Below are 144,179 nucleotides of genomic sequence, written 5' to 3'. Positions count from 1 at the left end.
TACACGAGACCACACAGCTCAGATATGTTGAAGTCAGGATTCCAGCCTTCCAAGGCTGTATCTCCAACCCACACCGTCAACGACTGTTCTCTGAGAATATCAGATCTATGCCCATCTGAACGTGAATGCTTGAATACATCATTGCATTTCTCAATTTCTCTGTTTTCCTTTCCTTGATTTACCCACCTTAGTTGTTTGAGAGTGAAAAATGATATAGCACATGCGAATGTGTAAATAACACTATAAGGTATTGTTTTTCATTGTTTTAAGCACAAAGCTCTAGCAGCTGTGAGATCTCCCCTTAAAGATAACATTGTATCGGTAGTTCGTTTTACTCCCGATGGAACTCCTGGTGCTGACTCCACACAGCCGGCCTCAGAGTGTCTGTTTCCAGATGACACTGGGGAGGTGGGACCTGGGCTCGATACCCCTTACTGCTTTCATCTACTGAAGGTGAACCGCAAGTGAGGTGACCCGCGGTGCCGCAGCAGTCACGCAGAGCGTGGTTACACTTCTGCTGGTTGGCTTAGTGCTGTTCATGTTCTTCTTTCCCTGGTCTTATTTTATTTACTTTTAATTTTTGTTTTAATTGAAGTATAGCTGACATACAATACTAGTGTCAGGTATACAACATGGCTTGACAAGTATATACATTACAAAACGCTCACCATGTCACGTGTCCCTACCACCCGTCACTGTACAGCATTATTACAATATTATTGACTATATCCCTATGCTGTACTCTCCATCTCCTGGTTCTTTTCAAATAGGTGGCTGGCTGCTACTGCATCTGTCCTGGCGCCTCGGACTGCCGTGGACCCTGCCCTTACTATGTTCTGCTGTGCCACAGGTTGGAGCCCAATGATGGGGAAAGATGATTCAGTTATGAGGAAAGGGGTGGGGGGGGGGGGAGGTACACTGGGAAGGAGAACTAGAAGCAGGATAGATACAACTTCTGCTCTTGACTGTGGGTAACTCACCCAATCAAAAGCAAAACCACAGCAGTAAGCATGTGAATCACAGAAGACTCACTTAAAAATTGTTCAAAAATTAAAGAATACATGTTTACACCAGAATATTCGACTAGACAAAAAAGAGAGGAAGATGATCTTTCTTTCTTTCTGATCAAACGCCTTTTCAGTTATTGTAACAATTCTGAGAGAGGAAATTCATTGTCATAAATAATGACCAGACCCCCTGCCAGCCAAAGGAAAAGATAAAACCTTATAGACTTATAGTTTAAATTGATCTTAGAATTGAAAACTTTTGGGGCGCCTGGGTGGCGCAGTCGGTTAAGCGTCCGACTTCAGCCAGGTCACGATCTCGCGGTCCGTGAGTTCGAGCCCCGCGTCAGGCTCTGGGCTGATGGCTCAGAGCCTGGAGCCTGTTTCCGATTCTGTGTCTCCCTCTCTCTCTGCCCCTCCCCCGTTCATGCTCTGTCTCTCTCTGTCCCAAGAATAAATAAACATTGGAAAAAAAAAAATTAAAAAAAAAAAAAAGAATTGAAAACTTTTGATTAACATTCTGATGAAGAGCTTATCTATTTTTTAGGTAGTTTCATAAACAAAACTCTATAATGTGTATAATTCTTATCAAGGCCTGATCTTTGGATTATTGGATAATTTGGATTATTTGGATAATAAGGCCTTATTAAGGAGTTGATCTTTGAACATTGAAGAAAAAGCCTAAGTCCGATATTTTGGCATAAACAATTATTCTTTAATTTTTGTTATTTTTAGTGTTATACTAATTCTTAAACAAATTTCAAATGATTCTTCTATGATTCACACGCTTACTGCTGGGACTATATATTTTTTTAAAAATTTAATGTTTATTTTTTGAGAGAAACAGAGACACGGAGTGTGAGTGGGGGAGGGGCATAGAGAGAGGGAGAGGGAGACACAGAATCCTACACTGTATCCAGGCTCTGAGCTGTCAGCGCAGAGGCCGACGCGGGACTCAAACTCACCTACCGTGAGATCTTGACCTGAGCCAAAGCCCGACACTTAACCAACTGAGCCACCCAGGTGCCCCACTGCTGTGACTATTTTTGATGTTCACTATAGTGTTGGTTCTTGTGGACTGAGATTACATTGGACAATGGAGGCTTTTTTTCAGATTGTAAGAATAAAACACTTCCAAAGGTCAAAAGTCAAAATGTGAGGAAGACATACTGTTTCTATTTTGGAAAATTCCTGTAGAACTGGTCCTTTTTTTTTTTTCCTAAAAGACAAAATATATTTCATTGTTTACTTATCTATAACCATCCCATCTATTCTATTTGGGGCAGGGACTGTGGATCTTGGGGAGCGTAATGATATGAAATCAGGGTGAGTTTGGGAAGTAACATAAATGGCTCTAATAATACATGCCAGCTTTTAGCATTTGATTCTATTCTGGAAAAAAACAAGTTTAATTCTAAAGGAAAAAACTTGTCATGTGTTAGCTGAGTTCTATTTAAAGGTCTCGGTATTTTTAATTATAAACATAGTTCTCTCTGCTTCTATGGGCCTCAGCCATATGAATATGTTGTGCAGAGAGACCACGAGATGCAGTCAGTAATGTAATAAGTAGATTAAAAATACAGAATGTAAGTTTTCTGCAGCTAAATAAAATAAAATACCCATCCCTTATATGAAACACTTGGGTTCATATGTGTTTTCAACTCTTTTTTAAACATATGCCTTTCATCATGCACATAATAATCTTACCAGGGTCTGAGGAATCACCCTATAATCAAACACATTAATATGTTCACAACAAAATAAATATTCACACTAAGTGAAATGAATAAGGACTATAAATAACCTCACATCTTTTTAGGCAGGTTTTGCTGTCTAATGAGTTCACACCACAATTATAAAAAAGCTACAGAATTTTTGCATGTTGGAATTGAAGGGAAAACAGACCTATAATGATGCCATAAGGCAAAATATTATATTTTTCTCTGGCTATAATCTATGCTATGTCCAAAATAAAATACATATTTTAAAAGTTACTGGGTTTTAGGGGTGCCTGAGTGGCTCAGTTGGTTAAGCATCTGACTTCAGCTCAGGTCATGATCTTGAGATTTGTGAGTTTGAGCCCTGCATCAGGCTCTCTACTGTCAGTGCCGAACCTGCTTCAGATCCTTTGTCCCCCTCTCTTTGCCCCTCTCCCACTTGTGCTCTCCTTCTCTCTCAAAAATAAATAAACATTAAAAAAAAAGGTATTGGGTTTTTTTTTTGAGCGAATTCATTTAAAAGGGGAAAGAAATAAATGTCAAATTTATTTTTTTATCCAATTTCAGATATGTTGAAATATCTCAGAATAAGAAAATACAAGACTTTCTGGTATTTTGTAAATATTGACATTTAAAAATAGAGCTGTCAGGGGCACCTGGGTAGGTCAGTCAGTTAAGTGTCGATGTCTTTTTTTTTTTTTTTTAATTTTTTTTTTTCAACGTTTTTTATTTATTTTTGGGACAGAGAGAGACAGAGCATGAACGGGGGAGGGGCAGAGAGAGAGGGAGACACAGAATTGGAGACAGGCTCCAGGCTCCGAGCCATCAGCCCAGAGCCTGACGCGGGGCTCGAACTCCCAGACCGCGAGATCGTGACCTGGCTGAAGTCGGACGCTTAACCGACTGCGCCACCCAGGCGCCCCTAAGTGTTGATGTCTTGATATCAGCTCAGGTCTTGATCTCAGAGTTGTTGGTGAGTTTGGGCCCCATGTTGGGCTCCATGCTGGGTATGGAACCTACTTAAAAAAATTAAATTAAAAAATAAAAAAGAGCTGTCATACTATCTACCATTATCCACTTTATATATGTATGATTTAGTATAAGATAATATGATGTCTGAGATTTGCCATCATATGCTAGCCAAAAAAAAAAAAAAAAAAGAATTGGGGGGAATAAATGAAATAAAATTGGCAAAATATTAGTAATTATTGAAGCTGGATAATGAGGATTCATTATATCATTTTATTTTGGGGTGTGTTTGGAAATTTCTATAATGAAAAGTGTTTTTTTGTTTTGTTTTATTATTATTTTAATACAGACGAACAATCTGCCCTTTAGCAGTCTTATTTTTTTTATATATATATTTTTAATTTTATTTATTTTTGAGAGAGCGAGACAGACAAACAGAGACAGAGGGTGAGCAGGGGAGGGGCAGAGAGTCTGAAGCAAGCTCTAGGCTCTGAACTGTCAGCACAGAGCCCGATGCGGGGCTTGAACTCAGGAACCATGAGATCATGACCTGAGCCAAAGTGGGACACTTAACCAACTGAGCCACCCAGGTGCCCTGTAAATTGCACTTTAATAATTCAAATGAAAAACAAATCAAGCAAACAAAATGTTGCACTTTTCAGTTTTTAGGGTTGGAAGCAATTCGAGAAACAATTGGACTGAGTGGGTTTCCAGCTCTGCTTGACTTTGACTTTCCCTTTGAGATTTTCTCAAGTCTATCCAGGCAACACTGCTTGAGGAATGTGTTGCTCTCACTTCTTAAAATGTTTCTGTCTTTCGACTTACAACATATTTTCATTTAAAAAGTTGGAAGTAATGAAAAATTATCAAATCTTACAAAATTTAATGTTTCTTCCTTATCTACTTTTTCCTACAGCCCTCTTTCCTTAGATGTAACCATTTTTTTCAATTTTTATCCTATTACACCTTTCTTTATGCAAATGAAGATATACATATCTATTTTTAACCAAATTGTATCATGACTAACATATTATTCTGAAACTTGCTTTTTTATTCAGTGACATATCACGTGTACCTTTCAACTGCTTATACACTTGCTTCATTATTTTAAGTCTAAATTTTATTCTAGTGAAAGAATGTACCACAGCTTTTTAAACCCATCCTCCACTGATTAACTTTAAATTTATTCTAATTCTTGGGGCGCCTGGGTGGCTCTGTCAGTTGAGTGTCCTACTTCAGCTCAGGTCATGAACTCTCAGCTCGTGGGTTCGAGCCCTGTGTCAGGCTCTCAGAGCCTGGAGCCTGCTTCGGATTCTATATCTTTCTCTCTTTCTCTGCCCCTCACTTGCTCACACTCTTTCTCTCTCTCTCTCAAAAATAAATAAACATTAAAAAAATAAAAAAATAAATTTATTCTAATTCTTAATAATTTCAAAAATGCTACTAAGAATAGTCTTGAACAGATATCCTTGCCCATTTTATGTGAATGTTTCTGCTTAAGGGATAATAAGAAATGCACTTACTGAGGCAAAAGATATGTGTATTTTGACTTTTTTTTTTTGATAGGTACTATTTTACACTCCTAAAAATAGTATATGAGAGTATCCTTTTCTCCACTGTGATGTTTTGAATTTTTGCCTGATAAGGAAAATTGATATCTTACCTTAATTTTCACGTCCCCATTAATTAGGAAGGTTAAGTATTTTAAACTATGTTTATTAGCCATTTGCATTTATGTTCCTAGACTTGCCTGGTAAAGGAGAACAGAATCTCTCACCCCAGAATATGCCACTTTGGCATATTGAATATTTTAAGTTCAAGACATCTTAGAAACAGGAGGTACAAGAAGGATGCTCTGACCCACCTTTTTCCCCCTGAAAGCAGGAGATAAAACTCCCATGTGAAAAGTACCCTCCCTTTACCAGAAAGAAGGAAGACATTCTTTTTATCATAGATGGGGAATCTGGAGCCAGGAAATCTGTACAAACAAACCTTGTTAAATGAATCCTTATCTTCCTGGTTAATTCCTCACCATTTACTATCCCTACCCTACATTCCTTTGTCTTGTCAATTCTTCACAAGTATGTTGTTGCTTTGTCTAAGGGATATCAAAGCTCCCTGCTCTGGTTATTTCTCTGGGTCTTCAATCCCTTGTGAAGGCTCCCACATACACACAAAAAAATTACATGAATTTGTATCCTTTTCTCCTGTTAATCTGTCTTATACCAATAAAATTCTTAGGCCCAGCTTGCGATGCTAAGAGGATAATGGAGAAAGTTCTTGCCCTGCATTGGTCCTATCTGTAACTATCTTTTTTTTTTTTTTTTTAATTACATTGTCTATGGGAGTAATTTGTTTATAAAGGATATAAATCATGTGTCTCGCATGTTGCAAATATTTTGTTTAGGTCTTAAGCCTATGAAGACAGTGATTGGAACTTTGCTTGGCTTTAGAGAAGACTTAATACTTTATTATAAATTGAGAAAACAATGGTATAAATCATGGGCTTCAAAATAATTCTCACTGACCACCAGTCACACTAAACACCTGGTCTGAGGCTCAGTTTCTTTCTCTGTTTACTAGGGATAATAATACCTACTGCATGAAATTCCTGTTTGCTGTGGTGCATGTAGTTGGCCTGGTTCTGTAGATGCTCAATAAGGGAAATTATTTTGTTGTGCATTTTTATTATCTTGGTCTCCTGAACTTCCAGATACTGTTTCATCTTGATTTGAACCCAACTGTTATTGTTCTGACACTTAAAGATACACAGTTTTAAGGGGCGCCTGGGTGGCTCGGTCGGTTGAGCATCCGACTTCAGCTCAGGTCATGAAATCACGGTTTGTGTGTTTGAGTCCCGTGTCAGGCTCTGTACTGACAGCTCAGAGCCTGGAGCCTGCTTCAGATTACGTCTCTGTCTTTCTCTGTCCCTCCCCTGGTCAAGCAATCTCTCTCTCTCTCTCAATCTCTCTCTCTCTCTTTCTCTCTCTCTCAAATATGAACATTAAAATTTTTTAAAAATAAAATGAAGAGACACATTTTAGGAAAATAACATATATTAGTTGTGAAGGAGTTGAAGGTAAATCTGTTATAAGTTTTCCTTTAATTTTTTTCTGAAAAGAAGAATAGTTTCACATTTAAACATTTAATGTTTAATATTACCTTAATGATATTATATTTTAAAATTGCTGCTACAGCAATAAGTGCATTATCATCACCAATTAGTTATTGTTTCACACAAGGTGAAAAATGTGTGAAAATTTATCTTTTAAGTAGCCTTTCATAATTTTTTTATATGCTGCACTACTCTAATTATATTCTAACACATTCTGTATTTAATAGAACTTAAAACTTTTAAGCTATTTTCCCACCGTAATAAACTGCTGGCTTGGAAATTGATATAACACCTTTGAAAACTAATTTGGCAATACAAGTGTCCTGGTGCATTGAAGATGTATCTTAAGATACAACTTTGGGGGCGCCTGGGTGGCGCAGTCGGTTAAGCGTCCGACTTCAGCCAGGTCACGATCTCGCGGTCCGTGAGTTCGAGCCCCGCGTCAGGCTCTGGGCTGATGGCTCAGAGCCTGGAGCCTGTTTCCGATTCTGTGTCTCCCTCTCTCTCTGCCCCTCCCCCGTTCATGCTCTGTCTCTCTCTGTCCCAAAAATAAATAAACATTGAAAAAAAAATTAAAAAAAAAAAAAGATACAACTTTGTTTTATCACAAGGAAAGAAATAAAGCCTGCCATATACAACGGCGGATCCAATGATTTGTTTCATGTATACCATTGATTTTATACTTAACGAGTTTAGACGTTTTTAGGCACGAAATGGTGTTATTTATAATTGTAAGTCATGTATAGAAAAGAAAAATATAAGCCAACTTCTTTAAAATTGGAATTCAACTCTTCTGTGTCACTCTTGCACTTGGAGTTGTTTGTGTACATGTTTTTCTGCATAATTTTGTCCTCTGTGCTATCAAGGGTGAGATGTTAATGACCTTCCTTCAAAGTGAGCTCGAAGGGGCTAAAAACTGTTTTGTGTTTTGAGACATGTGCTTTCCTCATCCGGGAATGGGTGTCAAGGGAAAGTGTTTGGAGAATAACCAGGGCTCATTTCTTCTTCATATGGTCTCAACCAGGTTTGTTGACTGAGTTGGGGAGGGTCACAGAGCTCCAGCTGTCGCCACCAGGTATAACCACTACATTCACACATACACAGGAAATGACAGCCAGGTCTGGGCTTGGAAAATCATGATGTCGACACCGTGGATTTTATGTTGCGTTCTGATTTCAGAGATATTAAAATGCATCATAGAGCCAATAAAATATTATTTGCAATGGTGAACAAAATTATATTTGATTATACATTAAGTGAAATTAACTAATTATATCTTTTGATCCAATTGCTAGCAACAATTCTTTTGCTAGGAATCTATCTTGCATAAATAACAATAAATGCAGAAAAGTCTGTATTCAAAGATGTTCACAGGGCACCTGGGTGGCTCAGTTGGTTAAGCGTCCAACTCTTGATTTCAGCTCAGGTCATGATCTCAGGGTTCGTGAGTTTGAGCCCCACGTCTGCGCTCTGAGTGCAGAGCCTACTTCACATTCTCTGTCTCCCTCCCTCTGCTCCTCCCACAATCACTCTGTCTCTCTTTCTCTCTCTGAAAAACAAATAAATGTTAAAAATGTTTAAAAAAAAAAAGAAAAATGATGTTCACAACAATGTTATTTATAATCATAAAAATTAAAATATTCTGACTACAAAGTAATAGTTAAATAAGATATGATAAATTCACGCAGAGTGCATTTCAATTATATATGTTTTTTTTTTTTTTTTAACATTTATTCATTTTAGAGACAGAGAGAGACAGAGCATGAATGGGGGAAGGTCAGAGAGAGAGGAAGACACAGAATCTGAAACAGGCTCCAGGCTCTGAGCTGTCAGCACAGAGCCCAATGCGGGGCTTGAACTCACGGACCGCGAGATCATGACCTGAGCCGAAGTCGGTCGCCCAACCGACTGAGCCACCCAGGCGCCCCAATTATATACGTTTTTAAAATACCCCAAATGTTTAGAAAAATGCTTAGAAAAATGATAGGAAGAAAATACATTAAAATGTTAGTATTCAAATAAAAACTTTTAAAAAGTATTATCATTATTTCTATTCTTAGATGGTTTGAGATTTGTCTTTGCTGTTTACTTTTCAGTATATTGAACTTTAAAATTTTCTTTTTAAAATTTCTTTTTTTAAACATCTTTAAAAAAATTTTTTTTAAATGTTTATTTATTTTTGAGGGACAGAGAGAGACAAGTAGGGGGTGGGGCAGAGAGAGAAGGAGACACAGAATCTGAAGCAGGCTCCAGGCTCTGAGCTGTCAGCACAGACCCTGACACGGAGCTTGAACTCACGAACTGTGAGATTATGACCTGAGCCGAAGGTGGATGCTTAACTGACTAAGCCACCCAGGTGCCCCTAAAATTTCTTTTTAAATTTTCCAAAAATATACACTACTTTTATAGTTGGTTTAATATTATTTAATGTTTTATTATTATTTAATGAAAATCACAACCCCATATTACATAAAACAGTTCTTGCTGTTTAGACTTTCCTTGTTACCACAGCTGCAGGCATTTTAGTGATTTAAAAACCCTGTAAAGGAAAATATTTATCAGAATGTTTAATATGTGTGTTCCTTTCCAAAATTTTTAGCTGACAACAAAGTAATTCTTTTAGAAACTTAGAATATAACATTTCAGTGTGAAAGCACCGTTGCAAATTAATTAGTTCAGCTGCGTTTTGGTTGCAAGCATTTTTCTGGCTCCTCGGTGATCTTGAAATAGCAAGGTATGTTGTTGCTGAAATATCACCTGCCTCGTCCTCTAGTCATGAATGCATGAACAATACAGACTTATACCAAATAAATCTTGCCATTAACTCTCCTATGATACTTCCATCTGGTCAGTTTTAATAGTCAGTTTTAATCTGATCACCTGTTAACATGATCACCTTTCCTGTTTATACCCCTAAGTTATATGTTACAAAAAAAGCGACCAGGTATTTCAGATAATCCTGGTTTTAAATCTTTTTTTTTTTTAATATATATTTATTTTGAGAGAGAGAGAAAGAGCACTAGCAGACAAGGGGAGGAGAAAGAGAGAGGGAGAGAGAGAATCCCAAATAGGCTCCACACTCAGTGCAGAACCCTACACGGGGCACAATCTCAAGACTGTGAGATCATGACCTGAGCTGAAATCAAGAGTTGGACGCTTAACTACTGAGCCACTCACGTGCCTCTAAATCTGTTTTTTTATCCCTGTAACTACATTTTCTGGAATTCCAATCCAAAAGTCGTTGAAAGGGAAGGAGGTATGATGTTTGTTTCAAAATCAAGATAGCAAATTATCTACCCTGGCTTTGGAGAACAAGACAGTTTTATCAAATCTCAGAATATTAACAACACCCATGTCCAGACATAGGTATAGAAACTTATTCCAAAGCTTAAGAAAATTTGTCTTTTATTCTCACTCTGTATTACTCACACTAATGTTGCTTCCCAGAGTACCCGAATTAGCTAAACCGTAGTATTTTTCACATACGTTTCAGTTAAAGAAAGTGTGTTGGGGTTAGTGTGGTATTGGGATATGGAGTCATATGGCAGACTTTGTTTTCTCACTGCTGGTTAGGGGAAGTTATTTAAATTCCCCAAAACTTGGTTTCCCTGATTGTAAAATGGATAAAATGAAAATATTTATCACAGAAAACAGCAGTCCTTTTGTTGGATCACTACAATCGGACTCAACAACAGCTTGATAAAACATCTTATCTTTATAGTCTCATTAGTTGATATTCCTATGTTATTCCACCTCTGACCTAGAAATTTCATACAGGGCACAATTCTTCCTGTCCTTGTGAATCATCACAGGGTGCTGTATTACAAAAGAGAAACATGTCTTACCAGTAAGATAAAAGTTTCCAAACTGGTTTTGCCAAGAAAGTGCTTGCGGACAGTCTATGCTATTTGTAGTTGCAGATACTGTAAAGTCAAAAACACTGGTCAGGGCATCGTCTTGATTCTAGGAGTAGCTGGAGAGAGGCTCTTCTTATTTCATACTTTGATATGTATTGTTAACTTTAAATGTGTGAGAAGAGACTGTAACCCCTTGATAATTAACATTTTACACATTACACCTCAAGTTTTAATTTGTGATATATTGCCAAGCTCCGCTGTCAGTGAAAACAGAATTATATTGAGCAGTTTTCTTCGCATTAAGTACTGTCACTATACAAACTTCCAGACCAAATTTCCTTCCATATGATTTCTGTGTTTACCTTTGATGGAAATACAAGCTTTCCTAAATATTCCACTGTAGAATGAAAAAATAGCCTTGAACAAGCTGCTGCTGAATAAACTATGTTGGGGGTCATAATAAGCATCAAAATCACTTTGCTGTCTCTCAGTTTACTAGATAAACCACTTAGAGCTATACCCTTACGCAAATTATTTCCAGCAGAAAATATTTTATGAGTAATCAGAAAATATTTGGTTTTGCAAAATGGTTCAAAAATCTTGTTTAAGGTGTCCATTGACATTATTTGCAAGATTCAAAGGAGTCCCTTTTATTTCAAAGGGTTTTATGTCTCCCCTTCCCACGCAAAAAAAAAAAGGTTAAGAAACTGGTTCCATCTGAATAGGGGCCCTGTGTGACTCTGGGAGTTGTCTTTATGAGTCAGCAGAAGCGAGGTCAGTTATCTGGAAGCTAGGCAGCCAGCATGGGCAGCCTGGACCTAGAGGCCTGGACAAACTTCAGAGTCTGATTATACCAGAAACAAAGGATTGTTGGCCTCATCAGTTCCATGAACAAGCAACAAGTGGCCATTCCATTCCAGGTGGCATTGTGTGACCTCACGATCTTTCCCCAACTGTGAGAAAGTTACCTTTAGCTCAGCTATTAAGAAACAAAGAAAGGTTTATATTTTGTGAAAACTGTAGCTTGAAGGGTTTTTTGTTTTTGTGTGTTTTTTTTTTTTCTGGAACTTTTGTTGATTGAGAAAAACTAAAAATGTTTCAAAGGATGCTTTGTTTGAAATATTAGATATTCAAAAATTAGTTCTTTCATTAAATATTTATTGTGCTTGGCTAAGTACTAGAAATAGGAAAATGGATAAGACTTGCTGTCCTCAAGGTATATACAGTTTAGTGTATAAACATCTACATGTTTTCTGTATAAGATAAACTCAATCTCTCTGATAGTTAAAGGGCCAGCCTGTAGAAAAGATCTGGGATACCCCTGTCATGTTTTAAACACTCAGTTTCCTGATCTATAAGATGAAGACAATACGAGTCCTCCTTACTTTAAAATATAACTGAGGGGATGAAATGATATATCTACAAGTATTTTTTTTTAATGTTATTTATTTTTGTGACAGAGAGAGACAGAGCATGAATGGGGGAGGTCAGAGAGAGAGGGAGACACAGAATCTGCAGTCAAATGCTCTACCCCTGAGCTATACCCCCAACAGAGGGAGACACAGAATCTGAAACAGGCTGCAGGCTCTGAGCTGTCAGCAAAGGGGCTTGAACTCACAGACTGTGAGATCATGACCTGAGCTGAAGTCAGACACTTAGCCGACTGAGCCACCCAGGCACCCCTATCTACAAGTATTTTTTAAAAAATCCTTTATTAATGTTTCTCAACTTGTGATCTACCAAGGTGATATGTCACTTTGGGTGGGTGGCTCTTGTTAAAAAGGACAGATTCCTATGCTCCACCCAGACCTGCTGGGATTTTGGGGATTGGAGCCTGGGGACCTGCATTTTAACAACAGCCCTCAAGTGATCCTTATACATATTTTGTTTGAGAAATTGATTTGGGGGTGCAGACCGTTGTGCAGGCAGCCTTCTGAGAAGGTTCACATGTCCCAGACATGTCACATAAGCTGGAAAGAGCCTTAGACCTAGTGAGGCCATGCAGAAAGAACAGTGGACAGGTAACATGTGGACCAACAAGCAGTTCCTCTCTCAATTCCTTTGCCCTGTGTGGACCCAGTGTCTATGGATCAGTAGGGTGTGAGGCGGGCAAGATGTAGACACCTGTCAATATGACCGGGGTTAAGTCTTCTGCCAGCCCTGTAGAATAAGGACTCAGAAGACAGAATATTAAATCACATTTCTTGTCTACCTGAGATGGTGAACTTTGTTAACCCAGTCACTGAAAATTTGTGACTCCATTTATTCAAGAAGGGTTTCGAGGACCTGTTTTTGCTAGGTACTGTGTGAGTCACTGGAGACGCTGTGCGGAAATAGCAGACTGGATTTCTGTCCTTGTGCTTTTCACAGGCCAACAGAGTTAAACAAACCATCATACAGTGAAGCATGTAATTACAATCATGAAAAGTACTAGGAAGGACAAGTAAAAAGTACAATGAGACATTATAACAGAGACCTAACCTAGACCGGGGGCTCAGAAAACTTAGAAAAATGATGTTGGGGGAAGGGGATGGCTTTTCAGAAAAAGTGTTCAGACGGAAATAAATTTCTCAATTTTTAAAAATTTTAATTTAAATTTAATGTAAATTTCTCAATTTTAAGATTGGCAAAGGTGATGATAGACTTGGACAATGTTTCATAAGAAGTTATTGAGGAGGTAAACATATTTTGCTTTTGAAACAAGTCACTTTTAAAAAGATGAAAAGATCTTAACTTCCAAAATACTAAGAAACTCAAACATAAGAAAATAGCACAAGTGTCTTGCCACAAATGCATCTGCAAGAATTTTTAGTGAGTTTTCTAATAGCCAAAATGCAAGACTGCCTCAATATCCAATAATAGTGGATTATTTAAATAAATATGCTATAAGAACACAGTGGAGTACTATTCAACTTTAAAAATGTTGCTATAGATGACTTATTGGTTGGTTACATGAAAACAAAACTTCTTTGAACAAAACGGATGATCCTCTATTTTTGCAAACATATTTAACAAAAAGGTATACAATGACATAGAAAAATAAATTATGAGCAGTAATGTCATTTTTCTTCGTTTGGGAAGTCTGAATTTTCTAATTTCTCTACAAAGTTTTATCCCAAGGGAAGACTGAGAAAAGTGTATTTTAATTAAAAGTGTTGCAAACGAGCGGGTACTCTCTTGGCTGGCTATGAGAAGCTTTGGTTGGGGAGGGGGTGGGGCTGGGAAAGGAGGAAGGACAAAATGTCCACAATGCCTTTCCTGAGAACCAAGAAAGAAGACTTTTGACTTTCAGCCAAAGGGCAGAATGAGAATAAAAGTACAATGTTATATAACAGAAAGATGAAGTTCTGAAGATAGATTCTTTTGCAGAGTTGGAGCTATCTGATAGGAGACGAAGCTGCCTTAGCAGGCGGTGTGAATCTCCTCCGTGCACCTGAGCACCGCGCAGCCTAGAGGCCACAGGACGTTTCCCGTGTGGGTAAGAGATAGACAATGGCTTCTGAGTTCCTTCCAAACTGAAGGGTCTGTGACTTTATGAACTTTAGCTTTTCCCCCAGGACATGCAAATAACCATGTCCTGAGAAACTTAAGGCTCTTATTTACTGGCTCCCGCTTGGAAAGCAGAAAGGAACACTGGAACCCTTGTTTTCATTATGTTTTAATTCCTCACTACAAATCAGGCTTGTGAAAAAAGACATGTGATGTTAATATACTTTTCATTTTTTTTTAAGTTTATGTATTTATTTTGAGAGAGAGAGAAAGCGAGGGAGCAAGTGGGGAGGGGGCAGAGAGGGGCGGGGAGAGAGAGAAAATCCAAAGGAGGCCCTACACCACTAGTCTGGAGCCTGATGTGAGACTCAAATTCACACACCTTGAAATCATGACCTGAGCCTAAGTCCGACACTTAACCGACTGAGCCACCCAGGTGCCCCTTTATCCTTTTCATTCTTTTTTACGAGTCTCATCCAATTATTTCTCTGAGACCCAGAATTATCTTTTATTTTTGTTCAAAAGCCCTCAGCTGCAGGACTTGGTGAATGTTTACTGTCTTCTAAAAGTCTCATCTAATCTTTTTTTTTTTAAACAGCTTGAGTCCAAAGTTCAGTGGCTTTGGCCATGAACAGTGGTGACAAAATTGAGGTCTCTCTTGTTTTTTAAAAAATGCATCTATCACAAGAGGTGTATTTATGAGCAGTTGATACATTATAATACTGGGGATTTCAAGGTGGAGCTTCATGGAGGCTCACATCTTGTTACTGACCATTCTAGACCCTCGTCCTGAGACAGTAGGCTGCAGCACGCTTCATGCATTGTGTTCCAGTCTTCACTCATCCATTCCTTTTTGGACGGTTGCAAAGAGCATGAGTCACTTCAGAGGGGGCATTCAAAGAAGTGTATGTGTTATTTTGACAGTGGTGCCACAGGGACACAGGCATTTCTCCTTGCTCCAAATACCATGAAAAGCAGGAGAGCTAACGCTTTCAATCACTTTTCTTTACTAGGAAAAATAACGACATTGGTTTGTTTGGAAGCCCTTTTACACAAAGCCCAACAGGATGCAAGCTGCCTCGTGATGAGACTGCCAGGGTGCTGGACTCAGAATACAAATTAAATGCTGAGCTCCCTCTAGTGTCACGATACAGCGGCATTTAAGAACTTGGATATTGTACATATTTCACAGTATGAGACAATTATTTTTAATTCCATTAAATTTAGTTACTTTCCATTCCGCTTAATTTTATACAACATATTGCCTTTTTTAATGTTTATTTATTTATTTTGAGGGAGAGAGAGTGTGTGCGAGCAGGAGAGGGGCAGAGAGAATGGGAGCAAAAGAGAGAATCCCAAGCAGGCTCCACACTGTCAGCACAGAGCCTAATGCAGGGCTGGATCTCAGGAACAGTGAGATCCTGACCTGATTTGAAATCAAGAGTCAGATGTGTAACCAACTGAGCCCCCCTGGTGCCCTCATGCAACGTTATTTCTTGAGTCAGAATTTTGTGAAGAAACATTTAATAAACTATAATTTGAAAACATCACTAAAAATGGAAATTACAACTGAAAACGTTTCGTGTGATTATAGCATAGGGTAAATAAGAGAATATTCCAGAATACTGTGTTCGTATAAGACACCCCTTCTCCCTGCAACAACAACAACAACAACACACACACACACACACACACACACACACACACACACCAGTTCTATTTCAATATACTCTCCTTGATGTCCAACAAATAGGGGTCTCCTTCATTTGCATGTTGAGAGTAAGATGTGGGTTACTCCCTGGATATGGAGGGGATAACTGCTACCACTATAGGAAAAACAGAGATCCTGTAAGCATGTCTTATTGATGAACCATTATCAAAAAGGCTATGTTCATGCCTTTTCTTTAAAAAGATATATAATTGATTGAAAACACTGCAAGGGAGCAGTGAGCAGGACAGCAAAGGAGAGACTGTCTGCCCAGATGCAGTGGTGACGAGGGGCTACAGTTAAGGGGGAAGTGAGGAGGTATGGGAACATACAGAATTTCCTTTTTTGGTAGCTGTGCCTGGTGGTGAGTAGCCCATTGGTCATTTAGGGCCCATGGTTATTTTGAGGAGGGCTGCCTAATGAGCCTGTTTGCATTCAGGCCGGTGGTGGTGGCTGTGGTGGCTATGGTGGCTGTGGGTGCTTTTACCTTACTCGAGTTTGCAATGCTCAGGCCTGTTGCCTAAAAGAGGTCTCTACATCCCCCTGCCCCCCACACACATATCAATAATGACAAGTCTTTGGCATTTAGACGGAGGTCTCATCTTCTGTAACTGCTTCATGCTGGAAAGGAGGGGGCACCCTGTTCCTACCTAAACTGGTCAGTTCATCAGGGGGTTTGTGCAGTTTTAGACCAGAGCATGATATTGTATTAATGTGATGATAGGCATCTTGAGTGAAATTCCTTGGTGGCCAGGTCTGTGGGATTTAGGGGGGAGGGGACCATCTGATGGTATGGGCTGGGATCCTTGTTGAACTACCATTCGGATATGGAATTGTTGGATTCACTCAGACACATAGGAACATGTTTTGCCTGCAGATCAAGATGGCGGCTGGATGCACAGGAACAAAGGAAAAGGAGGGGCCTGAAAGAAGCGAGGTAGCTGAGAGTCAGCTAGCATTAGGAAAGGGTCCCAAGTGAGCCTGTGGCATGTGCAGATTTGCCCCAGATGATCCATAGACAGAGTGGGAGTGGAGAGAAAAAGGGTCCTTCCCTTCACAGGTGCAGGCAATCCAACCTGTTGGCCTTCAGACCTTTAGATCATGTGAAGGAGTCATCCTGGCCAGAGACCTTCAGTTGTCTGAGGAGTACTAGCTAAACCACCAAAGGGCTGAGAAGAGAAAGGAGAGGGAGAGAAGGATCCCTTTGAAGGGCAAGAGGGGAAATCCCTCACCATTTGGGGCAGGAAGGGTCCTACTGGCTCCTTTTGGGGCTTAAGATCCTCACCAAGGAGTAACCTCCCCTAGAGGTCATCAGTTCCCCAAGGACTACTAGAGTCGGTACACTGAGGGAAAGTCCCGAGAAAATCCCAGAGAACCTGAGAAGAGCCCCAGGCTGGCAAAGCCTCCATGTACGGGCCACCAAATGTGGGGCAACCGGATTGGGTGGAGGCCAGTGGCATGGGTGGTGAAAGAATTCACCCAAGGCAGAACAAAGGAGATAAAAGTTTATTGAATATACCGAAGGGAGCAGGGGCAGGACAGCAAAGGAGAGACTATTTGCTTATTTATGCCTTTTGAATGTGTTAAAAAAAATTTTTTTTAAATGTTCATTCATTTTTTTTCAAAAAATTTTTTTAACATTTATTCATTTTTTGAGAGTGAGAGAGACAGAGCATGAGTGGGGGAGGGGCAGAGAGAGAGGGAGACACAGAATCTGAAGCAGGCTCCAGGCTCTGAGCTGTCAGCACAGGGCCCTATGCAGGGCTTGAACTCACGGACCGCGAGATCATGACCTGAGCTGAAGTCGGACACTCAACCAACTGAGCCACCCAGGCGCCCCTTTTCATTTTTGAGAGAGAGAAAGAGCACAAGCCTTGCAGGGGCAGACAGGGAGGGGGATAGAGGATCTGAAGCATAGAGCCCTACACTGGGCTCAAACCCACCAGCTGTGAGATCATGACCCGAGCCGAAGTCAAATGCTTAACCGACTGGGCCACCCAGGTGCCCCTTTTTAATGTGTTTTCAAAAGTCCAAAGAGGCCAACATGGTACTGGTTGTGAGTTTTGATTTTCTACACCCAAACCACTCATCTTACATATCATCTAGTCTCAAATCTTGTGTTCATGATTCAATATAAGAAAATTGCAACCTAAAATAGTTACTAGAACAGAAACATCTATTGGACACTTGCTGTTCCCCTCCTATCTTCCCCCATCTTAGCACCAGAATGACATTTGAAAAGCCCCATCTTGCCCTACTTACGAGGCCTGAAGGAAGAGTCAGCAGTGACAGGAGCTAGGGATCCAGAGTCACACTGCTGGGTTCATGTCCTGGCTGTGACCCTTGCTGGCTGGGTGATCTGGGGCAAGCTGGTACACTTTGTCTGAAAAATGAAGATAAATAATAACAGTACCTACTTCCCAAGACTAAATAAGCCCCTCGCATGTAACAAAACCCCAGCAAGGTGATACGCTGTCTGAAGAAGAAGGCAGAGGCCAATTCCTGAGCTGGTTATTTTACGTAGGTCTCTCAGCAGCAGGCTTTCCCGAACAGTACTTTTTCTGTTTCAAGAAAGGTTTGTGAGAGTGTCCTCAGTAATAAGACAAAAACCGAATTTTTTTCCTACCTGATCCTATTGACTCCATGGAGTCTAAATTCTTTTGCACGTGGCTAAAATCTCTCAACCATCTTTCCGAGACTCCCTTTTATAAACAAACACTCCACTCTTTTTTTTTAATGTTTGTTTATGTTTGAGACAGAGATAGACAGAGAGAGGGAGAGAACAGGTAGGGGTGGGGCAGAGTGAGAGAGGGTCAGAGGATCCAAAGCCGGCTGTATACAGACAGCAGACAGCCTGATGTGGGGCTCGAACCCACGAACTGTGAGATCACAACCCGAGCTGAAGTTTGACCCTCAACCGACTGAGCCAGCCAGGAGCCCCAAGAACACTCCACTATTTTGAATACAGATTCTTTACTGCTGCCAAACTGGTTTATTCACTGTCCTCAGACATACCCTTATCTCTTCTTTAACCCTTCCTTCTTTCTTCCCTCCCTCTCTCCTTCCTTCCTTCCTTCCTTCCTTCCTTCCTTCCTTCCTTTCTTCCTTCTGGACTGCCTGTACCTCAATCTTCTCTGTCACTATCCTTACAGATTAGCTAAAACACCGTTTCCTCAGTAGACATTTAGCTCAGGAAAGTTACTCTGGAGTATAAAGTACACTATATGCATCTCTCAGCAGCTAACTTGAAAATATTGTGATGCACTTGTGTGATATTGGGGTGTCTCAGGAAGACCACACTTACGGACTTGCCTCTGAGTGGCGAGCAGAAAGAATCCAGCTGTCTCACTTTCATGGTGACTCCTATTGTGGGAAAGGATGCCAAGCTTACTACTCACCAGAGGTTGCCTGGTTACTGTCAAAATATTTCCCAAGTTTCTGATTTTGTCAAAATTAATAGGCCCTGATACTTCTAAGAATATGACACACAAAAAACTTATCTGTAGATTTTCTTGTGTTTAATTTAGAAACATTTGGCATTTCAAATTAATATTGGTTAAAATTGCCAATTTTGATTACCTGAAGACACAAACAGGATAATTTATCCTCAAAATTTCACATGATCATCTATGCATTTTAACTTAAATTTTTTTTTAAGTGAGCAAGAGAGGGGCAGAGAGAGAGAGTGGGACAGAGGATCCAAAGCAGGCTTCGAGCTGACAGCAGAGAGCCTGATGTGGGGCTCAAACTCACAAATCGTGATTGTGACTTGAACCAAAGTCTGACACTTAACTGCCCCAGTGTCTCGCATTTTAACTTTTCAAAAGAGCTTCCACATCTGTCATCTCATTTCATCTTTCCTACAAATTCAATAAAATTATTTTTCAAATGGGCTTTAAGTGACCAGGATTGAGAACTGGAGAAGCATATTTAACTTCTGAAGGTCCCAGTGGGTCCCTTAATGGAATCCTTTCATTGGGACTCTATGTGAATCACCAATTCCCTTTGAATGATCTAAGGCAGGTCTTATCTCAGAAACCCAAGGCTGGATTGGATGTCTCCACACCTTCCTGTGTGACTCTTTTTGCTATTATTCAACATCTCTCATCAAAGATGCAGAGTATGGGCAGAGGAGGAAAGACATAGGAAGGAAGAGAGACATGTTCAAATTCAGAAAAATATAATACACATCAGAAACGGTGGAAGCAAAGGACCTGCTGGAGGAAAGACAGGGAAATGCACAATCAGCCGTTCTCAAAGTTGGGTGTGGTTATCTGGGCATCGTACAAGCTCTGGAAAGATATGAGGGTTTTCCAGTATTGCAGACTCTGTCATGCTGCTCTTAGAGGAGGATTGATTCCAGGGAGAAAATAGTCATGAAGTAATTATTAAATAAAGGAAAAATATTTCTCAGAACATTCAAGAATATATGAGCTCATATAGCTATTTGTCAAACCATGAAACACCTATTACATTCAAGATTCCGGAGATACAGTTATAAAGAACACAGCCTTTATTATAATAAATAAATAATAATATATTAATAATAATTAATAATAAAATTCTTACCCTATGTGAAACTTTTTTACACTTGACATTACTTAATCTTCACAACCCAATGATGTGGTTAGCATTATTTTCACTTTATAGATATGGCAACTAAGGTACAGTTAAGGTACAAGTTAAGTAACTTGTCTAGACTTCCACAGCTGGCAAATGGCAAAACTGGAAATTTGAACCCAGCGAATGAAATACCAAAACCTTCGCCCTTCAGCTCTTATCTCCCTAAACAGTGCTTCACTGATTTCCTTGGGAAACATTGTATGGAACAATTTCATTGTGTCATCCTCGTAAGGGATCTGTGGATACCAGGGGTTGGATTCACTCATTACAAAGATGGAGGCCAAAGATAATATGAGGCAGTGTGGTAAGTGTTAGTAGAAGTCAACACAGGAGCTTGGCGAAGGCATTGGTTAGGAAAAGCCTCCTGTAAGAGTCAATATCTGACCTGAGACTGATACATGAGTAGATATCAGACAGGCAAAGAGGGAGGAACGTGACTTCTGGGCAGAGGAAACCGGATGTATGAATGCTTGAAAGACCATGGTTTGCTGAGTGAACGGAAGGAAACAACATAGTATGAAGCAGGGGCCAAGGGAAGGACTAGAAGAAGAGAGAAGAGAAATGAGAAAGGTGAATAAGTGAAGGCCAGATAATGAAGAGTCTCTTTGTTTAATATTTTAAACATTTTATTGTTTCTCTAAAAGTGAGATATGTTTATTTTTTGAAAAGGATTCTGATATTTTATATATATATATATATATATATATCAGAATATATAACAATTCATAAAAGTACAAAGAAGAAACTAAAAACCACCTGCACTACTCTCTCTCACTCTGAGATTACAACTATGACATTTCACTGAACATCCAGTATCTTTCTCTATGTATATAAACATATGAGTACAAGGATAGAGATATAGAAGTGACATCATACTGGGTATGTTGTTCTGTACCTCCCCACCATTTATATGGCAATGATTAGAATCTTTGGCTTTATTCGGAAGTGAAGGATTTGCAGCAAGATGTTAACATAATCATATTCGTATATTATGAAACAACATAACAGCATCGCCTAGTATAAATTTGAGGTCATGTGGTGGCAGGAAGGAAGATCAAGGAACCCAAGGAGGCAGTGATGATGACATGAAACAGGGAATGGTGATGAATTGGAGAAAAAGGGATTGATTCAGATAACAGGAGGCAGGCTCAGTGGCCTCTCCGGCTGTGGAGGCAGGGGTTGTTCAGTGGTGGAAGGTGAGGAGTGAGAGAGAAATCTCCAACTGATTTCTAGGTTGCTGGTTCTGGATTGGATGTGTAGGTATTAGCACCAGTCACTAGCAGTTTGGGGTGCCTATGGGATATCCAATTGAAGAGAGCAGGTAACTATTCAAATATATAAGTCTGGAGCTCAAGATAGAGACCAGAGCTGAAGATAGAATTCTGGACATCATCAGAAGTTAAAACCAAGGGAACTAAGAACGGAACAATGAGGACACACACACACGTGTGTGTGTGTGTGTGTATATATATACATATATATATATATACACAGAGAGAGAGAGAGAGAGAGAGAGAGAGAGAGCTCCTAAAGCCCTTATAATTTCTTCCGTAATAACAATACTAGGAGTATCTCTTATTCTTATGGTTGTCTTTGCCCCAGTCCCTGACAGAACTTCTAAAATGTTGTAAATCCCTAAGTGATAAGAACATAAGTAGCATCTCTTGCTCTAATGAGGTGGTTCTGGGTGGGCTCCTGAATAGGGGCTGGTCACAAGAAAGTCCAAGCCATTATTAAAAGCTTGGAATTTTCAGCCCTATCCCCCACCTCCCAAGAAGGGAAAGGGTCTAGAAATGGAATTTATAATTGATCATGCCTACATGAGGAAACCTCCACAAAATCCCAATAGTGGGATGTTCAGGGACCTTCCAGGTTGGTGAACACATCCAGTCACAGATAATTGCTTGGCATGAGGAAAAACCTACATGTATTTGGTGACCCAGAAGAGAAGCATTCTCTGTGTTAGAAGAGAGATACAGAAAAGAAACATCATAAGAAAGAACTGGGGTTTACCCTACACAGAAGGAGGAAAATTGAGTTTTTCTTAAACAGATGGCTTTTCTCTTCTTTACAATGTATGAGACCTCAGCTGGGAAGATAGGAAGGCTGAAATGACTTGATGCCTAAGGCTAGAATCATCTGAAAGCTTATTCACTCATGTCTGGCAGTTCAGACCTCAGCTGGAGCTGTCCAGCTCTTGGGTTTTATGAGCAAATGTCCCAAGAGAACGAAGCAGAAGCTGTATTGTCTTTAAATTTTTTAAAAAGTTTATTTATTTTTGAGAGAGGAGACAGAACACAAGCAGGGGAGAGGCAGAGAGAGACAGAGACACAGAATCTGAAACAGGTTTCAGGCTTTGAGCTGTCAGCACAGAGCCTGACATGGGGCTTGAACTCATGGACCATGAGATTGTGACCTGAGCCAAAGTTGGAGGTTCAACCAACTGAGCCATCCAGGTGCCCCAGAAGCTATATTGTCTTTTAAGACTAAGCCCAGAAAGTCCTATGGTGGCACTTCTGCCATAGTAACAAACACGCTAAGTTTCAAGGGGAGGGAACATAATCCGTAGCATTCAATGGGTGGAGTGTCAAAAGTCAAAGTCACATTGTAAATACACGTGGGGTGAGAGAGATATTGTTGTGGTCATCTTTGCAAACTACAATCTGCCACAACTCTTCTGTTCCTCACTATTTGTTCATTACTATAGCCTTTTATTTATGCTTCTTTTGTCAGCCATGCCACAATGTTGACATTAAGTAAGCAATCAGCTAAAAGCCCTACTTTGTTTCCAAATGAACGGAGAAACTAGCTCTTCCCCTTTCTCCTCATACATACTTTTAAGCTGAGGCTTTGTGATAATTAATATTAAATTTAATTATCAATCAATAAATATTTATTGAGAATCTGTCATTTGCTAAATATCTCTTCGACAATGGAGATAGGCTGAATGTAATAAAGAAAAATGGTTTCTTTTTTTTAATGTTTATTTATTTTTGAGAGAGAAAGAGAGAGAGAGAGAGAGAGACAGAATGTGAGTGGGAAGGGGCAGAGAGAGAGGGAGACAGTATCCAAAGCAGGCTCCAGGCTCCCAGCTGTCAGCGCAGAGCCTGACATGGGACTTGAACCATGAAATGTGAGATCATGACCTGAGCTGAAGTTGGCACCTGACTGAGCCACCCAGGTGCCCCAAGAGAAATGGTTTCTTATCTTAAGAAGTTTACTATCTGGAGAAAAATACAGATCAATGAGAGATTTAAAAAATAGGTGAGTGGTGCCTTGAGTGGCTTGGTCGGTTAAGCGTCTGACTTCGGCTCAGGTCATGATCTCACTCTTTGTGGGTTTGAGCCCTGCGTTGGGCCTGTGCTGACAGCTCAGAGCCTGGAGCCTGCTTTGGATTCTGTCTTCCTCTCTCTCTGCCCCTCCCTCGCTTGTGTTCTGTCTCTGACTCTCTCTCAAAAATAAATAAACATAAAAAAATAAAAAATAAATAGGTGTTATAAAGTTCTATCAACTTGTTTTATCAGTCACTGGTAGGACATAATTTGTTGTCAGGGTATTTTATCATGAAACAATTTAATTTTTTTTAATGTTTATTTATTTTTGAGAGAGAGAGAGAGAGAGAGAGAGAGAGAGCATGAGCGGGGGAGGGGCAGAGAGAGAGGGAGACAGAGAATCGGAGGCAGACTCCAGGCTCTGAGCCATCAGCCCAGAGCCCGACGTGGGGCTCGAACTCAGAGACTGAGAGATCATGACCTGAGCTGAAGTCAGATGCTCAACCGACTGAGCCACCCACGTGCCCCTATCATGAAACAATTTAATGGCCTGCTAGATTCCAGACAGACAGCCCATGCCCCTGGCATTCCCCGATCTACCAGTCTGATGACCTCACAAAGAAGGAAATGAAGAAATTGAGCCAGCACTTGTGTTCATAAGGTCATGCTGCCTCAGAGTGATCACTGCTTCCCCTTTTTCTCCTCATTTTCTTATTTTGAATGTTTGGATAATCTTAAGCACCTTCCTAAATGTTTAGTAGCTCTCTGTACTTCCTTTTATTATAGACTCAGAACTTTCTAGAATCTTTCTGAAAATATCAAACATGACTATTTTACCATTTTATTCTCTGGCCTATATTGTGTTTTTTCAGGGGTTATTTCTGCTTATTGGGTTCAGTGCTTTCCTTGCCAGCTTCTTTGTTGTTTGATTATTCTTGGTTGTTTGTCCATATTTGTAAGTGAGATCTTAATTTGAACATTATTGGTGGCTGGAGACAGTAAGAATTCTTGTTTTCTTGGCTAGAAGCTCAAGTTTATTTGTTTTATTTTTAATTTATTTTTAATGTTCATTTTTGAGAGAGAGAGAGAGAGAGAGAGAGAGAGAGCGAGTGCATGAGCAGGGGAGGGGCAAAGAGAGAAGGAGACACAGAATCCCAAGCAAGCTCCAAGCACAGTGGCTCGAACCCACAAACCCACAGTGAGATCATGACCCAAGCTGAAGTCAGGCTCTCAACTGAGCCACCTAGGCGTCCCTAGAAGCTCACGTTTAGATTAAATCAGCTCTGACTCCAGTGGTGGTGGGCTTTCCTTTAAGATGTGAGTATGGTCTATGTTGAGGACATGTGGCTCTCCTTTGCCTGTGACAAGGTCCTAATTCTCTGCACCAGAGAGAATCGTGAGATCCTTTTTTGAGAGAATCTTACCTGAAAAGTGACCGTACGCAGCCTGGGCCATGTGTCAGCATCAGTGTTAGACAGCACAGGGACCGGCTTGGCTTCACAAGTTAGCTTCCTGCCTGGCCATGGCTCACTTCCTCCAGCCGGCTTCTGCCTATTTTGATGGCAAGGCCTTTGCAGAATTCTGCTGGGAAAACTTGTATTTTTTAAATTAAGGTTTTAATTTTATCTCCAGTATAGTTAACATATGGTGTCATATTAGTTTCGGATGTACAAAATAATGACTCAACAATTCTATAAATTACTCAGTGCCCATCATGGTAAGTGTGCTTTTCTAGCCCCATCACTGATGTCACCCGCCCTGCCCCACTCTGGTATCCATCCATTTGTTCTCTAGAGTTAAGAGTCTGTTTCTTTGTCTCTCTCCCCTTTTTTTCCCTTTTGCTCATTTGTTTTGTTTCTTAAATTCCACATAGAGTAAAATCGTATAGTATGTATCTTATTCTGACTTATTTTGCTTAGCATTATGCTCTCCAGCTCCATCCATGTTTTTGCAAATGGCAAGATTTCAATCTTCTTTACTGCCAAATAGTATATAGTACTGTATATATGTACCACTTCCTCTGTATCCATTCATCTATTGACAGACACTTGGGCTGCTTCCGTGTTCTGGCTATTGTAAATAATGTTGCAATAAACATAGGCGTGCATGTCTCCATCTGAACTGGTGTTTTTGTATTTTTTTGAGTAAATAACTGAGCAGTGTGATTACTGGATCTTAGGGTAGTTCTATTTTTGACTTTTTGAGGAACCTCCAGATTGTTCCACAGTGACGGCACCAATTTGCATTCCCACCAAGAGTGCATGAGTGTTCCTTTTTCTCTATATCCTTGTCAACACTTGTTTTCTTCTGTTGTTGATTTTAGCCATTCTGACAGGTGTGAGGTGATATCACATTGCAGTTTTGATATACATTTCCCTGATAGTGAGTGATGTTGAGCGTCTTTTAATGTGTCTTTTGGTCACCTGTATATCTCTTTGAAGGTTTGTTCATGTCTTCTGCCCATTTTTTAATCGAATTACTTGTTTTTTGGGTTTGAATTATATACATATTTGGGTTTTGAGCTCTTTATAGATTTTGGATACTAACCCTTTGTCAGATATATCATTTGTAAATATCTTCTTTCATTCAGTAGGTTGCCTTTTAGTTTTGCTGATTGTTTCCTTTGCTGTGCAGAAGTTTTTTATTTTGATGTAGTCCCAATAATTCATTTTTGCTTTTAGTTCCCTTGCCCCTGGAGACATGTCTACAAAAATGTTGCTATGGTCAATGTCAGAAATTACTGCTTGTGCTCTCTTTTAGGATTTTTATGATTTCAGGTCTCACATTCAGGTCTTTAAGGGAAAACTTGTATTTTTAAAGTTTTCTTTCATGGTCTGGATTTGTGGGTTACTAGCTCTGTTTCATTTATATATTCCAGAAATTTCTCACTGTTCAGGTTGACTATTAGTAACCCCCTTCTGAATTTTCTAAAATTTATTTAGATTTATTTTGCTTTAATGCTACTCTTCTGACATTCCTTTGGGATTTGGGAAGAGAGGTAAATGTGTGTGTTTAGTCAGCCAGCTTTGGTGGGAAGCCACCACTGCCCCCCACCCCCCCACCCCGCCTTCTGTGATAACCTAGGGTTAGAAAGTTCTAACAGGGATCACAGCAACCTTGCCCCACATATGGGGCAATTCTCTCTAAGAAGAGAGCATTTTTTTTTCTCTGTTCTTAAATTAGGGCATCTCTGTATCCCGTTCTCTTGCATCTCAACCATTCTTTGCAATTTTCAAAGATTACTGACAGTAGTCCTTTGCCGACACTGACAACTCACTCCTTTCAGTGCTCCGGAAAGTATTTCACTTGAACACTGAAAATAGGTAAATGATCGTATCATTCTTCACCTATCAAATGGACTTCAGCTCCTTGTTAAATGTATTTGGTTTATCTTTTCAAGTGTTGGGAACTTTTCATTGATTATCTTTTTCTTGATAGGAAAGAAGAAAGTCAGATGGAAGTTATGTATTCTACTTTTTTTTTTTTTAAGTGTTAAACAGGACCTCATCAATAAGGACAAGGAACCCCTTTTATCTTTATTATCTCTGGCCTTTTTCTTTTTTTTTTTTTTTCCTCAAGTCTAACCTCATTTAAAGCTTCAGCATTCCTGTCATTATTCATAGAGGGCTGGCCACAACTCTAAATTTGCTTTGGATTTTATACCACTACTGTTTTCTGTACCTGTCCTTTTTTTTTTTTTAATTTTTTTAACATTTATTTATTTTTGAAAGAGTGAGACAGAGGATGAGTGGGGGGGGGGGGGGGGAGAAACAGAATCCAAAGCAGGCTCCAGGCTCTGAGCTGTCAGCACAGAGCCCGATGCAGGGCTCAAACTCATGGACCGGACCGGACTGCGAGATCATGACCTGAGGCAAAGTCGGCTGCCCAACCGACACCCAGGGGCCCCATGTACCTGTCCTTTTAAAGTCTGAGTGTTTGAAAGAACTCCATGCACAATGTTAGTAGCTCAGGGGCATTAAGGTAGAGGAGAAACTAAAGATCAGAGAATAAATAGTGAACCGTTGGTGCTGAAATACAGGCGGCATGAACAGCAAATTCTGAAGACCTTGCTGGTCGAGTATCTCCTATGTAACAGCTCCCCTGCTGAGGCACTAGATTCCATCCATCACCTCTGACCTGTGTTGCAATAGCTCTTTCCCATAAAGGGGACATGTCTGAATCATCTAGACCAGCAGACTATTCACCCGACTAGTCACGTACACAGCATTTTACTGATTGCAGAGCTCCTTCATGTTTGCGTTTTGTACTTCAGTTTCTTTGCTATTCTCATAACAATTCTTTGTTTGTTTTTTAACGTTTATTTATTTTGGAGAGAGTGAGAGAAAGAGCACGAGTGGGGCAGGGGCAGAGAGCAAGAGGGAGACACAGAATCCTAAGCAGCTCCAGGCTCTGAGCTGTCAGCACAGAGCCCAATGCGAAGCTCAAACTCAAAAGCCCTGAGATCATGACCTGAGCCAAGTCAGACTGGGCCACCCCGGTGCCTCTCATAACAATTCTTTGAAAGGAAGGAGGAAGTTACTAGCCAGGCAAGAACTGGCTATTTTCGGGCACAGAGGAAGGTGTTGGGAATATGCAGTAAGTACTCTCTTTCCCTGGCTCTGTTTTATAACCCCTTCTTCCTCTCTTTGAAACTCTTTCTTTGGATTAATTAGTCCAATGTTCTGTTGCGTTTCCTCTTATCTTTCTAGTCCTTCTCAGTCTCCTTTGCTAGTTCTACTCCCTTTTGTCCATTAGAACTTGAATCCTTTTGAAAAGGCAAAAGCTTGCAGCATCCAAAATGTTTTGTTTTTTTTTTATGGAACTTAACTCAGAACATTATTTTTGCCATGTGCAAAACAGTTTACTTTTAGGTTATTCCCAATGAAAGTTGGAATTGGAAAGAAAAGAAAAGGAACCAGAAGCGTGGTAGGTTAAAAATGTGCTGAGATAGCTCCTCACAATTTGAAAATAAAACTGGCTTCTTAACAAATGGCAGAAATGTCCTAGTGCTTTTACTAATCCATTTAAAATCCGGTAAAAATAGGGCACCTGGGGGGCTCAGTCAGTTAAGCGACTAACTCTTGAATTCGGCTCAGGTCATGATCCCAGGGTCGTGGGATGAGTCCCTTGTTGGGTTCTATGCTGAGTATGGAGCCTGCTTGAGATTCTCTCTCTTCCTCTCTGCCACTTCCCCACTCACATCTCTCTCAAAATAAATAAATAAACTTGAAAAAATAAATTAAAAATAAAATCTGCTTAAACCTATTTCTAATTGCATTCAAAAACATTTTTGGGTACATCAAATTAGTTAATACAATTCAGAATAATAATAACCATTTGTAAATAAAATTAGGAACTCTCGTTGGAAATGCTAAGAACTACCTGAATGTGTGCAAAGAGTAGACCATTATCTCCCTGCCAAGTCTGTATGTCCATGTTGTTATTGATATAAAGGGCAGTTCTAATATCCATATATATATTAACCCTTTAAATTTCATTGGAAATGAATTTTATTGTGTACCTTTCATGGACCACTTAGCTAGGGTGCTTAACTTTTTAGAGTGATTGTGGGGATGGGGGACAGGAACAAAGATGTGTGTCAGTTGGAGGGTGGGGTTGGGCAGGTAGTGGTTACAGCTATGGCCAAGAAGCGTTCTCAGATCTTGACCAGTTCTTTAAAAAAGGTATGTTATGTTTTCATCAGGAAGAGGAGAAGTAGCATAAATAATTTAGGGAACCCTACATCAATACTTTAAAAGGAATTAGAACACACCCTTCTAATTATCATTGAATCTGCTTTTATAATGAAAAATAATACCTTTTTCCCTCATGATGAAAGTAATCCATATTCATTTATTTAATTTAGAAAATATAGACAAGCAAATGGAAGAAATCACACCTGTAATCCCATCACCCACAGATATACTTTCTATATTCTTCCATTCATTTTGTACCAAATGGTGTCATAGTATACACCCCATGTGTAACTTGTTTCTTTCACAGAGCAATATTGTTACTATCCTTTGACAAAAATCTCTAAATCTAAATCTATCAATATCTAAAGCATGAAATGGGTAGTCCTGAAAATTCTAGTTTTTATTACCACGGAACTAATAAACTTTCAAGTTAAATTTACAGGCTACAGATGTGTTCACATAGTCATAATATGTTTTTGTAAAATTTGCGGAAATAAGATATTAAAAAAAATTTTTTTCTAAAGAGAACCCTCCCCAATTTTACAAGTGTGAGGTCTCACAAAACCTGCATCAATCCCTGGTAGTACATCCTTTCCTTTCCCACTTCCATTAATTCAGCAAATATTTTTGAGTATTTATTACGGGCCACACACTGTTCTAGGTACTTGAGACACATCAATGGACAAAACTGAAAGAGACTTACTCTGCAGTGAGGAGAGGGAGGCAGCGAACACAAGGAAGTAATTATGTTGTATGCTGTCCAGTGGTATTTGCTGTGGAGAAACAGCAGGGAAGAGGGTAAAGGAGATTACTATTTTGGCAAAGAGAGGAGGTCTGGTAAAATTAAAAAAGATGGGTAAAACCTCATAGAAAAGAGAACATTTGTGCCAAGACAGGGAGCCCATTTTTTTGAGAGCATTTATACATCCTTCTCATTATTATTTCAGTGTATACAAATATTGAATCATTGTGCTGTATACCTGAACTAGTATAATGTTAGATGTCAATTACACCTCACTAAGAAAAAACTCACAGCATTTTAAAGTTTTATCTCTAACCAGGATTAAATACATATAAACTTTTATTTTTAACCAGGATTAAATACGTTACGTACATAGGTGCATATGAACATATACCTATACATAGTTTAAAATTTTGTTTTAAATATAGTTTTGCTTGGTAACAACTTAATAATTCTACTAACATGAAAATAATAGATTTTAAATGGAAATGAGAGGAATGGCTGTCCTGAGTTCTTGATCCTTTCACAATGATTTATAAGAAATTACATAACCTTGATTTTAAAAATCATAATTTAAGGGGCGCTTGGGTGACTCAGTCAGTTAAGCATCCAACTCTTGATTTCAGTTCAGGTCATGATCTCACAGTCATGGGATTGAGGCCTGCATCGGGATCTGTGCTGATAGCATGAAGGCTGCTTGGAATTCTCCCTCTCTCTTTCTCTCTCTCTCTCTTTGCCCCTCCCCTGCTCGTGCTCTCTCTCTCTCTCTCTCTCTCTCTCTCTCTCTCTGTCTCTCTCAAAATAAAATAGATTAAAATAAAAATTTTTTAAAATAACAATTTAAGGCTTGTCTAGCACAGGCAGCCCACAGAGAGTAGAATCTGATACTTTTTACAACTGCTAAAGTACACATCTGAATGATACAGAAGTTCCCAAATTTAAAGGGCACTGCTGTACATGGTGAAAAAAAACCTCTTGTCAACAGAATGCAATTTATACTAATCCTAAAATTTGATGGCACTTTTGATTCTGCCTATTTTTAAAAGGCATATATTTATGTATAGATTATACATAAGAAGCCTAGAATGATATGCAGGAAAATGTCAACTTATTTTTGTGCTTATTGGTAGCGAGCTTATTTTGTGACTACCTACACCTTTTGACTTTTCCACAATGTGCACGTGTTACTTGAATAAAAACATGCTTTTTATGTTTTCCATGCTTCCATATTTGACCTTTTTTTTCTTTTTAATTTAATTTAACTTTTTTAAATTTACATCCAAGTTAGTTAGCATATAGTGTACAAAGATTTCAGGGGGAGATTCTTTAATGCCCCTTACCATTTAGCCCATCCCCCTTCCCACAACCTCTCTAGTAACCCTCTGTTTTTTCTCCATATTTAAGAGTCTCTTATGTTTTGTTCCCCTCCCTGTTTTTATATTATTTTTGCTTCCCTTCCTTTGTGTTCATCTGTTCTGTGTCTTAAAGTCCTCATATGAGTGAAGTCATATGATATTTGTCTTTCTCTGACTAAATTCGCTTAGCATAATATCCTCTAGTTCCATCCATGTAGTTGCAAATGGCAAGATTTCATCCTTTTTGATTGCTGAGTAATACTCCATTATATATATATATATATATATATATATATATATATACACACACACACACACACACCACATCTTCTTTATCCATTTATCTTTCGATGGACATTTGGGTTCTTTCCATACTTTGGCTATTGTTGATAGTGCTGCTATAAACATTGGGGTGCATGTGTGCCTTTGAAACAACACTCCTGTATCCCTTGGATAATACCTAGTAGTGCAGTTACCGGGTCATAGGGTAGTTCTATTTTTAATTTTTTGAGGAACCTCTGTACTGTTTTCCAGAGTGGCTGCACCAGCTTGCATTCCCGCTAATAATGCAAAAGAGATCCTTTTTCTCCGCATCCTTGCCAACATCTGTTGTTGCCTGAGTTGTTAATGTTAGCCGTTCTGACAGGTGTGAGGTAGTATCTCATTGTGGTTTTGATTTATATTTCCCTGATGATGAGTGATGTTGAGCATTTTTTTCATGTGTTGGTTAACCATCTGGATGTCTTGTTTGGAGAAGTGTCTATTCATGTCTTTTGCCCATTTCTTCCCTGGATTATTTGGGTTTTTCTGGGTGTTGAGTTTGATATGTTCTTTATAGATTTTGGACACTAACCCTTTAGCAGATATGTCATTTGCAAATATCTTCTCCCATTCTCTCAGTTGCCTTTTAGTTTTGCTGATTGTTTCCTTCGCTGTGCAGAAGCTTTTTATTCTGATGAGGTCCCAGTAGTTCATTTTTGCTTTTGTTTCCCTTGCCTCTGGAGATGTGTTAAGTAAGAAGTTGCTGTGGCCAAGATCAAAGAGGTTTTGCCTGCTTTCTCCTCGAGGATTCTGATGTTTTCCTGTCTTACATTTAGGTCTTTCATCCATTTTGAGTTTATTTTTGTGTATGGTGTAAGAAAGTGGTCCAGGTTCATTTTTCTGCATGTTGCTGTCCAGTTTTCCCACCACCACTTGCTGAAAAGAGTGCCTTTATTCCACTGGATATTCTTTCTTGCTTTGTCAAAGATTAGTTGGCTATACGTTTGTGGGTCCATTTCTGGGTTCTCTATTCACTTCCACTGATCTGAGTGTCTGTTTCTGTGCCAGTACCATACTGTCTTCATGATTACAACTTTGTGATAAAGCTTGAAGTTCAGGATTGTGATGCCTCCTGCTTTGGTTTTCTTTTTCAAGATTGCTTTGCCTACTGAGGGTCTTTTCTGGTTCCATACAAATTTTAGGATTGTTTGTTCTAGCTCTGTGAAGAATGTTGGTGTTATTTTGATAGGGATTAAATTGAATATGTAGATTGCTTTGGGTAGTATTGACATTTTAACAATATTTGTTCTTCCAATCAGGAAGCATGGAATATTTTTCCATTTTTTGTGTGTGTCTTCTTCAATTTCTTTCATAAGCTTTCTATAGTTTTCAGTGTATAGATTTTTCACCTTTTTGGTTAGATTTATGCCTAGGTGTTTTATGGGTTTTGGTTCAATTGTAAATTGGATCAATTCCTTGATTTCTCTTTCTGTTGCCTCATTGTTGGTGTATAGGAATGCAACCGATTTCTGTGCATTGATTTTATATCCTGCAACTTTGCTGAATTCATGAGTAAGTTCTAGCAGTTTTTTGGTGGAATCTTTTGAGTATTCTATATAGAGTATCATGTCATCTGCAAAGAGTGAAAGTCTGACCTCCTCCTGGCCGATTTGGATGCCTTTTATTTCTTTGTGTTGTCTGATTGCTGAGGCTAAGACCTCCAAGCTATGTTGAATAACAGTGGCAAGAGTGGACATCCCTGTCTTGTTTCTGACCTTAGGAAGAAAGCTCTCAGTTTTTCCCCATTGAGAATAATATTAGCATTGGATCTTTCATATATGGCTTTTATGATCTGGAGGTATGATCCTTCTATCCCTACTTTCTTGAGGGTTTTTATCAAGAAAGGATGCTATATTTTGTCAAATGCTTTCTCTGCACCTATTGAGAGGATCATGTGGTTCTTGTCCTTTCTTTTATTGATGTGATGAATCATATTGATTTTTTTGTAGATATTGAACCAGCCCTGCATCCCAGGTATAAATGCCACTTGGTTGTGATGAATAATTTTTTTAATGTATTGTTGGATCCGGTTGGCTAATGTCTTGTTGAGGATTTTTGCATCCATATTCATCAGAGAAATTGTCTATATTTCTCCTTTTTAGTGGGGTCTTTGTCTGGTTTTGGACTCATGGTAATGCTGGCTTCATAGAAAGAGTTTGGAAGTTTTCCTTCCATTTCTATTTTTTGGAATAGCTTCAAGAGAATAGGTGCTAACTCTTCTTAAATGTTTGGTAGAATTCCCCTGGAGAGCCATCTGGCCCTGGACTCTTGATTTTTGGGAGATTTTTGATTACTAATTCAATTTTTTACTGGTTATGAGTCTGTTAAAAATTTCTATTTCTTCCTGCTTCAGTTTTGGTAGTTTATATATTTCTGGGAATTTGTCCATTTCTTCCAGAATACCCATTTTATTGGTGTATAATTGCTCACAATATTCTCTTATTATTGTTTTTATTTCTGCTGTGTTGGTTGTGATCTCTCCTCTTCACTCTTGATTTTATTTATTTGGGTCCTTTCCTTTTTCTTTTTGATTAAACTGACTAGTGGTTTATCTATTTTGTTAATTCTTTCAAAGAACCAGCTTCTGGTTTCATTGATCTGTTCTCCGTTTTTTTTTTTTGTTTTGTTTTGTTTTGTTTTGTTTTTGGTTTCGATAGCATTAATTTCTGCTCTAATCTTTATTATTTCCTGTTTTCTGTTGGTTTTGGGTTTTTTGATGCTCTTTTTCCAGCTCTTTGAGGTGTAAGGTTAGGTTGTGTATCTGAGACCTTTCTTCCTTCTTTAGGAAGGCCTAGATTCCTATATACTTCCCTCTTATGACCGCCTTTGCTGTGTCCCAGAGGTTTTGGGCTGTGGTGTTTTCATTTTCATTGGCGTCCGTGTACTTTTAAATTTCCTCTTTAGCTTCTTGGTTAGCCCATTCATTCTTTAGTAGGATGTTCTTTAGTCTCCAAGTATTTGTTACCTTTCTAAATTTTTTCATGTGGTTGATTTCAAGTTTCATAGCGTTGTGGTCTGAAAATATGTACAGTATGATCGATCTTTTTGTACTTGTTGAGGGCTGATTTGTGTCCCAGTATGTGGTCTATTCTGGAGAATGTTTCATGCGCACTGAAGAAGAATGTATATTCCACTGCTTTAGGTTGAAATGTTCTGAATATACCTGTGAAGTCCATCTGGTCCAACATGTCATTCAAAGCCACTGTTTCCTTGTTGATTTTCTGCTTAGATGATCTGTCCATTGTTGTAAGTGGGGGTGTGGAAGTCCCTACTATTATGGTATTATTATTAATGAGTTTCTTTATGTTTGTGATTCATTGATTTATATATTTTTTTGCTCCACATTTGGAGCATAAATGTTTACAACTGTTAGGTCTTCTTGGTGGATAAACCCCTTAATTATGACATAATGCCCTTCTTCATCCATTGCTACAGTCTTTATTTTAAAGTCTAGATTGTCTGATGTAAGTATGGCTACTCCAGCTTTCTTTTGTCGACAATTAGCATGATAGATGGTTCTCCATCCTCTTATTTCAACCTGAAGGTGTCTTTAGGTCTAAAATGGGTCTCTTGTAAACAGCATATAGATGGATCTTGTTTTCTTATCCATTCTGTTACCCTTTGTCTTTTGATAGGAGCATTTAGTCCATTGACATTTAGAGTGAGTACTGAAAGATATAAATTTATTGCCATTATGTTGCTTGTAGAGTTGGAGTTTCTGGTGGTGTTCTCTGTTCCTTTCTAATCTTTGTTGCTTTTAGTACTTATGTATGTATGTGTGTATGTATGTATGTATTCTTTTCTCCCCTCAGAGTGTCCCCCTTAAAATTTCTTACAGAGCTGGCTTAGTGGTTATGAACTCCTTTAATTTTTGTTTGTTTGGGAAACTTTTAATCTCTCCTTCTATTTTGAATGACAGCCTTGCTGGATAAAGAATTCTTGGCTGCATATTTTTCTAATTCAGCACATTGAATATATCCTGCCACTCCTTTCTGGCCTGTCAAGTTTCTGTGGATAGGTCTGCTGAAACCTGATCTGTCTTCCCTTGTAGGTTAAGGACTTTTTTTCCCTTGCTGCTTTCATGATTCTCTCCTTGCCTGAGTATTTTGTGAATTTGACTATGATATGCCTTGTTGATGGTCGATTTTTGTTGAATTTTTATGGGAGTCCTCTCTACTTCCTGGATTTTGATGTCCGTGTCTTTCCCCAGGTTAGGAAAGTTTTCTGCTATGATTTGTTCACGTAACACTTCTACCCCTTTTGCTCTCTCTTCATCTTCTGGGACCCCTATGAATCTGATGTTGTTCCTTTTTAATGAGTCACTGATTTCTCTAATTCTTAAATCGTACTCTTTTGCCTTAGTCTCCCTCTTTTTTTCTGCTTCATTTTTCTCCATAAGTTTGTCCTCTATATCACTGATTTGCTGCTGTGTCTCATCCATCTTTGCCACTGTGGCATCCATTCGAAATTGCAGCTCAGTTATAGCATTTTTTAAATTTCATCCGGCCTAGCTTTTACTTCTTTTTTCTCTACAGAGAGGGATTCTAATCTATTTCTGACTCCAGCTAGTGTTCTATTATCGTGATTCTAAATCTGGTTCAGACATCTTACTTGTATCTGTGTTGGTTAAGTCCCTGGCTGTTGTTTCTTCCTACTCTTTCTTTCGAGGTGAATTCCTTCGTTTTGTCATTTAAAAAAAAAATTTTTTTAATGTTTATTTATTTTTGGAGAGAGACACAGAGTGTGAGTGGGGGAGGGGCAGAGAGAGAGGGAGACACAGAATCGGAAGCAGGCTCCCGATGCGGGGCTGAAACCCATGAACTGTGAGATCATGACCTGGGCCGAAGTCAGACACTCAACCGACTGAGCCACCCAGGCGCCCCTCGTTTTGTCATTTTGAAGGAAGAAAAGGAATTAGTAAGGTAAAAAAATTTAAAACAATTAAAATAAAAAAAATTAAAATTAAAAAATTAAAAAAAAACATACACACACACACAAATCAAATAAATGATGTTAGATCTTAGGTGTGTTTTGGTCTGGGTGTTGAAAGGGGCTTGATAGATTAGAGAAAACGGGGAGGGGGAAGGAAACCGTTTGAAAATTTGAAAAAATGAGTACAAGTACACTGAAATAGAATAAAATGAAATTATGGAAGTCAAATAGAATTTGAAAAATTTACAAAAAAGTAAAAAAAATATAGTTTAAAGGAATTTTTAAAATATTTTAATAAAAGTTGAAAATAAAAGTAAATATTTTCTTTCTGTATTCAAGAAAAAGAAAACGGAAAGGGAACAAAAAGAAAATTGAATAGATGGACCAGCGAACAGACTGAAATATGATTGAAATTACTTTGTTTTCCCCTAGAAGTCAAACTATGAAGTACTTTATAGTCCGTAAACTCAGCAGGCAGAGACTTGTGTTCCTGAGGAGCAAAGTTGGTCCAGTTGGGCGGGGCTTAGTGTAATGGCTCCATTCTCCACTAGATGGCACTGCTTAGCTTACTGGGGTGGATTGTTGTGGCGCTCGTATGTGCATATGCGCATGTGTGGGAGTGGTGAAAATGGTGTCACCCAGCTACCCAGTCTCTAGTATCGGAGTTCTGTTTTCCCCAATTAGCAATCACGCACCTGTCCTTTGTCTCTGGCTTCCATCCACTTCCTGCTTTCACACTGTCTGTGATCCAGCCCCAGGCAGCATCTCCCTCCTGAGTTTTATCTCAGATGCGGCTGTTTTTCCAAACCCCTTACTTCTGAGGGACTGTGGCTTTGACCCATTCTGCCCCTCTGCCGGAGGGTCTCACTGAGCAATGCCTGGGTGCTGGCTGCACCCAGGAATGTCCGCAGGACTGTGCTGCTGCCGATGCCCAAAGACTGCGGCTGGGTTCCAGTCAACCCCAGAAAAAGTTCAAGCGATCATGTAGCAGCAGTGTTTCAGGGATTATGGAAAATCACAACACACATCTGGCACTAGTTTTCACCCTTTAGGACCTTGTTCCAGCACCAGCAAATGTGGTTGTTTTCCTGGGTCCACTGGGGCCTTTGCCTGTGGGAGAGCCACACAGCCTCTACCAGGTGTCCTCCCAGCAGGGGAACTGGCTCTCCCCGTGTGGCCCAAAGACCTCCGGACTTCACTTTGCTCCTGAGGATTCACCCTTCTCACCAGACCACCACCAGGTTCGAGCTGCGCTGTTTCAGACTCTGTGCTCCCCCGTTTATAGTGTCTTAATGGAATTTAAACCCTCTCCTCTCTCCTTTCTCCCTTTTTAGTTCAGTCCCTGTAAAGCCAGTGAATTAAGGTTAAAGTGCCCATGGTCACATCACTGGACAAAGATAGGCCTAGAATTCAGACTCTAATTCTAGCGCTCATTCCTCTAAACTAGAATACCTTGGATGTGGAACCTAACTGAAGACCATGACATAGCCTCGGTTTACTTAGAGAAGGAAACGTGACAAAGCATATGTCATTTGTTTCTGTTTAAATGTTCAAGTTACTCATCTTTTTTTTAAAGTTTATTTACTTTTGAGAGAGAGAGACAGAGCACGAGCAGGGGAGGGCCAAGAGAGAGGGAGACATATAATCTGAAGTAGGCTCCAGGCTCTGAGCTGTCAGCACAGAGCCTGACCTGGAGTTTGAACCCATGAACCATGAGATCATGACCTAAGCTGAAGTCGGATGCACAACTGACTGAGCCACCCAGGTGCCCCTCAAGTTCCTCATCTTAAAGAATCTGTTGCATAACAGCTAACACTCAGGTTGGATGTTTCAGGAAGATTGTTTAGAATGTTTTTTAAAAAATGTGCTGGAGATTTTCATAGAAATTTCTACTTTTCCTGATAGCCTTTTATTTCCTCATCTTTCTCTTTCTTCTCACATATACATGCAAGTTTTTCTCTTCCTACTCTTTGCACAGAAACAGGATATGTTGAGAACAAGTTCAAAGAGGTACCTATGTGGAAAGGTTCACAGTTGACACAAATCAAGAATAGATCAGTGAAGTGGAAACCAGTGGAACAATGTTATTATTGTTTATATTCAGGCAACATTGGCAAAAATACCCCGCGCACTGTGACATGAAACTGAGCTTCTAAATAAGCGATAACTACTTTAGTGTAGAGCTTTACTTTCGCTAACTTGTTTACTTTATGATTGTAATGCTACTTAGTAAATTTCTGTTAATGAACTTCCTAATATCATTAGTGTATAGTCTTAAAATTAGGCATGCATCCTTGTTTTAATAAGAGCTTGCAATGCACAGGAGCCATCTGTCACATTTTCAGTTTGAATATAAGAATTATCCTACACGCCCCTACTGAATCAGTATTGACATCTATAAACAAGACTAATAGGAGATATAAAAATAATAAATGATTAGCCCTGTGAATAGGCATGTGGAATTACTTATTGCTTTTCCCTGTTCTATTTGTTAATGTTTATTTATATATTTTTATTTTTATTTTTTATTTTTATTTTTTTTCAACGTTTATTTATTTTTGGGACAGAGAGAGACAGAGCATGAACGGGGGAGGGGCAGAGAGAGAGGGAGACACAGAATCAGAAACAGGCTCCAGGCTCTGAGCCATCAGCCCAGAGCCTGACGCGGGGCTCGAACTCCGGGTCGGCGAGATCGTGACCTGGCTGAAGTCGGACGCTTAACCGACTGCGCCACCCAGGCGCCCCAATGTTTATTTATTTTTGAGAGAGAGACAGAGAGACAGACAGACAGACAGAGTGAGAGTGGGGGGAGGGACAGAGAGAAGAGGAAGACAAAGAATCCGAAGCAGGTTCAAGGCTCTAAGCTGTCAGCACAGAGCCAAACACAGGGCTCAAACCTACCAACCGTGAGATCATGACCTGAGCCGAAGTCCGACGCTTAACTGACCTGAGATGAAACAGGATGCTTAACCTACTAAGCCACCCAGGCGCCCCTCCCTGTTCTGGTTGTTAACCAGAGTTTGATTACCTGTAATAAACACAAGCAATATGTATGTTGTTTCATGGGATAAAAAAAAAAAAAAGAAAAAAAAAAGAATGTTTCAGGCACAATATCCTGAGTTAACTCTCACAATACTTCTTAGAAAAACATGATCATCCCCATTTCTAGTAATGAATAAGGTCATTCCCAGGGAGGAGAAGCAAGTGGTGGAAAGAAGATTCACACTCATCATCCTTACACCACACTACAGGCTTTTTCTGCAATGCTTGCTTCCTTCCCTCCTTTTCAAGTTGTGTGACCTTCCTCACAACACTTCTCATTTCCAATTCTGAGTCAAAGCATTTATACAAATACACTGACAGACACTTGCTTACTCACGATGGGTTATTTCCACTGTCCTCTTTTGAGTATTCCCAAAACTGAGGGGAAAAGGCTGCTTCCGATCAGCCTTTTCTAGTGTTACATATCCTTTCCTCTCCCTCTAATCTGAAGGAACGCCACAAACATATATATAGCACTGAAAGTCATTCTTTTCTTTCTTCAACTATGTTTCTCCTTTCTCCTTCCCATTTTCTATTCTGGCACTGGAGAAGCACTGGAAAGCACATCCTTACAGACATGCTCTTTTTTTTAGGGACCCTATTTTTTAAAACAACTAATTGCAAAAATACATGATGTAAAATTCTTAAGCACTCTCAAGTGTATATATTTACATTTTTACTATATTTACATTTACTATATTTACATTGTAACAGATCTCTAGAGGTCTTCCCTCCCAAAGCTGACACCTTATTGAAGTTATTGAATAACTCCTCATTTTACTCTCCTCCCACCCCAGTCCCTGGCAACCACCCTCCTACTGTTTCCATAATTTTGACCATCCTAGACATCTCATATTTGTGACTGGCTTATTTCACTTAGCGTGGTGTCCTCAAGGTTCATCCGTGTTGTGGCATGTAATAGAATTTCCTAATTTCTAAAGGCTGAATAGTATTTGATTATTTATATTTACTGCATTTTCTTTATTCATCTATCACTGGACATTTGGCTCCTTCCACCTCTTGGCTATTGTGAATAATGCTGCAATGAACATGGGTGTATAAACATTTTTTTTGGGATCCTGCTTTAAGTTCTTTTAGATATATACCCACAGGTGGGACTGCTAGATCATATGGCAATTCTAACATTTAGTTTTTTGAGAAACTTCCCTACTAGGTTCTACACATTTGCCAAAACTTGTTATTTTCTATTTTTTTTTATATAGTGGCCATCCTAATGTGTCATTGGGATTCTGTTTTCCATTTCTGTAATGATTAGTAAGTATGCACTATTTTTTTAATTTAAAATGTTTTGTTTTTATAATTGAGAACATACTATGTGCTGGTTACTGTGTTAAGTGCTTTGTATGCAATAGCTTATTACTTTTAACAACCATCCTGTGGCCTAGTGGTATTATCCTTACTTTGCGTTTGAAGAAACTGAGAATCAGAGTTTGAGTAGTTTTCCTAAGGACAGAGAACTGCTACACGGTGAAATCAGAATTCAAAACCAGTTTTGATACCAAAGCTCACATTTCTAACAGTTGAGTTATCTCCCTGCTTTTTGCTTTAGCCATTAATTCGCTAAGCCAATTTTTGGTGATGTATACAGTTCTATACAAAGGAAAGGGAGAGTAATATTTGTCAAGTGCCTGGCTTGTGCCAGACACTGCTAAATGCTCACAGATACGTAGGTGTGAGTGTGTTTTGGAGTGGAGTGAAAGAGGGAAGTCCTTGCATTTTACACATACAAGCTTTTATTCCATTTACATGGGTGGCATTGCAAGTCACAGAGTGCAGTGGAAACAAAGTTGAGTTTGTTTTCTTACCATAGTCTTTGTAAATTTGAAGGTCATTTTTGCTGATAAATATACTCTTAAGAAATATGCAGGAATTCCAGATAAATTCCAATTCCAATTAAGGAGTTGACTGTATCTCATAGAGAGGGTACACAAGCAATAAACTACAGGAAAGAAGAGTCTTAGCTAGGATAAAAGGAAACAAAAATAAATGAGTACATAAACTAGGAACTACCAGTTAGTTTATTCTCTTGAGCACTTGCTCTGCTGCACCAGCTCTATTTTCCCCATGCAGAGTGCCTACAACTGCTTCCATATTGTCTCCCCTGTTCTACTTCACCTCATGGTAGAAACAAAAGCAGTGGGTCAAGAGGTATTTTAGTTTTGCTAACACAGTGACAAATTCAGAACTGATGGGACATTTAAGATGACCCTAAACCCAGGAAAATTGAGTCACGTGAATACATGACTCTTGACTGCCTATGGTAACCCCCTAATACTGAAATCTTTAGCCCAAACTTCATTTGGTCATGAAAAGCATGAAGAGAATGGGAAGCTAAAATCATTTCATCTGTGCCTTACATTTAAAAAGCATATTAACCTCTTATCTGGATTGAAATAGTTTGGGGTATATTACTGCAATATTTCAAATTCGTAATACCAATTATAAACAAAAACATCTTTAGGTGAGAGTATAAATCTCCCAATAAACTTACAAAAGAGGTGATAAAAATGGCTGCTGGTATTTATAATATTCGTCAAGTGCTGCTAATGTTATAGAAACCAATAAGCTAGCTAGTTTTTGTAGTTAAATATGATATTGCCACAGCCTTACCCCTAAAACGCAGGGACAGTGTAAGTGCGGTAATGTATTTTGTGTCACAGCCTCCAGTGTAAATCATGAGCCAGACACAGCATGCCATATTATCTCAACTTTTGTAAATTTTATAGATTTAGAATTGCTGAATTGAAATGAAACTACCAAGTAAAATTAAATGCTGTTCATAGATATCCTATACAACTGTTGGGAATCACAGCCATCTGTGAAAATTATACCCAGATTTATTGCTCCAACCCATTGCATCTGTGCTCTTTAGCAATGTTCTTTCACTCTTTTTGCTTTCTTTTCCTCTTAGTTGTGATTTATTATCTCCTTCTTTCATCTCTATTAACAGTTCAACATCTCTTAATTATACCTGAATGAGGCTTCATTATACGCTCTTCTGAAGAAAAAATGGCTTATGACAGTAAATGAGAAAACAATTCAAGAAAACAAATGAAAGCCATAACTTCACTATGTTATTAGTACTTTATTTCATATTGCTTAGTCTTAGTTCTTAATTTTTATGTATTATTCACCAGGAAGTTTGAATAGTTAGGCTTGCAAAGCACCCCATAACATAGTCGCAGGTTCTGTTAATTATTTTCGTGTTGAGATATAAAAGTTAAGTCTACAATGTAATGTATATTTCACAATTTTTCAGAGTCCATGGCTTTCACATGAATATTTTTAATGAGGCATTTCAATAAAATTTTTATAAATGAATTTTAGTTAACAAAAAATTGTCCCTGTGAAATAGAATTGCTCTATTGGTATTTCTTAATTTATTTATTTATTAAAAAAATTTTTTTTTTTTTGGGACGCCTGGGTGGCGCAGTCGGTTAAGCGTCCGACTTCAGCCAGGTCACGATCTCGCGGTCCCGGAGTTTGAGCCCCACGTCAGGCTCTGGGCTGATGGCTCAGAGCCTGGAGCCTGTTTCCGATTCTGTGTCTCTCTCTCTCTGCCCCTCCCCCGTTCATGCTCTGTCTCTCTCTGTCCCAAAAATAAATAAACGTTGAAAAAATAAAATTAAAAAAAAAATTTTTTTTTAACATTTATTCATTTTTGAGAGACAGAGTTAGACAGAGCATGAGCAGGGGAAAGGAGAGAGAGAGGGAGACACAGATTCTGAAGCAGGATTCAAGTTCTGAGCTGTCAGCACAGAGCCCAACATGGAGCTCGAACCCATGAACTATGAGATCATGACCTGAGCTGAAGTCAGACACTTAACCCGCTGAGACACCCAGGTGCCCTGGTATTTCTTAGTTTATAAATGAGAAAACAGTAGCTTAGTAAGGTTAATGGAGATACCCAAGTCATATGGGTCATAAGTAACTACATGTAATTTGGATGTATAAATATGGATGTCATTCAAAAATATGTGTTTGACCCAACATATCATACTACTAATGCTATCTTATATTATGTTATTTTCACTTAAATATTTTGTCATGTAAGTATTTCTATCATTTATATGGCTATTATTTTTATTATTCATATAATTCCCCACCAAGTTGATCGATATTTTCTCTGGTTTGTTTTTGCTCTTGCAAATAAAGATATAGTTGACATTGTCACACATATGCTTTCATTTCTGTTAAATTTTATCTTTAGAATAAATTCCTAGCTATATCCATGTTGAGTAAAGAACAGTGTCTTCAAAAGTTGTCTATGCTTCTCATAGGTTATTTTATTTAAAAATTTTAACAAGAAATAGGGTGCCTGGGTGACTCAGTCGGTTAAGCATCTGACCTCGGCTCAGGTCATGATCTCATGGTTTGTGGGTTCGAGGCCTGCATAGGGTTCTGTGCTGACAGCTCAGAGCCTGGAGCCTACTTCAGATTCTGTGTCCGTCTCTCTCTGCCCCTACCCTGTTGATAGCCTCTCTTTTCTTCTCAAAAGCAAATAAACATTAAAAAAATAAAAAAATAATAAAAAATGTAAAAAGAAACTATATAAATAATGCGTTATACTAGTTAAAAAATTATCAAGAAATGTAAGACATTTCCAGATAGTGTATATGTTGCTCATTCTGATTGGCCTTGGTCTTTCAGACTGTGTTTTCCTTACATTCATTAATACTATAATGGAGAGCCTGGCATAGAACCAGTAGCAGAAGGAATGATGAGAGTTGAAAGATATCTTCCACCAGAAGATTCATCATGGCTACCATGCTCTACCAACGTAATGAATGTATTTCTAGTGTTATATGGATGATATTTGAGTTCATTGGTTTATATTTCCAGGATTTCACAATGAATATATTCACAATGAATATAGTAATGCTTGCTATATTAAGATCCTTTCTTAAGAACCTTTTATAACACAGTTCCTCACGGATTATTATTTATGTCTTATCAACTCAGCCTTTAAGTTTTCTACTCTAGAAAACCCTACCCAGAAAATCTCTTTAAAATAATCTCATTTCTCCTGATTATGAACACTCATCAGCTTACTCATCCTCATGACAGTGATTCATTCCTTTATCCAACAGATGATTGCCAAGTTCTCTAGATACTGAGAACAGAGCAGTGTCTAAGAGACAGATTAAGATCTTTGTTTCCACAGAGCTTACAGTATTGTCGGAGAAAGCAGATAATACAAAGCAAATAGTCATTTTTGGTTTAATCAGTACTATGAGGTTATATGTAAGATAGGGAGATTGGACAAAGATAGTCATGTGGTGGGTTGGGGATAGATGGCTTCTATCTTCGAGTGCTAATGAAAGACTTCTCAAATCCTTTGAACTAAGACCTGAAAGCTGAGGGATAAGGGGGCCAGGAAACAATAAATGCAAATGCCCAGGAGAAGCAAAGGTTTGCCCTGTAAAATAGAAAGAAAGCCAGAGGGACTGGAGTGTAGTTGATGTGGCAGGAGATGAGCTTCAAGAAATTCTCAAGGCTGATCATATTGGGCACTGTGGGTCATGCTAAGGAATTTGGATTTTTACTTTGTTTGTAAGGAGAACCTCCCTTTGGAGGTTATCGAATAGGAGAATGGAATGATGTGCTAAAAGATCACCTGGCTGCTGTATGTCTTGTCCCAGGTCAATCACTTACCCATCTGGCGTTGACATCTAGTATCTAGCACATAGGAAACACTGAACAACTAAGTACAAATTATCCGTTTTATGTTCAATATCTTCTCCAATATAATCTCTCTTTTTTGACTATCCCTTTTTTTCCTGTTTCCCTGACTACAGGGAAATTTCCAATTCATGACAACTCAGCGAAAGCATTACTTACTCTTCCTGGGAGCCTTCCTATCTTTAGAATCTACATCTTGTTTACCCCTGCTCAGTCTTTGGCCCAGGGTCTTAGTTCCCTCATAGAATAAGACGCTTTAAGATGCTGTTCTCCCTTGGGACTCGGCAAGACATAGGCCCTTGCATTCCTTATTTTATAGCTGGGCGGAGAGCTGAATATTCTCCAGTAAATGTATATAGAAAATGAGTGGGACAAGTGAGGAATTATTCACAATAACAGTTTCTGTAAGATGTACATTGGATTCACTTACTTTGGAGAGAAGAGCAGGGACCAGTGTGAATCATTCCACAGGGATCATGCTTAAACCAAAGGGAAGGTGCCCTTCCTTTGGGCCCACATAAAGGAGCCTGAAAACTGGGTGTGAAGAATGAGAGGCTTTGGCTGCCATCAGTTAGATGCTCTGCAAACATAGCAATTGGCATTTCTATTGTAAATATTTAGGGCAAGAAAAAGAAAGAAATTCAGATGGCACACATAATGAGGTACTTTTTTTTTTTTTCTGATTACTCCGGAAAAATCAAAGGCCACACAGGAACCAGATAGTAGAACTGGAAATCCCCTTGTACTTCTCATTTTGTTTAGTTGCTTATTATGAGTAAGGAAAAGGATGAGAAAAGAGCAGATAGGACTAAGTGCTGCCACTGAGGTTTTGTGCAACCACTAAATAACACAACCGAGAGAAAATGAAAATGGGAGGCAAATCCTGTCTTTCACTGGATGGAAGCAGAACTCAGCCATTAATAGCAAGGGGAGGCATGGTGAGGTGGAAAAGCCGTAGGGACTGGAGTCAGAAGATGTGAGTCCCAAGCTCTGCTGTTTACTGATATGACCTTGGATAAATCCGTTAGGTCACATTGAATGAGCTGGGTTTACTCAACTCATAATGATACTATCATTAGCAACAATTTCACAGGTTTGTTAAAACAAATGAAACAAGATTAGCAAAACTGATTTGTTATTATCATTTCAATAAAAATAGCTGAGACTCAGAGGGTGGTGGGAACTGCTCCGTCTTTACTACACCCCGTCCCAAACTAGAAACATTTTCCCCAAATCTCCTTCCAGCACACCTATACTGTAATCTCTCCTCTCTTTACAATTACTTTGTTGAGCAGTTTTCTGATGGCCCATCATGATGCTAGCCAGCTGTAGGGCTAAGGTGGCCAACCAAGGGATCTGATTTTAAGTACACTAGGTGAGCGGGTGTGTATTAGCATTGATTTTTCACAGCCTGTTTTGCTGTGTTCATCAGTTGGCTCTTCTCCCTTTGGATTCATGCACTCAGCACATTTCCACATTTGTACTTTGCTTTGCAATTATCCCTGACAAACAACTATTTGCAGTATGTGATGTTACTAAACAGTTTTCATGCAAACCCTGCTTTCCCACATCCCGGAAAAGATTGACTCTTTTTTAGAGTCTATTTAAAATGGGCCGCATTTATGCACTGACTGGTGAAAAAGACAAACATGACCAAACAGAATCTCTAGTTTAGCATTTGAAATCCCTGAAATAGGTTGATGGTAAAAGCAAGACCAAGAGGTGATCAAAATGCTTGGCTGTTGTTCATTAGTGACATTAAACATAAGCAGTGATTGATTTCCCTTAGCTGAGCTTTGAAAACACAAATAACCTACAGCACATTTGATTTTCTTACCTGGATGCTGTAATGACTGATTGAGTTCAGTTCACTGACACAAGCCATGGCCACTGTAATAGGAATTAGTCCCTGAACATGGCTTTGGACCTTATTACCAAATGTCTGGGGGCAGGGAGGGAATAAGAAAAGAAAGTTATTAGTGATAAGAAAACTCAATATTGGGAATCTAGTTTATTTTTAGCACTAACCTCAGGATACAGAAATTTGGAATGAAATGGACTCAATACTGATTAAGAGACTGATGATCACTATGGTTTGTGTTGAGAAGTATCAATGAACTGTAAGTCAGTCAATTAACATGTAAAAGATAAATAATACCTATATCACACATGTTTGCAAATATGTCTCTAGGTTGAGTTCCCCTCAACTACCTAACACTGAATTATAAGTTCATACTAGGCCAACACTACTCTCATGTGAAGCCTCCCAATATTTTTCTTCCTTATTTTTTTCTTGATTTCATAGGAAATTAGAATATCTATTTATAAAAATGTGGCAGTTTGGGAATCCGATCTAGGGGTATATAATCTGGAGTTTTTCCAAAGGTGGAAATAAAAGGTTAGAAAAGAAAAATAGCTAAACAAGACTGTATATTAGGATATTGTGGACACAATCAATTCCTCACACAAGTCTTATCAACCAATCGCCTCATATGAATTTGTTATAAATGCAGTCTTAGTCTTTGGGCAGGAAAGTAGATAATTTAACTCAGGCCCTTTGAAAACCACACAGGTCACCAATACAGTAATGTAAACATGGCTGGAAAATTCCCATTTCAACTCTGGTGACTACCTTGGCTGTAAGCAGATTTGATGAGGAAATCCTATGCCTGTTTTTGTGGGTCCATTCTAAGTTTCCACAGGGAAACAGAACCACCCCTCCTGATGCTGCCTGGTATGCATAATGTGGTCCTTACTGGATAATTGTGACATTAATGTGTGTCTCATCCTGATCTGGAGTTAGTGCAACAAAAACAATAGAAGAAAGTGAACCTTTATTCCTGTGCCACACTTTGTGGTAAGACATGCATGTATTAGCTCATTTAATTCTCACAGTGCTCCCATGTTATTATTTTCCTCATTTTTTTCCAACAACCAATCTAGCACAGAGAGGTGCAAATTGCCCATATTTTCCTCTTATGAAAAAATTCTCAATGGAGGCAAGGAGCAGTGGATCATTTCAAACTTACCACAGCAACAGCTTCGGGAAAGAAGGCATATGTAAGATGACATTGTAAGCCACATTGGTCAGCAAATAAAGGACGGTCACAACGGGCATGGATACAGAAACAGACACTGGTAGAGTCCAAAGAAGAAAAACAAAAGGACATTTTACTGTTTGAACATTTGAAAAGAACCCAAGAATATAAGCATTGCATCCAAATGGAAGATTTTCCTGTGGGCAAAGGTGATGACTCTCCTCACAGTTTAGAGCACTTTCTCCAAGACATCTTTTCTCTCACTTTCTCTCACTTTCTCTTTAATCCATTAAGAAACTGTCATCCTGATGAACACTGGGTGTTGTATGGAAACCAATCAGACAATAAATTTCATATATTGAAAAAAAAAAACAAAACTGAGAACAAACTGAGGGTTGATGGGGGGTGGGAGGACCGGGAGGTTGGGTGATGGGTATTGAGGAGGGCACCTGTTGGGATGAGCACTGGGTGTTATATAGAAACCAATTTGACAATAAATTTCATATTAAAAATATAAAAATAAATAAAGTTATATAATGTAAAAAAAAAGAAAAGAAAAGAAACTGTCATCCTGAAATAAATAAACTGGTATGATCTGTTTTGAAAAAGTCAATTATATTCACTTTCCTACAAGCATATTTATAGCTTCCCATCAGAGGAAATATCTTCCCTTAAACTTCTGCTAGGTGACAAAGGAAGATATGCTGAGGCATTAACAGTGTGGAAGAAAGATTTTGTCCCCCTCAGTCTAAACCCAGTGTCATGCCTGTGAATATGCTGCATAGGTGGCAAAAGGAAATTAAGGCTACAGATGGAATTAAGGGTGCCAGTCAGACTTGAAGAGATCACCTTGTATCATTTGGAAGAAGGGCAGGAGAGGCTGAAATTTACAGAGAGGTTCTCCTTGTCCTTGTTGGCTTTGAACATGGAAGTGGACCATGAGCCAAGAAGTGTAGGCAGCCCTTAGAAGCTGGGAACAACTCTCAGAAGACAATGGCATAAAATGGGGACCTCAGACTTACAACTGCAAGGAACAGAATTCTGGCAATAACCTATATGAGCCAGGAAATGGATTCATTCCTAGAGTCTAAAAAGGAATGCAGCTTTGCCTACGCCTAGATTTTAGCCTTGTGAGCTCTGTATCAGGGGTCTTACACACAAACATAATAAAATACACACATATATACCTACATGAATAAAATAATAAAGTTCACTCTCCGCTATAGTGTGCTATGTCCAATGCAGTGCTACATATATGAGTGCGGTCATATCCTTTAAAAAGTATGTTGAGGGGCGCCTGAGTGGCTCAGTCAGTTGAGCCTCCAACCTTGATTTTGGCTCAGGTCATGATCTCAGGGCTGTGAGATCAAGCCCCGCATCAGGCTCCATGCTTTGTACATTTTGGATAATTCTTTGGTTTTGGTTTTCTGCTTTTATACCGAGGCTGATCTCTTTAAAGGCAAGAATGCTTCTTTTTCATTTTTTTCCTCTCTAAGCATTCAAATATATGCTTGTTGAAAAATAATTTTGTGAAGGTTTTGACTTACTCTGAGGTATTGGAGCTTCTTTGGATGGCGCTAATATGCATGGCTTACAAGTACATTAGTAGTAAATAAAACAAATGCTATTGCCAGAAGGTTTTTAAAAAGTAGGTACTTTACAAAAATAGCAAGCTAATAAGAAAAGGTATGTTCATCACACAATGATGTGAATGTTGACTTTAAACCTGTAAGCAGCAATTCTTAATGTTCATTGAATTTTTGGTACTGGCAGGTCCTTAGGAATTTCACCTGAGAGCCACTCGTTTAATGGCTCTGAAAATTGCAAGCTGGTATATTTCAGTACTTTTCTCAAGTGGCTCTGTGCTGCTAGAGTTAAATTGGAATCTAAGTTTTCTGACTTGATATTAGGGTAACTTTTCCATAGTCTGTTAGAGCATTTTAAAAATTTTCCTACATATCTAAGATTTTGAACACTTGCACTCAAGATGGGATGTGGCTCCTCAAGGACAGGGATGTGCCTATTGATCTTTGATTAGCTAAAGCTTAGCACTATGCCTGGGCCAGAGTCAGCATTTGTCAAATGAGAGGTTTCATGAGTGTCTTCCCTGGGTAACCTTGGGAAATCACTTCATCTTCCCAATTCTCACTTCCTGATCTATAAAATGGGAACAAAATTCACCTTATTTATTCCTAGGTTGCTTTAAAATATATATTTATGTTTGCTTATTAAGAAAATTATTATAGTTTTTCAAAATGGTAACTTTATTATGGCATACATATAATTACCATTTTGAAAAATACATACTTATATACATAGGAAAAAATATATACATTATTTTATTTGGTATATTAATAAGTTAATATTTTAAAGATTTATATATATCAATTATTCATATATTTATATACCTGGATATAGCTAAATACAAACATATAAAAGTGCATTGTTAAATCTTTTACTGCAAATTTTTATATGAATGAACAAAAGGATAAAGGATTACAATCAGAACTTGGGTCTTTTTTTTCTTTTCTGTAAAATGACTAAGTTATTTTATGCCTGAAATAGTAAAAATTCCTTTTGATCCCACACAACTGTTAGTGCTTTTTGACATTCTCTCAAATCATGTTGTCAAAGATTCCTTACTTTAAAAAAATTATTTCTAAAAATATTGTTTCTAATAACCATTGTTGTTTGTTGCTGTGTATTTTGACAATGTTGCCTGTGAATATTTCCTGTTCTTAAGTATTTATGACTTATATTTGGTCTTCTTAACAATATTTTTGATTTTGCCTATCCCAAATTCAGACCCTGTAGTCAAAATTAAAAAAAGAAAAACAAAACTATTAAGATGTCTTTTGTGAATAAACAATATTTGGATTTCCTCAAATGGCCATCAGGTAACACAGGTTGGCTTTGATGATTAAATGAGACAATTATGCTGAAAAGCTATCGAGAACTGAAAAGCTAGATAAGTTTACTTTTCTCAGGGCTGGAACATTTCCTAGTGGCTACATGTGAAACTGCATAATGTAACTTGGAGCCTCCTCAACAGTCTAGCTTAGTCTCTGAGAACTATATTGTAGGTTAATATTCATGTAATACAGTAGTTTGTATTCGTTTAACTACTTCATAGGTGTTTTTTGTTTGTTTAATTACATATGCCCAGCTTTTGGTCTTACCTTTAAAAACAAAATAGCCATTCATCGATATAATTAAGGTGGACATCAAGATCGTCGCGTACATGAAGATATCCTTCACTCAGCTTTCCTACTTCACACTCATGCAGTGAGTAAATGCTATGGTTCCTATAGAAAGAATGAGTGTAGTGAGTGAAATACAACGTGCTGCTCACATCTGAGGCCTGGGCCCTCACAAGAATCAGGGTTCAGGAAGGACGCTCCACAGGATAAAAGTCCATTGTTTAAAAAAACAAAAATCCTACACTTTCCATTTACACGGTAGTTTTCAAACTTTATCTACTTTTATTTTCCTATCTACCTACAACCCATGGTGAAAGTGGCTTGATGAGTTCGGAAAATGATCCTGAAGTAGAACTTGGTCGCAGCGCCCCCTGCATCTCACCAGGCTTCTCTTCTGCATATGTGGGAAAAGTGGAGTTCACCTGTTGCACCCCTTGGGGAGGACATTCCCACAGAAGACCTCTCTTGTTTGCCTGTCCTCAGACCTTTGCTTGGCTGTTTTCTACAGATGGCATCCTCTACTGTACACGCCCTTGTGTTTGCCAAAATCCAGTGTTGCAAAGTCTATCTTGATAGTGACCTTCTTTAAGAAACTTCTCCTGACCCCCAGTGCAAATGTGATCTCCCTCACTTTTGAAATTTTACAGCACTTGTCTATACTTTTCTAATGGAATGTCATTTTCGCTTATGCTATTCTTTATATGTCTTATGCTATCACTAGGATATATATGCTAATTGTGGAAGACCCTATTTCTATGTCCCCACAGTTTCTAATGTGTAGAAGGTTCATAACTGAATAGAAGGGAACAGAATTAAACTATCAGTCCAGGTTCATGAACTGTTAGTGGGTGATGAACCTGGAGTTACCAGTTATTTTTCATAAAATTTGTAAAATCAATATGAAATAAATGAATGTAACTTTCAGGGAGATGAAGGCCCCAAGTTAAAAAATCTAGTATTATCAGAAATACAAATGACTATTTTCCACAAATAGACTAGTCGTCAGCTAAATTTGAAATATTAGGTTGGCAGGGCTTTAAAATAGCCTACGAAGTCTCCCTGATCAGAGTAAGATTTTATGAGTCTGAAGGGAAAAGTAATATACTCACATATGCAGGCAGTCACGATCCATTTCCCTTCCTCATAAGCGACTCACAATTTGTCCAAAGAGGTGTGATAACAAATTTCATAAATGTGATTGTCTTTATGGCCTGTCTATCCTATTGGCTCAATGAGTAAAGATGACGAAAGTCAGATGAAGACAGTAAATCCACAAAATGCTTCCAAGATGTATGCATAGCTTGTCCTTGACTACTGGGTGGAGCTTTCCATAATATGAAGCCCCAAACAGTGAAAAAAGTCTAGTAATAGCTCAAACATTCAGGAAAAGCCTAAGAACCTCCGTGGGCAATACAAGTGTGCCCGAGCCTCATATATCCCACTATGAGACAGATGCCAGTTAGTACAATATTATGCTTAATTTGGACTTTTTCTTCTTGGTCCTTGTCTTGCTTGTCTTCTGCTGGTTCTCCATTACTGGGTGTGACATGTTTACCACAGCACAAAGAAAAATGACCAGCCATTTTGTGCTGGAACATTCCTGTGGGTTGGTGAAAAGAAAAAAAAAATGATGCTATTCATGAGATGACACAAGAGAATGACAAAAACAACTTTTGACTCAAACGATAATAACGTAAAGAATGGTTGAAGGATATCCAGGAGAAAGTTTTGAAATGGTGTCACTGAGGGAATACACTATGAGTCAATTTTCAGCATGATCCACCCATTCATTTATTCATTTCGAAAAGCAGTTAAAGAACTCAGGAGGCATAGTTCTAGGAACACAAATAAGGCTAGTCCTTGCCCTCAGGGCTCTCAGTCTGCTGCAAAAAGTCAGAACTCAATGAAAAAATCACTTGGGCTGCAATGAGCTCATGAAGGAAGCAGCAACTAACCTGTCTGGGATTTTATGAGAGTGTCCTTATGGTTGGGAATGATGACTCAGTGTCCATGGGGTGCATGAGAGGAAGAGTAAGTGGTATTCCAGGTAAAGTTCACAGCACACGCAAGGCGATGACAAAACAAAAACGCAAACAAAAAAGTAGTCTGGTGTGGCTGAAGTTTAGGGCATAGAGAGGGTGATGCTAGAAGCAGAGCCTGAAAAGCTACATAGCTGCTAACTTAAATGGTTTCTTGCCATCAGGAGATTGGCCTCTCTCCTGTGGATGTTTGGGGGACCCTTGAAGATTAAACAGGTGTGACATGATACATTTCTATTTCAGAAAGGTGGTCTGGCATTGAATGACAGGGCATTTCTTTACAGTAATTTAAAAAAATATTAAATTCCAGCAGTTCAATTTTGAAATCAGGCCATTTCTGTCCACTGTAGTCAAGACATCATCTACTGAACAGTCTCTTAAATGGCTCTCCCTGCTCTAGCCCCTCTCCAGTCATCTTTAGTAATCTTCAAACATATCAACCACAAGACGTCATGTCATTTCTCTGCTTGAATTTATCTAGTGGCTTCCATTACACATATCATGACACCCAAACTCTTCCCCAAAGTCCTGTGTGATTCTGGCCTCTGCCTACTACTTTGGCTTCAGCTCACAGCTCCCTTGTCCTCAGTCACCACCTCCAATAACACTGGCCTCACTCATTCTCATCTTCACCTGCAGACTCCTCCTCTTCCCTAGGGGAAATCTCTCAGAGCTCTCCGTTTTCTACCACAACAAACTCCCTAGGAATGAGAAGTGGGAGTGAAAAGTGGGACGTTTTTCAAGAAGAAACAGTTGCTGGGTTACTATTTTGAAGATCATAGCTTGAAATTTTTCTAGATTTTACTTTGTGTCTACGTCATAGCAACTTCTACTTTTAAAGATATTCCCACTCAAATCTCTCTAAGGGTATTACTTATACCTATTTTAAGGTTGTCTTCTCGTTAGTCTTTAATTTTTATTTTCTTCAGATGTTGAATTTGGGGATTCTTTATACAGCTGGTCTACTTAAATCATGAGATTTTGGTGGGCACAGTGCCTTGCACCTAGATTTCATAAGCAGAGCCTGAACAATACCATATTGTTTCTATGTAAGGACAGGAGACAAGTTCCTTTTTAATATTTAATGTACTCACCCCCCAAACACCCAACAAAAGTATGCTTACATTGAAACACATTTTAGATGAAAAAATAAGCCAATGCTCTAAAAACTGACCTGGAAATAGATACTATTTTGGTTAAACGTGTAGATTACATAGTCTTTTATGATAATGTGTAACACTTTAAGAATATTTCCATTATACTCATTAGTGAGTAGGTGCATAGTTGTACCTAAATAGTGATGATTAGTTGAGCTTTGTCAAGTTAAGGGAGGAAGCCTGTGGCATTCTGCAGACTCTTCCTTGGCCCAGTACCATTCAACATTTTAATTAGTAACTTGGAGGAAATTACAAACAGCAACTTTGTCAAATTTGTGGATGACAAGCTGGGAGATTCCAGATTTAGGAATCAAAACTATACTGAGTGGGTGGAACTAGGAATGAATTTAGAAAAATGAAGAGGGATAAAGGCATAGTCTTATATATGGGCCCCAAACCCAACTCAACTTTGAGTGCAGAAAAGAAGAAGGCAAAACAGCATAGTTACAAAAGACAGAGGATTTTTAGCTCATAGTTAAGTATCAACTCAGCATCATGTGAGTGTTAAAAAATGGGCTTTTAATATATTAGTGACAAGGGAGGACATATCCCAACTGTGCTGGTAAGACCTAAATGGATTAGAAGTAACAGATGCAGTTGTGGGTACCATATGTTAAAAGAAATACAGATCATACCTCTTAAATAGCCATTGAAGGAAGGGATTATTTTAAAGTACAAAAAAAGCCATCAGGAACAGAAGTTACCTGGAAATATATAGAGTTGCCATATGGGTAAGGGAATAGATGTACTCTATGTACTATCCCAATGTTTGGAACCATGACCAATAGATATAAACAATAGGGAAACAGATTTTTAAATCACTGTAGGAAAGAAGTGACCTGTCTGGAGATGAAGCATATTGCCTGAATAGGTAAATGTTTCCCCCCTCATCAATACAAGTTTTTGATCATGAGATACTTATCTATCTAAAGTCTTTATTTGAGGAATTTGAGGCATAACCTTGCATAATTATTCCTTTCAACCTAGACATTCATTAAGTCTAGGACATCAAATTTTAAAAGATTAAGAGTGAAATTGGTAACAAGATTAAAGGCAGCATAATTTTCCAGGAAAAGGTTGAGAAGGGACAGATCAAATAAAAGAATTTTGTTTCTAAAAGAAATCTGGGTGTGTGACTTTGAAAAGAAAAAAAGTCCAGGGAAGGGGAGGAAAAGCAGGAGGTTGTTTGGGAACTGGGCTTGAGAGATGAGAGTACAGAGAAAAAACGCGTTTCTGAAACCAGTGAGAGGTTTTGAGGATGGCTACACATGAAAGATTACTGATTCTCCTGTTCTCCCAATTGGTCATAGTTTTTCATCATAAATTAGGAAATTGAGTTGGGGTGGGGGAGGGTGAACAGAGGATTACCGACAGAAGGGAGATAGAACCCAGCTGCCGCTGCTGGGTACCTCCGCTGCCACGCCCCGGTCTTTTCACCGTGATGCCAGTTTCTCTAGTTATAACTTTCAACGCATCCAGTCTTGCTTCTTGGCTTTCCCCACATCAGCTCTGCTCTTCTGCTGTCGTAATTCAAGTGTCTGATCCCTTCTAAAGTACTTCTTTAAAGAGCTGAGTGATAGATCCAATCAACCGATCTGATTATCATATTTAAGCAATCTTTCCAACATGCAAAACATGTCTAATATTGTTTTGGGAATTCAAGTGGATGCAAAAAAACGCAAAAGTTAAATTTCCTAATCACACCTCAGTTCTGAGACTACACCTCCTGAAGACAAGTGTGGCAGACACAAGGAAAACTGATCTGTGAACTAAAGGGAAATTATCTTATGCATAGTTCTATTTTGTTTCCTAAAAACAAAGGAGCTTGAACTTTAGCACACACATAATGGTCTGGATGGTTTATTGACATAGATTTCTGAACCTTACTACCTGAGATTAGTTCAGGTCTGAGAGAAGGGCCCAGTGAATTTGCCTTTCTCACAAGTTCCAAGTGATGTGAATGCAGCTGTTCTGTGGACTACATTTGTGGGTAAGACTGTTTTAAAACAGATGAACATAAGGGAAACAAAAATAATATAAAAACAGGGAAGGGGACAAAACAGAAGAGACTCATAAACATGGAGAACAAACTGAGGATTAGTGGAGGGGTTGTGGGAGGGGGGACGGGCTAAATGGGTAAGGGGCATTAAGGAATCTACTCCTGAAATCATTGTTGCACTATATGCTAATTTGGATGTAAACTTTAAAAAATAAAAAATTAAATTAAAAAAAGTACAAAGGAATGTCTCTCTCAAAAATAAATAAACATTAAAAAAACCCAAAAACCAAAGTACAAAAAAAAATACACTGCAAGGAATGCCACTTTCAGATTATCTAGTACTATCTAGTTAAAAAAGAGATAATTATAGATTATTAGGTCCCTTCCTTAAGTGACTGAATCTTACTATCATCCTTCGACTACGCTTCAATGATAGCTGGTACACTCACATTCTACCTATAGTTCAGTATTTTGGATTGTCTTGATTATAAAATGAAACTTTATATATTATACATACACAATTAGTACCACTTGTGATATGTGGATCATTTTCAAATAAAATACAATTTAAAAAAAAACTGTAAAATTCTTGCTAAATACTGTTTCTGAAGTTCTGAGACTGAAGCCTATTCCTTTTCTTAACAAGGGGGATTAAAACATGACAGCACAACTGTGACATTCTCCTTTACTTACTTAGAAGGCTCAAGGAGGAACTGAAAGAACTTCTGTACCGTATGACTCAAATGGTATTTGGTGCTGTATCTATGTACTACCTAAAACAATCTCATTGTCTCAACTTATTTCCCAAATTAAATCCTTATCCTAACATTTAAAAATAGGAGATAGGATAACTCATATACTTAATTGGTTTCCATCTTTCCCTAGTAATTTCCATATTTCTCAGAGATACAGTAATGAGGCACCACCAGTTAGTGTCAAGCTCCAAATGGAGATTAAAACACTCATTGTATAATCTTAATAAAATATTTAATTGCCCCAATACCTTCTGGTCATTTAAAAAAGATGTTAACAGGGAAAAAGAGGGAAGAAGGGAGGGGCAGAGAGAGAGGGGGACGGACAGAGGATCTGAAGTGGGCTCTGCATTGATGGCACATAGCCCTATGAGGACCTTCTGATCATTTTGACTCTTACTTTTTTTTATAATACTGTGGGTCTGATACCTCTTGAAAGTCTGTACTTTTGAATTCATCCTGCATCACACTTTTTTCTGACATTGGTAATAAACATTTTCAGAAGAGAGATTATTCCTTGTAAGTTTTCATTTAGTGACATAAGCTGTTAAACATAAAAGTAACTCATGCTCTATTGTTTTGGCTAAATCTGGTGAACAGAATAAGATAAAGATGCAGCCTTGATATTATGCAGCAATTAAAAAGGATGAGTTAGATTTATGTATGATCTGGAAGGCTATACATGATGTACTATTAAGTGCAAAAATTAGTGCCATATAACGTATTAAAATGATAATACTAATGAAAGACCCTTTCCCAAATGAGCATATACTTTACATAGGAGTAGGAAGAAGGGTAAAGAAGGATACACATTATGTTGTTAACTTTGGTTACCTTGGTTGCTGGTTGTGGTTAGAAATGAGGGTGGAAACATGTTGAAAGATACATTGTTTCTTCATGTATTTTGTATTTTACCTTCGAAACATTTTTTTAAAGAGATTCCAATGAATAAGATTTAAAAATGTAATCTGGATAATAAAGTTTAATGAACAACTTTTTTGGAGAGGATTTGAACCTGGGACTATGCATGAGAAATGCTGTACTATCTCTAATTTAAAGGTTACATTTCAAAAAGCCAAACTTTATCTGAGACAAGTAATAAATAATCCAAAAGAAAGTGAATATGAAAATGGCTTCCATGAGAAATGCATGATACCTTAAGACATTGTTATGTACAAGAATGACATTATATTTGAAAACTAATTTCAATTAACCAAAGAGACAAATCGAACTATCTAGCAAAATGCAAACTTTCTACTATATTAATTAAAAAAAAAACCTGTAATGTCACAGGAGAAGACTAATATTTACCTGAGGAAGAAACTCCATTAAAGCTTCTAATACTCATGTGGATTTTGTAAAAACAATATGATAAAGGCAACAGAAATATAAAATACTCTCATAGAATAACTTTTCTCCTTGAAAGAGAGTCACTTACAAGCTTTTATTTTGACATAAATTTAAAGATTGTGATAGAGAAACCACAAGTATTTCCGGGTAAGGCTGAAGACCCATTTGCTTGTTATCTTTCAACTTTTGTACTATAACTCTGGCAAATTCTTCTCCTTGAATGTCAGTGGTGTCCAGTAACTGTCTGACTTTTGAGGTTCTTGTAGGTTTGGTACTAATGAGTTCATAGTCCTCCTTCATGATCAAGTCCCTGGACAGAAGAGCATCCAGCGACTGGTTAAGGCAGGCTTCTGTCATCTGGCTCACAATATCTTCCCTTTTGCTCTGGATCCACTGTTGGGCTATGCCAGGCTGTAATCGCTCTGTAGGAGAGCAAGGGATGACAAATGAGTTGAGGACAGATAGACAGCTATGAAAAAAATTGGATGAAAAAAGAAACAGTAAGGAATAAAACCCAATTTTACCGTGATTAGGCTAATATGAAATACAAGTACTTTGGGGGATGCTGTTAATTTTCAGGAAACATACAGATATTGGGTTCTCTCTTCTTTTCCCTTCAGTTCCCTTCCCAGAAAAAGCCTTTTTATATGCTATAGATCCATAGGAGCAAGCCCCACTCTGTTGCAGATATCTATATCTATATTTCTATAACTATATATATTTAATATAAAAGACACCTGCATATTTTTAAAAAAAACAAAAATAACTCTACCTTTAGCAACATATTAAGTCACACCTCCTCCTGGCAGTCCCTCACTAGATAGGTGTTCATGGAATACCATGTGGGCCTATTATTACATGTCAGCACTCACAGCTTCCAGGATTGGAAGTGCTTTCTTTCTTAAGAAGGTACATATTTATCATGTTGAAGAAATAAAGACAAAACTTCCTGTATGGCAAATCTACTGAACATATAGCTGTGAAGTAAACGGCATCATTTACAAAGTGTTGTATACTTACCTGAATTTCCCTCAGCTGAGAGTGGATTTATTACTGCTAAAGAGCATGGGGCGGTCCTGTGATCACAACAGGTCACCTTTTGAGCTACAGAAATGTGACTATCACAACTGTGATTTACTGGATAGTGATACAGCGTAGAGAAGTCTTGAGTTTTTCCTACAAAACACAGTATCTTCGTTAGGGGCAGAATAGTCCTTAGCTATTCTTATTAGCTAAAATATCAACATCTGGATCATACAGAGTATAGTATTCAATGTCTTTACATTTTCATTGGAATTAAAGCTGGTTCATAAATCTAATCCACAGGTAAATACATTTTAGAACAAAAAGCGTTTATGAAAGTTTTTTTTACCATACTTTTGTGTTTATGTAAATTATAAATTATGGAATTTTACTTCTTCACATAATCCCACATTTCTTCTTCTGTGTCTTCTTTCTCCTTCAGCACGTTAAATGTGTCCTCTAAATCTATTTATGATGTGTGTTTTTCTACACCCTTCTCTGGTAATCCTATTCAATCTCAGGGCTTCAACTGTCACCTCTCTTCCCAAATCTATGTAATTAAATTTTCTGTCTTCGTTGAGCCTTAGTCTTAAATTTTCAACAGCCCACTGGACATCACCCTCATGTGTGCTGCTAAGCACCTCAAATTAAAAACAAAACACTAAAAACTTAATTACACATCTAACTCTAAAATCCGTTTCAACTATTTCTGTTAATAGCACCAATGTTCTCCCAGTCACCAGGCTTGATAACTTGTTCAGTTCTTTCGTCTTCCTTCCTACAAGTGGAGATCTATAAATTCTTTCTTCCCATAAGTGAAGAGCTATAAAGCCCCTCAGTGTGTTCTCCATAACATCCCTTTCACTCTTTCTTCCTTCTTCTACTCTGAGGTCTCATAATCTCTCATGTACTGCAGTAACAGGCCAAAAGTCTAACTGATTGGTTTCCCCACTTCCATTCTCCTTTTCCTTCCAAAATATTCCACATATTCTAGACAGGATGAGTCTTCCTAGAGCAAAAAGTTTTTTATCAAGTCACACCCTTGCTCAAAAATTTGCAATAGTTGCTTCCCACCCAAGAGAAAAAGCCCAAATAGCTTAGCCTAGTGTTAGAAATTGTGATGGTATGATTCTACCCTACTCATCTTTTATCTTTATTAATTCATATCCTCTTCACCAGCTAAACCCAACTACTCACTGTTCTTTGTGTTTTCTTGCTTCTGTGCCTCTATGTTGTTCCTTTTGCCTGGAAGGCCCATCTTTATAACTATAGGTCCAACCTTCAGTCAGAAACAATTTCTTCATGATGACAACATGGTGTAGTGGAGTGACATGAAAATATTTATCAAAAGACCTGGCTTCGAGTCTTGGGTTTGCCAGCTACTAACTATGTGATCCAGGAAGTCTTGATCTTAAAAATCTGTAAAATGAGGAATATCTCCCTCACAAGGTTGTTGTGAAATACTTTGTAAAAACTGTTACTTTTCCAGTGTATTACCATAGCTCTACATCCATATCACTTTCTATCTCTTTACTATGGTTATTTAGAAATATTACTCTTCGCTTAGAAGATATGTTTTTTAGAGTCTAACACAATGCCTTCAATATTTTAATGTATTTGTAGAACATCCCAGTACTATTTTCACATCTTTAGATTCTGACACTTAAAAAAAAAACGAGTCACGACTGCAAATGAAAGACATGTTCCATATAAACCATGACTGCTTACCAATGATACGATCTTAAAAAAAAAAAAAAAAGGAAACCTTGCCAGCAATACTGATTGAAAAGTTTACATACTAGGTAAAAAATCACTGTCTTGAGACGCTGACAGGGACTTTGAGGCTCCAGTAGAACCACTAGTTTTATGGAGCTGAGAGGATCCACACGATTCCTAAAGTAAACAGAGGATAAATGATTTAGATTAATAGAAAATCATTTTAAAAGTTATACGGTTTTAATTTCTAAATAGTTGTTGCTTTTGGTTTACTATAAAAAAGAACAAAACTATTACAATTTATACCTCACAAAATTAAAGAAACACATATATAAAATAATAAGCTTTATATATTCTTAGGAGAAATTATTAACTTGAAATATGAATGCATGCTACTGAAGAAATCTTTCCTTTTAGATGGTCATGCAAATGGCATTTTCCTTCCAGTAATCACTGTAGGAGGTAAGGATAAGGGTGTACATTGGATAATTTACATTTGGATAAATACAATGGTAAAACTATAATCAATGATTTGTCTATATACCACACAGGAATACTGCTCACTGTATAAAACAATGACAGGACAAAAGTTAACGGCAAACAGAAAAGCAAGGACGATGTATGATTCAATGAGATGAACATGGCATGAGAATTAGGAGCACTGGATTTCAAACTGGAGATTGCCATGGGCTACCTAATAAATCCTAAAATCTCCCTAGCTTTAGCTTCCCACATATTAAGGAAGGAATTAAGACTAATGACTTGTTTTTTAATTTAAAATTTTTTTAAATGTTTATTTTTGAGAGAGAGAGATAGAGTGTGAGCATGGGAGGGGCAGAGGGAAAGGGAGATCCAGAATGTGAAGCAGGCTCAGGCTCTGAGCTGTCAGCACAGAGCCCAACGCAGGGCTCAAACCCATGAACCGTGAGGTCATGACCTGAGCCAAAGTCAGAGGCTTAACCGACTGAGCCACCCAGGCACCCCAAGACTTAATGATTTTTCATATTCTTCTCACATTTTGAGTTTATCGACATAATTTTACCTCTTGTGGCTCATGAGTTACAGGTATGTTCAGAGAGGACGCCATTTCCTTCTTGTCGCATAAGTGAATAGTGCTCAAAGTACTCTGTAACTGGAATGAATGCATACATGTACTTTAGTTGGAAGTGATTAGGAAGCTTTATGAATAAAATACAATCTACTTAACATAATTTATGTTTATACAAAACAAAAGGAAAGTAAAGTTACATCATTTGAGGATATATGATCTAAATGTAGACACAGTGTAGTATAGGAGTAATAACTTTATAGAGAAACAAACTTCGAATCCTGCCTCATATTAATTGGTTACCTTGAGCACATTTATCTTTAAAGATTGACTAGTACCTACATGCAGGATCGTTTTAGAGATTAAGTGAGGGAATGAATATAAAGTGTCTGATACAAACTAGGTACTTAATAAATTTCAATTTATGTATGTGTATGTATCTATCCATAATTCTTAAGCATTTACTATATTTTAAGCACTGTGCTTGTAAGTACAGTATTATTTTACAGATAAGAAACTGAGGGCTGGAGTAAGTAAAGGATGCAGAGGGTACTAATGGAATGATGGGGGCTACGTAGCCAATCAGGTCTGGTTTAGAATCTCAGGATACCTAACCATTGGATTTTAGGTGTGAGACTTAATTTCAGTTTACTTATCTGCAAACTGGAGATAAGAATACCTACTTTTCAGGAATACTGTAAGGAGGATTATAAACAAAAAAGCCCTAAGATTACTTAGTTAGCCTTCAATAAATGCTACTAGCTATTAAGCAGATGAGTTACATACATGCTATACCTCTCTATTAAACTCATTTAGTGATTTATTCCCATCTCTATAAAGCAATCTTGGATTAACTGCCATCACTAGTGAGTGATTTAAAAAACAAACCTATCACTATGCTTTTTTTTTTTCTCCAAACCAACATAATGCCAACTGCTCCCATCCCTCCATTATTCATACTTACTACGGTCTTCTCCATTACCGGGTAAGGAATTTTAGAATAAAAGCAACTATTCATCTGTATATATAATCTACCTACCATAGCACTTTGCACAAAGTAGTCCAATGAACATTTGTTAAATACATTTTTATGTGAACTTTTAGAGTTATTCTTTGGGTCTGTCTCTGTTATACAAGGCTTTTCCGTGATTTTAAATTTACTGAAACATTTTTGATAATGCAATATCCTTGAATTAGTAACATTATTTTTCGTAACTAATCAGTTATGATAATTCAAGTTATTTATGAACTAGTAAATCAATCCCTAGAAGGAAATGAAATGGAATATTAAGGAGAAACTCCTTTTGGTTCAGTTGTTATTATTTAATTTATAAGAAAGGCTATCTGTGAAAACATAAATTACGGGACCTGGTTCAAAGAAATGAAAAAAATGTAGGGACCTCAAACGAGTCACCTTAACTGGTGGTCTTTGTTTTCAGAAGTTTCTTGATGAAAAATCTTATTAAATTTGTATTCTATTGTTGGCCCTGCCATTAACTAGCTGCGTAGGGTATTATGTAACTTTCCTATACCTCAGTTACCTCATCCATCAAATCGAAATGATATTCTTTCCCTACTAATTTCACAGAATTGATACAGAATTTCTTTTTAAAAAAATTTTGAGTGAAAACAATATAGCTATTTAAAAACGCCAAAGAAAGTAATGCTTTTTTAGTAATTTAGCAATGCTATCATCAAAGGGTATTCAGGTATTTGAAAATATGTACTTTAAACTATTTTATTTAAAAAAACAAAATTTCTTCTAAAATTTAAGGTTTATTTAATTTTTAAAAATTTATTTGTTTAGAGAAAGACAGAGACAGTGTGAGTGGGGGCGGGGCAGAGAGAGAGAGAGAGAGAGAGAGAGAGAGAGAGAGAGAATGAATGAATATGAATATATCCCAAGCAGGCTCCATGCTACCATGCAGAGCTGGACGTAGGGCTCAAACTCACAGAGATCCAGACCTGAGCTGAAACCAAGAGCTGGACACTTAACTGACTGAGCCACACCCCAAAATTAACCATTTTGAATATAAGTCATAGTATTTAAGTAGTTTGGGGACAAGAAAAAAAAACTGATATGGTTCTCTTCCACTTTACAACCAAGAGAACCAATTCCTCTATTCACCTTTGCTTGGCAGAAGAAGAAAAAGCTGGAAGGAGACAAAGAGAACTGAAAAGATAAAGCAAAAATAAGTATTACAGAAGTCTGTAGCTACTAAGAAGTGGAGACACTGGAATGTGCTAAAAAAGATTGTACCTACTGAGAAGTAGGAAGGTCAGTGAAAAGCTATCAAAAGAATTAAAACACAGTTCTTTAGTGCCTTAAAAAGAGGCACTGATACTGCCTCTTAGTATCAAATTTTCAGTTTGGCTAAAGGTAGTCGTTTTCTTGACACATTTCCCTTTTAAACCAAGGTTATGTCAAAGATACAGCAAATTGGAAGAAGCAATCAAGGTCATGTAGTGATACATAAATTGTAGACTATGCTTGTTCACAACTTAAGACTTTGGTTAATAGCTGATTATTTTTATTATTATATCTCAAATGCAATTTAATGAAACTCAGCACTTGCTGAGCTCAACTATGCTTACTTTGTCCCTAAAGTACTGTATGGTTACTTTTTAATACATTTTGATAAATTTTAAAAAATGTTTATTTATTTTTGAGAGAGAGAGAGAGAGGGAGACAGAGAATCTCAAGCAGGCTCCACGCATTAGCACAGAGCCCAATGTGGGGCTCGAACCCATGAGCCATGAGATCATGACCTGAGATGAAATCAAGAGTTGGATACTCAACCAACTGAGCCACCCAGGCATCCCTCAAATCTATAATATTAAGAAAACGTTTCAGTAATAGGGCCCTTCAATTGTTCTGATCTACAAAAGCCAGAATGAGTCAATAAGACAATTGTTCTAAGTAATTCTTAGCAACAGTTACTTTGATTTATGTAACATGGAGTGATTGAGTGGGAAAACAAACCAAAATAAAGCAATAAAAAATACACATTTTAATCTCAATTAATACAATTCTATAGCTTAACTTTTTATAAATCTAAAAAAAGCCCAAGAACATTGAATAAAAAGAAGTGAAAGAACCCAGATTTCTTTACTCTATATATATTACAACATTAAGGAAGAAATATAGGTTAAAAAAACTCTAGTGACTTAGGGCATTCATTGTACATAACTGGTATTCATTACACATTTTATTTTTTTTTTAAATTTTTTTTTTCAACGTTTATTTATTTTTGGGACAGAGAGAGACAGAGCATGAACGGGGGAGGGGCAGAGAGAGAGGGAGACACAGAATCGGAAACAGGCTCCAGGCTCTGAGCCATCAGCCCAGAGCCCGACGCGGGGCTCGAACTCACGGACCGCGAGATCGTGACCTGGCTGAAGTCGGACGCTTAACCGACTGCGCCACCCAGGCGCCCCTTCTTTTTTTTTTTTTTTTTTTTTTTAAATTTTTTTTTTCAACGCTTATTTATTTTTGGGACAGAGAGAGACAGAGCATGAACGGGGGAGGGGCAGAGAGAGAGGGAGACACAGAATCGGAATCATTACACATTTTAAATTTACATTTGATATATGGGAGTTCTAGAAATGTCTCTGAAATCTAGAATTGGCCATTTGAATGAAATGGAAAAGCTCTTTGGTGACAGAGAAAACAGTATTCATAGTCTCTGGTAAACTCTATCGCCCTAATACTGTAGCCTGTATTTGTGAAAAGTAGATACATAAAAATGGAATTTTTTTTTTTTTTTAATTTTTTTTTTTCAACATTTTTAATTTATTTTTGGGACAGAGAGAGACAGAGCATGAACGGGGGAGGGGCAGAGAGAGAGGGAGACACAGAATCGGAAACAGGCTCCAGGCTCTGAGCCATCAGCCCAGAGCCTGACGCGGGGCTCGAACTCACGGACCGCGAGATCGTGACCTGGCTGAAGTCGGACGCTTAACCGACTGCGCCACCCAGGCGCCCCTAAAAATGGAATTTAAGCTGAAAATCTCCATGAATTATATATAATTATTTAAAGTTCAATTTCCATTATTTCATTTAGCAATTTACCTTTGTTTTCTTTAGTTGAATAACAGCTTCAAGAAAAGTTATCTCTTCAAATGTCCTCAGAACTGGTTCAAGTTCTATTAAACATTCTACATGAGAAAAAAAAAACTATTTGAGTTCAGATCTAATCATTAAATTGAAAAATATAAATGCTAATATTTACCTGATAAGGCCCTAGGTCAATTTTTCCCCAAACTGATGACACTCAACTCTGTTAAGAGCCTTTACATATGCATATAGATAGAAATATAGATCACAAAATACACTTGAGAGTCTAAAAATAAACCTTTAGAGTTATGGTCAATTGCTTTTTGACCAAGTTGCTGAGGCAATTCAATGGGAAAAGGATCATCTTTTCAACAAGTGGTGCTAGGACAGCTGGCTTTCACATGAAAAAAGATAAATAATTTAGACTCTTACCTCATGCCATACATAGAATTAACTTGAACCGTATTGTGTACTTAAATGTAAATACAGGAGAAAATCTTCATGACCTTTGGTTAGGTAAATAATTTTTAGATATGACATTAAAAACAGGGTCCATAAAGAATTGTAAATGCACTTCAAAAAAACTGAAAACTTTTGCACTTCAAAAAGCTGCTATTAAGAAAAATGAAAAGACAAGCCCCAGACTGGGAGAATATTTTTTGCATATCATGGATCTGGCTAAGACTTATACCTAGAATATATAAAGAGCTCTGACAATAATGAGGCAAATAAACCAATTCAAAAATGGGAATATAACATGATGCAACCATTTGGGAAAACATTTGGGAGTTTCTGAAAAATGAAAGATAAATTTACCATGCAACTCAGCAACTCAACTCATAGGTACCAATATAAGAGAAATGAAAACATGTTCACACAAAGACTTGCATATGAGCAGCCACAGCAGCATTATTCATAATAGCCAAGAAATAGAAACAATCATAATCACTACCACTACAACAACAACAACAACAGCAACAACAACAACATATAAACTTGTTGCCAAAGGGAGAGGCCAGGGCTCCGGATATAAAACTGAGCATCACTAACGGATGGTATATAAAGCTTTGGTGTGGACTGGATCACCTAGGGGGAGAGTATAGATAGTAAATAGGTAGTAAAGGATCCACGTTAGAGCTCTGAAGCATTCCAACAGTTAGAAATTGAGTAGAGGAAGTGAAAGAGACTGAGAAAGAGAGGATGCTGAGAGTGTAGCTTCTTCTGTCTTGAAGCCACCAGAAAGAAAGTTTCAAGGAGGGAATGTCTAATCTGGTGAGAAGCCAAGTAAGATAAGCAGGATTTTCTAACATTACCATCCTTGGTAACTCCAACAGTGTAGCTTTCGTGGAGATATGAAAACAGAAGACTGATGTAAGTTTGTCAAAAACTGAATCAGACGGAAAGAAGCAGGGAAAACAAGTACGGGTAATTCCTACAAGGTGTTTAGATTTCAATGGGGGCAGAAAAATGAGGTGACACTGAAAGATGATATGGGGTTAAGATTTTTTTCCTATATAAAGATAGGAGATAATAATGGAATATATCTATATGACAGCTGAATGACCCACTAGATAGGCTGAGATGGACAGTCAAGAACAGAGACAGAATATAAGCACGAGAAGCTGAAGAGGGCTTGGGAATTGTATCCAGAGCACAAGTGATACGTTTACATTTGTGTTAAGTATATATATGGACACTTTTTTCCACTGGAAAAGAGACAAGGCAGGAAAGATGGATACAAGTACAACGAAGTTTGAAGTTTGTGGATACGGTAGTGGAACTGTGAGGTAGTACTCTCTTATGGTTTCTATTTCTTAGTGCAGTGTGAGAACAGGTGATCTGTTAAAGGGAAGATGGAGCATGGGACGAAGGAGGTTTAAGAAGGGATGCTATGGGGCACCTGGTTAGCTCAGTTGGTTGAGCGTCCCACTCTTGATTTCAGCTGAGGTCGTGATCCCGGGGTCGTGGGATGGAACCCTGCATAGGGCTCCATGCTGACTGTGGAGCCTGTTTAAGATTCTCTCTCCCTCGCCCCTCTCTCCACTTGCACTCTCTCTCTCTCTCTCTCAAATTAAAAAAAAAATTTAAAAGAAGGGAGGCTAAGGTATTAACCCTGTCTTCTTTTCCTAAGCTCAGAATCTACCAAGAAAAGCCACAAAAAAAATGATAAATGATGATTAAAGTATCACCTTTATGACCAATAAAGATTAATAGGGAAATTACCTTTAGATCTGTAGCCAAAGGGCTTGGAAATAATTCACAGCTTTACTCAGCCAGAGTCTACATCTACTTCCACATGGGGGAGCAGAAAATGTACGTATCCTTTAGATAGGCTGACTTCTAAAAGAAGGAAAAAAAACTGAGAAGGGACCAGGTAAGCATGCTCAGTTTTTCTCCAAAATTAACAAATAAGATAAAGTCTGAGGAAGACTGCTGAGGGACACATAGAAGTTAGAAAATATTTTCCCTATACGTTGCTTTTTTGGGGATTGAAATGGAATTTCATCTTCACTTTGGAAACATAAAAAAATGGGATTGTGTGTCTCCGACAGTAATACAATATAATCACTGATTAAGACAGCAAATCTCAAACTTTTAGGTCTCAGGACTCTTTAAAATTATTGAGTATCCCAGTTTTTGTATATGTGGGTCATATGTATTGATACTTACTATATTAGAAATTATAACTGAGAAAATTTTAAAACATCGGAGTGCATGAAAACACATTCCATTAATTGCTGGAGCAGTGAAACCATCATACCTGATTTAGCCTCTGAAAAAATCCACCGTGTATTCATGAGAGAATGAGAATAAACAGGGAAATTAACATATTACTATTTCTTATTCTGAAAACAGTTTTGATTTTGTGAATCCTTGTGAAAGTCTCAGGAACCAACCACCCCAGGGGTCCTTGTACCACACCTTAAAAACAGTTGATCTCTGAGAATGGAATACTAGAGATGTATTTGAGAAGCATAATAGAATTGCTAAGTAGTGTTTAGTGTGTAGTTTTGGCCACTAATTTAAAGAGAAACCAATAACTTCCACTTCTGGAGCAATAGAGTAGGATTTACCGTCCTGCCCTAAAATGACCCCAAAAAAAAAAAAAAAAAAAACCAAACAAAATACACGAAACAGTGGTTTTCAATACACTAGATACTGGGCAACAAAGGACAGAGATCTCTGAGGTGGGAAACAAATAAGGTGAGCCCTAGGACTGCCCAGGCTTGCTGCCTAGAGAGAGTTTCCAGCTGCAGCTTATAGGGAAAGTAAGGTGGGAACTCACTTCTCAACTGAGTGGAAAGTTAATTGAGGAGAGGGGGCTGAAAGTCTGGGTAGACCAAGGTAGATAGAGTTCAGAGGACAGTACCAGAGAGGGGAGAGGTAACACAGAGAGACAGCTCTGTGATCTGCAGAGGGCTCCTTTAAGTACTGATCAATGCAGGGTAGAGAAATCATTAAGCCAAAAGTCAGTCTTCAAAGAACAATAAAGAAAAACCAGGAAGTCTATAGAAAAGTAAGTATTGCCTAAAGGTATGATCTTCATAGGAGCTAGAAGTTTTAGAGAATGGAAAAGAAATGAGTATTTGGAAGTGGCACTGGGGACAAGGGAGATATAGACCCTCCCAGATAGCTCTGGGAAATATATGTGAATCCATTACAAGCAACTTTTGATTTTTTAAATATAGTAATGATAAGCAGTGAACACAAATTGTGAGTAAAAAATATATTTCATTGCTTTTATAGTTAAAAGATGTTTAACTATAATTAAATATATTTTAATTATATGTTTAAAATATGTTTTAATTAAATATATTTCATTGCTTTTATAGTTAAAAGCCTAGTCTGTGGCTTATTTTTCACTTTATCTTAATCACATCTCTTGAAGTGCAAAAATTTTCAATGTTTTCCAAGTCCAATTATCCTTTTTTTCATGTATCTTGTTTTTGATGTCATATAGAGAGTTCTTTGCTCACCATAAGGTCATAAAAATTTTCTATGTTTACATTTAGATGATGATCCATTCTACCTCTGAAATAAATCTTAATTCTATCTATCTAATTTTTCTATCTAGGATTACCACCTTAATTAGTAAACTCTTGACAGTCTCTTAGCTGGTCTCTTTGCATCCACTCCTGCCCTTCTTCAGTCAATTTTCCACACAGCAACAAGAGTGCTCTCTTCAAAACTTCAATCAGATCATGTCATTTCCATACAACACACATATTAATGCTATTCTATTGTACTTGGAGTAGATTTATAACCTTTTGGTGGTAGCCCAACAGCTTCTCCTTATCTCTCTAATCTCATCTCATAAAATAAAAACAGCACCTGAATTAAAAAAAAAAAACCTTTAAGTTTGCCATCTAACTTGTGTAATTTTTCAAGGAATATTTTATTCATAGTATAGTCACTATTTTTCTAATTCCAAATGTCCAAATTAAAACTGTACACTCACTTAGGAAAGATGGTCTTTCATCTGGATTTTGTGCCCATCCACTTTCTATTAGAGAGATCATGAGTGCTCGATGAGGTATATCCAATGGTAAATTTTCTTCATTAGTGTCAGGTCGATGTCCTTGTGACACACTATACATGATCTGCAAAGGATTGGTGACTTCTGTCAAAACAAATATATTTCATTTATTAGAAATATATTATGATCTAATAGATTACTTAAATATGAGGGAAACTTAAACTGTTGGGAATAATGCATTATCCCCCCCGCCCCTGCTTTCTGTTAAAGAAATATATATGTACAAATATATATTCCAGTCATTGAGATTTGTCTGCCTCCTGTGGTGGAGTTTATAGCTTCACCTCACCTCATTAATTTTAAGCTTGGTCATGTATCTGATTTGGCCAATGGAATGTGAATACAGCAGAGCACAAGTAGAACTGAGTAGAACCTAGTATAGCCAAGGATGGCCACTCACATCATATGTGAATGAGAAATATACGTTTATTTAGTAAGCTACTGAGATTCTGAGGTTGTTACACATCAAACTGACCCTTACGAACAGAATGGAAGAATCAGAATAAAGAAATGGACAATATTATCAGAAAACTTTGAAATTATTCTTTAATGATTGCTGGTTATTACAGAAGAAGCATGAATTAAATTTTCAAATAAAGAATTTTAGAACTGGACTGAATCAAAAATAAATATTCAAAAATTTCATTTTGCAAATGAAAAAAAAAAGAGGACTCGAGATTTAGTGGCGTGATCACAGAGCTAATTACTATCAGAACAAGAATTATAATCTACCTTTTTCTGACCCTTAATCCAGTATAGTTTCCAATATACAGTGGATTCAGAATTGATAAACTATTATGTTTTTATAGTATGTTTCCACAAAATGAATGGTAGGCAGATTCAAAATAAGATGGGCTTTATTTAGATAGTTCTGAATGTGGCCTAGCAACATGATGTCATCCAGAACAAGGAAGTGAGGGGAACCTGGGTAGCTCAGTCAGTTAAGCATCTGACTTTGGCTCAGGTCATGATCTTGCAGTTCGTGAGTTCAAGCCCCATGTTAGGCTCTGGGCTGACAGCTCAAAGCCTGGAGCCTGCTTCGAGTTCTATGTCTCCTTCTCTCTGCCCCTTCCCCACTCACACCCTGTCTCCCTGTCTCTCTCTCTCTCAAAAACAAACATTAAAAAAAAAAATTTTTTTTTAAAGATTTAAAAAAAGTACAGGGGCGCCTGGGTGGCTCAGTCAGTTAAGCGGCCGATTCGGCTCAGGTCATGATCTCGCGGTCCGTGAGTTCGAGCCCCACGTCGGGCTCTGTGCTGACAGCTCGGAGCCTGGAGCCTGTTTCAGATTCTGTGTCTCCCTCTCTCTGACCCTCCCCCATTCATGCTCTGTCTCTCTCTGTCTCAAAAATAAATAAACGTTAAAAAAAAAAATTAAAAAATAAAAAAGTACACGTACCTTCAAAAGGCTGTTTTCTGGATAAGACTTCCCATGTGATAACTGCATAGCTGTTTAAGATAAAAATATACATACAGTACATTATAAACTATGCATAATAAACTAAAATAGCACTGATTTTAAAAGCTGACTACAGAGAGATCATTTTTGAAAGGGACAAGGTAGTGAAGTACTGTATAAAGAACTACCAATACAACCAAGACCATGAATATTTATATACAAGTTTGTTTTGAAAGGGAATTAATCCAATTTGAAAAATTAGCAAATTACTATAATAAAAATTTGAAGTTATAGGAAAGGATAATTTGTTGTGGATGATTCTTTAAAGACCTCTAATTACATGATTCTATTATTCACACAAAATAAACAGCAATAAAAAAGATGGTTTTATGTAGCCCTACTCTATTGACTTTTTTTGGTCTAAATACTATCTCCTTTTGCAGTGTTAAGTGTTGACCACACTGTTTCCTTCCCTCCTCCATCAATGTCAGATATGATTAAAAAAAGAAACCTTTGAGTACTATATTATAAATTCACAGGACAAAAAATGTGCCTTAAATTTTTTTCAAGGATGTAAAAGTAGCTTAAAGCAAGGAATCTTTTATTTGAAAAATATTAATCACTGTGGTCTCTATTTTTGCCACACTTATGAGAGAAGAGTAAAAATCACATTTTAAAATGTAGCTTTGAAATTCTGATTAATGTTATTTTTATACAAAGTTAACTCTGAGCAAAAGTAACAAATTATACCTATATATATCATGCTTGACACTGGCCCTTGATTTTTGTCCAGGTTCATAGTTCTCAGGTGGCATATAGATAATTGTCCCTCCTTCTGGTGAAGATTTACTACTTCGTGATTGTGAGAGGGACATCATACGCCATTTTGATAAACCAAAATCTGCAATCTGTAAGGGAAAAGAGTAAATAACTGAATTTAAAATTTTTTTCTTTAAAAAAACAAGAATTGACTCTTTGTCTATATTCACTGTATTGAGATATGAGACTAGAGGAAATGTTCTATATTAATATTTTCTTTCTAAATATTCTATCAGTTTCTTTATTAATTTTAGAGTGCTGAGCCCAATAACTCTAGAAGCAATAGATACTGACTTGAAGTTCAGCATAGTATCACAGATTTTAAAATGGAGAATGAGTTTTGAAAAATTAAGCAGGAATATTTTGTGCCTTAAATTCTGAATGAGCATATACACCAAACACTACTTTTTAAGACAAGTAGTTTTATAGCATGTGCTTTCAAAATTCACCCACACCCCAAAGAACTGCTAAACTACTGGTATCTAATATGATTGCCACTGGGTATTGTTTGCAACTCAGATTTATATGTTCTTATTTATAATGCCCTAAAAATAGTAAGCTTCAATTGTGAAGTAAAATTTCGATATAGTATAGGTCATTATTATATGATTTATGCTTACTGCTAAAAGAGTCACATCTGTTGGCAAGAGTCTATTTAGCATATAAAGAATATTTATGTCCATGACAAGGACTGCTTGAAGAATTATGGGTGACATTCTGTGCTTTTGATATATCCTTTAAAGTTCTGCTTCACTTGTAAATTTTATGCAGATATTCTACAACACCTTATAACTCTCTACTTAAAAGGTTCCTTATTTTTTTTAAAAAATGGAAGACAAAAGGGGCACCTAGGTGGCTCAGTAGGTCGAGCATCCGACTTCAGCTCAGGTCATGATCTCAGCTTGTGAGTTCGAGCCCCATGTCAGGATCTGTGCTGACAGCTCAGAGCCTGAAGCCTGCTTCGGATTCTGTGTCTCCCTCTCTCTGCCCCTTCCCCGCTCATGCTCTGTCTCTGTCTCTCAAAGATGAATAAACGTTAAAAAAATTTTTTTTAATGGAAGACAAAATAACAGAAATAGTATTTTATGGACAAAAGGGTATAGGACTCTAAAAACATTTAATTTGAATTACTTAGACCTTCACACTGCGTAATTTAGGATCAACAGAGGGAAATGAGCTCTATCCAGCACATCATTTGTGTTTCAATTACTTAACTCTTCCATTTTTACTAGTTTTAATAGAAGAAACAATTTGTTCAGTGTTTAGATAAATTCATTATTAAAAAAAAATTATGGCTCCACTCTAATAAGGGAGGGGGTACACTATATGAATTTTTCCATACATTATTAAAATAAAAGGGTAAGTCTAAGGAAAAAAATAGAAAAGACCCAGAGAAAATACGGTGCCAATACATGAAGAGCTACACTGGATTGACTGTGAAAGGCAATATACCATGTGGCTAAGAACACGGGTTCTGGAGCTTAGGTTATTTAGATTTAGATTCCAATACTACCACTTAATTAACTATGTGTGAACTCGAGCAAGTTTTTAAATTTCTCTGCCTCAGATGACCCATCTGCACACATGTGCAGTGGGGACAACACTATATCACAGGTTTGAGAAAATTAAATGCCTTATTCTAAGCAAAGCCCTCAGAACAATATCTGGCACACAATAAGTGATGATCCGTATGTGTTAATATTATTGTTTTGTATATGGGTTGCTCTTATTCAATACAATCTGCTCTTCCCACCTACTTTCTAAGAGCAAAAACAGCACTCCAGTTGCACATTTGCTAGAGTAATAAGCATTACTATAAGTAGAGTTTATTTTTGTGCAAGTGAAAAATTCTAAAAAAAAAATCTGAGATGTTGTCTCACCTTATACCTGAACCATAATTTGCAAACTCCTGGGATAAATGTTGGTTTGAACACAGCGTTAGAGAAAATGTATTCCTGAGCTTGCCTCCTTATGTGCTTTTTCACCTAAGATCTTCATCTTCCTCTTTTCAAACCTGACCTAAAAACCTAAATCAGAATTCTCTCTCTGAGCTAATTTAGTTTGGTTTTCACATGGAGCTATACTTCTCCCCTTTCTCTATTACAAACAATACCATTACAAAAGGCATGATGCAATAAATCTGGATCTTCAACAGAAAAAAAGTGAACAATGTGAGGGAAGGAATGATTTCTTGAAGGTCTTTAATCAATCATTCAGCCATGAAGACAGAGAATAAGAACTTTCCCATACTATGCAAGATTTTAACATGCATTTCAAAGCTAAAGGCTTTCTTTTTAAATAAGATTCTTTTAAAAATTAGAGGAAATTAAAACACACTACTATAAAAATCATCCACAATCCTACCACCCTACTAGAATAGCTACTTTCATTTACATATACTATCCATATCTATAAAACTATAAAATCAGCAGCAGCAAAATGTTTTGAAGATTAATCCTGAAGTATTGTTTTCTACATAAGACTGACAGAATAGCAGAGAAAGCAAGTATGGTACATATAAATATTTTCATTTCAAAGAAGCCTATCACTGGTTCATTTGTATATACAATACACTAATGAGCACCTGACAGATAACCAAACTTAATGCATTCTTTTTAAAGTAGAAAAGTCTCAGTTGATCTAAATCAGTAGTAAATATTTTTCTTTCAGCTATTATGCTTCTGGCTAGCATTCCAGTGAAAAAACTTACTTCAGAAAATGGTAGCAAGGTGTAAACATCCATTTAATTTTATTGAGTATTTTTAAAGATACGTACTTCATTTAAATGCCTTTCCAAGATGATAGGTAGGTTAAATAACTTACTTTTTTATGAGTCAGTGATGAACTTTGAATTTTTTTTTATTTGAGAGGGAGAGTGAGAGAGAGAGAGAGAAAGAGAGAGAGTGAGAGAGAGAGCGAGAGAGAGAGAGAGCATGAGAGCGAGCCAGCAGGGGAGAGGGGTGGAGAGGGGCAAAGAGAGGGAGGGAGTGAGGGAAAGAGACAGAGTATCAAGCAGGCTCCATTCTCAGCACAAAGCTTGATGTGGGACTTGATCCCACCATCCTGGGATTGTGACCTGAGCCAAAACCAAGGGTCGGATGCTCAACCAACTGACACACCCAGGCACCCCCAAACTGTGACTTTTAAGGGACATTTATAAAGTAAAAAATAGAGACATACAGGATACATGTAAAAGAATGCTACTAATTTATAAGAATAGTATTAGAAAGGTCACAGCTCTCTATACTAAAATTAATAAAAATTACAAAACTAAACAAAGTCAAACTATTTTAAATTCTATTCATTTCAAAGAAAGACCAAGAAAGGATACCGTATTGATCAGTGAAAAGAAGAAAGTAAGAATCATTACCTAGTACTTTGCTTCTATTTTCTCTATTTAGTTTCCAGACTGAGATGAAGAAACTCAAGTTCAAGGATGTTGAAAAGGTCAAGAAGGGCAAATCTCAGATTATTATATATATATTTCAGGTTATTGAGAATAGCAAAACTTTGGTTTGCAAGCATAATTCATTCTGGAAACATGCTTATAACCCAAAGCACTTGTATATCAAAGCAAATTTCAAGAACCATTGGCTAAGCTGTGATCATGCGACGTACAATGTAATGTATTAATCATATTGCAAGACACTGTTCATTTATCAAGTTAAAATTTATTAGAAATGTTAGCTCATCTTGTGGAACACTCGCAGGACAAGTTACTCACAAACCAAGGTTTTATGATACTTGCAAATACCTCCATGGTGCAATTAGTGCTCTTTGTGGGACAGAATGGATAGTATATGAGAAAACTAAATGTCATTCTGACTTTTAAAAAGGAAAGAAATACTCAGCAATCAAAAAGAATGAAATCTTGCCATTTGCAATGCCGTGGATGGAACTGGAAGGTATTATGCTAAGTGAAATTAGTAAGAGAAAGACAAAAATCATAGGACTTCACTCATATGAGGACTTTAAGAGACAAAACAGATGAACACAAGGGAGGGGAAACAAAAATAATATAAAAACAGGGAAGGGGACAAAACAGAAGAGACTCATAAATATGGAGAACAAAGTGAGGGTTGTTGGAGGGGTTGTGGGATGCGGGATGGGTTAAATGGGTAAAGGGCATTAAGGAATCTACTCCTGAAATCATTGTTTCACTATATGCTAACTAATTTGGACATAAATTTTAAAAAATAAAAAATAAAATTAAAAAAAATAAAAAAATAAAAAGGAAAGAAAATGTTGATTTTGCAAATCTACATAGTGGTAGAGACTGTGCTTACTCCTTGTTTAAAAATTTTAGAAAATTTAATAAAAGGGGTATGTTATGAGTAATTAATGGAAGAGCCAGCAAGAAGTCATCAAAAACAAATTATATTGACTGGTGGTCAATTTCAAATCTAATCTGATATATCCCAAGTACTTGGCACAATGCTTGCCATAGTACTGTTGCTCCATAAATATTTACTGAATAAAACACTGACCAATTTCATTTCCTTTTTTGACAGTAGTACGACTGTCAAAGCATAAATGTTAAAATAGTTGTATTTTACAAAACACTTTGTTATTCAAAGTAACATGTTTGACTATTAAGTTATCAGGCCTATCTGGTATACAGAGCAGATCTAGAATTCAGTCGTTTGTTTATTCAACAAATACGTAGTTAATACTTCAATATGGCATGTACTGAGCAGGTGGCAGTTAATAAAATAGACTAAATTTCAGTCTTACTGGAGTTTCTATTCTAATTGGGGGAGACAGTCAATAAATACATTAACAAAAATATTATGACAGGTGGTGAAAATAATATGAAGGAGCATAAATCAAGGTACAAACACATAGAGAAATTGGGTGAGTTGTCAGGGAAAGCCACTGTGAAGAAGGTGAGGGAATAAGCCAGGAGGATACCTGGGAAAGCAGTCCACTAAGGACTCTGATAATATATATATATTTTTTTAACGTTTATTTATTTTTGGGACAGAGAGAGACAGAGCATGAACGGGGGAGGGGCAGAGTGAGAGGGAGACACAGAATCAGAAACAGGCTCCAGGCTCCGAGCCATCAGCCCAGAGCCTGACACGGGGCTCGAACTCATGGACCGTGAGATCGTGACCTGGCTGAAGTTGGACACTTAACCGACTGCGCCACCCAGGCGCCCCAGGACTCTGATAATATTCTTAAGGACAAAATGGAGAAATATGGGCTGTCTAACAGCTCTCTTAGAAGTATTCCAAACAAAATTAATGATTATTCTCCAAAAGTGCTAATTAAAGATTGATAGTGACCTAGAGCGTGAGTCCTAGCAGCATGTTGTGCAGCTCTGATCTGAGTTGTGTACTGGTTAATACATAATCATTAAAGACACAAAAACTAGTTAATTAAATCTGGGGGTGACACCAATCTGGGAAATAAAATTAAAACGCTTGGACTAGAAAAGTAAAACTGAAATAGATCTTAAGAGGCTGAAGTAATCAATCAAATCTAACAAGACAAAATGTGATGATGTTCAAAAGTATTCTGCAAAGTATGTGATATGGCTTAAGCAACAATACCTGAAAAAAAAGAACCTCTCAGGACTTGCTGTTAATGCTATTTAGGGACGTGGGAAATGACACTTCCATCGAAAAGTACATTCATCGGTCACATCAGGAGTATTTTCTTTGTGAGGATAAAAATTGAGATTTACCCACAGAAGCATCTAGACAGCACCTGTGATTAAAATCCATGTAATAAGGAAATTTGTTGAAAGAACTAAGGATGTTTAGAAAGGAGAACAAAACACAAGTGTATGTGAGGGGCAGGGGGATTAGAGTCATCTTCAAACATTGAAAGGGCTGTCATGCGGAAGTAGAATTGGACTTGCTCAGGTTATCACAAAGAGTTAAACTAGGACCAATGGACGGAAACAAACGGAAGGTGTTTTGATAGATCATATAAGAAAATGTCACAGTCATTTAAGGATGGATATTAAGACTCCTTGTTATAGGATATTTGTCTTGGGAGACAAGGGACTATCGCAGTGAGGATTCAGGGGACTAGCTGACCATTAAGGCACTTCTACCCGCAAGGTTTTATAACTGTTGTAACAGATTAGTTTCTTTTTTTTTTTAGTAGTACTGAGGCAGCACCTAGCTTCTGTTTCCTTTCTGCTCCCATTTTATTCTAGGGAGAGGAAGTGCCTTTAACAGAGGTTTAGTTTTTCCTTTAACTTTTCTCACACTTTTTGTATTAATTTTTCTATGGTTCCAACTTCCCTGTTACTTTTTTCTTTGAACATTTTTTGATATTTACAATGATCTTCAATTATATATATTATTGTAAGAGGTGTAGCAAAATAACATAAAAACAAAGCAAGTTACATTTCGTATTAGCTACTTAGCAACTACTTTTTATTTGCTGTCATCAGTTAGATGTAAACTATGGAATCACTACATGTGATGCCTTTAGGCACCTAAATCTCATGCTTTATACAAAAAATTCAAACTATATCCTAGATTTAAATATAAAGCATAAAACTCTAAAACTTTTAGAAGGTAACACAGAAGAAAACCTTCAATACCTATGGCTTGATGAAGGCTACTTAGATATGACAGAAAACCATTGTCATAAAGGGGAAAAATTGATAAACTGGACTTCATCAAAATTAAAACTTCCTTTGAGAAAGACCCTGTTCAAAGTATGAAAAGAACAAACAATCAACTGGGAGAAAATATTTTCAAACTACATATCTGATGAAGGACTTCTCTCTAAGAAATCTAAAGAACTCTCAAAACCCAATAGTAAAAAGCCAAAAAATTCAAATAGAAAACGGCTTAAGACATGAAGAGACATTTCACTGAAAAGGATATAGAGAGAGAAAATAAGCAAATGAGAAAGTGTTCAATATCACTAACCATCAGAAAAGTGCAAATTAAAACTATGATAAGTTATCACGGTATACCTATTACAATGCTAAAATAAAAAACTGTGACAATACCAAATGCTGGTGAGAATGTGGAAAAGCTGAGTCAATCATACATTGCTGGTAGGATGTATGGTCATTCTGGAAAACAGTTTGGTAGCTTCCTAAAAAACTAAACAAACCCCCCAGCCGTTGCATTCTTGGGCATTTATCTAGAAGAATGAAAACATGTTCATTCAAAAAGTTGCACAGGATTGTTCATAGGAGTTTTATTGTAATTTCCAATGACTGGAAACAATGCAAGTATCTTTCAATACGTAAATGGTTGAACGACTTTGGTATACCCCTACCATTCATCAATAAAAAAGAACCAATTACTGATATAAGCAACAACTTGGATGGATCTCAAATGTGTTGTGCTAAGTAAACAAAGCCAATCTCAAAATATCACATACTGCATGATTGCATTTATACAGCATTCTCAAAATGACAAAATCATAGAGATGGAAAACAGATTAGTGGTTGTCCGTGGTTAGGGAGAGTAGAAGAGGGTGAGTATGAATATAAAGGGGTAGCAGGAATGATAGCTTTGTGGTGACAGAACAGTGCTGTATCTTGATTGTTATGGCGGTCACACATGTGATAAAGTGACATAAAACTACATACATGAATCTGTAAGAACTTCAAAATCAAAAGAAAAAAAAGGTTTACGTGACAATTTCAATTAAGGACATAATGACTTTGTATTTCATACCATAATTCTATCTACCTCTGGAGTCTAGAAAGAACTAAGCCACTGCAACAGGAAGAAGGGGCACTGAAGAAAAGAATTGCGGGCTATGGAAAAGCGAGGTATTAAATCAGCTAGGTAGGATGAAAAAAATCCTAAAAAGTCTTCAACACTATTAAACTCAAGGATGCAGATAAACTTTTTTCCAAATTACCTTAACATGAAATTCATTATCCAATAAGATATTTTGAGTCTTCAAGTCATGATGAAGTAGAGGAGGATTCATATTGTGCAGGTAGTTTACACCCAGTGCGATTTCATGCAGAATGCGAAATCTCAGTGGCCAAGCAACAACAGGATATTCCATTTTCTTCATATGATGAAAATAAAACCAAAATAAGTGACCACATTCATTACATTTCCACTTAGAAAATTAAATATTCCATGTGGAAATACAGCATAAGCTCAGGTCAAAACATATACTCATTTTTATTTCATAGTATCATGCTATCAATTATTATTTAACATTCTTATATCTTATTTCCCTCAGTTTTTAGAGAAAATAATGGCTTTATAATACTGATATTTCCTTTTGGTTTATGTCAGTAATATAACTACTTGGTATAGGCTCTTCTTCATTTAACACAGTTTCAATTTTTTTCTGTGTAATACCTGAACACATATACTCACACCTATCTCTTCATTCTATGGTTTACATCAAATAACCTACACGTACCCACACAAACACAAACAAAATTTGCTTCTAGTACCTAACAAACCATTAATACAAAATCTATATATTAACTTTCCTACTGTTATGAAATCATACTTTATTATAATTATCATTACATCAACTAAAATTAGGACCATATTATATTTACTATACATTAATATCTCATGCTTCTTATATAATTTTTGTATTCTAACGAAAAATTAGCCTTTGGACATTTTGCTTTTGTGAAAGAGACAAAGATCATCTCCATTTCTAAGCATATATAATACAGATATATTTAAAATAGAATCTTTTATATTTCCTTGTACTTACAAGTGATATTAATCTGAACTTTAGAACATAAAAGTTAGGGTAGCTTCCAAGGAAAATGAATAAACCCAGAAAAATTTGGTAATTTGGGAAGATCTGACAATGAATCATCAGGCACCAAGCTACTGAATACATTTTAAATGACATGAACAAGTATGCTTTTACTAAAAGCTCAAATCTGTTCTTGAGAATTTTTTCTACAAATGGGTAAGCTTATAGCTCATTGACTAGACATCACATGTTAATCCACTCATTGACAGGCTCAAAATACTCGGTTTTACATTGCACTTTGATTTTTTTCAACAATCTTTTTTGAGGTTGCAGGAAGAATACTTTCAAGGTAAATCCCACCCTAATAATACAACACAGGAAACCAAAAGACACATAAAACATTACTTCCTTTGGTATACATAGACCCCCACCTTGGTGAGTAACTGAATCTTTTAATCCATAAAAGGTCATTTTTTTCTGAAAATTATGTAGTTCAAAGGAGTAACGAGGCCTCTGTGCAGAATGGTATCATATGGAGGGTTTTGATCATGGAGATGGAAATAGACGAGCACTCACTCTATATGTTCTGATTCCTTCTAGGAGTTGGCAGTCCACTGAAGGAGGCTCTATAATTTCTAATGGGCTCCAAATTTGGGTACCAGAGTATCTAATGGGTACTGGGGTGTGGGAAGAAAATATCAGAATATATATATATACACACACATATACGCACATATACATACATATATGTATATACACATGCATATATATGTATATATATGTATTTTTTTCCCCTTAGAGAGAGAGGGGGGGTGCCAGTGGGGGAGAGGGCCAGAGGGAGAGAGAGACAATGTTAAGCAGGCTTAACGCAGATAATATTAATAATATAAGATCAAGCAAACAATAATAGATGAATACACATAGTTTGAGATTAAGGATCCAAATTTGCTTACTGGTAGGATTTGCCCGTCTAGTTGGCTCACTGACGGGATTTGCAATCAAAGCCTGAGTAACTGGTACCTTGATAGAAAGGTAAATGGCACATGCCATTGTCTATTATTGGAAAAACTAATATATTTGGTACTCAGAGACAGATTTATTTGGCCTATTCAGAACTTAATGGGCTGGTATTATTAATACTTAATCTGAATCTTAAATTGTTTTTAACATAAAATAAAATCTGGCTTACCTAACAGGGTATTATATAGTGTGCAGGGTTTATCTCTTCTCTTTCCTACTCCTTTCTCTGTATATACACATGTGGATACTGGAATTCAGTTTAAACCTCAAAGTCAGTAACCTAAGCAAAATAATCTAGGTTCCGTAGAATGCATGACCTGACTCTATGGTATTTTTAACAAAACAAAAGAAGACATAAATTGTGTAACTTTACTACTGTAATTGTTTTCCATTATTCTTACTTTGATTCATCTATATATCTCTAAATAATCTGATCATATGTAAAAGCAAAACACTAGATCACTTGAATAACAGAATTATAGCTACTGAAAATACACAATACTTACCCTATGTAGGAGTTCATTTAATGATCCATTTGGCATGTATTCCGTAACTATTCCCAAAAATTCAGGCTCATTGCAAATTCCCAAAATTGGAAGAATGTAACTAAATCTAGCTTTGTGTAAAATTTCAGCTTCTCTTAAAACATCATTTCTTTCGCTAAAGAAAGAAAATGCATAATTATTTCATGGTAATGAAAAATACACAATAATCATATCTATAGTATTAATTAAGCCTAGATTTTTTTTCATTAATTGACCTCATGTAAATTATGCAACTTCTCTGTCCCTTTGTTTCTTTATATTTAAAGAAGGGATAACACCTGTCCTATATATTTCACAGGTCTGTTTACAAATCAGAATAACTTCTCTAAGCCACTGACAGAAAAAAACGTGCTATACACAGGTTATTATTATTATACTTTCCTAGGAAAGGGAAAGGACACAATATTTTAGTAAGTTTATAATGTCTATATTAGCATGATTGCTGTTTGAATTAAAGTTTACGTTGTATTACAGTATTATATTAAATTTTACGGTTGCATACCATGTAAATTTTTTCCAGATATTCAAACCATATAATTTAAATGACTAGATGTAGATTTAAATGACTAGATGATAATAGTTGCATAAAGGTCAAAAATACTTAGAAATTATACAATGGAATTCAGGAAAAGAACACTTAGAACAAGTAAATGCTTGTAACAGATCCCTGGGTAACTCTGGATCTCAGGTTGATTTGCCTATTCATTCACAAAACAAATAAATAAGTATTAAACATTTATTATGAATAAAGGACTATGGTCAGCATTATGGAGAATATAAAGATAAACATGGTCTGTGTCCTCAAGCTGCCCAGAAATCTTTTAAGAAAAACAAATACTCATTGTGGTTTTGGTTTGCATTTCCCTGATGATTAGTGATGTTGAATACCTTTTCATATATACCTATTGGCCATTTGTAGGTCTTCTTTGGATATGTTAATTATGTTGATCTTGGTAATATGTATATGTTATGTATATGTTCATCAAATCATGTTGTATACTTTAAATATATATAATTACATTTGTCAATTCCTCAATAAACTTAAAAAAAGGAAAGCGTATAAAAGAAAGAATACATACTTGAAATATAAGGTAGAATGTGGTAAGTGCTGCCAAAAACAAATAAGTAAGCAAGCAAATAACTATAGGAAACTCGGAAAAAGTAAACTGAGGGCTAGAGGAGTTGTCAGTCTTTAGAGAGGGATTTCAACTGTACTTTAAGGATGGATAGACTATCAACTACTGGTAAATGGGCAGTCAAGATGGATGTGGTCTCCAAGAGGGGAGGGACTTTTTTTTTCACCTGTGTGTCCCCAGGACCTGAAACAGGGCCTGGCACCTGGTAGATATGTAATAGATATGTATCAAACATATTCAAGGGAGTTGCAGTGAAGATTGTGTTTGGAAAATGGCAAATTGTTTCATATGAATCAGGATATGTAACAGAGCATGTAAAAGGAATGAAGGTGAATAGGGTAGGCTACAGCCTCATCTCAGAGCCTAAAGCCAGGTGAGGGTGTTTACACTTTATTTGGTAGTCACCAAATCATGACTGCAGGTTTTCGAGCAGGGTAACAGCATGAGCAGAACAAACTTTTAGGATGATTAAGTTGGCAAAAAGATGTGGGATCAGCACAAAGGGGCAGAATATTCTAATATTCTATAATATTAGATTATTATAATACTAATGAAGATGTGAAGCAATGAGAGTCTGAAACTATACAGGTCACAGTGAAAATGGGAAGAAAAACACTAGCTGAATAGAATGCCCAGGCTGTGGTGACTACGGTGGATATATTTAAAAAAAAAAAAAAAAGAAGAAGAAAGAAAAAAAAAAAAAGGCAAAGGAATTGGAGATGTCACCGTTTTTACCCTGGATGGATGTATGTTGGTAGCAGCAATAAAAACATCTCCAGGAGAAGCTTATTAAGTAAGCAATGATGATTAGTTAGTGCTTAAACCACCCAAGCCCTGGATGAATGGCTGTTGAAATAAGAAAACAACAGACATTCCAGACCAGACTACAAGGCTTGCTTTAAAAACAAAAAGCAAAATAAAGCAAAACTTTGGTAATATACTTACATATTTTAAAATTCAAGAGTTACAAGTTATCATAAAGTAAAAAACTTTTTTTACTTCTCCCTGTTCTTCAGCCTCCAACTCCTTCAGCCCCCTTCTTAAGACCCCAACCGCAAGGCAACCAGTTATATCAGTTTATGAAGCTTATCCTAATTAAACTTATCTTCCCTAAAGTTAAACAGTTCTGTGTTTGCCTCAAGAGATGTAGATCAACAAGAACAACATATTGTTCAGCACTCTTGCAGTGAGACAGAGGATGGACTTAAAGATTTTTGGATACATTGAAAAAAAAACGAGAGAGAGAGAGAGACAGAGAGACAGAGCACATGCGCGCGAAGGAGCACGAGCATGCTGGGGAAGTCTCAGTGATACTTAATACACTTGTTCATTCTCCCATTAAGAGTATCAGGCATTCTTCCTTCTGTCATCCTATTATGTGTCAGCCACTGTTTATGGACTATCATCTAAAGACCAACCCTCTAAACCTGGTTTTATATCACCACCTTACATATGAGGGCACTGAGGCTCAGATAAATAATTTTCTAATAGGCCAACATTAAGTGGCAGAGTTGGAGTCAGATTTGAATCACAATTGTAGGACTCCAAAGCCTGTGTTCTTTCCATTCTGGTGTTTGATCTGAGACAAGAAAGAATCAAGTTTTTGAAGTCAGATTTCACGAAGATTGAGTGAGTGGCAAAACAGAAAAAAGGTCAAAAGTAGGTTTTTATTTAAAAAAAAAAACACAAAAATGTAAAATAAAAATACAGCTTTTATAGGTACATCACCAATATTACCCAGATCAAAATTTGAATCACAAAACAGTTATGTGATCCACACAGGATGTTTGAACAACCAATCAGACTCATCTACACATACGGAGTTAGGAGATTGTTGGGGAAGGCCCACTCACTGAGCAGAAGTCAGGCTTGGGAGAATGACTCACCACCGATCATTAAAATGAGAACATGTAACTGCAAATAAATTTTTTTCTTCCAGGTGGTCTCAGAGAACAATGCAAACATTTTCCACGCCAGAGCTCAAGAAGTACATGTATTTATTATTCTCACTTTGTAAGTGAGGAAATGGACACCCTGTGAGTCAACTGCATAGCCCAGCCCTATGCTCAGATTACATAAATACTGCTAATGTTAACATCATAGGCAACAAGTGTGAGAAAGACCCTGATGCAGTAATGCCAGAGGGTTTAACTGGTCCTCATGGCTTCTTTGACAACAGAATTTCCTAGGTTATGAAAATTGTTAAAAAGAATAGAAAGGGAACCCCCCTCTTCATTCCTTTGCTCTCAAATAGCGCAAAATTTGGATAAACGAAAATCCTGAGCAGCTGCATCCAAGATGGGAAGATCACTTTGCTTTAAAATACCACAAGGGTCCACTAGGGCCAGATATCCATAATCTACATGGCTGATTCTAAACTCGATTCACCCCTTGTAACCAACCACCACTCTTCAAAGTCGACTACATGTACGTACCCACGTGTGCCCAGCACTTGCTCCACAGAACTCAAGGCCCCGGTGAAACAGACACCACATCTTATTAATCACTAGACCTGGTTTAGGATATACAAAAGGCGGGAACAGTCTCGAATCTACTGTGAGAGTGGCCCATCCAAGCCTGATAGCAACACAGCAAAGAAAAGCCACAGGCAGATGAAAGTACAGTAACTTTGGCAGAGCTGAAACTGAGGAATTTATCTGACACTGGATACTAACAACCTCGGACCAATCAGGCATCTAGCATGATGAATTCTGACATTAGATACACGGGAGGTGAGGCGAATGTTGCAATCATGGGTGTTAACTCACTGATTGCGGGACTCAGTTATATCCCTACTGGAAGGGAAAGTACACAAGACTAACGACTAGACCCTACTGACCAGTCCCTTCGCTCATAGGTCAATGGTATAAGGTTGAAATGTTTTCCTGTTAATAGAAACTAATGCCAGCCTTCCCTTCTGAAACCTAGACAGTGCATGTAAATGGTTCCAGGATGTGAGAGGCATTCAAAATTTCTGGCCATGTAATAGTCTTCTGATTCGGTTTACTGTTAGCCAAATAATCCACACCCCCTGGGGACAGGCCTCCCTGCCGGAGTCAGAAGAGAAACTAAGCCAAGTCGAGTTTGGTATCTAAACTTTCACGACCGCACGTAGTAAACCGCAAACAAAACAAGAACAAGAGCAAACCCACGCCGAACAGACTTTGGTGTGAGGAGGGACGAAGCCCAGAGTAAGAGGGAAGGAGGAGAGGGCGGTGGAGGGAAGGGGTGAGCAGCAGAGGAACGCGACGGCTGCAGCTCCTCCACACAGCGCAGTTCTCCCCACCACGCGGGCCCCAAGCCTCGAAGGACTGCCCAGAGGCGACGAAGGGGTGGGGCCGACCCCGAGTGTCACCGCCGTGTGGGCTCCAGAGCCCGGGGTTCGGGGCTGCGCGCGGGCGCCCTACCTGTCGAGCACCGGGGTGTGGATGTGCAGGTGCTTCACGGCCACCTGGACGCGCCAGTCTGCGTGGCGGGCGGACGACACGGTGCCCGACGCGCCGCGGCTCAGGTAGCGCAAGTCGGCGAGCTTGTGGTAGGGAATGGTGGGCAGGGCGCTGCAGATGGCCTCCCGGCTCATGGTCGCGCGCGGCGCGGGCGCTCGGGCCGCCGGCCGGCTCTGGGTGTGCCCGCCGCTTCGGAGGCTTCCGGGGCTCCTCGGCCGCGCTCGGGCGCCGGGACCCGCCCCCCGTGCCCGAGCTGGAGCGGCCGGGCCCTCCCAGCCGCCGGGGACTAGGTCACGAGGCAGCCCATCGCCCGCGCGGCCCACGCCAGCCGCTGGTTTTTGGAGCCGGAGCGTACTTTCCCGGGGGCCGGGGTCAAGTTGGGCTGCGGCGACGCGTCAAGGAGGAGCTTCCTCGCCCGACCTGGCCCTCCTAGGCGCGCCAGCCGCCCGAGCCCGGCGGTCCGAGCTCCGCCCTCCCCGAACTTCTCGGGCGACGTCAGCGGCGGACACTGAGGCGGGGTGAGGGCCCCCCCCCCCCCCGGGCCCCGGGATCCCCGCCGCTCTGGGCGACACCCGCAGGGGCGCGGGCGGGGAAGGGAGCCGGAGAGGCTATTTGTCTTCTTTCCCCCCAGCTCCCAGGTTTGGAAAAGTTTTCTCTGAGGGCAAAAAGCTCCTTTCAGTAGCCTGCCGTCCGGTGGGTCTGTGGGCTCTCAAACCGGGGAGGAATCTCCTCTGAGATGGCGTCTTGGGGGTGTGGCCCGACCCCATATGTTGCAGCAAATACTCGGTGCCCGGGAAGAGACAAACAAGCCAGGCGCACTCGGGGAATCAGAAACAACAACAACAACAAAAAACTGTGTTGGCCACTGGTGTGCCCTCCCAGCGGAGTCACCTCCAAAGGCTGAGCCCCCGAACCTTGGCATCGGCCTCCTTTTATGGCTGGGATGGTAGGGGGTTGAAAGACCCGAGAAAAAGGGGAGGGAGCCTTATCACCGGTGCTCCGGCCAGGTGGTGGACACAGGAGGCAAACGATTATAGAAGCCAAAAGAATGCAAGGAGAGGATCCAGCCTCGGCCATCTGGCCGGCCCCTTCTATCTCGTTTCTACGAGCTTTTCTTCTCACCCCAGGCGGCAGGGTGTGGGTCGGAGGGCCCTGGGTTCCTCGCTCCGCGCCTGCACAGGAAACGCTTTGGGTGGGGAGGAGGCGTGGCGGTGACCGCCCAGCGCCCCTCGGTGAGTGGGGAGAACCCCGTGGGGGTGTAAATGCCCCTGCCTACCCTCACTTCCAGTGTTGCTTCCAGGTGCGTCAGGAGGGACAGGTGGGGGAGAGAGCTTGTCACGGTTGAACTCGGTCAACAAATCGCGGGTTGAGCTCCTGTTCCGTGCTCTTCTGCTAGGGACCTACTTTTCTCTCTTTTGCTGTCCATAACTATGTAGAGGGTGAAAAATAACGGAGAAGAGTCAATCCCTCTGACTCCAGGTAAGACTGCAAAAATTTCCTTCTCACACATCTGGGAGGAACGCAATTAACGTTGAATGTCAACCCGAAGCAACCAGAAATCTTTTCTTTTTTTTACCTTAGAACGAAACACCTTTTCTACTGGGATGACGCTCTTGTAGAGTGTGAGTGCAAATATTATATACAATACCAAGTCCATACTAGGCATTTTACTTCTTTATTTTTATTATTATTTTTATTTTTCTGGAGAGAGAGCAAGTAGGGGAAGGTGGGAGGGGGAGAGGGGGAGGAGAGAGAAAGAGAGAATCCTAAGCAGGCTCCTCCCTCAGCACGAAGCCCACTCAGGACCTAATCGCATGACCCTGGGATCATGACCTGAGCAGAAATCAAGAGTCCCCATGCTGTACGGACTGAGGCCCCTAGGTGGCCCCATACTAGTCATTTATTTTTATTTTTATTATTATTTTTTTAATTTTATTTTTGACAGAGACAGAGCATGAGTGGGGGAGGGGCAGAGAGAGAGGGAGACCTAGAATCCGAAGCAGGCTCCGGGCTCTGAGCTGTCAGCACAGGGCCCTATGCGGGGCTCGAACGCAGGACCCCGAGATCATGACCTGAGCCGAAGTCGGACGTTCAACCAACTGAGCCACCCAGGCGCCCCCCATACTAGTCATTTTTAATGAATTCTAAGGCCACAGTAATAAGGAATACCTGACTTGAATAGGGGATTTCTGCCTGTAGAGAACCAGTGTTTCCTGTATTTTTGTGTTGCCTGAGATGAGAGTAGCAATGTTACTACAATACTGGGAAGTTGTAATGAAACACTGTTTTTGTTGTTGTTTTTTGTTTGTTTTTGATTCTTGAGAGAGGTCAGGCTGGAAAGGGACAGAGGGAGAGGGAGAGAGAGAGACAGAACCCTAAGCAGGCTCCCTGGACCCAGCGCTCTATCTCACCACCTTGAAATCATGACCTGAGCTGAAATCAGTAAGAGCCGGATGCTTAACAGACTGAAGCACCCACATGCCCTGAAAACACCGTGTTTTAAAATTTTGGTCATTTAAAATAAAATGCTTAGCTTTAAAGATATGGTCTGATGCTTTGTGCTTTTTTCTACAAAAAGTGCTCAGAAACCTTTTCCCGTTCATTCATTCATTCATTTTTTTCCAGTCAGTTAACAAACTAAGAATTCCAGAAAAAAAGAACAAAAAATAGGAAGGGAGGACATGATCAAAATAATAATTCAAGAAATTTTGGCAGGATCAAAGGACAGGGGTCTCCAAATGGAAAGGGCCACCAAGTATCCACAGTGAATGAAAAAAAAAAGCCTACATGTAAGCACATTATTAACAAGGTCAACACCCTGAGAATAAATAGAAGATTCTAAAGGTTTTCAAAAAGAAGAAACAAGGATAAAGTGATGGGGATTAGAATGACATTAGATTTCTCAGCAATAACACTAATGCTAAAACACAGTGAAGTGAAATTTCTTCAAAGTCTGAAAGACAGTAACTTCCAACCTACAATTCTATAGTCAGCTGAACTATCAAGTATAAAGGCAGAATAAAAAATGTTTCCACATATACGAGGATACAAATGTTTCCTTTCCTTCCATCGACTTTTTTTTTTTTTTTTTAATAAAGAAAGCTACTGGAGGATGTGCTCCAACAAAACATGGGACTAAATCAAAGAGAAAGACATGGGATCTGGAAAACAGGATCAAGAGAAAAGGAAGGTAAGCCCAGGATGTGGCAGAATTAGCAATCATTTTTTGTTGGAGTGGGAGATGACAGACTCCAAGAGAAAGACTCTAGTTAAAAAAATTGAACTTACAGATTATCTAATTTTGAGTTTTGGGGAAATTATATTATAGATGTTTGATAAATGAAATATGTGTTAAAATGGAAAAAGAACTTACAAAACTCCAAGTGAAAAGGCAGCAATTTGTTGAGAAATAAAAATTATAAAAAACATTTCTACAGACTGTTCAGTGATGGTGAAAAGAATAAGACTTCAGAGCTTTTGCAATGCTAGTAGTTTACAAATGTCCAAGAAGGAGAGAGTATGAAGCATAGAACTTTATAAAATTTATATTTTAGTTACATTGCTTAAAAAATAGGTAATACAGGGGCGCCTGGAATGCGCCTGTTGGTTAAGCGTCCGACTTTGGCTCTGGTCATGATCTCACGGTTCGTGGGTTCGAGCCCTGCGTCGGGCTCTGTGCTGACAGCTCAGAGCCTGGAGCCTGCTTCGGACTCTGTGTCTCCCTCTCTCTCTGCCCCTCCCCCACTCGCACTCTGTCTCCCTCTGTCTCAAAAATAAATAAACATTAAAAAAAATTTTTTAAAGTAATCATGTGGTTCAACATTTAAGAGTATAAAACATAATCCCATGGAAAACAGGACAGAAGACCCAGACAGCTCACAAAAGAGAGTATCTTAAAAGCAAATAGCAAATGAGGGAGTTGAGGCTCTTTCAACACTGTTAGTCATCAGGGAACTATAAGTTAAAACCGCAGTGTGATACCGCTATACAAATAGTAGCTAAAATCAAAAAGATAGAATATACCAAATGTGGGTGGAGATTTATAGCAGTTGGAACTCGTATACTGCTAGTGCGGGTGTCAGTGGTACAACCAGTTTTGCAAACTGTAGAGCAGTTTCTGTTAAAATTGCAGCTGTGCAGATTCTGTGACTCAGCGGTTCCTTTTCTAGTTATGTGGACACACAAATGCTAGTGTTCATAAAAGTGCTATCTATAACAGCGCACACTGGAAATTACCTAAATACGCATAAACAGTAGAATGGGTAAATAAATTGCGGCATATTTATGCAGTGGAACACTAAACAGCAATGTGATTGAACAATGTACAACAAGTTAATCACACAAATATAATGTTGGATGAAAAAAACAAAAGAATAGATTGTATGAGTCCATTTCTGTTAAGTATAAAAATAAAACTAATCTGTGCTTTTAGAAATCAGGATACTGATCACTACTCCTACTTTCGTAGGGAGAAGGGTAGTGACTAGAAGGGGCATAATGAGGCTTTTGGGTTGGTTGTAGTGTTCTGTTTCTGGATCTAGGACGTAGACTCTAGGTGCCAGTTACATGGGTGTGTGTTCACTTTATGAACATTCTTTGGGGTTACACTTAACATGCACTTTTTTGTATATCGTTATCCTTCAACAAAAAGTTAATAGGTTTCAACATAAAATAACTATATATGTGGATATGTATTATGTCTCTCACTTTATGTAATTAGTTTCACACTATGTTCACCTTGCTTGTTTTTTACTTAACTATCTTGGATATCTTTCCATGCAAATACATAAGATGCTTCCTTATCCTTTGTTTTTAATGGTTAGTGTCTATACCATAATTTATTCCCCATTGGTGGATACTCAGATTGTTCCCACATATTTGCTATTACAAATAATGCTGCAATAAATAATCTTCACAAATATCATTCACAAATATCTACATATGTAATTCCTAGAAGCTGAATTGCTGGACCAAAGAGTTAAGGCTATGTGTAATTTTGGTTTCTGTTGAATTTCTCTTCACTGAGGTTGTACCAATTTTTTTCCTACAAACAGTAAGAGTGCTGTTCCTCCATGCAGTGGCTTTCATTTTGTTTTGAGATAGATGCTACAATGTTGGCCTGTTGATTGCTGGAGTTCAGTGCTTAATCTTAAATGCTAAGATTCTTTTTCTTGCAAAACTTCTAAATATTTGGGTTCAATTTATTTGTCATGACCACACGCCTTTAGCTTTCATGATAGTGTTCACCATTATGCGGTTTAAAAATGTATTCTTAGTCATATATATTGTTAAATTAATTTACATAATTAATTGGCTAAAGACAGAAAACTTAAAGAATACTGATGCTGAATTACATCAACTAAGTGAAAAAAAAATTATGCAAATTAGATGAGAAGACAAGTATCACATCTGTCTGTTGAATTCATCTGTTCAAAATTCTGTAAAATCACATTAAGGATTGTTTTTCCATTAAGTGAGAATTAAGGTTATTTATACTGCAAGTGCTATTTTAGGAAATAGCAGTTTAAATCTCTAATATCTCTTTAATTAGAAAAAAGATGGAAAATTGAAAAATAAGCCACTTAAATCCAAGAATTTCAAACATCTCATATACATTTTTTTTTTCTAATTTTTTCAGTCTGAAAGCACCTAGTAAGTTTTGCATGGGAAATCTGACATTTAGGGCACGTTTAGTGTATCTTCCCCCCCAAAAAATCTCAAAAACAAACCTGATAAACTCTGTAATGACATGGAGTCTGTAATTATGAAGAGTCAGAAAAATACACGTTTTTGCAGTTAATGAGCATAATCATGTTTCTCATTTAGCATTCTAAGTGTGCTCAATCCTAAAATTGAACATGTAATTTTAAAATTGTTGAAGATGTTGCTTTTTCTGGTAATTAAGCTAAGTTAAACAAAATTTTCATCTCAATTGGAAAAAAGTAAGCATTTCTCACACTAGAATTATTAATAAAGAACATTAAAGTCAACCTGTAAGTATAGTTAATATAGATAATAGTTTTCTCAAACATTTTTCAATCTAAACTTGCATCTTTATCATTTAGCAGTCAGAGAAAAGTGAAATGATTTTTACAAATTCCTAAAAAGTTAAGTTAACATACCTTTCTGTGAAAGTGCTGAAAAGTTTAAAAAAAGAAAAAAGTTGGAAGACACTGAACTAGTACAATCTCCTTTCTAAACAACACCTAGGAAAGAGTTGTCCGGCTTCTTTTGAGCGTTTCCTGGCAGTAGGGAATAAACTACATTTTGAACAAGATGTTTTTGTTAGTTGTAAGTTTCTATTATTAAAATTCTCGGGGCGCCTGGGTGGCGCAGTCGGTTAAGCGTCCGACTTCAGCCAGGTCACGATCTCGCGGTCCGTGAGTTCGAGCCCCGCGTCGGGCTCTGGGCTGATGGCTCAGAGCCTGGAGCCTGTTTCCGATTCTGTGTCTCCCTCTCTCTCTGCCCCTCCCCCGTTCATGCTCTGTCTCTCTCTGTCCCAAAAATAAATAAACGTTGAAAAAAAAAATTAAAAAAAAAATTCTCTAACATTGAGTTTTACGAAGTTCTGGTCTTCATATTAGCTGTTTATGCTGTATTGAATAACCCTAAATCTTCTACCTAGACAATTTGAGTTTTGTCATTCATTAAACAAACACAAATGGGATGCCACTTTTTTTTTAATGTTTTTTGTTGTTTGTTTTCATTTTTGAGAGAGAAAGAGAGAGAGAGAGAGGGAACAGAGCGCGGGCTGGGGAGGGGCAGAGAGAGAGGGAGACACAGAAGCCGAAGCAGGCTCCATACTCTGAGATGTCAGCAAGGAGCCTGATGCAGAACCTGAACTCAAGAACCACGAGATCATGACCTGGGCTGAAGTTGGTGGCTTAACTGACTGAGCTACCCAGGCGCCCCAAGGGGATACCACTTTTTAAGGTGATATGAGGGATTTAAAAAAATGAATACTTGGAAAACAGTTTTGTCATCTTTAGTTTTTGGCATCTTAATGTATCTCATTTACCTCAGTTTGTTTTTCAGACTCATGGTGGTTTTCCTATGAACCTACTTCACTTCATCAGTATTCTCCAAAATCCATATAGATTAGAAAATTTCATATGGGGGCGCCTGGGTGGCGCAGTCGGTTAAGCGTCCGACTTCAGCCAGGTCACGATTTCGCGGTCCGTGAGTTCAAGCCCCGCGTCGGGCCCTGGGCTGATGGCTCAGAGCCTGGAGCCTGTTTCCGATTCTGTGTCTCCCTCTCTCTCTGCCCCTCCCCCGTTCATGCTCTGTCTCTCTGTGTCCCAAAAATAAATAAACGTTAAAAAAAAAATTTCATATGAAGTTTCATAGGTGAGAGGGGCATGTGGCTATGCCTGTCTGTGATCTGAATCTATTAGTCCAATGAAAAACAATATTGATTTTTTAAAAGCAGTCTTATTAAACTATTAATTTAGGTTGGACCTGTGGTCAACTAAAACTGGAGATTTTTGTTTGTTAACTTGTTTCTTTGCTTGCTTTTTGATATAAACTGCCTTTAGGCCAGGTTTTCTCTCCTGCATTTGTGCAGTTGATTCTTTTAACCACAGAGTTAGGGGTTGAATTGTATTCCCCCAAAAGATGTAGAAGTCTTAGCCCCCAGTAGCTGTGAATGTAACCATACTTGGAAATAACATCTTTGCAGCTGATCAGTTAAGATGAGGTCATTAGGATGGGCTCTAATCCAATATGACCCCTTATAAGACAGGGAAATTTTGACACAGACAGACATATATAAAGTGAAGATATTGTGAAGACACAGGAAGAAAGCTATGTATAAGCCAAGGAATGCCAAAGGAAGACAGTCTTGGAAGAAATTCTTTCTCATAGTCCTCAGAAGGAACCAGCTCTGTTAACATATTGACTTCTAGCCTCCAGAACTGTGAGACAACATTTCTGTGGTCTGGGCCACCAAGTTTATGGTCCTTTGTTATGGCAGCCCAGGACACTAACAGGTACAATTTTTAAAGACCTTTTTTTTAATTTGGGATAAAAATAGATCCATAGGGAGTGGCAAAGATGATACAGAGTGGCCCCAGTATCCTTCACCCAGTTTCCCCCAATGATTACATCTTACATAATTACAATGTAATATCAAACCCAGAAATTTAACATTCATCCAATGTGTGTATGTTGCTCTGTGTCATTTTATCACATGCATGGATTCCTGTACCACCACCTCAGTCAAAATACAGAACTATTCCAGGGCGCCTGGGTGGCGCAGTCGGTTAAGCGTCCGACTTCAGCCAGGTCACGATCTCGCGGTCCGTGAGTTCGAGCCCCGCGTCGAGCTCTGGACTAATGGCTCAGAGCCTGGAGCCTGTTTCCGATTCTGTGTCTCCCTCTCTCTCTGCCCCTCCCCCGTTCATGCTCTGTCTCTCTCTGTCCCAAAAATAAATAAACGTTGAAAAAAAAAATTAAAAAAAAAATACAGAACTATTCCGTTACCACAAAGATCTCCCTCCCCCACCCCCACCCCCCACCTCCCTTTCCCCATACACTTCCATCCTTAAAGCCTGGTAACCACTAATCTGCTTTCCATATCTATAATTTTGTCATTTCACAAATGTTATGTTATTGAGATGTATGTGATATTTTGAGACTGGCTTTGTTCACTAAGCATAATGCCCTTGAGATCCATCCAACTTTTTCTTGTATCAGTAGTTGATTATTTTTTATTGCTGAACAGTATTCCATGGTACAGGTATACCAAAGTTCTTTAACCATTCACCTATTGAAGGACATTTTCACTTTTCCAGGTTTTAGCTATTACAAATAAAGCTGCTATGAATAATTACGTACTGGTTCTTGTTTGGATATACATTTTTATTTCTGAGTTTTTTTAAAGAAACTGCCACACTACTTTTCAAGTGACTATGCCATTTAACATTTACACCAGCGCTATAGGAGAGACTCCATTTTTCTTCATCCTTACCAGCATTTTGTATTTTCTCTATTTTTTTTATTTTGGCTATCTAATAAGTGTATAGTAATATCTCATTTGTAGATCCATGTTCAATTTTTAAGTTTAATCATATTGTTTTATCATATCTTTGTAGGTCAATTCTTCTACCCTTCCATGATTCTCTTAAATGTGTACTTTGCCATATTGGCAATCTTTTCCACGAAACGTGATGTTTGGAATTATACATATCTGACTCAGTTCTCTGCTTCTTTATTTATGAACTGTGTAACTTCGGGTAGTCTGTTTAAATTCTTTAAGCCTTATTCTCTCCCTTTGTGAAATTATTGCTGTAACACATTTTTTAAATATGAAGTATGATAATGTATACAAAATGGTTAGTATATGGCATATCTTCAGTAGATGCTATGTTCATTCTGTTCTGTGTTTTTAATTCAACAAAAACGTAGACCAGAACAAAACAAGTTCAGAATCTAGAGGTAACTACTAGAGACCTCTCTTTATTAATTAACCAGATAAATTACTACATAGAAAATATCTTATTTTAAGTTTATTTATTTATTTTGAGAGAGGGGAGGAGAGAGTGTGGAAGTGGAGAAGGGGCAGAGATGGAGAGAGAGAAAATTCCAGAGCAGGGTCTGCACTACCAGTTCAGAGTCCAATGCAGGGCTCAAACCCACAAACCTCTAGATCATGCTATACAGAAAGTATCTTTTACATTTTAGATTATAGCCTGGGAAAATTGCTTGTTTTATTTGCTCACTGAAACAGATCATGTTGTTAAGACTTCATTTTATTTTATTGTTATGTTTTTAAAAGTGAAACTATAAAGCATGACTTGACAGAAAATATTCAATTAGTGTATAAATTCTGACTCAAATCTTTTGACATCAGCATGATCTTATATGTATGGCTAAAGAAACAGAAGCCCTTTAGAAAGACTAAAGGGTTTATTGTGGTCATTCAGAGTAAGATGATCAGCGACGGAAATCTTTGGAAGTATTCCATGCAGGGAAAATTGGTTACTAAAAAGTGCAAATTGCTAGTGGGTGGAGTTAGGGATTTTGGTGCTATTTCATAGTATTTGGAAAAGAGACTCAAGAGTAGCTATATCATGCCTCAGCTATCTTGTTCCATAAGGTGCCCTGATAGAAGCCAAATACACAAAGAACAGTGGCAAAGAAGGAAAAGTCATACTATACTTTCAAGGTTCTGATTAGCTGACTGGAGCACTAGGCAAAAGATGCAATTCATCTTTCCCCTCACTGTCCTCCTGCACCTAACCTCAAACTGGAATGTTCTGGATTTAAGATAGAACTGGCTGGTCTGTCACTTTTTCATAATAAAATAAAAATTACATCCATGTAAATTTACATTTTAGTCCTCAATTTATACATATGGTTTATTATGTAGAAAAATATAGAGAAAATAATTTGCCTAAATCACCGACTTTGATCCCATGCTTAAACAAGAAAGGCAACTGAACAGTACTGAGTGGCTACTATTCCTTTACCAACTATTTGTTGGCAAGAAACATTTTCTCCCTTTTTTCTTTTCATGTAAATATTATTTTTCATTAAAAATAAATACATGTACCAAGTCGGCATAGTAAAATATTCAAAATTTATAAAGAGGTATGTAAAAGAAAAGTAAACCTTCCTGATTCTCCAGGTCTCCAGTTCATTTCCCCTAAGGCAACAAATACATTTTACAAATATTTTATGTGCCATAACGTTAGGTCCTGGAAGTACAAGGGTAAAAAAGTACATATGGTCCCTACCCTCTAGATGCTTCTAGTGTTCTAAGTGGGACAGAAACCTGAACATAGAGTGTGATAAATGTTCTCATAGGGAAGTCCAGGGTACTCTCAGGTCATAGAGGAGAGAAGCATGCATGGTAACTTAATGAAAGAGAGGTTAGATGAACTGCCCAGAGTCACAGGGCTTGCGAGTTACTGTGACAGGATTTCCTCAACAAATCTGAATCAGAGCCCGTAGTCTTTCCGAGAACTGCTTGATATGTCAGTAGAATATTCTATTTTCAGTTTCACTTTATATAATGTCTCAGGAGAGAACTTTAATAGCAAGAGGGAAATTCCCAGCTGCAGAAATACAATGCTGGACAAAAATTCACCATAAATGGACATTTCATGGGAAATTCCATTTTCCTTTGACATTTTCCTTGTCTGGTTTTCAGAACTGTGGAAAGATATGTTTTTAGCAGTTCAGTTTGCATTCAAAAATTTCAGCCCCTGAATTTAACAGGATATTCTGCTTTTTAAATTTCTTCAGAACTCAAAATCATGTTTTCAATCTGCCATTCTGATATTGTAAGCAACGTATACTATGATATATTAACTCTTTAGGCAACACACACACACACACACACCCTCTAGGAAGTGACTGTGAAAGAGGTTGGTTGTAAGTTCAGTAAACTTTCTAGCATCCTGTTTTGGGCAGGCACAAAGTTGTAGAGGAAGAGGGCAGAAGGCAGAACTTTTCCTATTTAGTAGCCAGTGTAGTTTAGGTTGTAACAGAGCAGGCTGAAGAAATTGTGAGGAAATGGAAACTATGACTGAATCAAGGATCTAATAACAGCAGCTGAACAGGTTGCCAGAGAGAACTCTAGGGTTTATTGGGAAATAGAGAACACTCAAGAAGTTTCTCTGACTCAGTTTTCATAATTGCAAAAAGGAATAGGGCAGATGTATTCATATTACACAACTCTAGGGGACACTTCACATTGGAGAGGTACCAGTCAATGGAATATATTATGAATGGGCCCCCTGGAGTTGTACAGCATGGGGGCCCAGGTTCTACTTATCTCCCAGGATTGTTCTGAGAGGCTCAAGTTACACAATGAATATAAAAGGACTTTATAAACTACAAACCTGTCAATACGTGTAAATAATAACAGTAATAGTTGTTCTTTTCCTGGCCAGCTCTGCCCTTCAAGCAAAACATTCTCCTCTCTTTTGAGAAAGAGAAAGGCAGCCCCTATTACTGGGAGCTGGCCTGGCACTCACAGTGAACCTGTAAAGTTCTTGTGTTGAGTATAAGCACTTTCACTAAAGATCAACCTCAGACAACACTGCTTTGTGACTCAGTGGAGCAAGACCAACATAGGACCACTTCATGATTATGTCTAAACAGACATAAGAACATCGTCCAAACCACAAAAGAGAGTAAACATCCTCTTTTCCTGGTTAATAATGAGTGACCACTGCTTTTTTTACTAATTACTTTAGCTCAACTTCATTCCTCTCATGGATAAGAATTATTGAGATACTCAATCAGACCATAGCCCCCACTTGCAGACAGCATCCAAGGTGGGGAAGATGCCTGTTTTCCTGAATACCGCCCCCCCACCCCAACAAATCACCTAACACAAGGCCAAACTCTATAATGTTTTTTCCTAACATCTTTTTACTGAGATGTCCTATGGTTCCCCATGATACACATTTCTTTCTCCTTGCAATGAGTCCATATACCCAGCTTTCTAGAACTGCAGATGTGGTCGTGGTGGTCTTTGGCCAGAGAACCTTGATAAGTTCATACAGCAGTTATACCCAGCCAGGAGTCCTCACTATCAGCATTTCAGTCAGAGAGCTGACTCCTGTGACTTCTCTAGTGTCTTGTCTATGGTGTTGGTGCTCCAGAACTCCTGAAGAAGAGACTTTGGCCATGATCTCCACAATCTCATCTTTCAAATCCTTTGTGGATTATGGGGATGTAGACATCAGGTGCCAAATTTCTAAAACAAGAACAACAGCCATAACAGAACACTTATTTAATGTTTGCTATGTGTCAGAAACTTTTCCAAATAATTTATATATAATAACTCATTTAATACAGCATTGTAGGCATTAGATGCCGTTGTTATTCTCATTTTAAAGATGTGGAAACTGAGGTACAGAGATGTTAACTACTTAAGTGGCACAGCCTGGATCTGAATCAAGAAAATTAGGGGCACCTGGGTGGCGCAGTCGGTTAAGCATCTGACTTCAGCCAGGTCACGATCTCGCGGTCCGTGAGTTCGAGCCCCGCGTCAGGCTCTGGGCTGATGGCTCAGAGCCTGGAGCCTGTTTCTGATTCTGTGTCTCCCTCTCTCTCTGCCCCTCCCCCGTTCATGCTCTGTCTCTCTCTGTCCCAAAAATAAATAAAAACGTTGAAAAAAAATTAAAAAAAAAGAAAATTATATTGCTGTATCCTGAATCTATTCAACTGCTCTCACAAAGTGGTATTAGACTACTGAGAGATGGAGTGTGAATGATTTGGTAAAGCTCAACACACTATTATATGAAGAGTTATTTTATATGTGACCAAGAATATCTTTTAAAACAGTTCAGTCTAACAATTATAAAAATGTCGGTGTATTTCTTTAATAATAGGTTACTGTTAGGAATAACGTAGAATTTATGGAACCAATTCTATTGAGTATAATTTGCTTTTTCTTTTTATGTATTAACAATTTAATCCAACATTTATTGAGTGTCGATGATGTGAATGGATCTTTGGTATATGATAAGGGACACCAAGAGATAAATAGGCTCCCTACATCGTTTCCTACAAAGCTGATGACTGAAGTCTTTATGGTCACCATTTTTATCCTTTAAAAATCTTTCTCGGGGCGCCTGGGTGACTCAGTCGGTTGAGCATCTGACTTCGGCTCAGGTCATGATCTCGTAGCTTGTGAGTTCAGCTCTGAGGCTGACAGCTCGGAGCCTGGAGCCTGCTTCAGATTCTGTGGCTCCCTCTCTATGCCCCAACTCACTCGCATTCTGTCTCTGTCTCTCTCAAAAATAAATAAACATTAAAAGTTAAAAAAATTAAAAAAAATCTTTCTCGTTATAATAACTCTGACTTGGGATATAATTGACATTAACTGATTCATTTTAGCAGGAAAAAGAAGGGCTTTTGGAATCCGATGGCTTTGAATTAAAATTCTTCTTCCTCATTGACCAGTGTGCAGGACCTCTTTGGCAACATGTGATTTCAATGAACCTTTCTTAAAGGTGTTACAAGAATCAAATCAGGATTATGTATATAAGGTCGTATCCAATAAATATTTGTTTCCCTTTTCAAAATGAAGCGTTTAGAACCTAGCCGGTTTTAGTTTAAGTGGGAATTAACAACTTTGTAAGATGACTATTAAGCCTGGTTTGTGAAAAATTGAAAAGTGATTTGAAAACTATGTAGCCATGCTCTTTTTTAAAATAATTTTTTTTTATTTGCTTATAGTTGACACACCATGTTACATTAGTTTTGGATGTACAACATAGTGATTCCACTTCTTTATACATTATTCTGCGCTCACCACAAGTATAGTATGTGGTCGTGTTCTTGTTTCAAATGTGAGCTCTGTGAAGACAAGGGCCATGTCTGTTTTGTTTACCAGTGCTTAGGACAATGAATGAACGTGATAATAACTCACCTACTATCACTTTAAGCTGTGGAAAGATGTTGTTATAGCCAGTCAAAGGCTGCAATTCTTTGGTTAAAAGCATGCAGAATTATCTGATGTGCTCATTTCAGGCTTTTGTCTATTCAAAGTTATAAGTTCACATTTAAAAATCCTTGTAGTTGGCGGAGGTAAAGTTATGAAAAAAGTACCAGATTTAAAAAAAATCTTTGCAGCCAGTATTCCAATAATTATCTAAACTCTAGACTGTATCCAGTGCAGTAGTATTTTCTGTCAACTACTTAGAAAATTAAAATTTTATTAACTATTAAAAAATAAACCATGTACAGCTGAAAACATTGGATGGAAGATATTTTACTTTAAGCATAATTAGATATTGACTTAAGCTTATTCCTCCCAGCAGATTTAGTCAAAACTCTGTCATCTCATTGAATGAATAAATGAATCTTAAAAATTTACTATGAAATAAATAGATAAAAGAAGTATTAAAATTTCAGTACTGCCTACTTATACATTAAAAATGTCTTACATTCTATAAAATACAATATCATTAAGACAATCTTATGTTCTAACCGTTATCCCTATTGAGTTATGATGGGGCTAATAAATGATATTCTTTACTCAAAGTTCAAGGCCAACTGAGAAGCAAGTAAAAGAGCAGTGGGGATGGAGGCCAAATTGCCTACTTTTACTAAATTTGGAGAACATGATGTAGAGATATTGGGCAAGTGCTAATCTTGTACCCACTTAATCATAGGAAGAACAAACTGAGGCCTGTCCTCTTTTTAGGCAGTGTTACACACAGGAGTAAGGCAGAATCTATTCTCTCTGAACGCAGGAAGATTCCAAAGAGAAAAGGAAGAAAGGAGATGAGCATCTATGTTCCTAAACTCACCAGTCAGGTAAGATACTCTTATTCCCCTAGGAAGCAGTACTGGGAATAAATGGTGTGGCAAGAGGCCAGGTATGTGATTCCAATGAAAGAACTCTTCTCCTAGAAGGAAATACTGGAATAGGGGTAGGGGTGATAAGTGTTTTACTCAATAATTCCCAACTTAAAGATGGAAAAACTGAGCCTTAGAGTAGAGTTCCTGGCCTCAAGTATTACAAGTAGAAGGTGTTAGAGCTGGGAGTAACCCAGATAGTCTAATTCAAGTTCATTGCATCAGAGAGCTCTTATTAATTAAGTCTTTGATAAATATCTTAGAGCTACAGTAAAACAAGGACATAAACATAAAAAAGAGCTAAATATCATAAATTTCCATCTTTATTTTATTTTATTTTATTTTATTTTATTATTTCTTTTTTGAGAGAGAACATGAGAGCGAGAGTGCATGTGAGGGAGGGGCAGAGGCAGAGGCAGAAGGAGAGAGAGAATCCTAAGCAGGCTCCATGCCCAGTGGGGAGCCCAATGCAGCTCAGCTTGATCTCAACTGAGCCTGGGATCATGACCTGAGCTGAAATCAAGAGTCCCCATACTCAGCTGACTGAGGCACCCAGGAGGCCCTGCATCTGTCTTCGTATTTTCTTTGTGATTAGTTGATGAATTCTATAGAATAAATGCATTGTGTATATTTCTACTTAGTGAGTACTCAAATGGTGCATCTGAAACTAAATGCCTGAGATTACGTTAGTTATTTAACGTAGGGGTGCCTGGGTGGCTCAGTCAGTTAAACGTCTGACTTCGGCTCAGGTCATGATCTCGTGGTTTGTGGGTTTGAGCCGCATGTCAGACTCTGTGCTGACAGCTCAGAGCCTGGAGCCTGCTTGGGATTCTGTGTCTCCCTCTTTCTCTGCCCCTCCTCTGCTCATTCTCTGTCTCCCTCTCTCTCTCAAAAATAAATAAACATTTAAAAACTTAAAAAAAAAGAAATACTTAAGGAGATTCAGTAATATTCAAGCTAAAACATGGAGGTTGCTAGATAGGTAATGAATGACAAATTGAATCACTATTATTTTGTGGAGTATAAATGATTGGGAAAACATGTCAAGAGGTGATCTGAAGGTGCAGTTCAAAGGAAGGAACCATTTTTTGTTATTATAGATAGGAGAAAAGCTGTTCCCAGAAACTTTTTGGTACATTAAGAGAGGACTACAAAGTCCAAGAGTGAAAACCATGCCTTTCAGGACCACTCATAGGCCTGCAGGATGCAAGGGAGCAAAAACCATAGTGAGTCAAATCGGTACTCTACTATACTCTGGGACAATAAAATGTTTTAAGAGTTGAGTTCCATAATATGAGTTTGTAATATCTGTATATATGGGTGGATGGTCACGGGCTCTAATTCTGTATAATGTGTGTGTGACCTTAATCACACATATAAAAACATGTTAATAGTATTGTGCTCAATTTCAAGCTCAGTCTCTATTTTAGTATCCACATTGCCTGTCCTTACTGAACTTGCTGTCCTCATTCATAAGGGTTAGGAGAGGAGTGAATGAGATAAGAGATGTGGAAGTGCTTCCTGAATTGTGACACATTTACTTTAGTTTTGAATCATGCCTCTGCTTTAAGATTTTCTTTATTCTAGTTTAGTGTCATTTGAAGGCAAGCACTGTGCTAGGCACATATAGAAAAACACAGTATTTCCTGCCTTCAAGGAGTTCCAAGAGAAGAGACAACAGTTCTTAGAGCCTTAGCAATTATTCACCCTTGTATCTTTTCCTGTTAACATAGTTTCTAAAATTTCTCTCCTGTGGGGACCTCAATAAAGGTTTCTGCACTGACTAACATAAGGCAGGGGGATTAGGTAATTGATGTAACACTTTCATTCACACAATAAAGCATGTACTCTTACAGATGAAAGTTGGTAAAATGTGCAGAGAGTAACCCAACTGGCTTTGGGATCTAGCTGTGCCAGTCAATTTTGGTTTATTACCTCTCCTATGCCTGCTGTAAGTCTTTTGTTTATACAATCTCCTGTGTAATATCTAAGCTCTTAGCAAGAGTTTAATACAATCGCTTTGAATGCAGGTAAGTCACAACCTGATTAAGGAATTGTTTTTTAATGCAACTCTTTGCCTAAGTCCCCAAACATTTAAAGTGTTCATTACAAAGCCTTCAGATGCCTTAGTTACTGCTTGTAGCACTAATGCGGCAGGTTGGCTGCCTCAGCATCATAGGGTGCTTGCTTTGACTATTGAGCCTTCCAATACTCCAAGAAAGCATGGATTATTCATAAAGTGCAAAGGTTCGATATCTTCCCACAAAAACAGTGGTGGAGTTATTTCATTAGCCCTTTAAAACAAGATCACAGTAGGGTACCTGTTGATCTATGCGATAAAAAAAATTCCTTTCAATTGCAAAGTAATTTATTTAGTTATTTAAGGTTTATTTTTATTTTTGAGAGAGATAGAGACAAGAGCACGAGCAGGGAAGAGGCAGAGAGGGAGGGAGACACAATCCAAAGCAGGCTCCAGGCTCTCAGCTGTCAGCACAGAGCCTGATGTGGGGCTCAAACCCACAAGCCGTGAGATCATGACCTGAGCTGAACTAGGACCCTTAACCGACTGAGCGAGCCATTACAGGTACCCCTAAATTGCATAGTAATTTAATAGACAAGTATTGATGCCAATCCACTGTTGATGAAGTGGAGCCTAAGGTGTGAGCATGAGGCCAGCTGGCAGGCACTATCTTTGAGGCAGGTCAGAATGTGTAGACCTTATGACTCTATTACTGATCATGGATCGTGGGGGTAAATGACATGATCCTGTGAGATTTCTGAGTCAGTTCTGAAGTAGGTTCTCATGCATGTTGGGCAAACATGTAAAAGTAATGCAAATTACCTGGGCACTAGCCCAACCCTGAGTTAGTGCTTAGAATGAGGTTGGTAAACAAACAAAAAAACCCCTAAAAAACAAGAACAAAAACAAAAACAAAAAAACAAGGAGCAATTTTTTAAGCCAATGAGAAAATTCCTGAAGTAGTTTTACTCAGGGGCGGGGAGGGGCAGAATGACAAGTGGTTTATCCTGAGCTCTTAAGTGTACTGAGAGTAGAAACCTGGTTTTACTGTATAGCACTTTGAGTCTGTAAAGATGCTCTTATATACCCATATCAATACATTTCAGATATAGATTATACACATACTGTATGTGTGTGTACATATATGTGTGTGTGTGTGTGTGTTTTGCTAGCTAATACTTGTGTATTATATACAAATTTAGAAGAATCAAAAGGGGATATATGAAAACTTAGTCCCCACCCCCTTCCATGCCTTCCAGCCATCCAATATCCCTCCTGAAAGGTAAATTAAAATACAATTGCCAGTTTCTTAATTCCTTCTTTCTTGTTCTTTGTTCTAACTGATTAACCTCTCTAAGCCCAGGAATTGCTACTGCTTAGAAGCTTTTCAGCCTCTGCATTTTCCTGCCTGGTTAAATTTTTCCTTATTTACGTGTCTTTCAAAGCATCGGTGCTTTATACATTCTCCTTTAGTCTCTTTTTCCAGTTCGCCCTAACAAGCTGCCTACATCTCATCTTTACATGAACTTTTCCCCATTTCCTAGATATCATTCATATTCTCCATTCTCTGTCTGTGAAATTTCTGCTTCTTGGAGACTTAAGTCAGACCCCATTTCTTCTGGCAGCTCTTCATCCCCATTGATTTCCTTCTTCTCTGAACTCCTAGGCATCTACAAAGAGGGTTGAGTTCCCATCTTTAGTATTCCAAAATGATGCCAAAACATATTAAACTAATACTGTGTTGCATTATTTTTTCTGGAACTATATGAATCCAAAAAGAGGCAAAGAGATTAGCTCAGAGCTATCAGATGTTACAAGTAACATCAATTGTCTTTGATTAATGAAGAAAACATTTAATATACAAAATCTTCCAAAATAAGTCCCTGGTCGGGGGGAAAGAGTAAAAAGAGTTCATGATGGGGAGAGGTTGCTAACCACTAAACATATACATATTTAATATTTAGTTATATGTAGGGAAGGGGTTAATAGCATGGTGTTTGAAGTCAGTCAGAGTTTGACATTATCTGTACGAATTGAGTCAATTTGCATTATCTCTTGGAGTCTTGGTTTCTCTACAAGGAAATGAGCCAAGACAAGTCAAGCACTCAGCACAATGCCTAGTAAATGCTCAATAAACATTATGTGTCATTATGTTGTTGTTATATCTTGCTGTAGGTAGTTTGTCTCCCAAGTGAGGCAGTAGTTGCCCCTCCTACTCCTCCAAGTGTCCACATCCTAATCTCCAGAACCTCTGAAGTTTACCTTGCAAGGCAATAGAGAGATTATTCTGGATTATTTAGGTGGATCCAAAGTAATCAATCGCTAGGGTCCTTAAAAGGTGGAAGAAGGCAGAAGATTCAGAGAAGAAGATGAGATAACAAGTCATTGTCAAAGTTAGAGTGGTTTGATGTGAAGTTTCAGCCTGCTGTTGCAGGCTTTAAGGTGGTGTAGGGAGCCAGGGGCTAGGAGCCAAGGAATATAAATAGCCTCTAAAAAGGAGCTAGAAAATGTATGCAAATAGATTCTCCCCTAGAGACTCCAGAGACGAATAGCCCTGTCAACACCTTGTTTTCAGCATGGTGAGACCCAGTTCAGATTTCTGACCTCTAGAACTGGAAGGTTATCAAATTGTGTTGCTTTCAGCCACTACGTGGTAATTTATAAAGCATCAGTAGGAAGTGAATGCATCTTCTCAGCTAGACTCCTTTACGAAGACCAATTTTGTGTAGCCCCTAGTGTCCAGAATAGTGCTGGATGTAAACATAGATCAGTGACTTAGGTTTACTGCAGGTTCCAGCAGAAAGGCATAGCAAAATGTAAATTACCCTTTCTAGTGGAGAAGAGGAAACCCAGGGTTGGCCACCAGTCAGCTCTCTTGCCAATGTGGACTTCCATTACAGAGCAAGTTAAAAATACTGGGGAAATTCCCTATCTCACTGCCAGGGATAGATACTCACTGAAGCCCAGTCATGGTTTTCCCCTCAGTGTCTCTGCCTCCTAGAATTACAGCTAGCTTATAAGTTCAATAAAAATTATTACCATGTGTCGAGCATACAGTATGTACTAGGCCTTGTGCTAAATGTTCTGCACACATTTGCCTATGTAATCCTCACAAAATTCCTATGGTGGTAAAAAAAAAAGGTAGTGCCTTGTTTTTCAAACTTGAGGTTATGACACGCAGTGGATCCTGAAATTGGTTTGGTGGCGAGTGGTCAGCAGCTCTAAAAAATAAAATACAGTAGAAAATATCAATGTGTCACATGAAGTAAGAGTAAGAATGGTTTCATAAATATGAAAATGGTTTTCATAGAAGAATGGTTATATATATATTTATATATCTAATACACACATATGTATGTGCATGTACTGGCTTGTATTATAGAACATATTTCTTACTTTCTGTGGGTTATAGTAAAAATTATTTCTTGTAGTAGGCTATATTTAAAAATTTTAAAAACCACCAATGAAGTGGTTGAGAGTATAGTCTCTAGCCACAGGGCTACCTGGGTTTAATCTCCATTCTTTATTTTGTCACCTCTGTGATGCTGATCTTAAGCATGTTACTTATTCTTTCTGTTACTTCATCTTATAGGGTCCCATCTCATGAGATCTTTTTGAGGGTTAGGTGGGTTAATCCAAGCAAAACACTTAGAACAATGCCTTACTAAATCGTGTTGGGTTAATCTTACTTCCCCATGCTAGACAGCGAGTAAGCAGAGAACTGGGCAGGTTCCTGTTCTATCTGACAAAGTCTAGCCTTGACTTTGAGTTCTAAGGCGATTTCTTGCTATCTTAGGTGTCTCCTCGAAACAAACAAATAAAAACAACAAAATAAGTCTCCCTTTACAATGTTTCCATCAAGTTAAAAATAAACGTCTCCTCAGGAAGTTGGCCTAGTTGGCAGTCTTGTCTCTGAGAGAGACTCTGTGACTTGTTCTCTGAGTTTCAAGAGAGAATATGTGGAAGGCATTCAGTGGCATATATAGAACAAACAGATGTCTCACTTAAACCTTTTCTGTAGGGGCACCGCATTATCAAGGGACTCAGATCAACTAAGAATTCTACAAGAATCTTGAGGGAGGTCTGTTATCTAGAAGCATAGCAAGTGATTGCAGTTCTGGTTTTGTTTTGCAGTTTAGTTTTTGTCTTTTTCCCCCCTTGCTTTGTTTCCTCCTCTGCTCTAGCAGGCAACACAGACATTTTATCAATCTCTTAAAAATGTTTTGACCCTATGTGGTAGTAAGTGCTCTGAATGTTAATTGAAATATATAGCCAGACTGTATTGCTTTTATAGTCTCTGAAATGTTAAGAATTTAATAAGTTAATGACTCTCAAGTTATAGCCAAGTCTTAACTGATAAAAATTATTCTGGGCCTTTAAACTATTGATTTTAATGTTCAGCCAATATCCAACTTGAAATGCATTCTATGCCACTTCCAACTTGCTTGACTGTAGTTATTTTGTCGCGAGTTAAGATTTTGTTGGAAGATGTATTTCTAGGCTTTAAGATTTGGGAAGGGTATGCATCCAACCTGCGTGCTAAGATCTGGCAAGAAGACAGAAGTGTCTTGAACCAGCAGGGAAAGGAAGGAGTTATATTTAGCACCCCTGCCCTATTTCAGCACATCCGTTCTCTCGTCTTGACATTTCTGTTGGTTTGAATGTTTTTTGCAATATATGGCCCTGCTGCCTTAGAACACTAAGTAGAAGGGAAAATAGTGCCAATAATTCCCTGACAGGAATGCACCTCTCTTTCACTTATTATTTTCTTGAAGAATATGACCTTCCTTCCTTCCTTCCTTCATTCCTTCCTTCCTTCCTTTCCTTCCTTCCTTCATTTCTTGACTTAATTTTTAGAGCAATTTCAGGTTCATAGCAAAATTAAGGGAAAGGTACAGAGATTTCCCATATATCTCTGCCCCAACACATGCATAATCTCACCCATTATCAGTATCCCTCACCAGAGTGGTACATTCATTACAACTGATAAATGTACATAATCACACAGAATCCATACACTGAAGTTCATTCTTGGTGGTGCACATTCTATAGGTTTGGACAAATATATTATGGCATATATCCACTGTTTATGGTATCCTGCAGAATAGTTTCACTGCTCTAAATAGTTTCACTGCTCTGTGCTACGTGGCTCATGAATTCGAGCCCCACATAGGGCTCTGTGCTGACAGCTTGGAATCTGGAGTCTGCTTCAGTTTCTGTCTCCATCTCTCTCTCTCTCTCTCTCTCTCTCTCTCTCTCTCTCTGCCCCTCCCCTGCTTGAGCACTCTGTCTCTCTCTCTCTCTCTCTCAAATATAAATAAACATTACAAAAAAGTCATCTGTTCTTCTCACTCCCACCCATGATCCCCACACCATGGTAACCACTGATCTTTTACTGTCTCCATAGTTTTGCCTTTTCCAGAAATAATACAGTTGGAATCATATAATATGTAATTTTAGATTACCTTCTTTTACTTAATAATATGAATTACAGTTTCCTCCATGTCTTTTCATGCTTTATAGTTCATTTCCTTTTAGCTGAATAATATTCTATTGCCTGGATATACCGCAGTTTTTTGTTTTTGTTTTTTGTTTTTTTATCCATTCACCTACTGAAGGACATCTTGATTGCTTTCAAATGTTGGAAATTGTGAGTAAAACTGCTATAAAAATCCATGTGCAGATTTTTGTGTAGACAAAACGTTTCAGCTCCTTTGGGTAAATATCAAGGAGCTCGATTGCTGGATCATATGGTAAGCGTATGTTTAGTTTTGTAAGAAACTTCCAAACCGTCCTCAAAAGTGTCTGTGCCCTACCCTCTCTGTCTTTTTAAGTCTATGAACAATCTTCGAGGTCAGCAGTGGCCTAAACAAATAAGTATGTGTATGTGTGGCCACTTAGCAGGTGTAGTTTTGCAAGGCATTGTGAAGAGCTGGTTATTAGTTGATAAGCATGTATTTACAGCAGCTGACCCCAGACTTCTGCAACCCAGTCTAGGAGGCATTTGTAAAAAGCCTAGAGAAGCTCAACTCTGCCCCATTGATCCTTAGTGGGTAGTTCCAGATTGGGCAAGTGGCCTTACAAAGATACATGTGGAGGTCTCTGATCCTCTGAAATATGCTGGAGAGTCATTGGCTTTGTGAAAACACAGAAAAAGCAAAAGTGTGTTGGCCTTTTAGGTGGAGCTTAGTGTTCCTTTCTGTTAACCCAGTATCCTTTCACACCTGCCGTCTCAGGGTCAGGATGTTTTATTGGACCACGGTACTCTGAGAGCCTGGAGGGGTAAGTGAGAAGGGGTGGTGCTCTCATTCCTCATGGGCCCCCTTTCCACAGTGCATTTAGTGACGTGTATATTTGCTTATTGGACACAGGCTCTTTACTCATGCATGTTAGAGAGTTGTAGAAGCACACAGTGTAGTTGACATTGCTTTTAAAAAGTAATATAGCTCCCTAATTAAGTCCATTTCAAAGCAAAAGTTTTCATGATAAAAGTATTGTGATTTGAGTATACCCACCAAACAATATCTTTCCTCTCCTCTTGAACTTGGAGTCAAGTAAGAGTTGAGTTCAGTGGTCAGCAGGTAGGTATCACATGGCAACTGTCGTGCTAAGCAGCAAGGGATCGAACACAAACACAAGGCTTGGTGCAGCCGTAGCGGACTTTTCAAGTTCATCTCTGAATTCGGTGAGTGGGCTCGTCTTCAGCACTGCTGGACAGTTGCCAGCCTCTCTCGCAGGGCAGGCAATTCACCGCATAGTAAAGAGTAGAGGAATTTACTGACCTAGTCAAAAAAGTATTTATTTAGTGTGCACTCTGTGAGTGCTGATGGTGTTCTAGATGCTGGAGACACAGAGGTGAATAAGACAGACAAAATCCTTGCTCTCCCGTATGTTTTTCTCTTCTCTTTGTGGGGGAATGGGTGTAAAGCAGGGTGCCATAGGCAGCAGAGACAATAAAGAAATACATGCTTCTGGTTGACAGACCAGCTCTGAAAAGATTGAGAAAGGGACCGAGAACTGTCTCAGTGTCTTGTTCTAATTCACCTACCTATCCGATAATACTTAGGAAGGAGCCTGCCAGAGAGGGAGAGGTGCAAGGAATTTTAGTATAGTGTATTTACTTAAATACATGAAGCTAGGGAGTGGAGGTTTCTTTCCAATAAAAAGTCATATTTGTACATACAAATTCAACAGATGTGAATAAACCAAAGCCCTCCCCAATTCTCAAAGTATCACTCCTTCTACCTCCTACAAGATAGCCATTGGTAGCATTTTACGTTAATATCAGTAATTACCCAATCAATATCAATATATTTTTCTCTGAACATGAAACATACATAGTATGTGTATTTAACTGTTTAAAATATTTGCCAGGCATAAACATGGAAGAATAAAGTAGGACAAGATAAAACAAATGAATGTGCGTACCCTTTAGGTATCTTTACTAAATACATCTGCCATTTTGTTGTAAAGCAGTACTATTTTCTTTCACTTGCATCTTTTAAAAATTTTTAACTTTTTAATTTACTTGCATCTACTGTGATCTTAGGTCTTAATGTCTTGGGTCTTTTCCTTATTCGTTAAGTATGCATTATTTGCCAAATAAGATACCAGAAATAGCAAGATTAATAAACACTAATATCCTTAAAGTTCATGCCTTTATGGTCTGTGCCTGCAGGAAAACTGCTTTTGGTGGGGCTGCTGAGAACCTTTTAGCTCTCTCTCCTGCAATGTGCACTGATTGAGAGTCCTTATTTCTTGGAATGGTGTCCTGGCATCTCCTGAATTAGATTGTTCTTCTTTTGAGGTAGAGATGTCTTAAACCTCTCCAAGAAGGTCTCATGTCATGTCTCTAATACCTCATGTTCTGTAATTGCTTTTCTCACTCTCAAAGACAGAACGATGGTAAAAAGATGTTGCCTCAATTCTTTCCCTCTCTGGATTCGAAAGGAGTTATATATTGGAATTTTGGTGCTGGCTCACCCCTTACAGGTTCTCTCTCCAATGCCTATCACAGAGGGTCAAATTATTAGTGAGTAAGGAAGCTCCTGTGTTTCCTTGTAAAGAGAATCATACTTCTGTTTCTTTACAAAATTTCTATTTTTCTTAGAAAAATTTTTTTAATATTTATTTATTTTTGAGAGACACAGAGACAGAGCATGAGTGGGGGAGGGGCAGAGAGAGAGGGAGACACAGAATATGAAGCAGGCTCCAGGCTCTGAGCTGTCAGCACAGAGCCCAACGCGGGGCTCAAACTCACAAACCGTGAGATCATGACCTGAGCCGAAGCCAGACGCTTAACCGACTGAGCCACTCAGGTGCCCCACAACATTTCTTTTTTAAAAAAAAAAAAAGTTTATTTATTTATTTTGAGAGAGAGAGAGAGAGAGAGAGAGAGCACGCATGGGTGTGCAATTAGGGGAGGGGCAGAGAGAGAATTCCAAGAGGGGCCTGTGCTGTCACCACAGATCCTGACATGGGGCTCAATCTCACGAACCCTGAGATTATGACCTGAGCCAAAATCAAGAGTCAGATGCTTAACCGAACGAGCCACCCAGGTGCCATTGGTTCTTTATGAAATTTTTTCTTTAAAAAACAATTTTTTTTAACTTTTGTTTGTTTTTGAGAGACAGAGCATGAGAGGGATAGGGGCAGAGAAAGAGGAAGACACAGAATCTGAAGCAGGCTCCAGTCTCTGAGACTGGAGAGAGCCCAATGTGGGCTTGCATCCATGAACTGTGAGATCATGACCTGGGCTGATGTCAGCCACTTAACTGACTCAGCCCCCAGGTCCCCTCATTTACAAAATTTCTTAAAGGTTGATGCAAATTCTGCATTTTTAACACCCTATGTGTTTCCCATAATTTTTGAATAATTTTTTGAATAGTTATTTAAAAAAAAGCAGAGTAGTTTTCTAGTCAATCAAAACTGTAATCTTTCTGTCAACTTACTTGACAATAAAGCCTGGATCAGCAAATTATGGACTGAATTCTACCCTTTACCCACTAGGCAGGTGTGTGACTGGAGAATGATAACAAGCATTCACATTGTGCTTCATAATTACAAAGCAGCATAGCTGAAGGACTTCATTTGATTTTTCATGAATACAGGACTCAGAATCTAAGCCAAAAAGAATACAAAAAAACCGGTAATGAAAACATGGTATACCAGTAAAGTAAATCCTTATAAAAAATGGCAACCTACCAATGGAATGGGCTCGGTTACTCTAATCTTTTCATCTCCAAATATCCCTTATTATTAAAAGCCATTACATGAAGATACATATATGAATCAAGCAAAGTGATTCACAAAGGCACCACAAGAATTTGGACTCCTACCAGCTCACGGGAGGTCTTACGTAGAGGAGGAATTAGGTGGAAGTCTAGAGACTGTTTTCTGAACATGATTGTTATGACTAAACTGGTTATACATGTCTAACTTCTCTAACTAGTCAGACATCCAAATAAAGACTAGGGAGATATGTATGTTGTTTATGCACACTTGTACAGGGCTATAAAATGGATACCTTTTATTGAGAACAACATCCAATTATTCATGATCCCCTACTGCAATGGTACTAAGCATTTAACATGTTTTACTCTCCTTTGTGTCTGAGTCATCGTCTTGGATTGTAATGTCATGTATATTACGTGACATTAAGTCTTTGAAGCCACCAAGATAGCCTTTAGTTCTGTGCTCTGTTATACTAAGCTAGTAGGATTTAATTATGAAATTCTGGACATTTACAATCATCTGGCAGAAAAGAAGCCTCGAAGGTTTCTGTATGTTCTCTAACGTAGTGCTTCTCGAACCTTACTGCATAGATGAATCACCTGGGAATCTTCTGATTCAACAAGAATGGGTGGGGCTTGAAACCCTGCAGATCTAAGGAGCTCCCAGGTACTGCCAATGCTGTTAACCCATATGCACCATAGGTATAGTGGCACAAGATAGAATATTTGAAGGGTCTCAGGAAATAATGTGGTCTAAGTAAAATTGCTCTCCCTGATCTTCTCAATGAGTACCTAGTGCATATAGCACTGGATGCATTTTACCACAAACAAATAATTAAAGATCTTGTGCTTGTAAAGATACATATATAATTTCCACAAGACATCAACAATAAGTAAGACAATATTTACTTTATTGTTTTAGACAGCTTTAGAGTAATCTTTATGGAAGTAGGAAAAAAAACTTAGTGAAGAGAGGGTATCAGGATAAAGGAAAAGCATGAAAGACATACAAGAAATGAGTTGGAATAAGAAATTAAAGACAAAAATGTAAGTTTCAGAGAGGTGAGGTGGCACAATTGGACAGGAGCAAGAGTAGAAAGTGACAAAATGAAGGCAGAATTGGAAGGAGGGTTTTGGGGAAGGAAGGAGTCTGGGAAGGAAAGAGAAAGTATTTTTAGTCTACATTTCAATGGGCTCCAAGTAAGCAAACCAGTCAGTCATGCTGGCAAGTTTCATTTGGCTTCCATTGTGTCCCTGGCTCTACTTCCGCTCAGTTTTGACAAGCTAAAGAATATACATTTAGTCTTTGATGTATGACTGCAATTGTAACACTGGCTACATTATAATCCATCTTGCAGTCTAGGTTTGTGAAGAACTTCCTCTTTAATCCCCCTTTAAGGATATCCCTTCTGGTATGTCATTCCCATTTCTTACAGAAACTCCTTAATTTTCCACAAGGAAAATAGAGTTTTCCTCTCAAAAGAAAGCCCATATTTGGGATTGTAAAGAAAAGGAAAAGATTTTGATGCATCTTATTTTAATTATGTATTATGAGGAAAGTCACTGCAATCAGCGTTTACAAAGCAGCTTGTGTCAAAAGTTGGAATATTTGGACACCTAGTTAAAGAGTAATTTTTTTTTTTTTTTGTTCCACACAAAATAACCTTTCACCTGATTTAAACAATTCAACTGTGGGGGAAGGGACTATGGGACCAGGTGCCCAGGCCTTAAATCCTCTGTCTCTTGAGGAACTCACTAATCATCATTGCCAGCACCACCTTTGCCCTCAGGGAAGATGTTGACACCTGCCGCCATTCGCACCCAGGCCTAGCTAAAGACACACACCCCTTTGGGAATATACCACAGCTAGCTGAGCCCGCTCTGTTCCCCCCAACAATGTTTACCAGAGGTTCAGGGCTAACAACAGAGAATTACAATATAATGAGATACAGGTAACTGCTTGTATGTGCCTTGCTCTTTAGAGCACACAGAACCCATTATCACCACCCCCCTGCCCCCCCACTTCACCACCCCAATCCCCAGAGACTACCGGGAAGAAGAGAACAATTTGGGATGGTCTCTTTATTTTGGTCTTCTCAGGATGCTGTCCCTTCTGTCTTTGGCAGACTTAGGAGGAAGTTCTCTGATGATTGAAAAATCACTTCTTCACAGCCTTGAACTGGGAGGCTTATCTGCTGTGAGGGGAGGAGCCTAGTAAAGATTACATTATGGGAACTGCTGAAATAAAATGCCTTGAGAGTTTATTACTGCCATTTTCAAAGGGAAAACTGAGTAGGTTACAGTATTTTATGTTATAATTTATTTATTTATTATTTATTTATTTATTTATTTATTTATTTATTTATTTATTTATTTATTTAATTTATTAGCCTTATATAGTTGTTAGCAAATCTAGCTTCTTTATTTTAATTTTTAAAAATTTTTTAAAATTAAGAAATTTTTTAAATTTTATTTTTTAACATTGAATTTATATATATGTATGTACACATATACATATATGTATACATATACAATTTATACATATATACATATATGTATACATATACATCTATACATATATGTACATATATAAGTTATACATTATATTTATATATATACATATATACATATTTATACATATATGTACATATATAATTTATACATTATATTTATACATATATATTTAATATAATTTATTGTCAAATTGGCCAACATACAGTGTGTAAAGTGTGCTCTTGGTTTTTGGGGATAGATTCCTGTGGTTCATCGCTTGCATACAACACCCAGTGCTCATTCCAACAAGTGCCCTCCTCAATGCCCATCACCCATTTTTCCCTCTCCCTCACCCCTCCATCAACCCTCAGACTGTTTTCTGTACTTAAGAGTCTCTTATAGTTTGCCTCCCTCCTTCTCTTTGCAACTTTTTTTTTTTTCCCCTTCCCTTCCCCCATGGTCTTCTCTTGGGTTCCTCAAGATCCACATATGAATGAAAACATAGGATATCTGTCTTTCTCTGGCTGACTTATTTCACTCAGCATACCTTCCAGTTCCATCCACGTTGCTGCAAATGGCATGATTTCATTCTTTCTCATTGCCAAGTAGTATTCCATTGTATGTATAAACCACATTTTCGTTATCCATTTGTCAGTTGACGGTCATTTAGGCTCAAAGCAAGCAACCAATCAAACAACAGGCATCTTTTTAAAAAATCCAGAATAATCTGTAAGCCAATACTTTTACACACGACAATTTCTTTAAAAAAAATGTTTATTTATTTATTTTGAGAGAAAGAGAGAGCACAAGCAGGGGAGGAGCAGAGAGAGAGGGAGAGAGAGAGAGAGAGAGAGAGAGAGAGAGAGGAGAGAGAGGAGAGAGAGAGAAACCCCAAGCAGGCTCTGTGCTGTCAGTACGGAGCCCTACGCGGGGCTCAGTCTCAAGAACTGTGATACCATGACCTGAGCTGAAATCCCAGAATTGGATGCTTAACTGACTGAGACACCCAGGTGCTCCAAGAGTTACACACTACAATTTCAAAATGAAAAAGATTCTCAGAATGTGTATTATCTCATGTGGTGTTAGTGGTCAAGTGGAGATAGTAGTTGTGGTGTATACCTTCTTTCTGCTGCTCATTTTTGTGAACGTTTGTCTTTTTGTGTTGTCTCCATTGGGAACAGAGGTGTGTATTCTGGATGATGTAACTCTTCAATTCATGTGAGAATATTTGGTTCTACATTTCTGGAGTTAGGTGTTATGCATGCCACCTTCTGGCCATTATTAAGAACACATCTAAAATGAAGGTGGGAAACAGGAGCATGGGAGAGGGTGAATTGAGCCTGAAAGCAGTGCTTTCTGAAGCCTGATACCCCAGCCTCACCACCACAACTGTCTGTGGTGCCTGTTCAATGCAGTTTGCTGGACCCCAGCCCATACTCAACATGATTGGTGTCACTAGAGGGGGGAATCTGGATTTGTAGCAAGAACTGGTGGTTCCTTTGCCCACTAAAGTTGGAGGAGCACTAGCTTAGAGACATGCAGCATTTTTCTATCCCTAATTAACTATGTACCTTAGCTCCCTTCTCTTCCTTTCCCTTCTCCATGCCTCCATTGCTATCAGTGCCCTCTATGGCAGTGGCCAAAGTAGTCTATGTGTCCTCTTGGTGGGCACCGAAACTTTTACTGTCCTGACAGCACAGGTGCCATGGTAAACCCAACGCCCTGACTTACTTTTTGTATCATAATAAACATGAAAAAATGTATTTTGCATTTTTAAAAATTGATTTCCTTTAAACTTTGCAAAGCATTTTTTGTATACCTTATTTCATTGGTCCTCAAAGTTTACTTTCTATTGACTCTCTTCAGAGACCATAAAACTGAGTTTTCTTCAATTTTAATATGCATCTTTTATATTCCATATGCATAGGAGAGAGGCATATTAAAACTGATGAAAAGTCAGTTTATCATATATATTGAATTACCATATATATTGAATATATATATATATATATACCCAAAATGAATAGGGGTTGACCTCCTCTAAATGATCAAATGCCCTAATGTGTACTCTTTCTACAGGTTCCTAGATTGTATAATTCCTGTTTGTACAAGTTGTAAATTTGCAATAAGCTCCTCAAAGATATTCTTTATAATTAAAAACTCCTTAAAGTTTTGTTGTTGTTGTTATTTTTTTAAATGCTACCCTGGGATTCCTGAACTTCTTCATCAGTCTAGATGTGGTCTCTGAATTCAAAGGATAGATGCAGATTGAACATTAAACTTTTCCTGGTAGAATGACTGGTTCTCCCTATTAAGACAATTTATTTATAATAATAGAGCATTGTTACTCATGCTAGCTTACTGTTAATTCATTCCATAAATATTTATTGAGTGTCTATTATGTATAAGGCACTATTCCAGAGGATACAGAAATGAATAAAACATATAAAAATGACCTACCTTCCTGGAGTTCACATTTTAGTGGGAAGAGACAGGTAATAAACAATGTAAAGTATAATAAGTCCTATGGAGAAAAATAATGCAGAAATGATGGCTAGGGAGCATTGAATGCTTTGAAATGATAAATAAGGCATTCTGGGAAGGCTCACCAAGAGGGTTATATTTGAGTAAAGATGAGAGGCATGTAAGACATCTGGGGGAATAATGTTTTAGATAGAGGGCAATATAAGCACAAAGGCTCTGAGAGGCAAATTATCTTTCCAGTTTTATTGAGAAATAATTGAGGTACATCACTGTATAAATTTAAGGTGTATGCATGATGGCTCAATCTATATATATTGTGAAATAATTGTAGTAATAATTTAGTTAGCACCCATCATCTCATATAGATACAATAGAGGAAAAAATAAAAGAAAAAAATTTTCTTGTAATGAGAATTCTTAGGATTTACTGTCTTAAAACTTTCCTGTACATCATTCAGCAATTGTCTATTAATACATTGTATATTAATTACATCATATTGTATATTAATTACATCCCTAGTATTTGTCCTTTAACTGGGAGTTTGTACCTTGACCCTCCCCTTTCTCCAATGGAGATAATACAGTATTTTTCTTTCCCTGCCTGACTTACTTTACTTAACATAATGCCTTTAGGGGCGCCTGGGTGGCTCAGTCGGTTAAGCGTCCAACTTCGACTCAGGTCACGATCTCAGGGTCCGGTCTGTGAGTTCGAGCCCTGCGTCGGGCTCTGGGCTGATGGCTTGGAGCCTGGAGCCTGCTTCCGATTCTGTGTCTCCCTCTCTCTCTGCCCCTCCCCTGTTCATTCTCTGTCTCAAAAATAAATAAACGTTAAACAAAAATTTATTAAAAAAAAGTAAAAAAAAACCCCATAATGCCTTCAAGCTTCATCCAAGTTGTTACAAGTGGCAGGATTTCCTTGTTTCTTGTGGCTGAATAATATTTTTACACACACACACACACACACACACACATCACTACTTCTTTATCCATTCATCTATGGATGGACACAGGTTTTTCCCATGTCTTGGCTATTATAAATAATGCCACTATGAACATAAAGGTGCAGGTATTTTTTTGAATCAGTGTTTTTGTTTTCTTCAGATAAACATCGAGAAGAGGAATTGCTGGATCATGTGGCAGTTCTATTTTTAATTTTACGAGGAACCTCCCTACTGTTTTCCATAATGTCTGTGCCAATTTACATTTCCACCGACAGTGTAGAAGGCTTCCCTTTTCTTCACATTCTTAGCACCATTTATTATCTCTTGTTGTTTTGATGATGACCGTCCTAACAGGTGTGAGATGATGTGAGAAAGGAATATGCGCGGAGTATTCCAGGTTAGCAAGGAGGCCTATGTTACAGGGACTGAGAAAGTGAGGAGGCAATGGTAGAAAATGAAATTAGAAGGTGACTGGGTGCTAGACTGATCAAGACATTATAGGCCATTGTGTGGACTCTGAGTGAAATGTGTAGCTATTGATGGGTTTTTAGGAAAGAAGGGACCTGGAATGTTTTAAAAAGATCACTCTGAATCTTATGTTAAGAACAGACTGAAAAGGGCCCGAGAAAGAACAGGAAGACCAACTAAGAGGCTGCCGTAGACCAATTCAACAAATATTCACATTCCTATCCTCTACATTAGGTAAATTTTACCCACCCACTAAAACTGGATTTGCTCATTGAACTTGATTTAGCCAATGAAATGTGAGTGAAAAGTTACCGTATGCCAATCTAGAGATGAGGCTTTAAAAGACACAGCTGGTTTTCTTCAGCCCTGTTGTGCTTTGTCAAAAGTGTAGCCCAAGTAGCAGGTGTTCCTTTAGCCTGGGCACCAGAATGAGAGACATGGAGCAGATAGGAACTTGACCAACAGCCTAGAGCCAAGACAAGATGACCCAGCAAAGCTCAGCCAAGCACAGGAAAGTCACAGCAGACTTGTAGATTTATGAGCAAGAAGTAAATTATGTTGGAAGCCACTGAGATTTGGAAGGATATTTTTTATGCAGTAAAGCCCGCTTCATGCAGGTACTAGTATAATAATTTAGGCAAAGAGTGATGGCAAACTAGAGTGAAATCAGATGGTTGTGGTAGGATAAGAATCTGGATATATTTTTGAAGACAGGGAATATTGAAAGAGGGACATGATGTGGGGCATGCACAGGAGATCAGAGTTAAACTTTGTACATGTTAAATTTGATATACCTATTAGATTTACAAATAGAGGTGTCCAACGAGTGGTTTGATATTTAAATAAAGTCTTCAGGAGAAAACTACTTCTTCTGGCCATGATAGATTAACAAGGACTGAATTATTCTCCTACCTTTAAGAACTAGAAAGTTGGAAAATGATGTTTTCAAAACATTGGATAACAGGCACTGGGGATCCTGAGAGAAGGAAAAACAAACAAGATGAACCTTATTGCCCTATTTTGGCTTGCCATCTGGAAGCAATTTTCAGTTTTCAGTTTTCAGTGGGGGGAGGGAAAACTCAAACAAAGCCTGTTGGTCTCACTGAATGGAGGAAATAGAGATAGGAGTTCAGAGAGGCTAAGGCGGCTAGAATCTTTTTTGGTGGGGGGAGGGAGGAAGAGAAACAGTGAGACAGAGAGAGAGGAGGAGGGAGAGAGAAAGATTGATTCAGAAATTTTCAGAGGCCTCTTGACCTTAGTCTGAGTACTGATAAATGCATGTGAGAGAGGCAACTACCCCAGGCAGGGGGAAGGACCACTGCAAAACAATAAGCCAAATAATTCCTAAAGCTCACATGAGACTGGGATGATTTTCAGTGGGATCATTTTCACCAGTCAGAGAGGAAAGACCTTGTGTTGTGTGGGGCATTGGAGAGAATCCTCAGAAGGGTACCTTAGTAGTTAAGTAGTAGTGAGGCTAAATTAGCACTAGGCTAAAGGATGTTCTGAGTCTCCCTCATGAAGTTTAAAAATAAGCCTCAAAAGAGTCAGACTGATTCAAAGCAACTTAACTGTGTGCCAGAAGAAAGTCCAACATTATTAAAAGGAACCCAACAAAATATGGCACCTATTTATGTAAGGTCTCAATGTCCAGTGTTCAGTAAAAATTACTAGAAATTCACAAAGGCAGAAACATGACCTATAATCACAAGAAAAATGTCAATAAATAGAACTAGAAATTACAGAGGTGATAGAATAACTAAAATTGGTTATTATAAATTTACTTCATATTAGCACAAGAGTAGGGAGAAACAGAATGTGATGAAAAGAGAAATGGATAATATGAAAAAGACCCAAATCAAACATCAGGAGATAAAAAAAAATAGGTACCCAAAAGGAAGAATAAATGGGCTAGATAAACTGAGTAGAAACTGCAAAAGAAAAGAACAGACCAATAGAAACTATAGAAATGACGTACAGAGAGGAAAAAGGGTTGAAAGAAAAGGGAACGGAGCATGAATGACTTGAGGTACAATGTCAGGAGATGATGCATATTTAGAATTGAAATCCTAGAAGCAAGGTAGGGAGAGGGTAGAAAATATTTAAAGGAAAATGGCCAAATTTTTTCCAAATCTGATGAAAACTCTGAGCGCACAGATCCAAGAAACTCCACAAATTCCAAGGAGGAAAATTATAAAGAAAACCACACCAAGACACGTTATAATCAAATTTTAGGAGGCAATGATAAAGAGAAGATCCTAATAGTAGCCAGAATAAAAAAGACATATTCACATCAGGAACTTTTTGTCAGAAACTATGCAACACAGAAGACAATCCTCAGTATTTAAAAAAAAATTTTTTTTTTAATGTTTATTTCTGAGAGAGAGACTGAGTGTGAGTGGGGGAAGGGCAGAGAAAGAAGGAGAAACAGAAGCAGAAGCAGGCTCCAGGCTCGGAGCTGTCAGCACAGAGCCCGAAACTCACAGACCGTGAGATCATGACCTGAACTGAAGTTGGACCCTTAACCGACTGAGCCACCCAGGCACCCAGCAATCCTCAGTATTAAAAGAAAAAAAGTCAATCTAGAATTCTACAGCCAGCTTTCTGATTTTTCACAAAGGGAAGTGAAATAAACACTTTTCAGGCAAACATATGTGAACAAAATTAGTGTCAGCAGATCTATATTGTAAGAAATGCTGAAGGAACTTATTCAGGCAGAAGAAAAATACCCGATGGAAATTTGGATCTTTATTAAGGAATGGAAAGTACTAGAAATGGTAAGTATATGGTAAATATAAAATGCTTTATGTTCTGAGTTTTTAAGTCTTTTAAAAAGATAACGGACTGCTTAAAGTGAAATAGAAATAATGTATTTTTGGGTTTAAAACATATGTAGAAATAAAGTATATGATAAAATAGCTCAAAGGACAGGATGGTGAAATAGAAATATTGGGTTGAAAGTTCCTCATAATGTGCATGAAATGACTTATCATTTGAAGGTAGATCGTTGTATTAGTTACCTATTCCTGAATAACAAATTACCCCAAGTTTAGCAACTTAAAACAGCAGTGAACATTTGTTATCTCACATAGTTTTGTGCTTTAGGATGGGCTTAGCTGGTTGGCTCTGACTCAAGATATCTCATGAGGCTGCCCCCTTTTAAAGGGGTTTCTGTCATCTGAACACTTTACTGGGAATGGAGAATTTGCTTCCAAGATGGCCCACTCATATGACTGGAAAGTTGGTGCTGGGTCTTGGCCAGAGTCCTCAGTTACTTTCTGTGTGAACTCTCTTTAGGGATATTGAGTGTCCTCAGGGCGGCAGCTGGCTTCCTCAATGAGTGATTAAAAAAAAAAAAAAAAGAAAAAAAAGTTGGAAGCGGAAATATCTTTTTTACCTAGCTTAAGAAATCACACACTGTCAGTTTTATTGTTTACACAGGTCATCTCTACTCAATGTGGGAGTAGACTATATTAGGGCTTGAACATTAGAATACAGAGATCATTGGAGAACATCTTGGAAGCTGATTAACTCAACTGTAGTTAGAGTAACATACTGTAAACTCAAGAGCATCAGTGAAAAATTCTTTAAGTGAAACTTTAGCAAATATAAAAAAAGATAATACATCTTTTGTCCCACTTTTGCTGAGAAATAACTTACATACATCATTGTATAAGTTCAAGGCACACAACATGATAGTTTGATGTACATATATTATGAAATTATTACCACAATAGGTTCAGCTAACATGTATCTTCACAATAGATATAGGTACCTTTATATCTATTTACCTTCACCTTTATATAGGTACAATATAAAAAAAAAGAAAGAAGAAAATAATAAAGGGAAAGAAATTCCTCCTTATGATAAGAAGTCTTAGGATTTACTCTCTTAACAAGTTTCCTAAATAGCATACAATAGTATTAATGATAATGCTCATGTTGTACATCCCTACTACTTATTTATCTTATATCTAGAAGCTTAATCCTTTTGACTACTTTCCTTCAATTCCTTTTCCCTCCACTCCCTGCCTCTGGTAACCATGTCTCGGCTATTGTAAATAATGCTGCTATGAACGTGGAAGTTCAGATATGTTTTCAAGTTAGTGTTTTCGTTATTTGGATATATTCCCAGAGGTGGAATTGCTGAATCAATGGTAGTTCTGTTTTTAATTTTTTAAGGATCCTCCACACGGTTTTCCTTAAGGGCTATACCAATTTATAATCCTACCAACAGTGCACAAGGATTACCTTTTCTCCACATCTATGCCAGAATTTATCTTTTGTCTTTTTGATATTGGCCATTTCAACAGGCATGAGGTAATACTTCATTGTGGCTTTAATTTGCATAGGGTAACACATTTTAAAAAATTTTCATTCATTTTTTTTTTGAGAGAGAGAGAGAGAGAGAGAGAATGCAAGTAGGGGAGGGGCAGAGAAAGAGGGAGATACAGAATCTGAAGCGGGCTCCAGCTCTGAGCTGTCAGCACAGAGCCTGATGCAGGTCTTGAACCCACAAACCATGAGATCATGACCTGAGCTGAAGTTGGACACTCAACTGAGCTGCCCAGGTGCCCCAGGATAATACATTGTGACCAATGAAAGTTCATCTCAGGAATTCAGTTTTAGTTTAACATTCAAAAATAAATATAATTCACCAATTAACAGAAAATAAAGAAGATAAAATTCATAACCACCTCAACAGATGCAGTAAAAGCATTTTTTTTCCTCAAAATTCAACACCCAGTCGTGATAAAAACTCTACAAACTGGAAATAGAAGAGGACTTCTTCAATCTGATAAAGGGCATCTACAAAATCCTTACATCTAGTATCATACTGAATACTTTCTCCTGAAGACTGGCAACAAGGTAAGGATGCCCACTCTCACCACTTCTTTTCTATTTTCATTGTGATTTCTAGCTAGTGCAATATTATAAGAAAAAGAAGCAAAAGACATACAAATTGGAAAGGAAGCTGCTTTTATTTGCATATGACATGATCATCTACATTGAAAACAATAATTAGTGAATCTACAAAGAAGATACTGGGGAGAAAAAGAAGCTACTGGAACTAATATATAAATAGCAAAGTAGCAGGATACAAAGTCAATATTCAATAAATTAATTGTATTTCTATATATTCACAACCAACAATTGGGATTTGAATTTAATATAATAATACATTTTAATGGCATTAAAGTATTTAATAGTTTTAAAATATGAAATATTTAAGTTTTATAAAATATGTTCAAGAATTATACACTTAAAAATATAAAATTTATTGAAAGAAAGTAAAGAAAATCTCAAAGATGGGGACACATACCAGGTTCACAGATTGAAAGACTAATTATTGTTAAAATGTCAAGTGTCCCTACATTATCTATAGATTCAATGTAATCTGTCCAATCCTAGCACCTTTTATTATTTGGTAAAAATTTATAAATTGACTCAAGAATCTATAGGCAAATTACAAGTGCTAAAGTAGCCAAAACAATTTTTGAAAAAGAACAAAATTTGAGAACGTGTATATTATCTGATTCCTAGTCTTACTCTGAAGTTTTGCAGTAATCAAATACCATGGTATTGGCATGAGAATAGACATATAGGAAAGTGGAAATAAAAAGACAATCCCAAAATAGATACATACATGTGTAGCCAATTTATTTTCAACAAAGTTTTCAAGTTAATTCAGTGGGGAAAGGACAGTTGTTGCCATAAATGGTGTTGGAACAACTGGATAACCACATGAACCTTGACCCTTAGCACACATTCTCTAAAAAATTAACTTTAAGTGGATTATACACCTAAATATGAGCTAAAACCATATGACTTATAGAAGAAAACATAGGCAAATATCTTTATAACCTTAGTTTAGGCAAATACATTTTAGGATACAAAATGTATAAACCATACATTTTTTTTAAAAAAAGGTGGTAAAATAAGAATGAATTGAAATGTAAAATTTTTGCTCTTCAACATACTCTGTTAAGAAGAGGAAAAGGCAAGCTACAGATGGAAAGAAAATATTGGAAAAACGTAGATCTGATGAAGAACTTGCATCCATAATAGAACTCTTACAACTTAATAATAATAAGATAAATATATGACAACAAAAATGGGTGACAGATTTGTAGACATTTCCACAAATAAGTTGTATGAATGCTAAATGTAGATATGTATGTATGATATGTATGATATCATATATATGATAGCTTATGTATGATGTTCAACATTATTGGTTATGAAAGAAATGCAAAATAAAATCACAGTGAAATATCCACATGTGCCAATTTTTGGTAGCTTTATTTGAACTCAAATTTCCCTCAAGTGGAAATGAATAAACAGATTGTTGTGCATGCATGCAAGGAATTCTACATAGCAGTAAATAGGAAAGAACCAATGATTCATGTAATAATGTGAATGGGTATCAAAAATTTTTTGTTAAGTGAAAGGCCATTCTCAAAATATCACATAATGGATAATTCCATTGATATGAAGTTCTAGAAAAGATAAAACTCTAAAGACAGGAAGCAGACTGGTGGTTGCCAGAAGCTGAGGCAGGGTATGGGGGGAGGTTTTTACTGCAAAAGAGCAGAAGAGAACATTCTGGATGAAAGAAATGTTCCACATCTTGCTTTTGGTGGTGGTTATGTGACTGTATTCATTTGTCAAAACTCATAAATTGTATAATTTTATTGAATGTAGGTTATACCTCAAAATAGCTAATTAAAAATTTTTTAAGAGAGGTCTGGGTTAGAGATACATGTGTAACTCATGTGTATATAGATGGAATTTAAGGCTATGAAAATGGATGATATATATGAAGCTCAAAGATTGAGCACTGGTACTACAATGTTTAGAAACCAGGGAGATGGGTAGGAAGTAGCAAAAATGACTCAGAAGGAGTAGCCAGTAAGGAAAATGGACTATTTGAAATGTCTTGGAAGCCAAATGATAAAGGTATTTCACAAAGAAGTGAGTGATCATCTGTGTCAAATGCTGTTGATGTGTCAAAAAATATGAGGAATGACTGTTTCTTATTGAATATAGCAGTCAAATATGAAGGCAATTCATATTTTGCCTTGAACAAGAGAATATTGACTGGGACTGCATTGGTTTGGTTCAAAAAAAGAATGGGCGTAGTCAGAGATAATGAAGAGGCAACTCCAAATTAGTTTTGCTGTAAACTAATTTTTTACTTTTTGCTGTAAAGTAAAGGAGTGTAATGGAGTGTAGGTAATGAGGTACTAAGTGTAGGTAATGAAGTAGTAAGGTAATGAAGATGATGATGATGATGATGATGATGATGATGGTGGTGGTGATGATGATAACTTAAGATGGTGCAATGTTAACATGTTTTTATGCTTGTGGGAAGGATTCATCAGAGAGAGAAACATCTATGATATAGGAAAAAGAGGGAATATTTCTAGTAGCAATATCCTTGAGCAAGAGAAAGTTGATGGGATCTAGTGAATGAGTTGAAGCATTGGCCTTGGATAGGGGTACAGACAGTTTGTATTAATAGAATAATTCAGAGTGTATGGACACATGTACAATGAGATGGATAGATGTGGCGATGGAGCTTATGGGAATTCAAAACAAGTTACTTCTGTTTTCTACTTCTATTTTCTCAGAGGTACAGGAAGCAATATTATGAACTGCAAATGAAGATAAAGAGGAACTTGGAGGAGTGAAGTGAGAATAGAAGTGAGAAATGAAACAACCATCTAGGATGCATGTGTAAAGGAACCAGGGAAATAGGGTTTGATTGTTGGGCAGCATCAAGAGGCTACTTCTGCAGAATGACTATCCCTTTCAAATGAGAACAGTCAGGTTTTCTCTGGATTCATCCAGCTACAGGATGCAGGCACAAAGTAGATGGAGAGATGAACTTACCCAGTATTAAAGTTTTGCTACAAGAGAATGAGAAGGTGGAAGAGAGGCAAAAGAGTTGAGAATATGTACAAGGGAATGATGATAAAGATGGGCGGTGTATTTAGACTGTGAAAAGAAGTGAGGACACAAGGAGGGTGGTGGCCAGTAGAAAGGTGGTAGGATTAATGGACTGTAGGATGCAAAAGGGAGTAAGAATTGTTTAAACCAGAGTACTAGAGATAGTAAGTTTGAAAGACAAAAGCTATGATTGGGGAAGGGATTTCTTAAAAGTGAAAGTCGGGAAGAGGTAACTACAAGGCAAGGGGTTGACTATGCAAGTGACTATCTGAAATGGGTAGAGAACAAGGTTACTGAAAAAGAAGAAGTTGCAGTGACATTTTCATGCCCTGGGTCACATCCCCTCGGTCTAGCTCGGATTTCATCTGAGCTATGTTCCTGTTTGTTTTTGCCTTCCTGCCTTGAGCACCTATCTTGCCTCTGCTTTTCTGCCTCAGGGGTTTCCTTTGAGAGCTCTCTAAGTGCAGGGAAGGGTAGTCTGGAATTGTGGAGGAGTGTATACTTCTGGCGACAAATCTAAACCAGTTGGGATCAGGAGTTGATGGAGCCCCAGCTTCCCTTCTTTGGAAGGCAGTTCAGTTTAACATGGTTCCTCAGAAGGATTGAGTAGCTCTTGTGTATTCTGGTAACTAATACAGTAGCATACACCCCTTCTTGCTCCCTCACTGTTACTTCTGGGAATCACCTCTCTAAAAAATTACCTACAGCCAAGTCCTTATTTCAGGATCTGCTTTGGAAAAACCAAATTAAGGAACTCAGAAGCCAGCTTGTTCAAAGGATGATTCAAATGGACATTTAAAAGATCATAGTAATGTTGGAACAAACAAAGTAATATAGGAAATACAATCTACAAGGAACAGGGGGAGCATTACTTAGCCTGGTGCCTAGCACCCGGTAATGATTTGGCAAATATTTGTTGCATGAATAATGCAGGGAGCATGCTGATCCTTTACAACCCATTCTTAAGAATTTCAGTTTCCTACTGTAAGAACTCCTTGAAGAATCATTCTGAGGTCCATTGTGTCACATCCAAACCACACTGACTGGATAAATAGGAACAGCGAGACAGGTTTAAAGGCAGGTTGAGGACAGAAACTACCAGTAAGTAGGAAATTCAATTATGCTGCTTTGAATTATCTGTGAAAGGAAAGGTCTGGATATTTGCTGAGAACTTGCAAACTGGAACCATTCCGTGTAGGTTGAGGAACTGCAATGAAATATCTGAAGCCCACTCAAGGTGATCTTCCTTACCTTCCTCCTCAAACTGTGCTCGGAAAACCTCCTTCTGGGCACAATCACTTTCACAGATTACTTTAATAGAATGAAGAGGTTTTTCTATTGCTGCACTTCTTTGTATGAAAGGGCTTTAAATTAATGAAATGTTACTGTAAATTCATTAAGAAACACATTTACAGCTTTAATATTTGTGTTTCCCTAATGCATACCTAAATGGCTCCTGAAAGTGAAACAACAATGTAGGCAGTTGATTAACTTTAAACATTATCTCTAAATGAAACATAGCATATTTACAGGGAAAGAGCTGATTAATGTTGAACAGGAAAATAAGAGGAACTGATGGAAATATTCATCTAGGAGTTATACCTGAGATGCTGAGTTTCTAAATGTAATGCCTTTCCTTATCTCTATAATGAAAATTGTCATTAGGAAGATGGCAGAAGTAGGTTGTTACTCCTGGTAATGAAATAAGTCATGAAACACTTGAGAGTATACTCATTAAACATGCTCTTGTATTTATTGGTAGAAAGGAAAATGATCTCATTTATGTTTTAGAGAGAGATACTAATGGACACATTAAAGACACAGATTCTGTTCTATTATTCTAACAGTTTTAAGCATATATACAACATAGACCATTTGCTTTTAAATGGCTGAATACCACGAAAGAGGCACTTTACATTTAAAACTTGTTTTATATTTTATAACTAAAAACCAGCTTATACCTATAAATACACAATTTGGTATATCTGTTTACGTACCTATGTGTCTGTCTATTATGAGAGTTGCTCCTGGGTATCTCAATTAGTTCATTATGGAAAATATGGAAAAATTGATAAGTAATAAAAAAGGAAATTTAAACCACCCATAATTCCACTTCAGGGATCATTACTATTATCACAATACCATATTTTGGAAAGGCAATTTAATAATATATATCAAAAGTCAACTGGTATCAAAAAATATCTAATCCTTGACTCAGAAAGTGTTTTCCTCAAGGAAATAGTTACTGGGTAGGTTCCTAAGGCATTTGTTGCAGTGTTTAAAATATTTTTAAACATGAAATACCGTGTATAAAGCTATTTTTGAAAATTCATCATTGTCTAGCTATACATTGAAACACTAAATAGCCAATACGAATGATGTTGTAGAAGAGTGTTCAATGATATTGAAAGATCTTCGCTATATAAAAGCTCAGTGAAAACAGCAGTGTCTAAAATAGTAAATAATGATGGGTATGCATGTGTGTGTCTGTGTAGAGAGAAGACTATAGGCATACCCCTCACATTTCATGATGACTATCTCTGACTGGTAGGTTTTCAATTTTCTTTTTGTTATTTATATATTTTTAAATGATATAAAATAAACAAGGTCCTTTTAAAAATGCAAATAATTATAAGAAAGAGCAGACATATAACTTACACTTCTAAATGCAGCTATCAAGTTATGGAAATTTGAGAGAAAGACATTTATCAAAGGTTTGATTATTTTGCTTCATATAAAATATAAACACAAAGGGCATGATATCTAGGGTGCCTGGGTGGCTCAGTAGGTTGAGTCCAATTCTTGATTTCTACTCAGGTCATACATGATCTCACTATCGTGAGATTGAGGCTTACCATGGGATCCACGGGGAGCCTGCTTAAGATTCTCTCCCTTCTTCTTCCCCTTGCTCTCTCTCTCTCTTTCTCTCAAAAAAAAAAGAAGGTATAACATCTGAATATTCCTATAGAATCTTTACCCAGAAATGAGAGAGGTAGGAGAAAACCTTAGAAAAGGGAGTAAAGATGGGGTGCCTGGGTGGCTCAGTTGGTTCAGCGGCCAACTTCAGCTCAGGTCATGATCTTGTGGTTCATGAGTTTGAGCCCTGCATCAGGCTCTGTGCTGACAGCTCAGAACCTGGAGCCTGCTTCAGATTCTGTGTCTCCCTCTCTCTTTCTGCCCCTCCCCGCCACTCACCCTCTGTCGGTCTCTCAAAAATAAACTTAAAAAAGTAAAAAAAAAAAAGATACAGGAACCAAATTTAATTTAAAATAGCACTTAAGGGGGAGCCTGGGTGGCTCAGTCGGTTGAGCGTCCGACTTCGGCTCAGGTCATGATCTCAGTTTGTGAGTTCGAGCCCCACGTCGGGCTCTGTGCTGACAGCTCAGAGCCTGGAGCCTGCTTGGGATTCTGTGTCTCCCTCTCCCCTTGCCACCGCCCCCCGCCCCCACTCACCCTCTGACTCTCTCTCCCTCAAAAATAAATAAACATGAAAAACAATTTTAAAATAGCACTTAAGGCCAGACTTAGTCTCACTCTTTTCACAGAGAATTGATAAAAAGTGACTGCCTTTCAGAAATAGGTCCCAGAGGTGTAGATGGCTCTGGCTTGCTGTCTACTCCATTATTGTTCCTTGGAGAGTCTGTGATAGAAGCTGAGAAGACAGGCACATTGTTTGGTGGTGCTGTGAACATATTGATGTTCTTCAGGTGTTATTTCAGTAAGATTTCTTTAACAAGCTACAAGCTCCTTTTTTAAAAGTTAGGATTGCATCTAATACACAGTCAAAACTTACTATAAAATAATTATATAACCCATTCCTCAACTTTTAGTTAAAATAGATGAAAATGAACATTGCATGGGTGAAAAGGAGGTCAGAGAAGCAATGGAAGGGGCCGGTTGTCACTGGGAGCAGCAGGGTCTTTGATCAGCCAGAGGAGGATGCTGATACCTAAGATCAAGGAAAGAGGGCGCCAGAAAGGGAGAGAGTAAGGAATGGGTTGGCAAACTTTTTCTGTAAAGAGACACATAGTAAATATTTTAGGCTTTGCAGACCATATGGCTTCTGTCCCAACTGCCTGATGCTGCCACTGTAGCTTACGAGCAGCCATGAGCAATGCTCGAACAAGGAGCATGGCTAAATTCCAATAAAACTTTGCTCACAAAAATACCTGGCAGGCTGGGTTTCACCTGCAGGCTGCAATTTGCTGACCTTTGGTCTACACTTAAATGATGGAGAAAATGTTAATAATATGGATTAAACTGAAAAGTAGGTTGTGTCTATCCTCTTTGCCTTGAGACAAGCACATGAAATCGTTTTTTAGTGTTTGAAAACTATTCTCTTCATTAGCAAAGTAGTTGCTCCCATCATCATCAAACGAGTTAAGTTCCACCATTCATCTCTATTCATCTTACTCATTAATAGAAATTAAAAAGCCAACATCTGCCTTCAAGCTCAGAGAGCCTCTTGTTATACTTGACCGGCACACCACGGCTTCCCTCCCAAGGACCCCCTGGCTCTCAAGCCTGGTCTGACCTATGCTGAAATCTCGGATTGTTGTGCAGAGATGAAGTGGCTTGTTTTCAGAAATGGGTGCTTCAGATCCGCCCCAGGGTCACTTTCTTTTCCTAACTACACAGAGGGCGTTTTGGCTTCTTGTGTTGAAGAGGCCAGGCTTAGTTTCTGGTAGATCAGTCCACTCTATCCAGATGTGTTTTAAGCACATCATATACAAGTGGTAGAATATTCTTGTGACATAATTATGTCCCTTGGACATGACAAGATGGGGCTTAGGGGCAGGGTCTGGAAGGAGAGAACGGATGAAAGCATCGCTGACTTGCTTGAATAAAAAAATGAGAGGATATTGTGACTACCCTGCACCCAGTCCTGATGTAGGACAAGGAGCAGGACTTTTCGAAAGGGTTCCTGCTTTTAAGCCGCTTACTTTTCAGTCTAGCTGGATTGAGAGTGAAGCAGAGCTGCAGGTGCAGACACAGAGAGAATTCAGCAGAGACAGGGATATGATAACAGGAGGTGAGGAAGATAAACGTAAGCCCTACAGGATCATTTGGAGTATGAGTAGGGGGAAGGGAGATGAGGGACAGCATATTTCCTCACCTACGTGGCATAGGAGGTTTGCGCCAACTTCTAAACAAAAAGGGGTGATCGGAAGGCCAGAGAACACAGAGGCAGATAACATTGGGAGTATACATTCATCCAAGACGTTGTGTGTGTGTGTGTGTGCGTGTGTGTGTGTGTGTGTGTGTGTTTTGTAGTCTCCCTTTATTCATCCCCTTCTCACAGTATCAGATGTTCTGCAAGGTCTTGATTTAATTAGCATTGGAAAGATGCCATTAGTGATGATTATGTTACATGTACTTATGACTGAGATGAGACACACTTTACTGGGACCACACTTATCTGATTAGTGTTTCTTCTATACTAATGCTTCAGAAATGGGCCAGGATAGTGATATGGACTTCTACAACATCACACACACACACACACACACACACACACACACACACAGACACTGTAGTTTGGCCGACGCATAAGCTTGGTTCTGTCTTGCAGGTCTGAACTTTAGCTCTTCACACAGTAAACAAAGCAAAAACAAGACAAAATAAATAATGAAAAAACAAAATACATTGTGTAGTCAAATCTCTTCCTGAATCTGTACACCTGCCAACTAAAAAATATGCACAATGCAAGAAACCACACAGTAGATTCTTCCATTGTGCCGCTGTATTCTGGGATTGTGTCTTCTCCAGAAAACTGTACCAATTCTTTAACTGAAACACTTTGCTAAATGTTTCTATTTTTTCATCTTAAAGAAAAACACTATGCTACTGTGTAGAATCTAGAGTTCAGAACCACATATAGTAGAAACTGTGGGTTGAAGGAAAAAAAACCCTAAAAAAAAGAAATGATTAGTCAAACATTCCCTCTGCCTTAATAAATGGTAGTATAAAAGTGAGTTATTAGGAATTCTATGTTTTTACTTAAAAGATGACTTCAGTAACTGCCTTCCAGATATGGCTTTATTTCCAGACTCAGTTTATGTAGTGAATTTCTCTAGTTTCATACAAGTGTTCATCATGAACACAGAATGTAATTGCTTAAAGACAACAATTCTTCACTCTACCCTTTCATGCCTTATGAAGGTGCATACTAGAGATGCATCTGAAAATATTGAGTGCCAAAATTTTCATCACTTTTATAAAGGAGGTTGTATAATTTTTCCGTGAAAATGCACTTCAGTGAACTAGCCACTGGATGTCATTGTTGTGACATACAGATGGAACCAAATCCCTTTGACTCTTACTAGGAGCTGGAGCTGAAGCAGAGTGAAGGTTGGATAGGATAGCTTCACGTCTGAAGCAACACATCTGTTTGAAAAGTAAATTTAAGTGAAAGAGCTTTCTTAACACAATCCAATTACATTTGTTTTCTTTGTAGCTCCAGGAACTTGGAATCATGCAGATGTGTTTTGCGATTCTTATTTGGGTTATTTTTAGTGCACTGTTATTCATCCATCTTCCTAAGAATTTAGGTTACAAAACCTAAATACTGGTTTTGCTTGTTTGTTTCTGTTATGTGCATTTTTAAGACTTCAGTATGTTTTTTTCCATTCTCTCCTATTTCTGTGCCTCTGTGGCTTTGCTAAACCTGCTAAGATCACCTAGGAATTGGTTTTCCCCCCTGTTGGTATATTTTGTGAGTCCTGTATTTTTCAAAAATTGCCTTTGCAAAAAGCTGATCTAACCAAAAGAGTGGTAGTAGCCCCTGGGAGCAAGATAAGTCATTTATCTTTTTCAGCCATCCTCAGGCTAGAGGCTGGGCAATCATAAACCATCAGTGGGAGATGTCTTTGCAGGTTTATGTGGCTAAGTGAAGAAATGTGGTGCTTTCACTGTCTGCTAGTTGCCACTTCCCTGCTCACCCTCAGTAGCTCTTTAAATGTTTTCAAATGTTTATTTATTTTCAAAGAGTGAGTGTGTGAGTTCACGCACATATGAGTTGGAGAGGAACAGAGAGAGAGGGAGAGAATCCCAAGCAGGCTCTGCACTGAGTGTGGAGCCTGATTTGGGGCTTGATCTCATGACTGTGAGGTCACGACATAACACAGTATCAAGAGTCGGTCACTCAACTGACTGAGCCACCCATGCTCCCCCCTCAGTAGCCTCTTTAAATGGCACTGATTCTCCCTCATGATAGGGATAAAGTGGACCCTCTTAGGCATAATGGTAGCCTATGACCCCTCATTCCTCTAAATTGTGCATTCAAAAGGATGTTTCAGACAGTAACCTGTAGTCTTTACGAGCCTGGTCTCTGGAATAAGATAGTCTTAGATACACCATTTGGTATGACCTTGGTGGTTTACTAATCCTTCTGAACTCTGGCTTTTCCATTTGTGAAGTGGGTATAATCATTCCCATCTGGAAGATTTGTTGTGAAGATTATGAGTGAGGTGCTTAGCGTGGCATTTGGTATCTTTTAATTCTTTTTTTTAAATTTTTTAATGTTTATTTACTTTTGAGACAGAGAGAGACAGAGCATGAGTGGGGAGAGGCAAAGAAAGAGGGAGACACAGAATCCGAAGCAGGCTCCAGGCTCTGAGGTGTCAGCACAGAGCCCGACGCGGGGTTTGAACTCATCAACTGTGAGATCATGACCTGAGCCAAAGTCAGACGCTCAACCAACTGAGCCACCCAGGTGCCCCTGGTATCTTTCAATTCTTAATATAAAGAGAACACTGTTAATATTACCTGAAACACACAAAGACAGCAGTCACCGGTTCAACAGTGTTGAGGCAGAGTTACAGAGTGGCCATGGGACAGCGTCTTTCCTCCTCTGTGCTCAGAGAATATGCATAGTAGGTATATCGGAAATAATTGCTAAGAAGATTTTTTGGTAATTGTTTAAATAATTTCTGTAATTTTTATCAAGGAGACTGCTTTTCTTGTTTTGTTTTTTACATTTGTGCTGGCTTTGATACGCAAAGGGTAAATTTATACAGTTCATGACTTGTAGGTCTTCATGATTTACTACGGATAAAACATTTTGACAAATGTAAGGAAACTACATTCAGTTGACAATTCTAGAAGCAAATTTACCTAAGGCATTTTCTCACCTGGCAGCATCTGGAATATGCTGGGCACTCAATAACTATTAGCAGATGCAATTAAAGCAGTAAATTCAGAAGTAGAGAAATAGCATATGTAAACAATTGACCAGATGCTCTCACACCAATCCATATCTCTTCAGAGTAAACTGCTTATATTATTTTAAGGAAATCTGTTTGATGTTGTGTAGGGTGTTGTGAAGAGGAACTGAATTGGGTAGTATTAGGTAACCTCTGCTTTCTCATTTTGGAAGACCACGCTGTTTTGAGAACACAATTTTGGTGGGAAGACATTTGCCTAGCTTATGATCAGATTTCATGTTAAAAATAAAATATCATTCCACTCTTGTTCAAGTAATAGGTATTTGCAAATATAAAATCCTAAATGCAATTCTTGTCAATGCACCTAAAAGAAGAAATATGTAACTTTCAATCAATCATTAGGATAAAATTAGAATAGTTTTATTTTTCTCAAGCCACTACTTTCAACTGTATTCTTTCCAATCTCCCTTTCCTATCATTTAATAACATCTCAGGCAGATCCTATAACTTTCAGATCACTTATAGTTATTAAAAGCTCATTCCAGTACAGTTTAAGATTTCTGTGTTCGGCCCAGCTCTACGGTGGTGGTTCTCAAACGTTAGCATGCATCAGAATCACCTGGGGTGCTAGTTAAAAACACAAATCAATGAGCCCTAACTCCAGAGTTTCTGATTCAGTAGGTCTGTGGAAGGATTTGAGAATAATTATTTTCAATAAGATCCCAGGCGATGCTGATTATGGGAGCCACTGCTATATGCCTTTTCTCCTACCTATTTTAGGCTCTAGTGCCCTAGCACTCAGTGCGTTCGAGTGGTAAGGAAAGAGAGGGAAAGAAAAATGTTCTCCTTACTTAACTAACTGTGGCTGCGGTCTTCTCTTGGATGGTTACTGCTCTCTATTTCCACTAGTGGTTGTTAACATCTTACGAATGCATGGCAAGTATCCAAATGCTGGATCTCTTGGGACATCTTACATGTGGGACAATTTGCACAATTTTTTTATGCATTATATGCTGCTCTTGTTTGACCCCTTCCACCTTTACCTTTGTCCCCACTTTTGGTGGCTCACCTCATTTCTCTTGTTGCTGTGTGCTCTGCTAAGCCAGTTTCTAAAAGCCTGACAAGGTCGTCTTTTTAAGAATTGAAATGGGACCATATTCTTCTTAGCCTCTTTTTATTATTCCCCCTCCTCAGCTCCTGTTTAACACCTTTCAGTGACGTTATAAAATCTTAAATCCTTACCATGGCACCCAAGGCCCTGAACGATCAGACCTTTGCTTACCTCTCTAACCACAGGTAACTATTTTCAAGCCTCCCACCTGTGTTGTCTCCATTACAAAGCTCTTCTTCATTGCAGGCCTTCCTGGGCTTTCCCTGTGCTGGAACTGCTTCCCCAAACTTCATGTAACAGGCTCATTTTCTTCCTTTGTCTCAGCTTATACATCATAGTCTCTAGAAACCCTTTCACCCTCTGATCTTAAAATTGCTTCTTTTATACTCTCCTGAGACTCTGTTTCTTCTCCTTCATGGGGCTTTTATAATTATTTTTTAATATTTATTAATTTTGGGGAGAGTAAATTGGGAGAGGGGCAAAGAGAGGAAAAGAGAAGATCTGAACTGGGCTCTGTGCTGACAGCAGCAAGCCCAATGTGGGGCTTGAACTCACAGACTGCAAAATCATGACCTGAGCTGAAGTCAGACGCTCAACTGACTGAGCCACCCAAGTGCCCCTACTTTTTGTAATTTTTAATGATATGTTTGTGCTTATTTTTTATGTCTGTTTTTTCTCCTCCAGATTATAAATTACATTTGAGCAGAGACCTAGTCTGCACCTCCTACTCAGGGCCTGGGATTGTAATTCTCATATAGTAAGTACTCAATACATTTTGACTGAATGAATGAAGGAATGAAGAAAGGGTCAATTGGGCTGGTCTTCTTGAGGTTCTGGGCAAATCTTCACTCAGAGTGTTGGAAAGTCAAGTGGTGGTGTTCATTACCTCATCCTAGGGGAGGTAATGGGTTTGTTTGGGGACAGTGTTGGAAAATGTTTGTTCATTTGACAGGCTGATATCTGTTAAAAAGTAGGGAAATACTCAGTAAAGTTACAGATTTTACTTGGCAGGTAGTACAATGTGCTTCTTAAGAGTTCAGGCTTTTGACTCAGATAGTTTGTTAATTTGGGTTCTCTAAGAACCAGATACCAAAGAAAGATTAGGACTGCAAGTTATTTATTGGGCTAAAATCCCTGCGATGGAAGTTGGGGAAAGAGTCAGTGGAGGTGGGAGAGCTCTCAGACCACACTGCAGGTCTAATCCCTATAAAGGGTTGATGAAAGACAGGGAGTTTCAGTAAGAAGAGTCCTAGATGGCAATGAAGTCCTGAGAAAGTTTTGGCAAGGTTTATGGTCACTTTTCAAGCCCAAGTGGCTGTGTAAATCATATTTCATGGAAATGGGTCTGCTTTAGGACCCTGGAGGCACTGATTCTTTAGCTGGGAACAGTCTGTGGGAGGTATGGTGTTCGTGGTGGCCGTGCAGTGGAGGATTCAGAGCACAGTTTGTTGGTACCATGGGTCAAAAATGGACAATAATAGGAGATCTGAGTGGTGCGCTTTGATGACCAGAAAAGCTTAATATGCATTTGGTAAAAAATTGGTATTATTTGCTTTGGAGTTTGTCCTATCCTTCATGGCAAGACACTAATCTTCTACATTTCTCATTGGTCTGCAATTATATTTTAGTCGCGTGCTTTTCTTCTTTTAAAGTTATCAAATGAGGGGTGCCTGGGTGGCTCAGTCGGTTGAGCATCTGACTTCAGCTCAGGTCATGGTCTCACGGTTTGTGGGTTCGAGCCCCACATCAGGCTCTGTGCTGACTTATTAACGTTTGCTATATTGCTTTCTGGACGTTTTCATATCACTTGTTTATATTCATGCATACACATATTAATATACACAAGCATATGCACAGCTACACACACAAGTACACACAAATATACACAAAACTCTACAGTTTTGTCTTTATAAACGCAGGTTTATGTTCCATATATTATTCCATATCTTGCTTTTTCTTCTAACAATTTTATTTAGGGAGCTGTCCCTCTTGGAATATATAGTAGCTATTTTCAAGCTTTCATAAATGAGAATTAGCTGAGGTTCTAATTAAAATTCTAAGTCCCATGAATTCAGTAGGTCTGGAGTGTGGCTCAGTAATCTGTTAACCAAAAACTCTGGTGATTCTGATCAAGATGATCATTGGATCATAGTTTTAGAAACACTAATAGAAATTTGTATCATTCTTTCTATGACTTTATTATATTCAATAGTATGAACTCGTTGCATGATTTATCAATTTTTTTATTAATGAAGAGTTAGGTGTTTTAATTTTTACAAATGAATCTATAGTGAACATTCATTTTCTAGTAGCATCAAGTACACAATTTAAATATACATAAAGAGTTCCTATGTAAGAGTACACATATTTCATTTTCTTGTAATTGATTCTTTTTTTTTACATTTGTTTATTTTTTGAGAGACAGAGACAGAGAGTGAGTGGGGAGGGGCAGAGAGAGAGAGAGAGAGAGAGAGAGGGAGTCACAGAATCTGAAGCAGGCTCCAGCCTCTGAGCTGTCAGCACAGAGCCTGATGCGGGGCTTGAACCCATGAACTGTGAGATCATGACCTGAGCCAAAGTTGGTCACTTAACTGACTGAGCCACCCAGGCACCTCTGGGTACATAGATTTCTGCAATTATTGTGTATTTTGATTAATTGGTCCCTTTATCTTATATAATGACCTTCTCTCTACTGTTACAGTTTTTTGGTTAAAGTTTAATTTGTCTAATACAAGAATAGCTATCTCTGCTTCTTTTTGTTTCCATTTACATGGAATATCTTTTTCCATTACTTTAATTTGAGCCTATTTATGTCTTTAAAACTGAAGCGAGTCTCTTATAGACAGCATATAGTTGAATCTTATTTTGTAATCTATTAATTACGGTATGCATGTATTTTGATTGGAGTATTTAATCCATTTACATTTGAAGTAATTATTGATAGGTAAGGACTTACTAATGCCATCTTACTAATTGTGTTTTTGTTTTTCTTTTGTAGTTCCTTTGTACCTTTCTACTTTTGCCATCTTTCTTTGTGAATTGATGATTTTCCATAGTGGTATTCTTTGATTCCCTTCTGGTTATCTTTTGTGTCTACTCTAGGTTCACTTTGTGCTTACCATAATACTTACATAAAGCATTATACACACACACACACACACACACACACACACACACATCTATTTTAAACTGATTATCAACTTAACTTTGTATATGAAAACTCTTTCCTTTTACTCCTCTCCCCATAATTTTGTTTTTGATATTATAATTCACCTGTTTTTATATTGTATATTTATTAACAAGTTATTGTAGCCATAGTTATTTTCAAATTTTTGTCTTTTAACTTTTATACTGGTGTTAAGATATTAACGCACCACCTTAATATAGTATTAGAGTATTCTAACTTTGACTATATAATTCCCTGTACTAGTTTGTTTGATATTTTCATATGTTTTTATGTTACTAATTAGTTTTATTTTAGCTTTAAAACCTCTTTTTTAGCATTTCTTATAAGGCATATGTATAGTAATGGTGACCTCCCTCAGTTTTGTTTGGGAGAGTCTTTATCTCTTCTTCATTTCTGAAAGACAACTTTGCTGGGTAAATATTCTTGATTGGCAGTATTATTCTTTCAGCACTTTGAATATATCATGCCAGTTTTCTGGTCTGCACGGTTTCTACTGAGAAATCTGATAGCCTAATTGGGGTTTCCTTCTATGTGACTATTTTTTTCTTTGTTTCTTTTTAAAATTTTTAATGCTTATTTTAATTTTTAAAAAATTTATTTTGATAGAGCACATGAGTGGGAGCGGGCATAAAGAGAGGGGGAGAGAGAGAATCCCAAGCAGGCTCTGCCCTGTCAGCACAGAGGCTGAGGCCTTGAACTCTTGACCCATAAGATCATGACCTGAGTCAAAATCTAGAGTTGGTTGCTTAACTGATTGAGCCACCCAGGTGCCCCTCTCTTTCTGCTTTAAAAATTTTTTTTTTCAACGTTTATTCATTTTTGGGACAGAGAAAGACAGAGCATGAATGGGGGAGGGGCAGAGAGAGAGGGAGACACAGAATCGGAAACAGGCTCCAGGCTCTGAGCCATCATCAGCCCAGAGCCCGACGCGGGGCTCGAACTCCCGGACCGCGAGATCCGGACCTGGCTGAAGTCGGACGCTCAACCGACTGTGCCACCCAGGCGCCCCTAAAATTCTCTTATTGTCTTTGATTTTAGACAGTTTTATCATAATGTGTATGGGTGAAGATTATTTTGGGTTGAAAGTTTAGTGTGGCCTATTAGCTTCATAAAGTCAGATATCCAGTTATCTCCCCAGATTTGGAGAGTTCTCTTTTATTACCTTAAAGATTCTTTTTTTCCCTTTATTTCTTTCTTCTTGGACTCCAATAATGCAGAGGTTATATCTCTTGGTATTCCATAATTCATGTAGGAGTTCTTCACACTTTTTCATTCTTTTTCCTTTATGATCCTCTGACTGGATGACTTCAAATGACCTGTCTTAAAGTTGACTCTTTCCTTGCTTGATTGAGTCTGATATTGAAGCTCTCTATTGAATTGTTCACTTCAGTCATTATTTTCTTCAATTCTAGGTTTGTTTTTTCTCATGGTATCTATTTTTCTGCTAAGCTTCTCCTTTAGTTCATGCATTGTTTCCCTGATTTCAATTAGTTGTCTACTTGTTCCCTTTTAGTTCATTGGATTTCTTCAAAAATATTATTCTGAATTCTTTTTCAGACAGTTCATACATCTTTATTTCTTGAGGGCCAGTCATTGGAATTGTATTAGTTTTAGGCACCTGGGACCTGGGTCTGCATAGGTGGACCTGGATCCTGGTCCACAGAGGTCAACCAAGTGCTGGGGACTGCTGGTGTGGGCTCGGCATCTAGGTTTATGGGGGCCAAACTCATACTCAGACAGACTGAGAGCCTGGTTCTAGAGGATCTGGACTAGAGTCTGAGACCATGGAAATTGGCTTGGTACTAGGGTAAGCCTATAGCCTTGGGTCATAGATATGGGCTCGTAACCTGGGGCCTCACATGGAGATTGAATCTATAGGGGCCAGTCTGGTGCTTGGGTGGGCCTGGAGACTGAGTCAGTGAGAGCTGGCCTTGAGGCTGGGGCTGTGTGGGCTGGCCTGGTGCTAGGGCAGGCTGGAAGCTTGGATCCACAGAAGATAGTCTGGACCTAAAGTCATTAGGGGTTGGCTTGGTACTGGGGTGGAGAGAAAGTGTGAGTCCATGGTAGTAGGCCAGGAGCTGGGCACAGTTGGGAGCTTGGGATCTCAGGTACCTGCCTGCAGTCTGGGATTACAAGGGCTGATTAGGAGCCTGGGGCCACAAATGCCATTTGGGTACATGGGATCTGCCAGCTCTGGGATGTGCCCAGAGCTTGGATTTGTGGAAGTCTCTGGGAGCCTAAGGTCATGGCTTGGAATCCAGCAGGTGCTGGTGTGAGCTGTGTATCTGGTTCACAGGAGTCTGGTAGGGGCT

At 38.1% G+C, this 144,179-nt stretch overlaps 1 protein-coding gene and 1 long non-coding RNA gene across 3 annotated transcripts; one reads left to right on the top strand and one right to left on the bottom strand.

The window, feature by feature from the left end:
* The first annotated feature begins 28,139 nt into the window (after window positions 1-28,139).
* Window positions 28,140-48,922, top strand: LOC125156057 (uncharacterized). Its single transcript, XR_007148453.1, has 3 exons — window positions 28,140-28,351; window positions 41,067-41,118; window positions 48,490-48,922. It is a non-coding gene; the product is annotated as an uncharacterized LOC125156057 (long non-coding RNA).
* Window positions 48,923-59,138: 10,216 nt separating this feature from the next.
* RIPK2 (receptor interacting serine/threonine kinase 2) lies at window positions 59,139-88,642 on the bottom strand. 2 transcript variants are annotated; one of them, XM_047842621.1, is made up of 11 exons: window positions 88,455-88,642; window positions 83,873-84,026; window positions 81,528-81,683; window positions 73,611-73,768; window positions 72,861-72,910; window positions 71,385-71,546; window positions 66,941-67,026; window positions 62,863-62,952; window positions 61,904-61,997; window positions 60,102-60,257; window positions 59,139-59,503 (listed from the first exon to the last, which is right to left on the bottom strand). In XM_047842621.1, exons 1-11 carry the CDS (start codon window positions 88,625-88,627, stop codon window positions 59,166-59,168), a joined length of 1,617 nt encoding a protein of 538 aa, XP_047698577.1. In that variant the 5' UTR covers window positions 88,628-88,642; the 3' UTR covers window positions 59,139-59,165. The 2 variants fall into 2 exon arrangements, with proteins under 2 accessions (XP_047698577.1, XP_047698578.1); XM_047842622.1 differs by lacking the exon at window positions 88,455-88,642 and adding an exon at window positions 82,923-83,023 and having other exon boundaries at window positions 83,873-83,996.
* Between the last annotated feature and the right edge of the window lie 55,537 nt (window positions 88,643-144,179).

Source organism: Prionailurus viverrinus, chromosome F2 (genome assembly GCF_022837055.1).
Source record: "Prionailurus viverrinus isolate Anna chromosome F2, UM_Priviv_1.0, whole genome shotgun sequence".
Classification (NCBI taxonomy): domain Eukaryota; kingdom Metazoa; phylum Chordata; class Mammalia; order Carnivora; family Felidae; genus Prionailurus; species Prionailurus viverrinus.
The sequence above is the reverse complement of the archived record's forward strand: the minus strand, read 5'-3'. Positions and strand labels throughout refer to the sequence as shown.

Excerpts from the sequence above, each read along its gene's own strand:
- RIPK2 (XM_047842621.1), bottom strand. The coding sequence starts at position 88,627 with ATGAGCCGGGAGGCCATCTGCAGCGCCCTGCCCACCATTCCCTACCAC. Across the intron at positions 84,027-88,454 it reads CACACCCCGGTGCTCGACAG|CGAAAGAAATGATGTTTTAA; the intron begins GTAGGGCGCCCG and ends TTCTTTCTTTAG. Across the intron at positions 67,027-71,384 it reads TGAAAGACCATCTTTCCTAA|AATGTTTAATAGAACTTGAA; the intron begins GTGAGTGTACAG and ends TTTCTCATGTAG.